Source organism: Sturnira hondurensis, unplaced genomic scaffold (genome assembly GCF_014824575.4).
Source record: "Sturnira hondurensis isolate 20B ecotype Veracruz unplaced genomic scaffold, ASM1482457v3 Scaffold0025484, whole genome shotgun sequence".
NCBI lineage: Eukaryota > Metazoa > Chordata > Mammalia > Chiroptera > Phyllostomidae > Sturnira > Sturnira hondurensis.
Genome location: NW_028098115.1, coordinates 517,558 through 639,453, shown reverse-complemented (window position 1 = coordinate 639,453; position 121,896 = coordinate 517,558). Strand labels below are relative to the sequence as shown.

Here is a 121,896-nt window from a genome sequence, read left to right as displayed (position 1 = left end):
TTATTTGAGCAAAACTAATGAAAACTGCCAGGAAGCAAAATCTCAACAGATTAAGAAAATGCCCTGGAAAATGGCAGTTCTACCAGTTAATTTATATATCAGAATCAAAGGGGAAGATGAAGGAGGTTACATGAAATTCATTGGGAAGATGGGAAAAAGAAGATTGGGGGAGGTATTTCTGGGATTGCATAAAAAATAAAACAAATAGACACATACTTCTTTTACATAGGTGGATATAGGATAGTTATTATTAACAAGTAGCCTGATAATAACAGTGAGGGAATTTATGGTCTCTGCTCTGGTACATGCAGTGGATGTGCTTTGAGGAGGGGGGACTGATATTCCAAAGGAATGTTATCAGGTATGTTGTTGTAAATGCAAACAAAACAAGACAACAACAAAAAAACCAACAACAGACAGGTTCAGGTTAGGTAAAGATTTAGCTTTTTTAGGGAAAAATACTGGCCTAGGATGTGACTACCTGCCATGAACTGCTTTTAGTTAGAAAGTTTTAATTTCAGACCACATCCTATGTGGTTACTTTAGGTCTCTGAGTTTTTAAGGCCGCCATGTAGGCCTCCCCTGAGCTTATCAAGTTTAGTAAGTGGTCCCTTTTGTCTCCGCAATTCCTACCATGTTTGTATAATGGAGAGACTATAGTTGAAGAACTATAGACTGAATTTGGTCAATTTTTAAATAATTGGTTATTAACATTTTAAAATCAGAAGATTTCACCCTGGCCGGTGTACCTCAGTTGGTTGGGCATTGTCCCACAAAGTGAAAGGTTGCCAGTTTGATCCTTGCTCAGGACACATGCCTGTGTTGTGCGTATGGCCCCTGGTTGGGGAATATAGGAGAAGGAATGATAGATGTTTCTCACATCGATGTTTCTCTCTTTCTCTCTCCCTCCCTTCCCCTCTCCATAAATAAATAAATACATTCAGAAGATTTCACATTTAAAAGTCAGAATTTCTGACTTTAACAGGACAATTGGAACTATGCCAATACCAGGCCCACCGTCCCAAACAGCACATGCCTGGATGGAGTTGAGTAGGGTAAGGTTATTAAACACAATGTGTGCTTTTCCAGTTAGTGATAGTTCCCACCACTCCCTATCTTTAATACCCTATCTGTTTCACTCATGCACACTACTCCTCATCTCTATAGGCAATTTATTTCCCACCTCTGAAGTGATTTATAGTTTCAAATTATTTTCTATATATGATTTTATTTTAGCCTTGATACTCCAGTAAGGTTGAGAAGTTAAATGCTAGGATTATCATCTCGATGCAAGCAAAGTATAGTTCAGAGAGGTTTGACTTGCCCAAATTTACACAACAAAACCAGAATCCAAATGTCCTAATCAGTTTTGTCCATTTTGGGGAGGACTCTATTGAGAACTTCACTTTTGGTTCACAGAACAAAACCAAGGAAGCAGGTATGGGCATAACTGCTAGAATAGATGAGTTCCAACTGTTATGCTGTTCAAGAATCAGTGCAAATGATTAACTCTTTCTTTTAATGAGTATTTCAGCTTCTCTTCTTGTTACACAAGTATGAAAAGACTGCCCTTCTAGATGTCTTGAGGTTGGATGTGGCTATATGACTTACTTTGGCCAATAAAGTGTGAGTGGAAGAGTTATTTGTCCCTTTGAGACAGAAGCATTTAAGAGCTCATGAACAATTCTTCATGCTTGGAGAAGGGGAAATTCTAAGCTTCATGGTGACATGGCAGGATCTCAAAATGGAGATCCATCTGCTTGGGTAACTGAGTAACTTACAATGAGCAGAAGCTCCTGCCAGACTGCTCTAAACATGTAGTGTGAGAGAGAAACCTTTGTGATTTTAAGCCGTTGCGGTTTTGGCACTATTATCCCAGCATAGCCTAGCCCAACTTGACTAATACAGCGATTTATTTGTCATTGAACTTCTCCAAGAACTAGGATGCAATTCCTACACTTCTGATCAATTCACTAAAAGCTGTAGTTCTTATCTGGAAGACAGTGAGAGTGAACTGTTGATTTTTTTACCCCCAGCTTACTCACCTACCAACACCTTCTGACTTAAGAAAAAAATTATTTTGTGAATCTTCACACATGAGCTTTCCAGTAGTCTGGCAGTTAGATTGGGAGGAGAAGAGGGAGGTCCAGATCTTGTTTTCTCCATTCCAAAGCCTAATCCCAGAACTATCCCCACCCACTAGTATTCATATAACCTTGTCATAGGGCGACTATTACCACTCCCAAGGTGTCACAATCAGAAAGGAGTTGCCGCTGGCACCACTGCAATGTTAGGGCAAGGCAGCCAGGCTGCGCTCTTTCCTCACTGGTGTCTGGGCTTGGCTAAGTCCGGAGAAGCAGCAATCTCTAAGGGAAAGAAGCCTTCTCAAGTGGAAACAAAAATGAGTGTGATGCGCACACCCATCCTGGGCACTATGTGAATTTGGGGTGAGTTCTTTTAGTACTCCAGCTCTGGTCAATTTCTAGTTTCTCTAGCGACTAATAAGCTGCTCTGCTTAGTACTATTGGGCCTCTCAGTTTTCCTGGGCTTTTCTCAAACCCACATATGCTTGTCATCTTTGCACACTTGCAAAGGTCATAAACAGTGGGGGGTTGAGCGCAACCAGAGCTTCAGCAACCGGACCACTGGCGGGATCAAAGGTCGGTTGGGCAGCCGAGAGGATGAGCCTGCGCAGTCCTGCTCCCGCCTTGGCGAGAAGGGGTGGCGGCAGCGCGGGCTCGTTACACCGCGTGCTCGCAAAGGCGGGAAAGTCGTAGGTTGGATTGCCACGTCCCTCGTTCTTTCTGCTCCGTCCACTCGTCTGCCCGGCCAGCCGGTCCTCCTCAGGCGCCCAGGCCTCAGGGGAGGAGGGCGTGAAGGGCTCGGGGTTCTGACTCATCATCTCCAACCCCTTTCTCGCGCGCGCTCCAAGTCTCAGGACTTTGGACCTGGGCACTGTGGGAGGGGGCGCGGAGACAGCATCTGGGGAACTCCCGCTTTGCCGAGGGCCATCCCCCAACCCCTACCGGTTTCCGAAGCTGCCAGAGAGAGGAACGTGGCCCCAAGAGTCAGCTCTCAGTTGCCGTGGTTGGGGTAGCGGCGCCCCCTTTCAGAATAACCCGCCCGGCTCCTCCCTGAACGCGGGGCCAGTGGTCGCGTCCGAGGAAACTGGGCTAGGCCCGGACTTTCAGCGCCTCGTGTCACTCAGCAGATGCACAGCGCCCTCACCGCAAAGAAAAGGTTCTTTATTTCCCAGCAGGCCACGGGGGTAGCGGCGCATCACGGGACTTGTAGTCTTCGATGATGTAAGAAAGGAACCGGGTCAGAGGGAGAAAGCGAAACACCCAGGGATTGATTTCAGAGAGTGGGCGTGTCCGGGAACTCCGGCTTGGAGTGGATGGGATGATAAAAAGTGGAAAGGGGAAATAGTGAGATGAGGAAGACACGAATCCGTGTGGGGAGGAGGTGGGTAAGAATGGAAGGGAGGAAGCTGAAAGTTGGCTTAGGGATGCCCCGCAGGGGGGCAGCTTTTCAGGGCGCTGAGGTGAGAGAAGAATCTGGTCTAGGTATAGCTTCCCCTAGAAGAGAAATTGTCCTAGTCTGAGTGGAAATTGAAGGTATTCCACTAGACTTCATGTAGATTTCAGGGGACTCCATCTAGCTTCTGAATTTGGTGGGGCGGGGTGCAGGAGGGTCTGGAGAACGCTCCCACGGGGTAGAAGAGCAGCACCCATCTGCTGCCCTTACCAGCTCATCCGCTCATTCAGTTGTTCGGTTTGCTGTGCTAGCCGCCGTGGAACCATTCTCCAAATCAGTAACTTCCTCCAACTCAGAGGGACCCTGAAAACCAGAGAGAGGTGTGAGGTGTGAGAAAGCAGGAGTTCCTCCTCCTCTCTGATTTTTTCTTGTGTTCTCATAGCCCTTCCATTATTGAGGCAGCTTCCTAAGGGTCTCCCACATTCTAACCCCAGCCACTTAGATAACCCAATTCCCTCTTACCCACCACTAGGAGAGGAACGTCCAAAGTCAGAAACCGATCAGCTTGAGGTTAGGACCCTTTGCTTTCCATCCTTAAGTGCCATTGGCCAGAATAGCCATTGAAAAAAATGAGCTCCATACTTTCCTCCTTGCCCTCAGTACCTCCTGCAGTTCCTGGTAGTGCAGACTCTGTCTCCTGCAGCATCCTGGCTTCCTCTGGGTCAGCAGGAATAGGGAATGTGCTGAGACCAGCACTCCTCCTAGGGTGAAGGCCTCAGCACTGAGCTCCAGCACCAGCAATCCATCCAGCTGCAGGTAGACAGGGCTGAGGATGTTACGGGGAACCCAGCACTTGTCTGCCCCTGTCCTTATTCCTCTCCATCTCCTCTTGCCTCCTCATCTGCCCACCTTCTCCTTTACTCACCTGGACCTTAGAGGAAACAGTTACAGCAGTCCCCAAGGCTGTCTTCATCACCTCAACCATCACCACAACGAGGCCAAAGATCAGATTGAAGGTGTTCAATATCATCATGGCCCGCACCTGCCAGTGAGCCAGTTCAGCCCTGCCTAGTTTAGGGGACTCACTGCAACCCTAAGCCCAGCCTGCACCTACCCCAAAACAAAACTCAACTCTTATTCTTCCACCTCCTAACAGGGCCATCAACCCTCCAAGGTTGTTTTTGCTTTCTGTCCTCAGTCTTTTAGGACAATCAGAGGTAGAGAGCTGACTGGATTAGCTTAGAGGACCACTTTGTGGGTTGAGGTATGTGTGCTTTGGGTGGGAGAATAGTACTGAATTCTCTTTCCTGCTCACCTTCCAAAGGCGAGGTGCTCTGCGCAGCTCAAGGGTAACAGTTCCAGTGACGAAACCCTGGATGTTGAGAAAGGCAAGAGTTGAGCTCTGGCTCCATTAGTGAAGGGCCGCCAAGATCTTCCTTCTGACCTCTGGTATGGTGGGTCTTACCAATGCTCCCGGTCCTAGGGGCAGTGCTGTGACCATGTGACAAGCAGAGCTCAGACAGGCAAGTGAGACAGCAACAGGCACCACAGCCACTGCCAGCCATAGTTGGCTCATCTGGAGGCCGAATGCAGGGTGGTTTAAGAGGAACTGTAAAGGATTCCCTGCCCTCCTCCCAACACCCTCCTCTTCCAGAGACAAACCATTGGCAGGAATGCCTGATGGCGTAAAGTAGTCAACCAAAGGCAGTGAAGGAGGGGATATCATTTAATTTGTTCTACCTCATGTCATAGTTTAGTTACTTACCTATGTATTTTTCTTACGTGATGGAAATTACTTGTAGATTAAGGGTTTGCCTTATTTATTCTATACCTCCTCCACCCTCCTCCCTCTCAAAGTCTAGCAGTTTCAAACACATGGTAGGTGTCCACAACACATGTATGGAATTAAATTAGGGTACAAGTGGTTATGCTGAGGTTTGGGTTGGGGCATCCTGGACTTACCGCCAGCACCAAGAGGTGCCCACTCTGCTTGTGCCTTGTCCAGTGCCGTAGCTTTTCCAGACGAGGGCTGGGTGTCTTCTGCTCTTGTTGACTGCTTCTGTCTTCCATGGCTCCCTTGATTACTGAGGCTCGGTGCTTTCCTGGGAATAGTGCATTACGGCACCTATCAGGAGACAGGTCAAGCAGGAACATCTATTTCAGCTACCCCTCTGCTTGCTTCTAATATCCAGGGAGTTGAGGCTCAGGGCTTCTCACCTACCTACTCTGAAGCAGCTACTCCAAAAGGATGGGACCTAGTTGGGCCTGGTGCCCCTGGCAGGACTGGTAGCTCAGAGCAGACAACAAACTTGTCCTGGCAGACACAGGCTACCAGGGCTGGGGTGTGGTGGGGCAAAGGTCTCTGTGAGGGCCTAAGGATCCAGGGAGTTCGCCATAGGTGGTAGATACCAGCTCCTTCTGTTCACTCCACAAGATACCCAGCTCTGCCTGGCTCTGTTCTTGTTTCCCCCATCTCTGTCCATTGTGGGTTCCTCTTCTTATCACTCACCCATGGACACATCTACCCTGGGCCCCAATCCTCCATACACCCCTGCCCCCTGCCATTTTCATCTAATCTTTTTCCTTATTTTGGCTTCCTCCTCAAGTTACTTGCTGTTCCCTAGGGAAATCCCACATTACTGTCTGGATTGTTCCCATGTCATTACCACTTGCAGCTTTGTCCCAAGACCAAGCAAGGTTTGATTCTTCTGGTTTCCTGTCTGTCACTTTCTGAATGGTTTCTTCTCTCTCCTTCCTTTCTTCAAGGAGTTACTGTGCATGGGACACTGACAAAGTGGATGGGGTACCCTGCTTATAGTGGGAATTGTCTTTGACTCAGTGATAACCTGCAGCTAGGGATGTATAGAAGATAGCCCCAAATGAGCAGTCTTGGGAAGGATGCTATTGCAACAATTAATATTTTTGAGAGATACGAGTTGCATTGAAGCCAGGCTGACCTGGACTAAAATCTCAGCTCCACCACTTTCCTAGCAGTGTGACCTTGAATACATTATTCAACCTATTTGAACCACTGTTTGTTCAAACTCAGTGATAAAACAGAGGCTAATAATATGACTGTGAATGGTTGTTGACTCATGGTGAGTGCTTAGTAACCATTAGTGGTGTTGATGAAGTCATACCGTTGTGCCTGATGTCCATATACTAAAGGGCTTATTCAGAAGCTAAGCTGGGGACATTTATTGCTACAGTAAGAAGCAGAACCAACTGGGCCCAAATATGTACTCGAGAAAACAAAAATTGGGAAGGTCCATCCTGATGCAGAGCCTGAGGTCTGGAGGCAACCAGACCTATATTTGAATCCCAGATCTACCTGGGTGACTTTGTGCAAGTTCCTTAATCTCTCTGTCTTCTTACCTGTAAAGGGAAGTCAATACCACAGGTTTGCCTTGAGTATTAAAAGAGAAAGTGCATATGAACCAGCTCAGCCCAACACCTGGCATATAAGTATTCAATAAATGTTAGTGGCTATTATCATTATTATATTGATGATGAAAGAAGACTGAGCAGAAGATCCCTGGGAGTTACTGCCAGGCCATACACTGGGAGAAAAGTGGCTTTCTTTGTCAGCCACTTCTGCCCTGCTAAGTGCTGGGACTGGCACTCATTGGAGCATTGTGTCAGTTCTCTCCTGGGGAGTGGGGATCACAAAGGGGAGAGAACTGTTGAGCGTCTTCTCCCTCCTCCACCCCCACAGCTATGAACTTTATTTGGTGGCCATGGCCTGACAGAATGTGAAATGTTGGGCTTGCACTGAGGATCCCTGAGCTGGCAGGCCAGAAGAAACTCTTGAGCCTCATGTTCCTTTCCTATAAATGCAGACTACTTGTATCTCAGAGTGTTACTGTAAGGATTACATACTATTAAATATGTGAACCGGCACTCAATAAATCTGAGTATACTACTTACACATTCGTAGCCCCTGTGTAGATTATAATTTCCTCAGAGGGTACTCCCCCCACCCCTCAATTTTCATCCCCCCTAAAGCGCTGAGCACAGTGCCTGGTACTTAGTAAGCACTCAGTAAATATTTGTTGTATTGAAGAGCCATTAAAGTGACTTAAGGAATGGAAAATAGAATTTGAGAGGAAGGCGTAGGAATTGTTTATCAAGAACAGAAAGGACCGAGGAGTAACTTTAATAATGTTTCTTATACGGCAGACATTATCTCTATAATCGCCCCTCCTCCTCCCCCAAAAGAGAGACAGAAATTGTAGGGAGAGGCTTTGAGATAAAACCCCAGGAAGAACTTCCCGAGTCTGTGCATGTTGGGGCAGAAAAAGCGGCAGAGCCAACTCCTTCCCTGGTATGTCCGGGTTTAGGGTGGGAGGGGCAGCGCTGCTCGGAGGCTGGGGGAAGGACGAGATGACCTTTCAAAATCTCTTCCAGTCTTCTGTAGGAATCGTCTGTACGCCCCATCCCCCTCCCTCCGATAGCGCCCCCCGTCTCCAAACTGCCCGCACCCCGCCCCTGGCGGCCGCCTCTCCCGGCTCCCGGGGTCCCCAGCTCCCAGTCCCCGGAGCCAGAGCCCCGCTCCCGCGCGGCTCCCAGTGCCGCCGCGCCGCCCCCCGCATGCTAATGGCCGGGCCACCTCCCGCCGCACACAATGCGGGCCAGGGCCGGGGGCGGGGGACCGGGGAGGGGGCGGGGGCCGGGCCGGGGGCGGGGGGGCCGGGGCCCGGCGCATCTCCCCCGGCCCCACGTAACGCTGACGCCCGCGCCGCCGGCCCGCCGCCCGCCGCCGCCGCCGCCGCCGCCGCCCGCTCCGCCGCCGCCCGCCCGGGGCTCGTGAGTAGCCGCTGCCCCCACTCCCGGCCCCCCCTCCGCCACCCGGCCCCCGCCCCCGGCCCCCTCCCCCCCTCCCGGAGGGGGGGCCCACTCCGCGCGCCGGGCTCGGAGCAGGTGCAGGGGGCGGGGGCGGGGGAGGGGCGCCGGCTCGGCCCCAAGCAAACTTCGCCCAGAGCTCTTGGGGGGGCGGGGTGGGGGCTGCGGCCTCAGAATCTTGGAGCGCTAGGGGGGCCTCTCGGGAGGGGGCCAGGTAGGGGAGCCGGGAAAAGGGACACCAAAGGGGAAAGGCCAGCGGCGGGGGGGCGCGGGGGACGAAGACGGGCGTCTTTGTAGGGGCCCGAAGGCAGGTCGCGAGGGCCCTGGGGGTGCAGGGTGGCGGAACCGTGAGCTAGAGTGGATGACCACCCCCCGGCCCAGGTAGGGCTGATGGAGGAGGGGGAAGGGACCCAAACTCTCTGGGAGCCCGGGTGGGGGAGGGGAGAGGATGGGGGGTGCTTCCCTCTCTGCGTCCCAAACAAAGTGTCACAAAGAGCTCGGCCGGCGGCAGCAGCAGAGGCGGCTGCAACTCAGCTTTTGTTCTCCCGGCCTGGGTAGCTGAGTCCTGGCCTTCCAATCTCCCAACCCTGTCCCCCATCATCCTTCTGGCTTATCTTCCTGGGGAGGGGTCTAGGGTGCTGCTGGAAGAACCTCTTGTGCAGGATCACAGGTCCCGCTCTGTTTGCCAGTCTACTTGTGGGAGGTGGATTTTCCCAGAGGCTCTCCTGCCCACCCTCCACCCCCTAATCCAGGCAGGACTGAGGCCCATATGGGTGCTAAGACTCTGACCTTTCTAGGGTCAGTTCCTGTTAAGGGGACTTAGGGCTGGCTATATGCCCCCTCCCCCAAATCTAGAACTTTCAGAAGAGGGGTCAAGTTGGGACATGTCTCTGGAATAAGATTAACTATGGTGGGTGGCAGTAGGTGAGCAGGTGTACCTTCCTCTTGTCTGCTGGAGTCCATGACTGAGATTCCATGCCACCAGCTCAGGGAAGTGAGGATGGAGGGACAGAGGCCTTACCAAAAACTCAATGTAAAAGGTGGGCAAGCTGTGATCAGGTCAATTGGAGGAGCTGCCTGAGCAGTTGGGTTCAGAGGACCATGGAGAGGAGACTATTAAAATGAACTACTGGCATGTCTGTGTGATAAAGGGTAGTTTTGACTGTAGACCACCTAAGAAAGCTCCTTTTCCTTTTAACCCCATCTAGTGCAGTGTTAACCATAATTGCTAGAGGATTTGTGGAGGTGTAGTATCCTCAACAGAGGGAAAAACATCAAGTATTAGAAATGATCAGTGACAGATGCCTAGTCACAGTACACCTCAGAAGTGCTGAACCCTTGCCTCTTCCAGTCTGATCCTAAAAACTATTGAACCACAAGCTTTGAGGGACAATCTTCATGGTACTCTGCTCAGCAGACATTTCTATGTACTTGTCCCTGTTGTTTCTAAGAGTCTTCTCACCAAGCCTTCCATTCTGTCCTATCTAGTATGGGTTGGTGGTCCATACCCCTTCCCCCACCAGGTCTCCTAGCACAAACAAGTACTTGGCCTATTGCTTTGGATAGACTTCTGATCCCTTTCGCTGGCCTTGCATCCCTATAGAACCCAAATAAGGGCAAGATAACCCCTGACTCCCAGTGGGTGAGGAAAGTAGGTCAGTGCTACTGTCTGGCCAACTCTCGTGGATGGCATTTAGGGCCTGACTATAGGAAACTATAGAATTATCAACTCTTGATAATTGCCCACAGGCAATACATGGATGACCTGAGTTCTAAAACAGTTCACAGAATCTCGGGCCCTGTCAGTGCTTTCTCTTTTTGAGAAAAACTCATGGGATCAGACGCCCAAGACCTGGTTTGATGTGGAGGTAATTCAGAAGATCTTGATTGCACCTAGAGGGTCTCTTGGTGGGTTTTACTGATTTGAAGACACCTTTTGGGGAAAGTTTTCCTGTTTAGGAATACAGCTTCAGTTTGGGTCTTTTTGTATATCACTGTATTTTTATCCTAGAAACTGCCATGTGCAAAGCAGATTTTGGGGTTGGTGCGGGGGGAAGATTTGCCTTATTTCTACTTTACTTGCCTTGGATATGAGATCAACTTCCCCTGAAGCATTTTGTTTACTATCCTACAGGCAGTTTCAGGGGCCCTAGAATCTTCTTAGAATCAGAGTATGTGCCTGTAGGTTAGTCAGCTATGACCATGCAGTATTCCCAGCCTCCCCCCCTCCTCCCCCACCATCTGCTTCCTCTGAATATACCAGATTGGCTGTACACCAGGATGTTCCGGGAATCCCCAGGAGAGCAACAGAATGTGATGGACCCAAATATGATGCCTCACTCACTCATTCCAGGATGTACAAACTGTAACTGTCAGGACACTCCTTATAGCTAATTAAAATTCTTCTAGTTACATCTATTTTCTGTTACATCTATCTATTTTCAGTGTCATCCAAAAGGCAAAAATAATCCCTCTGGTACCACTGTTCCACCCCCACTCCCCCTTGGCTCCCAGAAAGGAATTAAAAAAAAACCCTCTCGCTTTTCTCAGTGCCTTAACTGTGGTGCTAAAATACCAAATGCGGCCCCTCTAGCACTTAGTACCTTTATCTATGGTATTGAGGTAGCCACAGTGGCTCCTCTGGTAGCCCACTGCACTCTCCATGGTACTGAAGGGATGACCATTTGTTTTAACTTCTATCTGGGGTCCAGAAGAGTCCTGTGATTTGGAACTACAAAGCTTTTGAGCTGGAAGGGACCATCCGTATAAATTAGTCCAACCCCCTTATTTTACTGACAAGTAAGCTGGGATGTTAAGTGATTTACTGAAGGTTGTAGAGCTATTAATGGTCAGACTGGTCCCACAATAGCCTTGTACCCCTCAGTCCTATTCTACATCTTTCTTGATACCAATACTCTCCCCCTTTCTTGAGCCTGGCTAGGCTCTTGATCTCAGAAAAGGGATTTGGAGAATCCAGAAGATGAGGGTGGATGCCCTAATTTGGAGCTACAGAAATACAAATATTAAAAGTGTGGTGGAGGTTGTTTAGTGACCCTTGGACAAGGACACTTTCTTAATTAACCTCCTGTTAATAAAATTTCCATAACCCAGATTCCACACATGACAGGTACCTGCCCGTTCTTGGAGTTTCAGCACATCCACTAAATACCAAAAATTAGAGAAGCCTCGGACTTCCAGAGCCTCTTTTCCTTGCTGATAAGCAGGGCTGACTTCTGGCCCAATTCTCACCCATTAAAGATCCTTAAGCAAAGTAATGCTTGAGTCCTTTTCTTTCTCAGTATCCCACTTCGTGCCTAATGTATGGAAGTTCTTTGTATCTCAAATATTTTTTCTATGTCAGGCCAAAATATAAATATAAATAAATAAATATATATTCATTCCACATTTGTCTAGCCTTGAGCAGATAAAATTCTATATGTAAGCAGGAAGGTATACTGACCAACTTCCAGTCATCCTCCTAGGCCTATCTCCATGAATCTTAATTCTGAGATTGCTTTTAAGTCCTAATGCTAACCTCTGCAGCTTAGAATCAGGAGTGCAGCCCCCCACCCCTCCAGCCCTCTTCTTTTCAGTGCTCTTCTTCCTCAGAACTGGAGCTCTGCACATCCCAGGCCCAGGGAATTTTAGCCTGGAGAATTTTAACCCTTTTCTGCTCAGAGCATGTACTGAGCTCCTATCTGTGCAGATGGCCCAGCCCCGCCCCCCGTCCCTCACTCCAGCCTCTTGAGCTCAGAGCCAGTGTAATCCTCCTCTTGTGTGAGGGAGCCTCTCCCCTGCAGAGAGGAGGAAAGCCTGCTTCGGAACAGCTCTGGACAAAGGGGCTGAGATGCCCCATCAAACTGCAGGCTCCAAGGTTTGAAACACGGGGATGAATCCTATCCGGTATTTGGAGTTTTTAACCCCTTCCCCAGGCCAGCAGCGCCCCTTAACTTCCACTCCTCCCCCAACTCTCTCTTCATTCCCTCTCCCTGTGGCTCTCTCCCCCTTTGTGCCCCTCCCCCTCTGTCTGTCTCCAGACTGCTGCTGCTGGGAGGTGTTTCTCTCCCATGCATGAATGAGTCTCTGTAATGAATGGAAATGAATGGATCAGGAATCCAGGCGGAGGGAGGGAGAATGAGGGGGGAAGACAGAAAGACAGGGTAAGAGCAAAAGGAAGGACTGTGGAGCAAAGGAAGGATGTTTGGCTGGCTGGTCAGTGAGGTGTCTGAGAGCAACGGTCCCACCATTTGCTTATCAAGCTGCACAGCCCCAATCTAAATGAGAGAGGGCTGTACTGTGATGGTCTTCCCCCAACATCAGGGGGTGGTGATAGTGGTAGTTCTGGACCAGGCATTTAAGACGTTTTTGGAGGGAGAAATTTGTGTTCTCATGGAGTCTTGGGGGTTGGCAAATCAAGGAGTGTAAGTTTTGAAGACAGCAGCCCCCTCCTGCCTCGGGATGCAAGGAGGAAGAAGGGATAGGTTTCAGGGGTCCAGGGTGCTGAGTCTCGAATTTGGGGTGACTCTTTCCATTGCTGAACATCAGGACTTATCTTTTCTTTCAAATCTATCTCTCTTGCTTTAGCTCTTCAGCACCTGTTGCCTTCACTAGCAACTTTTCCTCCTCCTCTTCCCTGCACTCCCCAGAACCAAAGAATGTGAAGGGGGTCCATGGAGGTGAGTGAAACTTGGCCTGAACCTACAAATACCTGCAGTTATGCTCCCTCCCCTCCCTCCCTTTCTCTCCTTCTGACCTGCCATTGTGATGTTATCTCCATGACCTTGTCAGCTCAGTTCCCAGTCATCCTCCATCTTCTCCAATATGAATGGGAAGGGTATCCGGTGTACCTGGTTCAGGCCCCACCCAGCACACCCTCCCTTGTGCTCTTCCAGCTCTCCATGCCCTTCTTACCCAACCAACTCTCCTTTTTCCACCCTTTGCTCCATATACATCTTTCTCCACAGGGCTCACGTCCCCGCGCCCTGGGCGGCCATTTAACGCCTTCACCGCCGGCCTTCGAGGGCGAACTGGATCTGCAGCGCTACTCCAACGGGCCAGGCCTTAGCACAGGGTCTCCGGGAATGGGAGCGGTGGGCTGGCCCGAGAGTCGCGCTGGCGAAAGGCGCTTTCCCTGCCCTGTATGCGGGAAGCGCTTCCGCTTCAATTCCATCCTGGCTTTGCACCTGCGGGCGCACCCAGGCGCCCAGGCCTTCCAGTGCCCACACTGCGGCCACCGTGCTGCGCAGCGGGCTCTGTTGCGCTCGCACCTGCGCACGCACCAGCCCGAGCGCCCGCGCAGCCCCGCCGCACGCCTGTTGCTAGAATTGGAGGAGCGTGCGCTGCTGCGTGAGGCCCGGTTAGGGAGATCCCGAAGCTCAGGGGGCCTGCAGGCCACCCCTGCCACCGAGGGCCTGGCACCTCCCCAGGCTCCCTCGTCATCCGCCTTCCGTTGCCCCTTCTGCAAAGGCAAGTTTCGCACCGCAGCGGAGCTGGAACGCCACATGCACATCCTACACAGGCCTTGGAAATGCGGCCTATGTAGTTTCGGCTCCAGCCAGGAGGAGGAGCTGCTGCACCACAACCTGACGGCCCACGGAGCTCCTGATCGCCCTCTGGCGGCCACCTCGGCTGTCCCCCAGCCTCAGCCTCCACCCAAACCTGAACCCAGATCAGTCCCCCAACCGGAGCCAGATCCTGAGCCGGAGCCCGAACGTGAGGCAACCCCCGCCCCTGCTCCTGCCACTCCTGAGGAGCCCCCTGCGCCTCCAGAGTTCCGTTGTCAAGTGTGTGGTCAGAGCTTCACGCAGTCCTGGTTTCTCAAGGGCCACATGCGCAAGCACAAGGCCTCCTTCGATCACGCGTGTCCTGTGTGTGGCCGTTGCTTCAAGGAGCCCTGGTTCCTTAAGAACCACATGAAGGTGCATGCCAGCAAGCTGGGCCCAATGCGTGCCCCAGGGCCTGGATCTGGGTCTGCCCGGGCTCCCCAGCCTCCTGACCTGGGCCTGCTGGCCTATGAGCCACTGGGCCCCACACTCCTCTTGGCCCCAGCACCCACCCCAGCTGAGCGCCGTGAGCCTGCAAGCCTGCTGGGCTACCTGAGCTTGCGAGCTGGTGAACCCCGGCCCAATGGTGAGGGTGCTGAGCCTGGGGCTGGCCGCAGTTTCGGAGGCTTCCGCCCCTTGCCCTCTGCTCTCCCGGCACGGGCTCGCCGGCACCGTGCCGAAGAGCCCGAGGAAGAAGAGGAGGTTGTGGAGTCTGAGGAGGATACCTGGGCCCGAAACCGGGCGCTAGGCCCTCTGGCTTCACTGCACCCGCGCCCAGGGGAGGGGACGGGCCACTCTGCACCTGCTTCGGGGGCCCAGGCAAGGTCCACTGCCGCACAGGGTATGTAAGGGGTCTCCTGTTTCTGAGATTGCTCACTCTAATGCCACCACAATGCTCTTGTCCCCTCGTTTTAAAAAGGGTCACCCAGGGCACCAGTTCAACTCACATCAAAGCCAGCCCCTCATTTCTCCAAGCATGTTGTTTCCTTCGGTACCCTGAGGGGAGGTGGGGGAGGTGTGTGGATGCATGGTTCTGTAGGGTTAGGACAATGGGTCCCTCTGATTTCCCTTAATGTGTGTATTGCAGAAGAGAATGGGCTGTTAGTTGGAGGGACCCGGTCTGAAGGGAGCCGGGGGGCCACTGGCAAAGATTGTCCCTTCTGCGGAAAATCTTTCCGCTCAGCGCATCACCTCAAAGTGCACCTGCGAGTACACACAGGTGAGGGGGTAGCTTCCAGGGTAGGGAGGGTACTGGAGGGTAGAAAGCGGTGAGGGGGTTGCAGATGACTCTTGGCAGCCTTCAGACTGGCCAAGATTAGGGTGTTGGGAAACCCCCCTTTAATACATCTGAGGGGGTGGGAGAGGCAGTTTTTCTCGCAGTCTAAAGGAAGTCTGTATGTTGAGCAAAAGGCGGGTGAGGGTGGGCAGTGCCCGTGACTGACCTGATAGCACTCTTCTCTCCCCAGGCGAACGCCCCTACAAGTGTCCGCACTGTGACTACGCTGGCACCCAATCAGGCTCGCTTAAGTATCACCTGCAGCGCCACCACCGGGAGCAGAGGAGTGGGGCTGGCCCTGGGCCACCACCGGAGCCACCCCCTTCCCAGCGGTGTTTACCCCAGACATCTGGAGCCAAGGCGGCTCAGCAGCCTGCGACTTGGGTGGAGGGCACCTCGAGCCCTCGGCCTTCCAGCGGCACCGCGCCGGGATCTCGTAGGAAACCCGCCAGTCCTGGGAGGACCCTGCGCAATGGGCGAGGCGGTGAGGCCGAACCCCTGGACCTGTCCCTGCGGGCGGGGCCGGGAGGCGAGGCCGGGCCGGGGGGTGCCCTCCACCGTTGCCTCTTTTGCCCCTTTGCCACTGGAGCTCCCGAGCTCATGGCCTTGCATCTGCAAGTGCACCACAGTCGCCGGGCTCGGGGCCGCAGGCCGCCCCAGGCTGATGCGTCCCTGCCCTACCTCCGAGCATCAGCATCGACAGGAGAGACACCTCCTAGTCCTCCTCTGCAGGAAGGGGAGGAGGGCCCCAGGCTGTCGAGGTCCGGAGAGGTGGGGCTGGGAGGGCAAGAAAGGTAGGGAACCCTCTTAGGGGCCATTAGTTTAGTGAGCTTACTCCGCAGGAGCGGGGGAGCGCTAGAGGTAGTTGGGTAGAACATCCAGCAGGGGGCAGAGTGGGACCCATATCCCAGCCCCAGGTGGACCAGAGAGAAGTAAAGGGTGTTGAGGGCATAGGCAGGTGGGCCAAGTGGTACCCACTCAGCCCAGGGGAGTCACAGTGCCTTAGAAGTGGCAGGGGTGAGGATCAAAGAACGGGGTCCCAGGGTTGGCAGAGAGAGTTGTGCCCTTTGGAGGAGATGCTCTGCCAGTCCTTGCTGGTCCATAGGCATGAGAGTTTATTTTTGTACAATGGGTGGGGGTGGGGGGCACTGTACCCTTCTAAGCCCCTTCAGGGGCCCTGTAGACGTCGCTATTTTTGGTACGATTCCTGTCATCCCTGTTGCAGAGTTGTGTCCCCAATAAACAGGTGTCTTGAGGCACAGGACATTGTGTCTGCCTGTGTCCTTTCCTCCTCCTTGGGCCATTCTCTCCAGGGAAGAGGCACTTAATTATTGCCCAAAGAGTGTGATAAGAAATGCAGAATCTTGGATTTTACCTCCATGCTTTGGCTTCAGAAACTCCGGGGTGGGGTGCAGGAATTGGCATATAGCTGCTGTCTAGGGGAGTCTAACAAATTGTGGTCTGAGGACCTCTCATTCTGAAATCTGCTGGACTGTGCTGAGTCCACCTTGACTGTGTCTAGACAGTGTGAGAGGAGGAACTTCAAAGGGTACACTGAGCCCCTGGGAGCCACCATGAAGAAGACACATTCTCCCAGGCCATACCCAACTTTGGGACAGGAAGGGATACAAGGTACCTTGTACCCTCATTGTATTTTGTGTGTTCTAGTTAATGATTGAGGAGAAGTATTCAAGTTAGTAATATCACCTCAACCCAGAAGACTGCTCTAGCTCTTTTTTGGACACAAAATGCAAGTAAATACATTTAATATAGCAATAGTATTATAATAACAGTAATTACATGTATAAAGTTTGCAGGTCCCCACCCCACCCTCATATATTGGTTTGCATAGCTCTGTTTCCTATGACACCCCAGAATGGAGTCACCAGGAATTATGGTTAACCTGGCAGAGATGAGTCTTCTTAGGGAGAGTCAGGATGGGCAGAAGGGGAAAACACCGGTTATCCCGGGAGACCTGACATGGGGCCGTGCCCTGGGAGTATGCAGTGGCCCAGGGTGGGGAAGAACTAGGCCACGGATAACTCCTGCCTACAGGGTACAAAGGCAAGCAAGTATGGCTACTCTGGTTCCTGAGGAAGAAGGCACCCAGTTCAGAAAAGCTACAGAGATAGCGGTAGCAGGGAAATGCGCTGGTCCTTTGACCTCTCTTTCCAGGAAGTAGAGGGAAGGAAGTCAAAGCTCTTCCAGTCCTTCACTATGTCCCACCGCCATCCCAGCCCAAAATATGCTGAGAGGAGGGGCTGTAGCCAAGTTCTGGATTTTGTCTAGAGGCCAGGAGAGAAGAAGGAGAAGGGTTGGGAGAGGGAAGAGGTCAACTCCTAAGCAGCTGAAGGGACTAAGGGCAGTACATGCAAGAGGGAAGGGGTGTCGGGTGTGGTAGGAAGGGGGGCACCAACTCACCCAGGTCACAGAGGCGTGGTGGGGTCACTCAAGGCTCGAGCATGACTCTTAGGGGAGAGAAACTGGTGAATTAAAAGGATAAGAAATGACCTATTTCCTGTCTCCCATCTGTTTCTCACCCAAGGCTGTCAATTCACCTTTTTCCTCTCCGGAGTTTCTGAATTTGCTGATTTAATCCAAGTCCAAACCAGGCTGCTGGCATTCTCCCCTTTCCATCCACTCCTGTACTATGCTGTTTATTAAAGATTGCTTTTCACTTTTGACCCTGAATGCCTCTCAGCCAGGGATGCAGGAGAGGAGAAAGGCAGACTGGATAGTATAGCCAGCCTGTAGCTTCGCTGGCAGCACAGGCTGGCTGCCTCCCTCTGCCCCCCATAGGATGAAAGATCAGAAGAACCCACCCAGAAAGTGGCTGAAGAGGTCACCCCTTCCCAGCCCTACTGCAGGGGCTTACCTGCCGAGATAGCCCTAAGATCCCTCCAGTGGCCAAAGTGGGAGTGCTGCTCCCAGGGTTGGGGGGTTGCAGGCTGGGGCTGTTTCTTGGTCCTGGGGATGCATCTCCAGAAGAGTCAAGTGTTTCTGGGGCTGGAGGGGAAGCTAGGGTGAGAGCAGGGTATAGAACTCTTCTAAATTACCTGAAGCAACCAAGCTGCTCCATCAGGGAAGAAAAAGCTCTATAGCAACAGGAAGCTGTGAATCACCATAGCAATCCACTTGCAAGAGAACCACCCCCTACCAAGAGGCAGGAAATTGTCAGCGGCATCATTAAAGCAATGGGGGAAGAAGCGATAGGAAACTATAAGGATTGCCGCGGTGAACCAGGAGGGTACAACAGGAAGCTGAGGCAGTCTCCATAGAAACCCAAGGAGAGCTACAGAGAGGTACAGAGGAAGTGCTTCTTAGCAACAGGCGGCTGTAGCATTAACCTAGCAACCCAATGGAAGGCTCTTTTAGCAATGGGGAAGCTGTAAATAGTTGTCATGGCAACTGGGCTTCTTGGCTAGAAGACGGAATTGCTCAGCAACAAGCAGCCTGAACATCACAGTGATGACCCAGCTGTTGGGGGGAGCCACCCCTTGAGAGGTGCCTCACCCAGGGAAATTTGCTTGACGTCCAGATCCCAGGCCTCCTCCTCGACGCGGGCAGGCAGGGAGCAGGCTCCCGGTGAGAGGCCCGGAAGGGAGGGGCCGGCATGCTCAAAGGATGACACGGCCACGGAGGCCCGAGTGCGGGCGGCTGCAGAGAATCGGGGTGGGGGGTGGGTGCTGGTGTGGGAAAGCCCTCCTGGCTCCCTGAAGAGACCCTAAGCTTCCTAGAGGACTTCCCAGTCAGTCCCATAACTTCTGGGAAGACATCCACTCACTATCCTTCCTTACTTTCTACCATGCCTCCCCACTGTGCCCTCACTGTCAAGGTCTTGTCTTCTGCACCATTCCCCAGCACTGTAGCTCTCACCTCTTCCAGTGAGCAGGGCACTCAGCGTCCGCTCCCCAAGGGCCTTGATGTCCAGAAAAGGTTTATTCCCAATGCCCATGGAGACCATCTGCTGCACTCGGAGCTCTAGGGAACAGAGACCCTGTTACCAACCTCCTTTTGCCCCTTTTCTGCTCCAGCTCTAGCATCGTTTTGGTTGACTTCCTTTTGCTCCTTCCCAACACTTATTTCTCCCTCTCATGCCTCTGGTGTCTCGTTTCTCTTGCTGGTGACATGGATGGAGATAGCGGTCCTCAGCCTCCTCGAACATCTGTCTCTTTTCTCTTGCATGCTGCACCCTGCCCATCCATCCCACCATTCCAGCTGCCCAGCTTTTCTTCTTATGCTCATGTTCTTCCCTTTATCTTGGGTGTTAAAATCAAAACTCACATTTTTACATACCATTACAGTTTATCAAGTTCTTCATATATAATTTTCCCTATCACACTGAGATGTAGATAGATATTACTTTCTTTCTTTTTTTCCCAGATGAGCAGAATGAAGTTCAGAGGATTAGGAAAAACAAAAACAAAAACAAAAAACACCCAGCAAAAACCCCAAAACCAAAACAAAAAATGAGTTCGGGTCACACAGCAGTTAAGTTCTAGAACACACGACCAGTGTATACTTTCTCACTTTCTTCTCCAGCTGTTTGCTTTTTCTTTCCTGAAATTTGCTAGATTCCTCTTTCCCTTTGGTACACCTTAGACTAATTTGCCTCTCAGCAGTCTCTCTCAAATCACATCCTGAATCTTCTCGTAAGTCATTTCTTTCTCTGTCCTCCATCCTATTTTCCCACGTGTTCTTCACACTTCCCAGCTAACCTGCCACAACCTTGATCCCCCAAGCACACCCTTCCCCAGCTCCGCCTGTTACCCTTATTATGGGCTGCCTGTCTCCATAGCAGCTGGGCAATAGAACTTGTCCACTTGAGTTTGATCTCTGGTGAAGCTGCCTGCAGAGTGTATGCCTCCCGTGCCCGCCGCCGCCGAAACCACAGCTCAAAGCAGAGCCCACTGTCCCCGATGTTTTCTGTTAGCCCCATGTCAGCAGTCTGAGAAAGAGCAAAGGAGAGTGGGTAGGGATGGAGTGAGTTCTGGCTAGATGGTACCACATGGAAAAGCATTACACTTAGCCTGGCATCTGGTAGATGTTCAGTAAATGTTTGCTCAACACCTACCATTGGCCAACTGCTCTACATTTAGTTTCTATAGCAACCATAATTTATAGAAGGGGAATGCCCAGAGTCATGAAGCAACTTGCCCAAGGGTTTATCATAGCTTATTAGAGAAGGAAGGTTCAAACCACATCCATTATTCCAAACCTAGGCTTTTCGCTCTATACTGTACTCTGCCACCCCATCCTGAAGAACTGGAACTAGTATATGGGGACAAGGTCTAGAAATCCTTAGAATCATGCCACATAGCCATAGGTTGCTGTTGATGTTTATCTGGGAACTAGGGCTGTTTCCCTAAAGCAAGGCTTCCCTCCTCTTGGCTTCTTCAGTTCCGTCATGTTAAACTGTATATGCATTGTCTTGTCTCCCATCCCCCAGGGACCATGTGTGTTCTTAATGGGAAGGGTCCTCCTTCTTTCTGGCTTAGAAGGCCTCATGAGTCTTCTGAATGAAAGATAAGGAAAACCTCAAGGCGCAGACTGACGATGGCCTTCTGTCACCCTCACACCCTAACTGCGGGTTGGTAACAGGCCAAAGTCTGTTCTGGACGATGCAGATTCTGAACGTGGGTTGGGCTGAATTTACAGAACATCCTGAGTTCTCAAGAAGAACACGACTTCCTGTCTCATTCCCTACCACCCCTCCTTCCTGCAGGCGTTGTACCTTAAAGGCCTGTTTGTAAACAAAGATCTCTGACCCCCCCTCAGAGCCTTTGAGCTTGCTGAACAGGAGGAGATGCTCGAAGAGAAAGACATGGCGAAGGCACTTCTTTCGGCCACAGATGACGGTGAAGGGGTCCCGGTGCAGGAGCTGTCCTTGTTCCTTCAGATCTGTCTGTAAAAGGAAAAAGGAACATTGTTGGCCCTGGAGCCCTTTGTGTGTACTTTATGGCAAGTAAAAATGCAATTTATGGGGCAAGTACTTAATGACTCATTCTCAGACAGAGTCAGGAAGTCAAGGAAGCCCTTGGCCTAGAATCCACCTACTGGCCACTGTTTCCTGACCTAGCAGCACAGCCTGCCTCTGAAGATGGAAGGCACATTGCGTAGTAGGGTTTATAGCCTCTCATATGGAAGCCTTTGAATGTTGGGGACCAAAGCACCAATTTGCCCCAGGAAGAGAATCAGCAAAGAATGGATGGGGAAAGAAGTCTACCGGAGGAAGCAGGTTTTCAACTTGCTCTGGAACCTCACGACTGGCAAGAGATTACGTAGAGGAGAATACGGTATGTGTGAGTGCTGAGATGCAGAAAGAAGTGCAGAGTAGATAGGTAAAGATAAGAATTAGGAAAGGGATAGGTAAGCACAGGCAGATGTAGGATCTTGGGATGTTGGGCAGAAGTCCAGTGAGGTTCAGTGACTTGACTCTGGCCAATGAGCTGGTTAAAAATTAGAGCTTGGGGTCCTCTGACCTTGAGTCTAATTCTCTTTTCACCAGCCCACACTGCTTCTGGGGCCACAGGGCTAGGCAGTTTGAGCTGGAGCCCTGACCTCACCTCACAGCCACGCACCGCCTCCACTGCCAGCAGGTCTCTACCACGGGTCTCTTGTTCCCGAAGCAGCTGCACTGCGGCCCCAAGGGCCTGGCGCTCAGAACTCAGCTCAGGCCCAGCTTCCCTTAGGAGCTCTTCCAAGAGCCGTCCATACCGAGCTAGATGCTCCAGGGGCTGCTGCAGGGCCCTGGGCAGGTGAGGTCCACACTCTGTAGAGCCCTAGGTTGGGAAGGAGACAGACAGGGATTAGGGAAGGGACTGGAGCTGATGGAGACTGAGCTCTGTGGGGTGGGTGGTATTCCAGGCTTCTGGGGATAGATGAAGCTCAGATACATCCAAAGGTAAGGTGAAAACCTTTCTCCAGAAAGATAGCAGATGGGGGGCTACAGGAGATTCAGTCATCCTCTGTATTTTGATGGAGCATAGAGGAGGAATACAAATAATCAATCCCTAATGTCCTCTGGCTTTTAACTTTTGAAGTCACTTTCCCATCTTTTATTGTGAGGTCTTTTGATCCTCAAAGTACTCTGTGAGTTAGATACAGTGAACATTGCCCCCATTTATTAGTGTAGAAACAGAGGCTCAGAAGAACCAGGAGTCTTGCCCAGTAGTCCCTCAGGTGGACCAGATAAAAATCTAGGTTCTAGGAGATTATTGGTAGGTGATGTTCCTGAGCACACCCAGGAAAGCTTTTTTTCCCTGAGAGATTTTGAGCTTGGATGGATTTTAGGTCTTCGTGGCCCCACCCCTTCTTGTGAGGATTGGAGAAAAGGTTACCTTGGCGGGGGCGCCGAGTGCAGACAGAGCATTTTCCAGTTTGTGTCGATGCTTCACGTACTGAGCATAAAGGCTGAACTGGTCCCCCTGTGGCCGTAGAGAGGAAGTAAGCCATCCCTGCAGACAAGACCCTTCCTCTCCTCCTCCACATCCCCACTGTAGCCCAAAGGAGGGTCACCAGGGCACACTCTGCTAAGGGAATGACGGACTGCCATGGAGATAGTGAAGGCCAAGCAGCACTGGTGGACAGGGTCACAGAGGGACCCAGGGAATAGTACTAGGCTCCAGAGTCTTGGACCACACATTCTGGTAGGAATGAGTTTAGGGGACAGATGCTAAGGAGGTGGTTCAAGTGGGTGGGGCTGAAACAGGACCCTGAAGAAGTCTCACAGGATCACTCACATGGCGAAGGAAGCAGGCCCCGATTCGCAAGGGGTGGGTAGCGCAACCCTGAAGCTCCCGCAAAAAGTGTGTCCGATGGAAGCTGCGAAGCCTCTCCCGGACACTCAGGGCAGCGGCCCAGGTGCCCCGAAGTTCAGGGGTCAGCTCACACCCAGGAGGTGGCACTGGCTCACTCAAAGTGGCCACATACTCCTGCTCACAGGCAATCAACTCGGACACCAGACGCTGCTGGGCACTGAAGGTAAAACAGAGTGACAGAGGAGACTGAGGCATGCGAGGGAGTCACCACCCCTCAACAATGTCATGTTCTTTTCCTGCTGAGCCAGTGGGCACCAGTTGGGCTGGGCTCTCACCTGATGCTTCGCTTGCGCTCCATCCGGGGGGTGCCTACTCCCCAGGGCCCGTCTGGCCCCCCGGCCCGGCCTAGCAGCACGTGTTCCCGGGGTGAGCACGTCCTATCTACCACCTCAGTACTGGTGACCTCCAGGCCTCGGATCAGCACAGTCCTCGGTGGTCTGCCCTCTGCTTCTGGAGACAGTTCGGGGCCCTCCTCGTTGTCCTCCCCACAGGGAGCCAGAGAGCAGTGGGATGGGGCTGCCAGTGCCCCAGGGCTGCTGGGAAGCAGCAGGGAGCTGAGGCTGGGTGAGGGGCTGTGGCCCCGCTGGGCCCCTCCACTGCCAGCACTGTCTGCCCGCCTTCGCCGGGGGCCTCGTGGACTGGCCTCCTCTCCCAGCTGTTGCTGAATCCTTTTCTCCAGCTCTTGGCAGCGGGCCCGGCAGCGGCCCCATTCTCTCAAGGCTGCTGGGCTACCCAGGTCTAGAGCCAGAGCCCGCATCTCCTGGAAGGTGCCAGCACTGGGCTCCGGTGCCCGTCGCAGGGCCAGGGCTGCCAACACTGCCTCTCGACCAAGCCCCGCTCCTGCCAGCCTGGCAGAGCCTTCATCCACCCATTCATGTGCCTGCAAGACCAAAGAGGTTAGGAGTTGAGAGAGGAAGGGGTGAAGTGCTGTGCTGCTTGCTCCCCCATGCTGCCTGATGACAGCTCTTGGCTTCTTTCACGACGGCTTCCCAATGCTCACCACCCTGCCAGGCTTCTCAGTACATGGCCCCTCACTATTCCAGCATCACTGTCTGACCAGGCCACTTGAAACGGGTATGGAGACTGCAGCCCAGATGAAAGAATAGTCAATACACAGAATTTGCCACTGGCAGGCTCTGCACTAAGTGCTTTTTAATATGGCTTATAATCCTCACAGAGCCCTGCGAGGTAGGTGCCTGTGGAGGCACACTCGGTCTTGGTATCTTGTCTCAGGCCATTTAGCAAGGAGGTGGCAGAGCCAGCAGGTAAAGCCAGGGAGATGGCCACCTGAGTCCCTGCTTTGAACAACTACCCGATCAGCCTCTTCAGACAAAAGGAAGACAATGGTGGCCATGGAAGAATGAGGCTGTGCACACACCTGCTGGAAGAAGCGCTGTAGCCGCAGGGCCCGGTGGAGGCCACTCTCGACCTGTTCCAGCCGCTGCTCAAAGATATCCAGAACCTTCTGGGAGGCAGCGTCGTCCTCCAGGGCCAGGGCCTCCCGCGCTTGGGCCAGGCGCTCCTGGAGAAGGGAGGCTACGCTCAGACCTGGCCCTCATTCCCACTCAGCTGCCCCTGCCTCCCCAATGTCTCCACTCACCTGCCCCTCTCCCACTTCTCACCTGAACCTCAGCACTGAAAGCCCTGAATCGGAGCTCTGTCTCCTGCAGGGCAGACAGGCAGTCCCCAGGTGCAGCGAAGCTCGCCAGCTGCTCCTCCCCTGGACCTGCTAGCCACTGCAGCACCTGGGGCAAGTGGGGTGGAAGAGCGGGACTGTGAGGAAGAGGCTTGCAGGGGGTAGGAAAGCTGAGACCCTGTTCAACCCCATCGCCCCAATCAGCAGACCCTTGGGTAAACTGTTTCATCTCAGCTGTAAAATGGGGATGCTAACAGCGGATGGCAGTGAGAAAGTAAGAGATCTTTGTAAAGCAGCAGATGAAAGGGAAGCTGGGCATGCAGGTCAGGGTTCCAGGGCTGTGCCGTGATGAAATCAATAAACCTGATGTGAGCCTGAGACAGGATGAGGGGATGAGGACTGAAATGAGGACCAGGAGAAATTTCACATTTTCTGAGCCCAGTGATGGGTGCAGAGATGGCTCAGGAGGTGGTATTGTGTGTGCACGCACACACGTAAGCCTGCATACGCAGGCGTGTGCATGCAGCTGTAGTTGCCTATTATGGGCTCGAGGGACTCACTGGTTATAGGATGTTTGACCAAAAAGGGATGGTAAGTTTTTCCTCTGAGGAAAGGCTGGAAGCTGGGTAAGACAGCTGAGCATAAGTCAGGGTGTTCCCAGTAACCAAGGCCAACAGTAAACGCTTCCATGGTGCTTTGCTTGATTTGTTTGTTGTCCCGACACCCCTGTGCTTATAATTAGCATCCCCATTCTACAGGTGAGGACTTGGGAATTCAGAGACACTTTCAGACTTGCCCAACATTTCACTCCCAGCAGAACTGAAACTCAAGCTGGGCACTTTAGCCTTTAAATCCTGTGGGCTAACACTTTTTAAACAGTGGGAGAAAAGAACTAATAAACAAGCAGGCAAGTATACAGTAAGATATATAACCCCTTGGATACTGGGATGGAGAGAGCCAGTATGCAGAAATCCCAGAAAGCAGAGAGCCCCTCCCCCCTCCCGCCTTCTGACACTGGCCCTTGATTAACCCTCCCTGATGCCCACATGGAGGTTAGTGAGACAAACTCACTCAGCACGCTTGGCACTAGGGAGGAGCAATGAAATTTCAAAGCCCTCTCTCACCCACACAGTAGAGTGGGGAGCAAATCCCTATGGGGCTCTTAACTATAAGAGTAGCATCAAGATTCAGAGAAGCCAGACTTATCACTGAACCCTCCCCACAAAGAGGCCTTGGTTCCTGAGGCATTTAGAGCTTCCACTGCCCTCTCCTTTCAAGGGGCCTTTCCAGCCTCAGGTCTGGAGGATGACATCGTATAAAGAGTTGAGGAGCCATGGCTGTGGGCTCAGGGGGTTGAGCACTGGTCTGCAACAGGCAGCCGACTGCTCTTTCTCCCTCCTTTTTCCCTCTCTGAAGATGAACAAACAAAATCTTAAAAAAAAAAAAGAGCCGAGGGAACATGGGTGGCAGTATAGATAAAGAGCAGGTATCCATAGACATTCATTGTTTTTCAGCAAAGGAGGCAGGCACTCCAGGATCAATCAGCTCTTCCCAGAACCCCCTGGGGTCCTTGGTCAAACGTGAGCAGTGCAGAGTGGGAGAGACTGACTTCTCTCCTTTGCTGGTCTTGCGATGCTGTCTCCCTCCCGTTGACACTCACACTGACCATGACCAACCTCCAGGGGAGGTGAGGAGAGGGGGAAGGCCAGTCAACCAAGCCAGGTTAGGAGAACATCAACTCTATAGTGGAAAGGGGGTGCTGGAGGCCAGGCCCCCAGACCAAGTGAGAGAGGTCCAGGGGTGCTGGTTCACCTGCTGGAGTCGGCGCAGGCGCTGCCGCTGCTCCTGCTGTTGCACGTGCAGGTTGGAGAGGCGCACGAGCTGATGAATGGCTTCGTCCACCTCCTGATACAGTGTAGCTGGGCCAGGGCCCTCTAGCCTGGGAAAGGAGTGGGGCAGAATGAATCACTGCCCTTGTTTATCAAGCCCCCCCTACCCTATTCTATCCTTGCATCCCTACAAGAGGTGGAGAGTGTCATGGGTCATTGTATAGGCCTGGATTTTAATCCTGACTTTTTCATTTACCGACTAACCTTGGCCAAGATATTTAACACTTCTGATCCTCCAAATCCCCATTTGTAATCATAACTAACATGTAGAGACCCTATAAGGGGTTATGAGATAAGTGGAAAAGCATGATATCTTGTCCAGATACATGCTCAGTAAGAATAAACAGCCAGTGCCCTGGCTAGTGTGGCTCACTGGACTGAGCACCGGCCTGTGAGGCAAGGGGTTGCCAGTTCGATTCCCAGTCAGGGCGCATGCCTGGGTTGCAATCCAGGCCCCCCAGTAGGTGGCACGTGGGTGGCAACCACACATTGATACACATTGATGATTCCCTCCCTCTCTTTTTCTTTTCTTTACTCTCACTCTAAAAATAGATAAGTAAATCTTTTTAAAAAGAGAGAGAGAATGATCTGACAGCTCAGGTTTATTGGCAGCCCTCTGTTGTGTCTCCACCCGCCCCATCCACCTACCCCAGCACACCCGTCCCCCATACTTGCTGCTGTGGGTGGAGCGCAGCCTCATCAGGATCGCTCCCCCATCCTTCTGTAGCTCTGTCAGCCAGGGATCTGCCAGCACCTTCTGTAGGGGCTCAGGCATTCCTACCGCCTCCTGGGAGCAGGAAGCAGTTGGTGATTGAGATTCCACCACAGTTCCCACCCCAGTCCCCACCCGGGCCCTTTTGTCCCATCTCATTTCATACCTCTCCCTCTGGCTCTGCCACTGCCTCCAGTTCCGAAATGGCTTGCCGTACAGAGCCCAGCACACCTCGGCACAGACGGCACAGCCTCGCCACCTCCTGAAACACGCGCACAGGGGTGAAGTCCAGGGACAGTCTGGGATAAGGAGCCTCAGCTCCAGGGTGGATATGGGGCAGCCCCAGAGGCTTCCGAAAGGCAATGCCGACTTCAGCTCCTGACTTTGTTGCTTACTAATTGGGTGACCTTGGGAAGGTCCAGAAACCTCCCTGAACCTCAGTTTCCTCAACTCTAATGTCCAGATAAGACATAAGGGTTTCGTGAAGTTTAAAGAGGCGCTGCTACACAAGCACCCAGCGTGGGCCTGGTACACTGTGTAGCTTAGTAAACATGAGTCTTCTCTCCTCTGTCTCCCTGACCCTGTAAAACCCTCCGCTCGGCGTGGTTAGATCCAGGTCCCAGAAGCACAGCGTAGAGACCATGTTATGGGCCTCCTGTAATACTCGGCTGAGGTCATGTTTACACCGCTTTTCTTGAATACTCACAGCACTTAGGTTCAGAGAATCAGAGATTGTATCACAATGGATGTTCTTTGTGGGTGGCAATCCTGAGGCTGGGATGGTGGTGCAGGAAGCAGGTACAGAAAGGCACCAGCTCAGGAAGTGGCATGCAGTCACTTATCCAAGGTCACATGGACCCAGAACCAGACTTCCTGGCTCTCAGCTCTTTCCAGAACCCCAGTGATGCTGTTTCACACGGCTCTCTAGTAGTTTCTGGCTTAACTCCCACTGAAAATCATATGCAGCTTCATGGCATGTTAAGAATTTATTTAACATGCTCATCCCATCATATATGCACAATATTCTGCTCATGGTTTGTGAGCCATAAGTTTATTTGTTGAATTGAATGGAAGGGAAACCATGTTTCCCCAACCCCTTGGTCGATTCTCAACTCTGCCTCGTCTCCTAGAACGTTCTCAGCTCGGTCATTCCTGGCTCCCCGAGTTCCGGGGGGAGGAGGTGTAGCTCACCTGGTGTACCTCTACCCAGTGGCTTGGAGAGGGCTCCCTGTGACCTCCCAAGTCCCACTGCAGCTCCTCTGGCTTGGCCACTCTTTTCAGATCATTCTCTGACAGCAACTCAGCTCCCTGTAGACACATGAAGGCAGGGGTTTCTTGCCTGGGCATCGCCCCCTGGGGTTCCAGCCAGGCTCTTCTCTCTCTACCCACTAGGCCCACTAGGTGGGAGTAAGGGGCTCAAACCTGAAATCCATGGAGCTCAGCTGGAGAGTCATTATGATTGAGAAGGAGCAGCCGCTGAATGATGGGGGAGTCTCCTAAGTCCTGAAGGAGGGAAGAATAACCCTAAATCGTGGGTAATGGGGTAGCTTGGGATGGCCACTAGGGAAGAGTTAGGATCAGGAGAAGATCTATCTCAAGGGGTTGGTTACCTGAAGTTGACTCAGGACAGGAATGAGTGCTGGAGGCAGGGGAGGTGCCTTGCGAAGGTCCAGCAGGACAGACAGCCCCAGTATCTGTAAATCGGGCCTGTGGGAACAGGAAGAGCCAAGGATAGTGTGTTGAGGGGACAGTGGCACAGGGTCTGGTCTTAGTGTCACTGGGTCTCAGGAGTTAGTCCCTGGTATGTTTGGGAGCCAATGGACAAAGGCCCGAAGTCTGGGATGTGTGTCTGAGAAGCAGTGTGACCTAGCAATCAGTCCATATTCACGTGGCTATTGGGTCACAGGATCAGAGTATAGAAAATTAAGAGTTCTATGCTCTGGAGGCTATAAATTCAAAGTCAGCATGTAGCATGGTTCCTGGTGCTCAATAAATAGTTGTTGAATAAGTGAATCAATGTCCTGATAATCTGGGTAGTGTCTTAGGGTAGTGAAAGGCAGCAATGTTGATTTTAAGAGTCGATGTAGACATCCTGGAGATTTGGGGTGAGTAAAGTCAGAAGTCAATGATTTGAAAATCTGAGGATTGAAGAAGCAGGTGTCTTACATGTCAGGAAGTCAGTGTCCTAAGATGAGAAGAGGTCTAAGTCCTCATGACCCAGGAGGGTAGTGTCCAGGGTGCCAGCAATGGGCCTCCGTTACCTGAGCAGTGAGTGCAGGTAATGAAGAGCAGTGCTCAGCATGTCTCTGGAGGGCGGGGGATCCTCAGGAGGGCACGGTGGAGTGATGGTCAGCAGAGCTCGCCCACTCTGGTCGACCCCTCCTGAGAACACAAAATGGCCAGGCTGTCCTGGCTGGGGGCTACCTCCCATCCACTCCGCCACTCTCTGCAGCCCACTCCAACCTCTTCTCTTTCTTTGACCCCTTTCCCGTCAACCATGCTGCCCACTGACCAGTCAGCATGAGGAATCCAGATGCCATCAAGTCCCAAGCTATGTCAGGGTCATCAGAGATGGAGACTGGGGGGGCCTCTTCAGGGATCCTGTCCTCCTGCACTTCCTGCACATCTCCCAGGGTTGGGGCTGGGGGATCGGAGAGGAGCCCTTCGGGACCTGTGGGTCCTATATAGACACAGACAGAGCTATGGGCCTGAGGTTGAGACCAGGTATGGCTGTTCTGCTCCCAACCTCTCCTCTGCTCCTCCTCCAGCCCCCTTTCTGGGGCCTAACCTACACTGGTCCTCACCCCACTGACCTCAGTATCATCTCACCTGCTGTGCACACCTGGTTCAGGCCCTTCTGCTCCCTCTCTCTGGCTTTCTCTTCCACAGGTCCACAGGCTTCTGGGGGCCATGACTCTTTCTCGTCCACTGGTTTGAGCTCCTCTTTCAGCTCACACTCTGATTTCTCCAAACCTTCATGGGCTTCCTTAATCAGGCCGCCTCCTGGAAGCTCATGCTCATTTGGTGAGGGCAGACTGATGAGGGCTTCTTGTTGGCTGGTCTCTACCTTGTCCCCAGAGCTCAGTGGGACAGGAACACTGTCCCCCGCTCGGCCAAGAGCCCCTCTGCCTGCAGCTCGCTTCTTTTTCCTGTTTCCTTTGCCTTTCCGAGGGGTGCCAGGAGGTCCTTCAGCTCCCTGGCCTATTCCTCCTCCGACCTCCCCAGGCCTTAGGGGGCATGATTCAGAGGCTTTTCCCAGCCCCTCTGCTGGGGCCTCAGATACCTCCTGGGCTGCTGCCTCTGGGAGGGCCTCAGCTCCTGGGGGAGACCCCAGGGAAGCTCCGCTGCTGCTCCCCTCACCAGGCGGGCGTGCCCCATCCTGGTCTCGAGGTCCCAGACCCTTCTGGTGCATCCATGCTCGGTGTCTCCGGTGCCGGCCCTTCCCCCCAGCACCCTTTCGGGTGGGTACTGTCCGAGTCCTGGCGAGGCCTGAGGAGTCCTCAGCATCCATGGGGCTCCCCGTCATGGGAAGTGTCACCTCCAGCAGCTCCACGTACTCGCCCTCAGGTCCTTCAGCAGGGGCATTGTGCCCATCCCCAGGACTCCTGGTGCCCAGGGCCTCCTCAGGGAGTGGAGGGCTGGGGAGCCCTGGGGGTCCAGAGGGCAGTTCTGGGGGCAGTGTGCTTGGCTGATGTCCTACCATGAGACCTTCTTTGTGCACAAATCGGGGGCAGATGAGCTCAGCCCAGGGCAGCCGCTGGATTCCAGAGGGTGCGGAGAGTAGACAGGTACTGAGGCGACCTGTTGGCCGGTCCTTATTGATGCCTTGTAGCCACTCAGGTGTGAATAGGTAGGCACAGGCCTCATTGGGCACCGGCAGCTCCTGCACACGCCCACCCCCTGGGGCCAAGCACTTAAGTACCAGGCGTGGTGCTTGGGCTGCTGAGGGCACTACTTGCAAGTAGAAGTCCCCTGGGCACAGCAGCTGCCAGGGCAGGGCTGCTAGCTGTACCACCACCTGCTCATGCAAGCAGAGGGGCCAGCCCTCATGGAAGAAGAGGAAACCACTGTACTGGGCCTGGGAAGAGAGACGGGAGGCTGTGCTCAGGCCTCTGCTGATTAAGCCAACAGGAAAGGGCAGTTAGAATGGGACCATCCTAGGCAGGAGTGGCCTTATGCCTGGTGGGTATAACCCCAGAGGAGCAGGAGGGGATATCTTGGGGTGTTCACACGGCAGAGGAAGGGCTTGGAACTGGTCAGTTTGCTGATGGTAGGAAGCTTGTTCCATGTGTGGGAGTAAGAACTGAGTCATTACAAAGACATGGTCAGCAGATGCCATTGTCTTGGAGGACTCAGAGACTCTTAGGAGGTCTTCACAACCACAGAAGTGAAGGGTCTCTGCTGAGCCACTCTGGGGGAGTTAGCATCTTAAGAAATTTGTGTGAGGGAAGAAATGTCTGGAATTGGGTCTGGAGGGTTAGGGTGTTTAGGAGTTGATGTTTCTTAGGGGCCAGTTTTTTGGGAAGATGAGCGTCTGTGTGTTAATATCTGAGGGACAGTGCCTCTGGGGGGTGATCAGTGTCAGGGAGTCAGCGTCTCTGGGCTGGGGGAAGTTAGTCGGTCTGGCTAGTCTCTGGAGTTAGACAGAGGATCTTAAAGGAGCTAGAACAGGAATGCATGGCCACTCACACAGGCTTCCTGCTGGACCTTGGCAAGCAGATGCTTCGCGGGCACCAGGAAGTCCAGTGTGTACTTCAGCGCATCCTCCCGATAAGTCCTCTCCACCACCTGGAACACCTGGCCCAACAGCGTGGGAGCTGTTGCCTCGAAGGGCGGGTAAAGGGCAGCGAGCGTGCTCTGCACACAGTCTTCCACTGGCTCAGGCTCCTGGTAGAGACAAGACCAGACTGCAGACCCTTAGAAATCACCCAAGCATGGTTCCTTGGGAGCAAGGCTGGGATGCAGCTGGCTGTGTCACCCTGGGGCCCCACTGGGTGCAAAGAGAAAACAATCAGGAAATGCTGGCCCTGGATGGCGTCGGGATTGGGCCAATCAGACCGTGCAGGCCTCGAAGTGCATTCCATGAGAGAGCTCTGAAACAATGGCTTTGGAGAGCCAGGGAGAATTTGCTGTGAATGTCTCTGATCAGTGTCATCCCTGGTTTTTGGGAATCAGCGGGATTGCATAAGCCTCCCCCAGAGAGCAGAGACAGGCTCCTGGCCCCGTCAGGGGGCTGATTTATGGCTGAGAGCTCTGGAGAGTGGGGCACTCACATGGCCATCCTGTAAGCCCCTCCTCGCAGGGCACACTATCCAGAGACCTCCATTTTAGGAGGGGGTGCCACCACCCATGAGTCATGCTAGAGATGGTCACTGGATGGGAAGGAGGACTGGAGGGCTGTCTATGGTGAATCGTTTTAGCATCCTGTCTCCCATTGTGGCTATGAAGCAATTCACCCAACTGGAGCACGTGGGACTGGATTACAAACAACTGGGTGGGGACAGTTGAAAGAGGAAAAAAGTCACAAAAGTAATGAGTGGGGAAGGGAAGAGCAGGCCTTGATGGCATGAATTGGAGCTGAAATCTTTTCTGGAATGAAGTCTTTGTCAATCTCGACATAGAGCCACCGTCTCAAAAGACTCAGCTCTACTTCCTCCAAACTCACCTGCCTAAGTGAATCCATGGGTTCTTGTTCCCCACCCCACACTCTAAACAACTAGAATAGCCTGACTAGCCTTCGGGCTATTCTTCTGCAAAGTTATTTCTCCTTCAAGGTAGCTTTGAAGTTTATTTTATCAGATCTGTTTGCTGTAAATGGGCAAGGGGAAGCTCACTGCACAATTTTTCTGGTTCTTTACCTATGCGACCCCCAGCTCTGCCTTTGCCCTGAAGACAAAACTGCATACCGGAGTTGCCTGCCTGTTCTAACCACCAGAAGCCAGGACAGCCACCCCGGAGAGGGCCATTGAGTGCGTCACACAGAGACCCGACCCCAAGATGTGTGGGCGAGCAGACAGACCCCCCAGTGTTCCGGGGACCCGGCCAGCGCAGAGAGCGTGGGTGGGGGGAGGGTGGAGTCGGGCGGGGCGGCGCGGGGGGGGGGGGTGGCTAGGCAGAGTGGGCTGTCTGCTCTGAGGCCAGGAATGGGGATCTAGAGCTGGAGCAGCGAGGCAGCTGCAACCCATTAGGGGCGGTGAGCTCATGGCTGAGCGAGAGTCTCAGCCACAGGAAACGACACCGGCAGGAGGGGAGGAGGGGTCTGGGGTGGGAGGCGGCGGGCAGAAGCACGGAGACCAGGCTTCCAGATGGCCGGGACCAAAGCAGAGACCTGAGAGACTGAGTCAGCGCTCCCTGGCCCAGTTCCTCTTTCTTCTCGCTCCAGCCTCCCTGCCAGGGGGTGCCCTTCCTTTAGTAGAGAAGCAGCCCCGGGAGTGCGCCCCTCTTCTCCACTCCCGGCAGAGCCTCTCCCCCTCCTCCACCCCCGCAGGGGGCGGCCCTCGGGCCGCGTACCCCCTACCCCACTCCCGCAGTGGACGCTCCCTGGCAGTGCCACTCCTGCAGTGATTCTTCAGAGAATACTTCTGGAGTGGAAGTTCGCAGGATAGTGTCCACTGCTGTTGGTATGGGCTTTCCTTTAACCGTGCCCTCCAGCTCCCTGCGACGTAAGTGGCTGCTGCTAGGGTCCCCTACCCCCTACAGGGAGCTCCCTCCAGTGCCTCCCCGCCCCGCCCCCTCCTGCAGCGGGAATGCCCTAGGACGGTTTCTGTTCCCTGCAGCGGGAGCTCAGGGGGACTCCCACCACTCCCCGAAGTCTCTCGTCTACTCGGGCAGCGTCATGCCTCCGGGCACGGCGAGCCCCCCGCCCCATTCTGTCCACTATCCTGAGGCAACCTCTCTTCGCCGCGGGAATTTCCCTCTTTGGCTATGTCTCTGGCCCCAGCCCAGCCTCAGCTGTGGCCGGTCCCCCAGGGCCGGATGGGTGGGTCCGGCTCACCGGGCTGGGGACTGGGATGGAAAATGGTAGTTCCAGGCAGGTCAGTTCTCATGACCTGAGGCCGCTAGGGCCGCTGCAGCACCCACCCCTCAGGAGGGCCCGGGAGGGGGAGGGAAGATCCTGCAAAGGAAGGCACAGGTCAGAGCAGAGGAGGGCGAGGGGAACTGTGTAGATTAGGGGGGGGAGACCACAGAGAGAAGGGGAGAAGGGGCGGGGAAGAGGAGTGAGAAAGAAAGGGAGAGGGCAATGCCCGGTGGGGGCCGAGCCAGACACTGGGGCGGACAGACAGATCAAAGAAAAGAAGTGGGGGGATGGGGTGGAGGCGAGTCTAGGAGCGCTCAACAGTCCAAAGCAGGCGTCAGCGGCACCAAGCGGGGGACCGGCGGCCCGAAGTGGGCTGCGCGAAGGCGGAGGGGACCCCGGGGTTGCGACGCTGGACTCACCATGGCTCGGCGCGGACTCGTGTCCAAAGCTCCGGCCGCGGGCGGGGCCGGGCGCGCCGCCGCTCCCCTCCCGCCGTTCGCGTCTCGCCGGGTCTGGCTGGGGGACAGCGCTGGCCGCGGCGGCGGCTCGGCTCGCTCGGGCTCCCAGGCCGCGGGGCCCAGCCAGGGAGGGCCGAGAGGGCCGCCCCGCCCCGCCCCGCCCCGCCCCGCAGCGCCCGCCTCCGACTCCACGCCGGAGCCGGACCCCCTGCTGGGACCCCCTGCGCTGACTCCCTCTCCCGCGCGCGGCCTGTCCGCAGCTCCCCGACTCCCCCCGCTGCTCTTCCCGGCTCTCCCGCAACCTCTTCCTCCTCTGCCCCGCCCTCCACTGGGTAGCTGCTACCCAGACACTCGGGGGCCCGCCTGGCCGAAGATGCCCTTTTTTTCCCCGCCGCCGGCCTAGCTCCCTGCGGAATCTTTTTAGTCCGCGAATTCCCTGGGGTCCTTAGCCTAGGGACTGGAATCGTTTAGCGGCCGGGAGCCTCCGGTCTCTAACTCGCCGGGGAACCTCTTCTCCCTTCTGTTGCCAGACTCAGAAGAGACCCCCGCCCCCAGGCCCCTGTGCGCCTTGGGTGGAGCGAAGGGCAGGGAAACGAGAGGATTCCTCCCACCCTCCAAGGACTTGCTGGCCCTCCTCTTTACCCTCTCTTCTCCTCAGTCCTGGAACGTTCGGTCTCTGACAATGGGCTCCTCTGTGCGGTCTGGGGAGGGCGGGAACGTGGGGGGCAATTAGGGAGCTGTGCAGGCTTGGGGTGGGCATGGTGGATAAAGCGGGGAAGGTTCCTCGGACCAGGATCCTCCCGTAAGGGTGTGCACTAACGCGAGCATTTTCTGAGTTCCTCTGTCGCCATCCTATCCCCTCTGCACCCTCATCTCTCCCATTTCTGCTGGTGGAGGGAAGGCACCAGAACCTCATGATTTACTATTGGATATCAGAGCCTTCCCTTTTGTGGGGTGGCGATAGCCTCCCAGAGCCACTGGGGCTCAGGGCTGTGGGGACGGCTATCTGACACAGCAGATAAAGTGGGTGTCGGCTTATTAAGAACGTTCTAGCCTCACCCACCCGCTCGCTCTCGGATGGGTGGATGGAAAATGAAAGCCCAGCGAGGGTTCCCCAGGAGGGTTGAGGGAAGTTAGACATAGTAGGGAGATGTGTTGTCCTTCCTCTGAACGGGCACTGGAAGCCCTGCAGGGGCAGGTGAGGTGGAGGAGGGTAGGGGTGGGAGGTAGGAGCCAGTTGGAGTGGGTGGTGCTTCCAAAGGGTGGGAATTTGAAAGGAGAATACAAAGCCAAATACCCTGGCGGGGTAGCTCAGTTGGTTAGAGCTTCCTCCGTATGTGTCAAGTTGCTGGTTTGATCAAGGGTAGGGGCACATACAAAAGTTGACTAATGAATGCATGAATGAGTGGAAAAACAAATTTCTCTCTCTCTCTCTCTCATCAATCAATAAAAAATTAAAAAGCTACGTAGTTCTCAGAGAGGGGTCTGAGGCCATGCGCCACTTCAGCTGAGGGATGACACTTGGCAAGCATCCTGCCAGAGGATGCAGCTCTTATGAAGCCAGAATTTCTGGGCAGTCCTTGGAAGAGGATGCTGCTTAGATGTAATGACTCTTCTCTCACCTCCTTAGAAAGCTAAACTCCACCCTTTTTCCACTCCACTGGGTCTGTAAAAGAGGTGAGAACTTTTTTTTTTGAGGCAAGGTCTCTCTACTCCATAGCAACCAAAAATGAATCTAGAGCAGCAAACCCTAGTGACCACCTTTCCAGCAGAGTTAGAGGCAAGGAGTTTGAGCTGTTTTCCGTCAATGGGTTATGAGGCCCTGAGTCAGGAGGACGCTCCAGCTTCCTTAGGGTTAGTGCCTGGGAACCCGGAGAGTGTGATTTTGCTACCCCCTGGTGTCCACTGGGTAAATGCTGCCCAATAGCTGGTTCCAGAGGCCAACACTGAAGAAACTTTCTTAGAGGATATGGAGTTGACTCCAAACGCTGGTGCAATAAAAAATCCACATACAACTTTTGACTCCCCTAAAACTTAAGTTGTTTCTCAGTATTGGAGGGGGTTGTTTCTGGGAACCCCCATTAATACCAAAATACGTGGATGCTCAAGTCCACTATATAAAATGGTCAAACAATGCAGTTGGTCTTCTGCATCCTCAGACTCCCAATCATGGATGGAAACAGTACAGGTATTTATGGAAAAGTCTGAGTATGGGTGGACATGGACAGTTCTAACCTGTGTTGCTCAAGAGTCAACTGTATTATGAATCTTATTCCCTATTTCAAACCCAGCTCATCCATTCTTAGTGCTGAGGCAGTCTGAACCTTCCCTTACCTGGTCTTAAATTCCTTATACTGAAGCAAGTTGTTTGGGAAACAGTTGGTAGAGCCTAAGGTTCCCACAATTAGAAACTGGAGTATAAATTAAGCTGGTTGTGGAAGACTATGAACTGGAAAAAAAGAGTGGATCATTTTTCTCCCCTATGGGGGGAAAAAAGAGTCATTGAAGGTTTTTGAGCTTGTACTGCGAGGGAGTTTGGTGCAGGGTCTGAGATCCGGTGACTCCTTTCCAGGAGTTGTTTTCATCTGTGATAAATTAGAAAGGTTTATTTTATTAAGTATAGTGATTAAATACCACTTTCCTAAGAATGCAGGCTCTACCTAAGAGTGTGTAGGTGTGGTACGTGTTTGTGTGCATTATAGAGTGTGTGTTGATGTGTATGTTTTTGGGAGACGTGAAAGGGGAAGATTATGAGGAACTGGAGGTAGGGGATGAAGCAGGTTTAGGAGCCCTTTTTCCTGCATTCACAAAGAGTTCTCACCATGTTTCATCAGTTTCAGATTCTTTGGGGCTTATCAAGTCCCCATTTCGCAGATGCAGTGGTGGCTTATTGAAGTTAAATAACTTGCTGTAAACTACACAGTAGGTGGAGAAACCAGGATTTGATCCCAACCACCCAGTTACAGGGTTTCATCTTAGCTGTCCAAGTCCATAAAAGAAACACCCTGAACACTACACGACCTCTTACACCACCTAGCCACCATGTTTAAAGGTGTTAACTTTATTTTTATAGTAGCCAGTCCTGAAAAAGTTATAGAAGTGATAGATATGTTCCTATGGGTCAGAGAATAAAAGCTATTTTTTTCAGGGTGGGGCAAAAGTAGGTTTCCAGTTGTAAGTCGGTGAAGCAGTTTATGCTTGTTTATTATTTATGAATTATTGTATTATTTTCCATATGAACAACTGTAAACCTGCTTTTCCCCAGTCCTGTATTAGGAGGGTGTAGATGATGAAACCCCTAAAACATTGAAAAGGCTGAGTGTGAAGAGGAATTGGATTTGTTCTGAATGGCTCAGGTGCTAGGGTGTCATGAGTTGCTGTAGTGACAGGAATGTAGAACAGGTTCAATAAGGGGAATTTAAAATTTATTTATTTATTTATTTTTAGAGAGAGAGGGAGGGAGAAAGAGAGGGAGAGACACATCGATGTGTGGTTGCCTCTTGCACGCCCCCGACTGGGGACCCGGCCAGCAACCCAGGCACGTGTCTTGACTGGGAATTGAACTGGTGACCTTTTGGTTTGCAGGTTGGCTCTCGATTCACTGAGCCACACCAACCAGGGCAAGGGGAATTTTTAATATTTAGAGCTGCCTGAAAACGGCACAGTCTGTCTCCTGGTAGTGGATTCCCCCCTCTCTGAGGGTTTTAAAACACAATGAGAAAGTTTTAAAGAAAATTACTTTGTAAACTTTCCAGATTTGTGATATGTGTATTTTCCTAGCCCCATTCCTTTGCTCTGAAAACAAATGTTGTTAAACAAACATTTGTGAAGACGTGACATGTGCCAGGTATGTCTAGTGGCAGCCCGAGCCCTCCCTGGAAGGCTCTTAGCTGTCTCCAGCAGCCAGCAATCCGGGAATTGTGACAGCATGAAGTCAATGAAGACAGGCCCACAATCCTCAGAACTGCTGAGCAGGTGGGTGCAGATTTATCTTCATTTCTTTGACACCCCCGTTCCTGGACTATTGTCCACTTGCAGGTCTCTGCCTGCGCTCCTCCCAGCCGGGTCACAGAACTTTCAGTATGCTGTGCGCTGCCTCCAGCTGGATGCTGCCAGTTCAAACTGGGTACCTACGTGATTGAGTCCAAGTAATTATTACATTATCATGTTTTATTTTATTTCGGCCAAGACTTAATTGTACTTTAAATGAGGAGTTTTGGTCCCCAAAGAATCTGTAATTAGTGGAATATAATTCCACTAACATAACTTGACCTCCACAGCATGAACATGCATGTGTTTACACACACACACACACACACACACAAGCTGCCTGATTTTACTGAAGGAACCAGTTGCTTGACAATTTGTTGTTTTAGTTTTTGTTTTTTGAACAAACTACCTTATTGGGTGAAATGAAGTCTCAAAACTCCAAGTTTGGCCAGGGAAGAAAAGCCCCTTTTGAGGATGGAGATTCAACCATAGTCTCTGAATTTTACCTTTTTTTGGAGTATATGTTGCTGAATTCCTCTGCCACCACCACACTGGCCTCTGGGAAGTACACTTCCCTTTCTCAGTTCCTCTGGAATCCAAAGGGAGACCCCCTATAAGTTGGCAGGGTAACCCACCTGACGGCAGCACAGCGCAGAGGAAGGGGGCACTGGGGAGAGATACAGTTCCAGGTTCAATTTCGGTACCACCACTGCCGGCTGTGGGCCTTGATCTGGGCTATTGCATCATCAGTGGCCACCCTCCCTCCTAAAAGCTTAGTAAAAGCAACAAACACGAGAACACCAGGGAATAAGGTCGCCAAAGCTGACCGCATTGTGTAGATGAGAACAACACAGAAAGTGGACTGGTTTTGCAATGGCAATGTGAATTTTTCACTATGTACCTTTTGTGTCCAGAAAATAATTTCAGAGGGCTACTTTGGCTTTTTAATATTTATGTTTCCTGTCTTAAAAATGAAAATTAGAAGCCCAGTTCTTCCTTAAGCTTTTTTAAATTAAAAAAAATATTGATTTGAGAGACAGACAGAGAGAGAAAATCGGGTTGTTGTTTCACCTTTGCATGCATTCACTGATTAATTCTTGCATGTGCCCTGACTGGGGATCGAACCTGCAACCTTGGTGTGTTGGGATGATGCTCCAAGAAACTGAGCCACCCACCTAGGGGCCAAAGATTTTATATTTAACTTACAAACAAGTACATTTCAATCTGTTTAAAGGGTTGTATTTGATGACTATCTGATACCATTTATAAATGTAGTTAATAAGACTCCTTTAAACAAATTTAAAATATATTTTATAAATTCAAATTATTTCATGCCCTTAATTATAAACTAATTTGGTCGTCTGAGCTAACCAACAAAACATTCCTGAAAAATAAAAGAGCTTTTACAAATCTAACAATTTATAAACATGGTGGTTCCATTCTTTATTTCTTAATTTTTTAAAAGATTTTATTTATTTACTTTTAGAGAGTGAAGAAGAGGGAGCGAAACACCGAAGTGTGAGAGAGATACATCGAACACTTGCCTCTCACACGCCCCCAGCTCGGGACCTGGCTTGCAACCCATGCATGCAGGACCTGACTGGGAATTGAACTGGCAACTTTTCAGTTTGCAGGCTGGCACTCAATTCAATAAGCCACACCAGCCAGGGCTGATTTACTTCTTAGGTTTTCTTAAATGTTCTAAAACTGCTTTTAAAAGAAAATTCTATTTCAAATCACACGTCTAAACCAATTACACATTTTAAATTAGAATTACAAGGCCAATTTGTTACTATAACAGACTAAATTAATGCAAAAACCTAAAATACCAAATATGCACGAATTCCTTAACACAAACATACTGATGTTATGTTTGATTTTCTTAAATATTTCATCCTAACTTAAAGTTTTCTGGATATTAAAACAAACTTACCCACTAGGAAATAATTGTGTCATCCTAAATGGCTGAGGAGCCCCTTCCCAGGTGACTTTTTGGAAACAGGTCTTCAGTGGCCCAGAGAGCGTGACCAGCGGAGATGTGCCCCAAGGCTTTCGGAAAGTTCTTCTTTAGTCTCCAAGCGCTCCACTGAGCCCTGCTTTGTGGACACTGTGTCATTACTCTCTGAATGAGCCAATTTCACAGCCCAAGGCCCCCAGATTCAAATTACACTCCATCTAATTCTTCAACCTACACACGGAAGTCAGAAACTCCTACCCAAGTTGCTACACCACTTGTTTAGATATAATTAATCTATTTAAGGATTCATTCTACTCTGAATTCTTTCCACACTCTTTCCAGCCTCTGGGGCAACAACTCCTACAGATGGCTGAATTTTTCCTGGTTTGCCTAACTCTGGTTACAGACCTAACATTACACTAGAGATATGTAACAGGAAGGTTAATATGTAACAGAGAATGGGCTTTGGATTAGGATGAATGAAACTCTGGGGAAGGTGGGAGGAAAAAGTTATGGAATTCATTATACTCTTTGATATGTTTCAAATGTATTCTTTTTACCTGCCTCTGAAGATACATAGGTAATTCTTTATTTTTTTAAGATTTCATTTATTTATTTTTAGAGAGAGGAGAAGGGAAGGAGAAAGAGAGGAAGACAAGCAGCAATGTGTGGCTACCTCTCATGCACCCCCTCCTGGGGACCTGGCCTGCAACCCAGGCATGTGCCCTGACTGGGAATCGAACTGGCAACCCTTTGGTTCACAGGCTGGTGCTCGATCCACTGAGCTATACCAGCCAGGGCTAGACAGTGAATTCTTGATTGCAACAACTTAAGTGTGTTTGCCCGGCTCCAAATCAAACCTTCCTCCAAAGCCGCAACAAACACTGGGCACATATTAGGAACCTAGAGATATGTGGAAAAGGAAAACTCAAGAATTTCTGTGCTCCCTTAAGTCAGTACCTGGGATAGGTGGGGATAAGTTTGTTACTGGAGAAACAAACAAACAAGCAAAGAAACAAAATGAGCTGACACAGGTGTCTGTTAGATTTGGACCTTGAATGATGGGATATGATGTTTCCACTAACCAAGGCTGAGAGACTGCAGGAGCAGGGGCAAGTTTGGAAGCCAGGCAGATCTGAGCTCAGTTCTGAGTGTTTTTCTTAAAGGAAAACACTTAAGATGACTGCAGGACACTGAGGAGGTTAGTAACGGTAGGTAGATGGAGACCTATGCTTGGAACTTGGGGGATCAGGGCTGGATCATGGAAGCAAACCAAGTCACTCAAGGTAGGGCAGTGTGAGCTAAGAATAGGGCCCTGAGAAACACCATCATTTAAGGTGCAGACAGAGGAAGTGGAGCCTGCCCACGGCACAGCCCTGGGGTAAAGACAGAGGGGTAGAAGAATGTTGTTTGTTTCTCGCTTCCAGTCTGTCTTCCTTGGTCATAAGCACAGGGGTGGGTGAATAGAGTGACACTGGTGGGCAGAGCATGGCATGGAGAGGCCTCTTGGATGCTGTGGGGAGCTATATTTGGGGTGGCCAGTGTGGATGTGGTGGGCAGCAGGAGCTCACTCTGCCTTAGATCTCTTTTTCTAGAAAGCAGGGAAGGGGGTTGGGAGTCAGAATTTGGATTCTGTGCATTCTCTGCCACATCACATTTCACCAATCATTCTTTCCTTGTTCTGAGCCCTAGTCTGTGAAGGAGAATCTTTCTAAATATGGGAAGGGTGTGTGTGGAGAAGACAGAGTTGGCAGAGGGAAGGAGAGGGGCTGCCTTACTGTATGCATGTATGTTTGCATGGTATGCACACACACATGTGTGAGTGCATATTTCTATGTATGTATGTGTGTATGTCTTACATTGGTATTTACGTGTGCATTTTTCTCATTTTTCTATACTTGTCAAGATACGTATAGAAATTGAGAGGGAGCATTGAGAAGCTCTTATGCTAATTTTATAGAGTGATTTTATGTTAATTGAATCCAATAATATAAAATTTGACCTTGGGTTTTCTATATCTACATGTTCTATTTTACTTTATTGTACTTTATGGAATTACTTGTCTGAGGCAAATTCGCGCACAAAACCAGTCCTTCGCCACAGCTAGTTAGAGAAGCACTAGTTAGGACCAGACCATGATTTTTGGAAGGTCTTGCTTCTGAAATTCCCAAGGGAGAGAAATTCACGTAAGGAGTCTGAGGTTCCTGCTCTGGGTCCTATTGATGAGGCACGAGGTCAGGTGTTTAGGACAAACAAGGGGGTAAGGCCCCAGGTGAGAGTGACATCCCAGGGCTTAGCCTGCTCTTCTTCCTCCCCTTCATGTGAAATAGGACCACCAGGCAGTTCTCAACGGGGTGGATAGCAGAGTCCAGGCTGCTCGGGGTATTACCCTCTCTCCTGTCTGCCAGGCAAGTGAAGCTGATGCCTCACAGAGATAAGAAGGGGTTTTCCAATCCCCCCTGCTTTGCCCCAGACAGTAACACCCTCAGTCAGGAAGAGCAGTCTTTTATTGGAGCCAAAGCAGACACATAATCGTCTCGGATTCTCCTGCCCTCCTTCCTTAGATAATCTCCTCTGCCTGGGGTCCCTCTAACTGTCTAACCACAGCCCTTCTAAGGCCCTGACCTCAGTTTGTATTTGTAACTTTATATTTTTCTTTTTTAAGATAGTCTCCAAAATTACATATGCCATAGACCCCACCAAACCCGGACCCACCCTGCTGACTGGGATCCTTAGGGCTAGACGGGCCACATGGTGTCACACACTCAGAAAGCAATGCAAGCAGCAGTGAAGGGCTAACGAGAACCACCTTTCTTCCCTCATAGTTTAAGGCACCCATAAAACCCCCTTTGGAATTAAGAGTATGTGGAGTTGGGTGTGTGGGAGAGAAGTGGTATTTGCAAGGAGGCTAAAGATTAGTAAAGAACTCAAGGGAGGAAGTGCAGCAGCAGCAGCATCAGGAGTCTGCAGAGCTCGGGATGAGGGACACACCTGACTTTAGATAACGTTATCCAAGGGCACAGGAACCAGCAGGTACCTTGTGCCATCCTTCTGTGGTGGACGGTCATGGCCACGATAAAGAACACTTCTCTGTGTATCTGCAATCTCAGTACCTTCCCACAGGGAGCTCTTCCATGGTCAGGGGCACAGGCTTCTGGCTCTGGTGGCAGCTTTCTTGACTGTTCTGGCAGACTGTGATGGGGGTCTGGCAGGCTGCGGCCACACTAGAGAAGGATTCGTGCAGGAAGGTATTGAGGCTCTTGCAGTGTTTTGTGTGCTTGTAGATGTTGCCCATCACCCTTTTGTATCTCTGGGGGCTGGGCTGCATGTGCTGAGTGTCAAACCACTGAGCCGAGATCGCGTGTTTGGGTTTGGCGCTGACTGGGACCCCGGCCACTGACAGCCCCAGCAGCAGGAGCAGCAGCAGAGGGTAGAATCTCGCTCTGGCTGGTGCCTTCTCTCCTAAGAGGGACAATGGCCCAGAGGAAGAGTTACATGAGTGAGTAGGTCACCATGGGGCATGGGGGTTCTGCTAGCCCTTCTAAGAATTTCATACCCTCAGTTAACCATTGCAGGGCTCCTGAGGCCTCAAATATTTAAGAACACCATTGGCATTTTATTGTTCAATTTCAGGAGGTCATATGCCTTTTTATTCTCCCAATGAATATTTACATTTTTATCCCTCAAAATATTTTTATGATGTGAGTATGATTACTTTTTTTAACATATAAGCAAACTGAGACTCAAAAAGTTAGAGAATTTCCCCATCATTGCACAGCTAGAGTGTACCAAATACAGGATTTTAATCAAAGCCTCTTGGCTTCCAAAGCCCCTATTCTTGCTCAGAGTTTCTTCTTTGAAACTCTGAGAAGTCAGACCACAAAAGGAAACTAATTTTGGAAGAAAAATAGGCCACAGGTCCATGCTTCACTCTCCCAGCCCAGCTCAGGTTTTCCTGAAAGAGTCAATGTTAGGTTTGTGGAGCCAGGTTGATTCCTGTCTGTTCTCACTGAAGCTGGATAAACAGTCACTCCCAGCACAGGGATCACTGCTCCAGCCAGCAAAGCAGTGCGGTGAGTTGGGTTCTTTCCATGGCTGACGTTTTGCCCTGTTGGAGAACGTTGTGGGTTGATGGAGGGTCAGAGCTGGAAGAGTCCTTAGAGATCATCTCAACCAACTCTGTATTTTACAGATGAAGGAGCGGGAGGCCCTGACAGAGGAAGTGCCCTTCCCAGGGCCACCAGGTGAGTGGCAGAGTGGGGGCCAGGAGCTTCCTGACTTTCAATCCATCCCTTTGGTCTAGTGCCAGGTGAAAGGGGAAGGAGAAGGTTTTTTTCCATGGAGGCAGAGCATAGCGAGTGTGTCTCTGTTTGTGGTTTCAGTGGTGTATGAACATTGCCTTCAATAATTCTCTTTTAATCTTTCTGATAACATTTAAAAGAAAGTCTCCCCATAGAGCAAGACGGTAAATTCTTTGTTTTTCCCCACTTTCCAATAGGGACAACAGACCTCAGTCTGAGTTTTCACTTGAAAACAATTCTGGATAGAATTTTTAACATTGGATGGCACTCATTATATTTATTTTTACTTTCGTTTATTAAGTGACACTCATATTCCTTGAAATATGGTGTCACACAGTTTCATTTTCAAAGTATGATTTGAACTAAGTGAGTGAGTACTATTGAGTAAATTATATTCCTATGTTGCTGACAGTAAGTGTGTTGCAACAATTGTCAAGGGAAGGAGGAAATGACTTAAGCTGGGGGATTTGATTTGGCTACAGCCTCTCAGGTCTGTGTCAGTGTGTTAGGCCAGACCCAGCATCTCCATCTCTGGGGTTTGTGTAACTTTACCATCTTTAAGATAAAATGCTCCTCAAAGTGGCAAAAATCACGTAGGCTTCTAAGAACTGCATCGCCAGATGGGAAACTTCTGAGAAGCTTGTCCCTCTGCTTCCAAGATGGAGCCTGGGTCACCAGCAGAGCTCGCTCTTTCCAGGGTGGGTATCCCCTCATCCCCTCATCCCCTCTCCTCCCACAAAGTTAGTAGTTGATTCTTGAACCCAGGAGAACATTATCCAGCAAGCGGTTGACTTGGGCCCCAGGGGGCAATTATATTTATCCAGGAAGTCATTTCTCTTTAGCAGGCCCTCAGCAGAGCCTCTCCCATTGGGATGGGAGGATTACCAAGTGGTTGCTCATTAGCAGTGGGAGAGCCAAGCTTTGGAGCGAGGGGGTGGGGATGGCAGCAGGAGCCAAGGCTGGCAGAAGCATTGGTGCCCACCGAGGTGATTGACCACAAACTTTGCAAGCTCTGAATCCAAGTAAGTTGTCAACATGCTTTCCCTCAAGTAGGTGCTGACCCGGCAGCTGGCCAGCCCCACTCAAGGAGGCCTGGGGAAGGGGTTTCTTTGATTGTGTAGTTGATCCTCATCATTCACCACAAGTCTTCCCAACTGCTACAACCTCAGGGTTGTTTTATCCATTAAGCAGTAAAGGCTCAGTGCTTAGTGTCTGGGAAGTTTTTCACGAGTCTAGCGTATTTGAGATGGGAAAAAAAAAATCTTTGCTCCAATACTGGAAAAGTCAACTGAAAAAATCAAATTTAACGTATTTACTCCCCAGCTAGCTACCACAGTAACACAAAGTTGATTTGTTTGATTATTTATGTATCTATTTTTGTGGAAAGCTTCAGGAATTTGTGTGTTGTCCTTGTGCAGGAGCCACGCTCATCTCTGTATCATTCCAACTTTAGTACATGTGCTGCCGAAGTGAGCGTGGTTTTGTTTATTTTGAAATTTGGCACACATAAGATGTTTATTGCTTTGTAGAGCCATCTTAGGTTAGATTTTTCTTATTTTACAGGAATTCACAAGTGCCACGATGGCAGAAGGAACAGTGCTAATCATAAGTGTCTGTAGTCAAATAATTTCAGAAGTAAGGCTTATTAAAAATAATTTCAGATGCATTTTAATAAAAATGCTACTGACTGAGGAATGTATGTTTTATATATTCAGTGTGGCGTGATGAAATGTTAAAGTGCCTAGTATGGCATGGTGGTATCGAACATGGCCCTAGACATAATATGCACCATACTACTTGAGGGCCATGCCAACACAGGGCTCTGCAACAGCAACAGAAGGAAAACAATAGTACTAAGCACCATTTATGAACATATAATATGTACTTGGCACAGTGCTGGTTAATAGCTAGCCTTAAAAAAGTGCTTTATGTATGCCAAGGCATTATGCTTTATGTATAATTTTATATACAGAACAGTATTATGTGACCCATGCTATTATCCTCACTTTACAGAAAAGGAATCTGAGGCTTAGAGAGGTTAAAGTCCCAGATTTAGTAAGTGGCAGGGTCGGGACTGAAAATGGGGTAGGTCTGATTCCAAAGTTATGTTGTCTCTTTCTGCCACACTGCTTTCCCATTTACTAATGGTTACCTTATGGGCTGGCAGTCACCTTGTGACCAAATTCTATTCTTTTTTAAAAGATTTTATTTATTTTCAGAGGGAGGGGAAAGGAGGGAGAAAGAAAGGGAAAGAAACACCAATGTGCGGTTTTCTCTCACACACCCTCAATTAGGGACCTGGCCTGCAACCCAGATATGTGCCCTGACTGGGAATTGAACTAGTGACCCTTTGGTTTGCAGGCTGGCACTCAATCCACTGAGCCACACCAGCCAAAGCCAAATTCTATTCTTTTTTTAAAATTTTTATTTTAATAATTTTTTTATTTAATTCTTGTTCAAGTACAGCTTTCTGTCTTATATTCCCAACCCTCAAATTCTGAGTGCCACCCCCAGGGAGACTGTCAGACTTCATCTTGCATCTAGCCTTCTGGTGGTGAAACGGGAGTCCTGGAGGAGCCGGGCTGGTGCAGGATGGGTCAGGGCCACCACAAGGGACCAGGAGGGACTAGGGGGAAATGAGGTGCACGTTTTCTAAACCTCAGCTTGGGTTCTGCATGAGGTTGTCCACCTGGTCCCTCAGTGGAGGGCCAAGGCTGTGTAGGAGGACAGGACCAACTATGACTGATGAGCTGAAAGCTATGCTGCTCTGATAAGGTATTTATGATTGGGCATGAGAAGAACTGCTGCTGGTGCTGTTTCCTGTCGGTGCCAAGGCTGAACCAGCCTGGGATGTGGAAGCCCTGAAGTATAATTCACGAAGAGAAAAGCTGAATGATGGTGTAACATTGGCTTCAGGAGGCAGGTGGCTGCTCGTGGTATTCTGTTTCTTTGGGCACAGCACAGAAGATTGTCAGCTGTCTGCCAAACGGCTCGCACCTCCATGAGATGGACCATGTGGGGCCAGGACGGGTGACTGGAAGGAGCACCCCTAACAATGGAGTACGCCGAAATCCCCGCATTTGACCAGCTCTGGCTATGAAACATGACTGCAATGGCAATTTAGAAATGAGATCAAGTTTGTGAATATTTAGCTCCCCAGTTAATTTCTGAGTATATAGAGCCATATTCCTGGGAGAGAGAGAAGAGGGAAAAGAAGAGAATAGTGCAAATAGGATGGAAGTTTAGGAAGGTTAGAGGTAAGCTCAGGCTGGCAAAGCCCGGAGCATAAAAAGGATGAGAGGACTGCAGGGCAGTGTCCTGTTCCTGACTAACTCTGGAGAACAACCGGGCTACCTGCCTGTTTTCTTTTTTAAAGTATATTTTATTGATTGTTATTACAGTTGTCTGAAGTTTTCCCCCTTTGACCTCCTTCTGCCCTGTACCCCCCTTCCCTCCAGCAATCACCTGCCTTAGTTCATGTCCGTGGGTCATGCACAGAAGTCTTCTTGGCTCCTTAATTTCATATACTGTTCTTAACATCCCCCTGTTTTGTACCTACTGATTATGTTTTTTAATCCCTGTACTTTTCCTCCCATTCTTCCCTTTCCTTCTCCCAGCTGATAACCAAATGGTCTCCATACCTGTGATTCAGTTCCAGTTCTGGTTGTTTAGTTTTGTTTTTGGTTTTCTTTTTGATAATTGTGAATTTGTTGTCTTTTTAATGCTCATAGTTATGATCTTCTTTTTCTTAAATAAGTCTCTTTAACATTTCATATAATAAGGACTTGGTGATGATGAACTCCTTTAGTTTTACCATATCTGGGAAGAACTCTGCCCTTCCATTTAAATGACAGCTTTGCTGTTGTAGACCGCTCTGCCTGGTTTTAGGAATTGTATCCCGACCTCTTGTGGCTAACGGTGGGGGATGACCTTTGGAATGCGAGCCGCAGGAGACAAAGCTTGTCTCTGGTAGCAAACGCTGCCTCAGTTTCCTCTCCCTGCCCCCAAAGCTTGGTCGGAAGTCAATGATGGGTAAGACCCCTCACAGGGGGGGCGGGGGGGCAACCTAAGCCAGACTCAGTCACTTGGGAGGCCTTCATGGAAGGACTTGGGGGCTGCAACAAAGAGCAATGGACTCTCTCCCTGCCCCCCCCCTTTGTCAAAGCCTGAGTCCCCACATTCTCTGGGAGATGTGCTTCCTGGCTCTAATCCCCTTAAGCCTGAATACCTGTTGGGGAAAGGTGCAGCTCCTTGCCTTGCTAGAGCGTGTCCTGGGGAAGAATCTAGCATCACAAAGACTTCCTGATAAACCTGTGAAATCTGCTCTGCTAAGAGTGTTTTCATTCATATGATAAGGGTCTGAGAGGATATGAGTATGTCTCTCAAAGTTTCTGCAACTCTCTTCCTGACAGACATTGACTCAGACTAAGCCCTCAGATTTCTTTGAAATGTTATCTACTGTTTGATCCTTGCCACCCTCTATTCCTGTGTATTACAACCCAATAAAAGGCTATGGAGGAGGGCGCTCGGGGCCTTTTTCTCTTCGGAGAAACTGGCCGCTGCTGGTCTTTGTCTCCCCTGAGAAACTGGCCACTGCTCACTTCTCCCCACCAAACAGATCTCATCATGTCTCGGCTGTGTTCGTTCTCATCCGTGGCACTTGGGGGGACTTGTGAGAGAAGTCATCCCCACACTTTGCTAGATAATCTTGGTTGTAGGTCCTTGCTTTTCATCGCGTTGAATACTTCTTATCAGTCCCTTCTTGCCTGTAAAGTTTCTTTTGAAAAATTATGGGAACTCCTTTGTAGGTAACTCTCTGCTTTTTTTCTTGCTGCTTTTAAGATTCTCTCTTTAACTTTTGGCATTTGAATTATGATGTATCTTAGTGTGGTCCTTTTTGGGTCCAACTTGTTTGTAACTCTCTGTGTTCCTTGGACTTGCATGTCTATTTCCTTCACCAAATTAGGGAAGTTTTCTTTCATTATATTTTCAAGTAGGTTTTCAATTTCTTGTTCTTCCTCTTCTCCTTCTGACATCCCTATGATTTGGATGTTGGGATGTTTGGAGGTATCCCAGAGTCTTCTTATACTATCCTCGATTTTTTATTGAATTCTTGTTTCTTCTTTTTGTTCTGGTTGACTGTTTATTTCTTCCTTATGTTACAAATTATTGATTTGAGTCCTTGCTTCCTCCCTTTCCCTGTTGGTTTCCTATAAATTTTTCTTTACTTCACTCAGTGTAACCTTCATTTCTTTCTTTATGTTATTGCCATACTCAATGAATTTTTTGATTATCAGTGTTTTGAACTCTGCATTTTGTAGGTTAGCTACCTCCATTTAATTTAATTTTTTTCCAGGGTTTTGTTCTGTTCTTTCATTTGGGCCATATTTCTTTGTCTCCCTAATTTGGCAGCCTCCTTGTGTTTGTTTCTGTGTATTCAGTAGAGCTGCTTTGACTTCCATAAAAGGAACCCATCTGCATGATTGTGGCTTCTTTTAATCCTTGGTTGTTGGACTTCTACATAGTTCGATTTTCTGACAGTTTTGGTTGTTATTTGTTTTGAGATTTAGTTGTAATTCTTTTTGTGGTTGTGTGAGGAGGTGAAGTGTGTCTACCAATGCCTCCATCTTGACCAGAAGTCCAGTGTCTCTTTCCTTCCTTCCTTCCTTCCTTCCTTCCTTCCTTCCTTCCTTCCTTCCTTCTTTCCTTCTTTCCTTCTCTCTCTCTCTCTCTCTCTCTCTCTCTCTCTCTCTCTCTCATGTGAAGGAACTGCCTTGGCCTCATGATTATCTTATTTTCTTCACTTGATTCCTGAAGAGAAATACTGGTCAGAGACACACCAACGGAGAGAAAGTTAAGAAAAACCTCATCACCCTGTCCAGGTGACTCAGTTGGTTGGAGCATCATCTTGTACACCAAAAGATTGCAGATTCGATTCCCATTCAGGGCAGATACCTGGGCTGAGGGTTCGATCCCCAGTTGGGGCATATAAGGGAGGCAACTGATGGATGTTTCTCTCTCTCATTGATATTTCTTTCTCTCTCTCCCCCTTCATCTCTCTCTAAAAATCAATAAATATATTCTCAGGTGAGGATTTTTTAAAAAGTAAAATTAAAAAAGAAAAGAAAAACTTCATTAAGGCCAGTGTACTCCTGCCCTAGGCTGAATGCTGATGTGTGTCCAGAGTATACAAAGCCACAAGATAAATCTCTCTTAATTTTACTAAAAGTATTTTTTGAGGAGAGAAAGTAAAGCATTATTTTTACATAAAATAAGACTGTATGATGGAGTATTCTGAAATATTCAGCTTGTTTTTTTCCTTTACAAATTATAATTTACAACTTTTTTTGTCTGACCTTGAGCCTTACTTTATCTACTCTTGGCTAGGAATTTTTTGGCAAGGAAAGTGAGGAAGAGCTTGTCTTCTTTGTTTAAATATTTTGTTCTGTTATGTTAGTCAGTCTTGCTCCATCCATCACAGGTTCTGCCACTCAACATTTGACGCCACAGTAATAAATATAAAAGATAACACCTCTCAAACTTTTCCTACATGCTAGCCACTGTGCTAAATGCTTTATATATAGTCACATTTAATCTACAATATATTCCTATGAAGTAGGTTACCTTTATGTAGGTGAGGAAATTCCCATCTCCCTAAGTCAAGAGGACTTTTCATCATAGTGAATATCTCCATTGTGGATAGACATCTTTCCTTATCTCCCCTCTTATGAACTGTGGACCTCCTACAAAGCCTTATTAGTGATATTTTCTCATGTCCCTGTGGCTTCATGGATTCTCCCAAGCTTACTGGCTTTGGAGTCCTGCACAGGTAAACATTCTGTTAAGAGCTGTAATTGCTCTATCTACCTCTGCATGGTGAAATGAGGGTTGGAGGAGGACTTTAAAAGAGTAAGGGTTTGAACTCTTTGAAGCTCTTTTGGAGGCCCAGTTCTGTGGGGACATAGGAGAAATGTGATAAAATGGGCTAAGGCTCTCTTAAAGAGCAGGCTTCCTGGATGTTGTTGCTACTGGTATGTTTTCTGTGGCCATGGCTCTAGGGTTATCCCTTAGAGCCATGGACACCATGAAGAGGGCCATATGAATCAGCGTGAGAAGGGTCCTGATCTCAAGAAGCAGGACCCTTCTCACGCTCAAATTAAATGGAGGTAGGTTGGCTACCTCCTTAAGATCAGGACCCTTCTCACTTACATTGACTCAGTTGGCCCTCTTCATAGTGTCTATGGTTCATTTACTCCAGAGTGTGGAGACTTTGTGGGAACCAGTGTCAAGTAGAAAAGTCTCCTACCTAATCTGCCTCAGTCTCACTCCTAGGAAAGCTAACTCATTGTGTGGTAGGTAGTTAGACAGACATGAGCAGAGCAAGGAAGATGGGCCAGGTACAGAAGCCTGCCAGGGCAGAAAGCCCTAGGTGCCTAGCAATAGGGAAAACTGGAAAAACAAGGTCCTTGCCCCTGGGGTAACCTTTCCTCCCCTAGAATATCACTGATCAGGAGGTTTAGACCCCTTGACCTTTCATATCACTGGTCACGTGGTTTGGACACTCCTCTGAACTTTCCTCCACTGGCATGTTGCTAGTTATGCAGGTTAGACCCCTGTACAGGGGGAACAAACAAGTGAGCTAGAGAATAGCCCTTAAGCATTAAGCCCCCAGGACAATGAGGTTCTGACCTGCATCAAATACATTTAGACTTCAGTTGTATTTCAACTCCAGGCCCAGAAAAGCAGTAAAACCAGACAAGCAATACCACGGATGACATCAGGACCGGCTATTTTGACTAATGAACCCCTGCTCTGGCATCACCCAATCAGTAGAGACCATGATCCTGAGTGGGCACACCCGAAAAGCTGATATTCTACTGGGATCCTTCCCTGAGACCTCCAGATAAACACCCTCACACCCTAGGACCCAGTGTGGCTCTGTCTAGGGAGCAGACCACCTTTTCCCACCCCATTGCCCCCAGGCACATTTTCCTTGCCTCTCTTTCCCCTAGGTTCCAGGGGCCCTTCTTTTGCTCTGTAACTTGTTTCCTAAGCTCATTTCTTCTACCACTCGCTTCTTCTAACTCTGTGACTTTCTTTTAAAATAAATTTCCTCTTACAGTTTGAGTCTTGGCTCTGAATTCTTTCCTAGCCAGAACTGAAGTGCCGAGGTTGCTAAACCAAGGTCTGGTCTGACTCCACCAGTCTAACAACTGGTGCCATTCTTGTCTCCAACAATTCTAGCTCCAGTTCTTAGTTTTTTAAAAACAGATTTTTAAAAATTTATTTTCTAAAGAGAGAGGAAGGGAGGGAGAAAGAGAGGGAGAGGAACATCAATATGTAAGAGATGTGGATTGGTTGCTTTGCTTCTTGCTCATTCCCAGCCTGGGGACCCAGCCTGAAACTCAGGCATGCCTCCTGACCAGGAACCAGACTAGCAACCTCCCAGTTTTCAGGCCAGTGCCCAATCCACTGGGCCACACCAGCCAGGGCTAATTTTTTTTTAAACGGGACTTTATTTCTGTTCCTAAGGGCCAGGCTGAAATAATTCATTAAAGCTTGCTACACAAGGTGGGGCAATACTTCCCTAGATACCTTCTTCCCTTCTTTAAGCTTCCACCTCCAGCAACAGAAAAGTCTCACAACTGATCAGTCTGCTCTTCCTATTTTTCAGTTTACAGATAGTAATGCATCAGGTTCAGCCAGTGCTGATGTTTGGCTCAAATCTATTATTTATTTTGGACCTCAGCTTTGACCTTTGGGAGGCTGTGTAGCCAAATGCCTATTTCAACATTATTGCTGGCATTCCTAAACTTGGCTGTTTTCAAGATTATGTGAAGGAATAGGTGACTAATCAGTTAAAGCATCGGTAATGAGAAAAAGTCAAGTCATTTCAATTTATTACTAATATCTGAATAGTCACTGTCAAATAGTAGCTAGAGCATTCTAGGTGAAGCTTGGAGTGAAATTTTTCATATAAACTTTTAAAAATGTTGAAATTCTATCACTCAGTGGAAGTATAAATATGTATTATTTTAAGAAAAATGCTGTAATGAATTAATGGTTATGAAATCTTACGTTGGACACAAAACAATTACTAAGAATTTTCATTTAGTTAAAAACTAGGAAAATTAGCTCTGGCTGGTGTAGCTCAGTGGATTGAGCGCGGGCCTGCAAACCAGATGATCGCGGTTCGATTCCCAGTCAAGGCACATGCCTGGGTTGCAGGCCGGTTCCCTGCAGGCCAACTTCCAGCAGGGGACGCACGAAAAGCAACCATACATTGATGTTTCTCTCCCTCTCTCCTTCCCCTCTAAAGATAAATAAATAAATAAAATCTTAAAAAAAAACCTAGGAAAATTAGTTGACAATATAAATGATAGAAGAGAGTGTATTGGCTGGATAACTTTAGAAAGAATCTTTGTTACTTTTTGATCCAGAAGTATGTATAACAATTTAATAAATAATACAAGAACTATTTTTTAAAGATTTATTTTTTAGAGAGGTGAAGGGAGGGAGAAAGAGAGGAAGAGAAACATCAACATGTGGTTGCCTCTTGCATGCCCCCTACTGGAGCCCTGACCCACAACCCAGGCATGTGCCCTAGACAGGGAATCGAACCAGCGACCCTTTGGTTCAGAAGCCAGCACTCGTCCACACAAGTACTATTTAACAAATAGTACAAGGCAGAATAATAAAAGTTAGATCATAACATAATTCCATCTATAATTTCATCATATCATAATCTTTGTAGAATTAATTGCTATGTTAGCCCTTATCATTGTCAAATAAAATAATCCTTAAGGGCAATACTTTTTAGGAGGATTTTTTAAATCAAGATATAATTTACATAGTGAGTACACAAATCTTAAGTGTATAGCTCAATGAGTGTTCACAAAGTAAATATATCCAGACCAAGTAAGACAACGTCTAGCTTACCTTTTACCCCTTCCCAAGGTACTTTTTATCTTTGTCACCACAGATTACTTTTTAATTATGTTTAATTTTTGGTTATTTAATACTGTTTAGGTCAAGAGTCTTTCATGAAAAAGTCCCCTTCGGGCCCTGGCTGGTGTGACTCAGTGGGCTGAGTGCCAGGCCTGTGAACTGAAAGGTGGCCAGTTTGGTTCTTGGTCAAGGAACATGTCTGGGTTGTGAGCCAGGTTCCCAGTGGAGAGCATGCGAGAGGCAACCAGTTGATGTTTCTGTTCCTCTCTTCCCCATTCCCTAAGAAATAAATAGTCTTTAAAAAATTATATAAGTTATTTGGAAATTCTTCTCATTTTGAGAGGGTGCATGAAGGGCATAATCTTAACAAATTCAAAATTTTGTGAGGAGGGTGTCTTCAAAACCGTGATATCATCAATAAAGAATATACGAAAAGTTGTGAAAAAAGGAGAAAATGAAGAAAAAAAATCAGCTACTCCCAAATATCTTGTACCTTAGTTGAAAATCTATTTGGAATGTTAAATGTATAGGGTTGTAACCATAGGATACACAGATTTTATACTCAGCCACTTGGCCACAGTGTACATTTCATGTACCTCTTTTTTCAATCTTCTGATGTAGTTAGTGCATCTCTACTTTCAAGACTTACCAACTTATTGGCCCCACTCCCTGCTTGAATCATTCAATATGCTTTTCTTTCCTCCTCTTTTTTTGGATCATCCCTTCCCCACCTTCTCTCCTCATCATTTCAATCCACCCAGCCCACCTAACAGGACTTGCCTGCAGTCTTGTCCTCAAGCTGATTCACGAACATCATACCAGCAGAAGAAGCCCCCAAGGAGAACCGAGTGCAATGTTTGTCTTGGTTGGCATGTTTCCCAAAGGTGGATGTGACTGGACAAGGATATTTCTGTTACTACCACCATGACTACTACTAGCTCTTATTGTTGAATGCCTAGCAGTGCCTGAGGCTGACTAAGGCTTTGTAAATGTCTTTTCTAAGTCTCCAGGAATCCTGTTGGGTAGGTGGTATTACTCCCATTTTTCTATGCAGAAACACAGCTGCAGACAGGGTCAGTAGTTGGCTCCATGTCACATGGCCATGACTCTCTGAGCTCAAATTTACACCCAATTCTATCTGGCTCCAAAGCTTCCTCTAACTTTAGTAAGAGGCAAAGGAGCACTGAAATTGTTAGGAGACTTCCCAACTGGGTGCTGAAGGAGGGCAGATACAGGCCTGGTGCCATTTGTCTGGGATTGAGATAAAGGGCGAGAGGTGGGCTGGTAAGGGTCAGAGCTGCAGGCAATGTGGGAGAGGCTACAAGGTCCAGGCAACGCAAAGCCATAACTTCTTCATCTCTGCTCAGCAGGGAGGGAGAATTGGTATCTGCAGCCCAAGGGGACAGGGAGGTAGTGCTTCTCCATCTCAACCCCAACTGCCGGGCTGACTGCCAGAGTGGAGAGCCAGGGAAGCACCAAAGCAGGAGAGATGGTTATCAGGAGGAAGGAAGCTCTGGCAGCTCCTGTCAGCCTGTTTGTGACAAGTAGGCTCTGGGCCACGGAAGTCCCTCGAGGTCAAGGGAAATGTGACCTGAAACAGAAGGCTGAAGCCGGGATACTCCCCTTGCTGTATGCCTTCAGGCCAAGGGGATCTAGCCAGAGACAGGCCCAGGGTCCAGGTTGGAAAAGCAGTGGGCTGGAGTAGGGGGAGGACAGGTGGAGAGGCAGAGAGAGAAATATGAGGATCCCTGGAGCACCACATAAACAGTCTCTTGGCTAGAGAAGTAATGACCTTTATTGAAGTCAACCCAGAGTAACTGGCTCTTCGGAGCTCTCAGGGTACATTTCTTCATGGGTGAACTCTTCTCTAGTTCTCTTGTCCCTGAAGAGGTCTCACTCCTGTATTTTTGCCCAGTGGTGAAGTAGAAAGTGCACTGTATGCAGAGGGAGGAGCCATAGGTTCAAGTCCAGGTGCTGCTATTAACCAATTTCACAGCTCTTTGATTAATTAAAATGCCTGAAATCTCAGTTTCCTCATCCCTAAAGAAGGCAAGTCATCAAGTCTATCTCACAAAGGTCTCATGTGGCTATACCATGAAAAGCATGAAATGCTATGAAGTGGTACTTCTTTGCAGAGGCCACTTCACTGCCACATCGGAGCTAGGCAGGATTTCTAGCTCTGTCCATCAACCCCATACATCCCTCTTACATTGGTTTCCTCCTGTTGTCATGCTACCATGACAACATGGGGCAGGGGAAAGATGAACAAGGCATGGACCAGAGAACCCCCACCCCTGAGTTTGCTCAGCCCCTCTTAGGTATAAGTCCCTAGGAAAACAGCAACAAAAAGTAAAAGGCCATCTCTTCTGGAGCTTAGCCTATCAAGGCATAGACCTCAGCTGTCCCTCAACTTCTCAGAAAAGCCTGAGCTAGCCTGGCTGGTGTAGCTCAGTGGATTGAGCGCGGGCCTGTGAACCAAAGGGTTGCTGGCTTGATTCCCAGTCAGGGCACAAGCCTGGGTTGCAGGCCAGGTCCCCCAGGGGGCGTGCAAGAGGCAACCACACATTGATGTTTCTATTCCTCTCCCCTTCCCTCCCTTCCCTCTCTCTAAACATACATAAATAAAATCTTTTAAAAAGCCTGAGCTAGGAAGGGCTCCAAGAAATGAAGGGAAGAGAACCTTCTGGGCATCGGAGGAGGAGCACACAGAGGCCTGGAGAGGAAGTTAAAGCCCAGCCCAAGAGTGAAGAAGGCTGGAAACCTAAAAGACTTTGTCCAAGTGCACAGGAACCAGGTGGAATTTTCCAGAGTCCCCTTGCTGGGGAGGGTCACAGGCTATAGTGTAATGAGCATGAAGTTTCTTCTCTTTGTAACTGCAGTTTGGGTACTTCCCTGAGGTGAGCCCACATTTGGTCAAAGACACTGGCCCTTTGCTCTGGTGGCAATTTTTATGGCCATTCTTGCAGGCTACGGGAGGGGTCTGGCAGGTGGCAGCCACACTGGAGAAGGATTCATGCAGGAAGGTATTGAGGCTCTTGCAGTGTTTTGTGTACTTGTTGATGTTGCCCATCGCCCTTTTGCATCCCTGGGGGCTGGGCTGCACGTGCTGAGTGTCAAACCACTGAGCTGAGGTCATGTGTTTGGGTTTGGCGCTGACTGGGACCTCGGCCACCCACAGCTCCAGCAGCAGGAGTAGCAGTAGAGGGCAGAATCCTACTCTAGATGGTGACATCTCTCTTGGGGGAACAGTCAGAATGGAGGCCTGGGATCACTGGGAACAGAGAGCAAGTGGTGAGCCTCCCTGTCCCTGCTCTTTCTAGCTAATCAACATCTCCCTCCCCTTCCTCCCCCTGGGTCTCATCCCTCCCCTCTGTTGTGCCACACCTACTGTGACCCAGCCCCTAACCCTACACGCCCATCTCCCACCCCTCATATTCCTATCTCCCTTCTTTCTGTTCTTCTTGCCTCACACTCTTTGTTCTATTTCCTCTCTCTCAAATACCATCCTGTTTGTGTCCCTATGTCCCTATCCCTTTCTCTGTCTCATCCCCTCCACGACCCATCCCCGTCTCCTCTGTGTCCCCATTTGTGTCTCCACCCCTGCCATCACTTTTCTCTTTTCCCTGCCTGTGTCCCCATCCCCTTCACACTGAGTCCCTCCTTTGTCCATTTGACTTCTCCCCGGAGTGTACTCCAATCTTGTCAGAACCCATCCCTTCTCTGCTCAGTCTCCTCACCCGTATCCTGTTGCCGGTCTTACCTCTTCACTGGGGCTTCCTGCTGCTGCTGCTGCTGCTGCTGCTCAGTGGCCTAGGATGCAGCTCCCACCGCTGGACCTCAGCTCTCTGAGGGCTTCTTCTCTCCACCTGACTCCTTAAGAGCTGGTCTGGGCTATGGTGCTGCTGTTGGGGGACGGTCTGGGGAGCTTTCCCGGATCAGGAAATGAATCAGGTGCATGCCTCTCCACCTACATGTGCCAAATAAGTCGATACCTATGGAGCTAATGTGCCTGCCTAAACTTGTTTGGCAATGAGGAAGCTTAAATCCTCACACTCAGACTACATTTGGCCCCTGGCCACATGTTTTTAAGGAGTCTAATAAAGCACCTGATCCAGGTGTCAACCCAAAATGAATTTCAGGGAGAGTTGTCATTTAGCTCCTCCTATATACACCTCTAGTTTATAATTCTGGGAACAACCAGTCACCATGGTGATAATTGCTTTTTTTTCTGACCTGAGATACAGCTAGAATAGCCCAGAAATTAGCTTTATATGGTTTCCTGTCATCAGGATCTGCTGCCTATCTTCTTGAGGAGATGAAGATGACAGGGAAGCGGACAAATTGTCAGTCAGGATGCCCAGCACCATCCCAACTCGGCGATGCCACAATGACGTATTCCTCTGGGCCCCTCACTTCCAGGTGGTGAGCAAGGCCACCTGGCATTACCTGAAGAAGGCACCCAATGCCTCTCACCCTTCACTCTTCCTCTCCCTACTTTATTAAAATTTGTAAAACTAAAGCACTATCTAACTTAAAAATGCTGTTGGTGGTGGTGCCTTAGGTCTTCCTTTACCTTTTATGTCCTGTTCCTGGGTCGTGACATCTGTGTGGGAAACTTGGGTAACTGCTGCTCTAGGGGCTCATGGGAGCTTGGCATAAAGCACTCAGGAGAACTGGACTGTGAGGCAGAGAAGCATCACTCTGCACAGTTAGGAGGCCTGGAAAACTGAGATGAACAGTATTTGTGCTTTCAGGATTCGCTTGTAAGTAGTGGGTGATTGCAGAATACTGAGTTCAGGTTCATGCATGTGGTAAATAAAATTTCATTCAGCCCCTATTACATGCCATAGTGCTTGGAATCTATTAGTGAGCAAAAGAGACAAAAATCCCTACCTCTGTGGCGCTCGCTTACATTCCATTGAGGGAAAGACAGTAAAAATATGTATGGAACTTTGCTCAAAGTAATCATTGCTAAGAAAAGAAGTAGAACAGGATAGAAGTCGGCAGACAGTAATTTTTAAATAGGGTCGTTGAAGTAGGTGATTCTGAGACAAAGACTTGAAGGTCCCAGAGTGAACTTGGGCTCACCTGGGGAGTAATGCTTCAAGTAAGGAGAACGGCACTGCAAAGGCCCTAAAACAGATGGGTATGACTGGGGGAACAGGCAGGTCCAGTGTGGCTGGAGCAGAAGAATGGTGGCGTCAGAGAGGGACCAGAGGCCAAATCGTGGCAAGCCTTAGAGAACGTTAGGACTGAGACTTCTGCTCTGGGCACAGTGAAGAGCCCTGGGAGAGTTCTAAGCAGAGGAGTAAAAGACCTATTTGTTTAAAGATCCCCTGGCTGTTGTGTGGACTGTAACCATAGAGAGGCCATGTAAACCACCTGGAATATAAAGATTGTGTTCCAGTCCAGAAGTTAGGGTTTGGGTGTTTGTTTCGAGTCCAGGTCAGACACGGTCATAGAAGGTGGGGAGTGCAGCTGTAGGTCGAGAACGTGGTGTTAGGGATGGGGAAACACCACTAGATGGCAACAGAGAACCAGGAGCAAGTTCACACAGGCCTCTGGCCTCTCTGGTTCACCCTCCCCTGAGGCCTTGGCTGTGGGGACAGCTTTTCACTGCTTTGTTAAGGTGTCTGAATCTTTGCAGTTTGAACTTTTGGGTAGAGAATTATGCTTCTGCTGCTGTAGAAATGCAAATGTGTGGAGATAAAATCCAAGGCTTAAAGCAGACTGTGCATAGAATGCAGATCAGCACAGTGCAGCCCTGGGCTGGAGGCTGGCGTTGCAGGAGGGGGTGGGAGACCAAGTGCTCATTTGAATTCCTTGCCAAGACTCCTCACTGCTCATTATTCTAGAGTGAGATGTCCCCAGACCACGACTTGTACTGCCCTCTTCCCTTGTGTTTCCCTGTCATTATAATTAACCTAGTTTGCTCTTCGACTCCATTATGCTAGATTCTCCAGAAGGCCGTCTTAGAGCTATGTGAAAGTAAACACAGCCCTACTGTGTCAGGTCAAAGGGAAGGGAGAGTGAAGGTTTAGGTTAGTGCAAGAAATTTGAGGAGTTGAACCTACCATCTTCACAATTCAAGCCAAAACCCTTACCTTGACTCAATTATTTGTATAAGGCAGGTGATTTTATTTGCCTAAACTATCCAGCTTCCAAGATTGGCTTCACCTTGGACTTGGTAAGATAATTTTGCCATTTTTCCTTCATTTTATGTATGCGGCAAGAAGAAAAGATGGAGGGATGGGGAGACAAGGTTAGAGAGAACAAAATAAGTCAGGCATCAAGCCAAGGGCTGGTCAGCGAGTCTGGCAGGAGGAAGAGGAGAAAATTTAGAGGACAGAAGACAAAATGGTGGGAGAGAAGATGGGAGGGAAGAAAGCCACTCACACGAGCAGCCTGTGTCCAGGGACATGAGGAAGCTAGTTCCCCAGCCTCCTTCTCATTTGGTCACCACAGTCATGCTCTTGGCCCAACTTCTTCCCAGACCACTGGTGCATGTGTGCGTGTGTGTGTGCTTTAACAGTCACCGCGGCGGGTGTTGTGAAAACCCCAGCAGTGCCAGGTGGACCTCTGCCTGTCTTCCCCACAGGACAACAGCTGCTGCTTCCTCTAGCCTGTGCTGAGAGGGGGTGAGGGAGGCTGGGAGAGAGGAGAGGGCTGGGCCTGGATAGGTGCCCTCCCTTCGGAGTCCAGCCTGTCTCCCTCCAGAGTTCTACACAGCCTCAGGATACCAGTGGAAAGCCCATGAGGGCTTTCCTCCAAGCAGGAGCAGATCTGAGTTCCCTTATCCTAACTTTGTTGCTCCTAGGGTAAAATAAGAGTAATGGGCTCATTTGGGTAAACGGGTAGAGTAAAACAAACAGCAAGTTGGGGTCAGATGTGGAACTTGCTTTGGGTCTTTGAATTCTCATGACCTTTTCTGGAACAGCTGTGGGTCTGGAGGAGGCAGAACTGACAGGAGGTTGGAATCTTTGGCTTCCAGGCCAATGTGTTTGGTCAAGCCAGGATGTAAGAGAGGGGAACCTGACCTGGGCTTGAGACCTCCCTCATGAGAGGCCACTGTCAGCTCCCCATTTATCTACAGAATAAAATGTAAATTCCTTAGCCTGATTTTCAAGGTCTGCTACAATTTTGTAAACCTGTCTTTCCAACTTTATCTCTGACTTTTCTTCCACTGAGCGCCTCAACCCTAGCCAGGCTGGTTTTCTCTCTTTTTTCAAATATACCTTTCATAATTCTCTTCATCTCACTTAACTGTTCCTTCAGACCCACCCTCAAGTTTCCAGGATAACCCTTCAAAAGTTGCTCTGATTCTCCCAATTCAGAGAGATCATTCTCATTTCTAAATTCGTGCACTTACTGTCTTTAAGACATATAATTTTCTACCTTGAATTGTTGGTTATTTCTTCATAGGGAGTTTTTGCTTTCCTCCAATTTAGACTGTCAATTCCCAGAAGACAAGGACCATCTGTTACATTTCTTTTGTACCTCCCACAGGACACAGTATAATGCCTTGCAGACAAGTGACCTTAACTCATTCAGCTTCTGGGTTAGAAAGCCTTCACTCTGGTCCTGAGTGATCCCAGTACCAGATGGGATCATGACCAATCCACAGCATTGGTTAGCAGACTGAGAAACTGACAATGCAGCTCCCAGACATCAACCCTGAGGTTGACCTGTAGCTATGACAAGAATTTGAGATGACTGAAACAAGCCTTTAGGTTTGAGGACAACCCAGGAACGGTCTGTGACACAGTACACTGTTGGAGCAATTTTAGTTGGACGGGGCAAAAAGGGGTACCACTGAGACTGAGGTGAGCTCACTCTGTGAAAAGTCTTGGGGGTTCCCCTCAATCATAGACAATCGTCCCTGCACCTGCCACTCTAGCCAGCTGTTCTAGAAATGCTTACCCTTGGGGAGGTGGGGAGAGAGAGAATATGTAGTTGGGTACATGCACAGGGTCACTTTTACAAGAAAAATAACTAAAAATTATTTCAATGGTGAACTATTAAGCAGTCCTTTTGATGGCAGAAAGAGCAATGCCATTACAAGCAAAATCTAACAAATAAGTCTGCCCTTGTTGGGAAATCGGATTCTCTCATTGGGCCAGGATTCTCAATCTCAGCAGTATTTACATTTCAGTTTGGACGATTCTCTGTCGTGGGAGATGTCCTGTGCAATGTTGGGTGTTGAGCAGCATCCCTGGCCTCCACCCACTGGATGCCAATAGCAGCTCCCAGCTGTGACAACCCAAAATGTCTCTGATGTGACCAAATTGCTTCCTGTCGAGAACTACCAAACTAGACTTGTGACCTTGAGCCAGCTGCTGAACATCTCTAAAACTTAGTTTCTTCATTTCTAGGATAATTCTTGCGTAGGTAAAGTCCAGTGTAATGGGGTAACAATTCCACAAATCTCAGACTTAGGGAGCAGATGAGACCATGACAAGGGTGTCAGAATGGAAGAAGTGATCCTATGAATCAATCCTCTAGGATAGGATTTTAAAAACCAGACCACCAGGACGGCAGTTTGAAAACCAAAGGCCCATCACCCATTCACTGCTTTTCCTGGCTCTGCGGCTCATGCCTTTGTAAAGTATACTCATATGTGTGTCTTTCCTTTTGAATTGTAAACTTAATTTGGACTGGATCTGACATATTGATCTTTGTATTTCCCCCTAAATTTGTCATAGTGCATTTCATATGATATTTTACAATTATTTAAAGATATTTTGGAGTAATCAACATGGGGCAGAGCTAATAATAGAAAGCTTTGTGAAGATGAATTTTAAGTCAGGTGTTCGATGGAGCTCTAGATTGGCAGAGTAGGGAAGGAGACAGGTCACTTGGCCCATTTGGGGAATGAAAGAGGCTTGGCAAATAAATGTTCAGTGAATTGGGGAAAAATGTGAGTTGGTGTGGAACCTAGGAGACCATCCCCAGTTATCCATTTAAATATTGTTTGTTAAAAGGCACTTTCATGCAGACCATCTCATTCTATCTTATAGCCTCAAGAGGTAAGAAAGGTATTAATCCCATTTTATAGAAGAGGAAATAGAAACTCATAAGTTATCTAATATCAAGTCCTGAACTCTTGCCTCTGCAGTGTGCTGTTCTATTTCTGTAATTGTGCATGCAGAGGTGAGTGGTGGTGGGCGGGTAGTATACGAAGAAAGAGAAAGACCAAGTTACATCCTTGAGCAAAAAGGGAAGAGATGGCATGTCTTGATGTAGGGACCACACAGTATAGTAAGCTTCCTCAAACAAAGACTTGAGTCAGCCAGATGCCAGTACCTCCGTGCATGGGCTACCGATCAGTGTTGGCTTGTGCACCAGCCTGAAGGACACAGATGGGCCACTTGCCTGTGTGAGATTTTCCCTCACTTGCTTGGCTCTGCACATTTCCCTGGAGAGGTCTTCGAAGTAGAGGCTTCTTGTGCATGGGCTCTTGTGCATGGGATGAGGCAGTGTTTCATCCCATGCACATGCATACAGGGTTTCTGGGATTTGTTTTCCTATGAGCCAGCTCAGTGGAATTCATGGGGGCAAGAGCATGAGGAGGAGGTGACATGAGCAAGGACATGGAGGTGGGGTGGGGCACCCTGGGGGAAGCAGGGTGCATGGAGATGCAGTTGGAGACATGGCAAGGGCCAGATCATGGGAGGTCTTATGTCCTCTGAGGAGTAGAGCCTTACCAGAGTTGCAGGGTGTGTGGTGTTCAGGAGACACAAGAGACCCAGCAGGGGAAGAAATAGGAATGGAAGAGACGGGTTCAGGAAAAGTTTAGATAAGATTTCTAGGGCTTCATGACCAATGGACTTAGGGTCATTTTGAATTCTCAACATGTGCCAGACCCTGGGCTAAAAGCTCTCGATATACATCTTAATGAGTCCTAATATTGCCACAAGGTGTAAAATATCATCCTCATTAATAGATAAAGAAACTGAAGTTTACAGTGTTTAGTAAACTCAGATTGATGGTGCACAGCCCATACACAACAGAGCAGGATTCAGTTTCTGGTCTGCTTTACTCAAAAGCCTCCTCACAGGTGCAGTTTGGGGGAAGGGGTGTAGGACCAGTCTCACATTTCTTGTACAGGTAACTGAGGAAGCTGAAATAGATGACAAGGAGGAGAAGCAAGTTGTGGAAAGGGGTTCAGTTTTATATTCACGTTTGTGCTGTCAGAGAGACAAGTTAGGGGGGCTATGAATGAGGAACACCAGTATGCCTCTCTGTATCTGCTGCTGAACTACACATTGGCCTTGGAGCACTCAGGTTTCTGTGGTCTGACTACCTGATCTCCCGAGAGGAAGCCCAAGACCTGGCTCCTATCCTGCAGGGAGACCAGGCGGAGAGGCCTGTGGAAGTCAAGGGCTGTGGCTGGAAGGCTCTTTGCTTCTGATGAGGGGCAGGTGTTGATGAAATGCGGAGTTAGGAGCCCAGCCCTTTGCCAACATGACAAATGGCAGCAGGGATCTGACCTGCTGGGCTCACGTGGCCTACACCGCCTCAGTCCTAACTATGCTGTCTAATCCAACCTTTGGACAAGTTTGAGGCTTCAGGGTCAGCAAGCAAAAATTTCCATATGTGCCCTGACTCCAAAAGGGCCTGAGGTTATCGGGGAGGGAATGGTGTGACTGTGTCATTGCAATTGTTGTGAGATGGATGATGGGGTCCGTGGGGGGTCCACACAGATGTCCTTGATTTTCAGTGCATCATTCTGGTGGGAGGTTTTTGCATGTGCGTGGGCTCTTGTGCATGGGATGAGGCAGTGGGAGACGCTCTGTTCCCTAAGGGTAGGGCATAAGGAGCCCTTTGTTCCTCAGAAACATGAGACTACTTTCCTTCTTACCTTCTGCAGGGGCAGGGCTTATGGACATCAAAGAAAGCCCAAGAATTTAGAGACCTCTCGCAAGGAGGTTGGAACTAAGTGTCCCTATGACACCAGAAAGGAGGAAACCAGACTGTAATGTCTCTTTCCTCCCACCCATCTGACCACCTCGGCACAGGGGCTTCTCAAACTCAGGGGACATTCCATCCTCCCAGACTGGTATTTATGCAGAAACCTTCCCAGCCTCTTCTCACCTTTGGGCTGCCCTCAGCCTCAGGCGAGAAGAAACCCTGCCTGCTGCCCTGCTCATCTTCCAGCCCCGTTCCTTCCTCCAGAGCAATCGGAGAATCATAGCTCAGCCTGTTCCTTCTACTGCCACTGTATCTTTTTACCAGAAGGGTTGACTGGGCCCATGGATAATCATGAAGAGTTACTCACCCAGGGACCAGTTGGATTTCTTATTCTGTAAGTGTTATAGCTCATGAACTGGGTGAAGCTGGGACGGAGTGGACCTACGGAAGAGGGGAATGGCTGAAGGGGGCTGATCAGCTGGGAGATGGTGGTTAAGCGTCTCCCCTCTCTGGGGCATGAGGTCTACGGCTGGATGATCTCTGAGGTACAGTCTGGCTCTTCAGGTGTAAGGGAAGGCATACGGGGACGGTTGGGGGAATGCTGGAGGCTCAGGGAAGAGGCAGACAGCCACTCTAGGCCCACCTCTGCCTCTAACCACCTTAACTTTACCAGCAGGAAGAATGGCACCAGCTGTGGCCTGGCTCCTGTTCCTCCAGCTTGTTCTAGAGCCAAATTTGTTTGTGGACATCAGTCTGCAGTCTGCCATCAAGGACTTCTATGACTTACACACTGACTATCCTAGGGTTAACTACCCACCAGGTTTTCGGGGCTACTGTAATGGCCTGATGGCCTATGTACGTGGCAGAAAGGAAGGCTTGTATTGCCCAAGGAACCATTATGTGATACATGCCCCGGAGACAGAAATTCAGAAGTTCTGCAAGCACTGTGAGAACTTCTGTGAGAATTACAATGAATACTGTACACTCACCCAGGACTCCTTCCCCATCACAGTCTGCTCTTTGGTTACCATGCAGCCACCCACCGGCTGCCGCTACAATGGCACCCTGACCAACCAAAGGCTCTACCTGCTCTGTTCCAGGAAGTATGATGCTGAACCCATAGGTATCATTGGTCTCTACTAGGGAAAGGAGATTTTCATTAAGAACCACCCATTACTGCCTACCACAGAGCAGCCTGTCCTCATTTCCAAAACTCTGATCCCTGGTACAAAGTTTCCTCCCTGATTTTGGAGGTAAGCAGGGTTCCTTCCTAAGAGACCAAGGAGGTAGGAAAAAATGTCCATAGCTTTGATCACACTGCCAAGTCATAACTGTCTTCTAGGCTCTTTCTAACTTGTTTACCTTCCCCCTCCCCCACCATCTTCCCTCTCCCACAGACAGTTCTTCCCACCCAAGAAGCTGACTGTATCCAGTTGGCAGTGACTGTCCATCCACTGGGCCAGATACTGAATCCTGGATGGAGGCCCAGAGCCTCAGCTCACACCATGGCAACAGGCACCCAGTTCAATATTTCAACTCCCCATCCCCAACATCTTTCTCTTTTCAGTCTTCCTCATTTCCCTACGGTTCCCTCCACTCACTCATCCGCACTATGGGTATCTCTAGCAATAGGAACCTTCCTGAGACCTTTAGGTTCATTTTAGCCTCAGTTCCCTGTCTGTTCCTCTCTACGAAATCACGTTCTTCACATAACATGTTCTTTTCTCCCTCCTTCCATCATGGAGCCCAGTGTCTCTCCCTAACCTTTCCAGCCTCCTTTTCCACAATTCTCACCTTGGTTCACTGTTAAGTTTCACATTACTTTCCCTGATCTATCCCCCTAGACATGCCTGCATCCTGTTCCTTCCCAAAGTTCCTCCGGATGATCCCCAAACTCTGGGATCTGCTGCTGATGAGATGGGTGATGTGGGCCTGGCTGTAGGTGCACAAGGTTTCAAGGCCACATCTGAGTTGTGTAAGGTGTAACCATTGGATGAAACTGAAGAGTACATGGGACCTGTCGGTACTGTTTTTGCATCTTCCTGTAAATCTATAATCATTAAAAAATAAAACGATAAAAAAACACACGGGGCTCAGTTCTGATTTCACTCCTTCCTCCTTAGTGCACTTTAACTACTGTTAACGTCCCAGAGACCACTCACCTGGGCTACCCTTAGCTGCATAGGATCTTCTGTTCCACATGAACCATGATGGAGGTGCAGTGGGGTAAAATTCACTTCCAGCTGAGGGTTGAGAGTGGGTTCTCCCTCCCCCCAGCTCTAGAACAAACTTGTAACGAATCAGGCTAAGTAGATCCTTGGCCCACCCTAGTTGGCCTCTATTTCTCCCCACAGAAAAACCTGGATTTCAACAGATGAGGAAGGTGGAGGGACAGGGGTCTGGCTGATGGTATCTGGATCATCCTCCATCAAATCAGGAATTGCTACTCCCCTTTGGCGAGTGTGTCTACATGGGGTGAATACCAGTAGTGTGTGTGTGAATGCAAATAGCAAGTACTTTTACCTCCACATCTGGTTCATCACTTATTTCCAAATATATTCCTCAGCCCTGATCAGCTGAGGAGAGTACTAACTTCTGGCTTGGAGGCATTAGGCTAAGCAGGGCAAAAGATGGAGAGCTGGAAACCCTGACATCTTGGACTTTCTTTTCTCTCCTACACCCTCTCTCTCTACACCCATGAGCCCAACCATCCCTTACCCTGGTTGAAGACAGAGCTCCTTAGCTGCTGCACAGAAGTTTATTGCTTCCCAAGGTCCATGGGGTTAAAGATGCAGGGTTGATGGCTGGCAGGCTAAGATGAGGCTCTCCCTACTTGCTGAACTTCTTATCATAGGTGCCAGCGCCCTTGTAGCCACTCACATAGCCGGAGCTGTCGGTCATGTTTTCCCGTCCTGCGATGCCTTTGCCCTTGCCACTCTCATCAAATCGCTCCTTGTGGGTACCAGTGTACTTGCTGGTGTCTGTCAGCCGGCTCACCCCACCCACAGTTGTTGCTTTCTGCAAGGCAGAGGATGATGGGTCTGATCCCTCTCCTTCCCCCTCCAGAGTTTTACCCCTTTTCTAAAGATGGCGTTTGATTCTTGCTCTACCTGTGGCATGGTGCTGTTTTCTCTGAGCCCAGATGTGGCTGTGGGAAGTAACTGTGGCAAGAGCTGTCCACCAGTGAGGGAAGAGGAGTCTGGTGTTTGGGAGTGAGTGGGCTGTGTGTGGATTTTTCTGCTTCCAGAAGAGTTATTTTGATGAGGCTATGGCCAGGGGACTTCAATCCCAGAGTCCATATGCAAAGTTCCTCCTACTGGGTAGGTCCTATTTGAAACCTACTGTAGTAGAAAGAACTTTTAGTAGAGAGGGGAAAAATGGGGAACAGAGAGGGATGAGAGGAAGAAAGTCAGGTATCAGACCTTATACAAGAGCAGGAAGAAGACTAGGGATCACATACCAAGTTCTCTGCACTCTGTCCACCAGTCCCTAGTTGCCTGGCTCAGATACTGGACACTTGAGAATGAGTCCAGATTTTGCTGTGAAAATAGCTGTGGACCTTGAGCAAGTCACTTTCTCTCTCTGGGCATAGATTCCTTGCCTCTGAAAGGGCCAGATGGTCTCTGAAGTCTATTCCAGTACCAAGAGTGCCCCAGAGGTGTTCTGAACTATCCCTACAGTACCTGTGTTGGCAGGCATTAGGGTCAGTGGAGGGTGGAAGAGGAGAAGCAGCAGCAGAATTTAGGGAAGTAGGGTCAAGTGTTAGGGATGAAGAATATCACTCACAGTAACACCAGTGGTAGCCGGATCCTTGCCTTCTATGAGTTTATAAACATTCTCCAAGGCTTCATCTGGGTTGTTACTCTTGAACCGCTTCTGGCCCAGTTCCTTCATTGCTTCCTGGAACTGCTGAAAAGTGATAGTTCGAGCATTCTTGGCCCTGGTTAGCCAGACAGAAATTCAGGAATTCTGAAACAGGAATTCATTACCTACCAAGGGCCAACCCTCCCCTTACTCATACTTGGTCACTGAATGCCTTGAGGACAGAGAATAAATAATGCCAGGTACCCAGTAGGTACTCAGTAGACCCATTACAAGTGCTTTATCACATAAACCCTTCCACGTCTCACAATCTTGTTTGTTCTACTCACAACCCCTACTCCCATCTTTGGTTCCTTACTTGACTTTACTGAACACGATGTCCACGTCGGTGGAGGTGACTATCTTGCCGTCCATGACGCCACAGTCTTTGCACAGCTTGGAGAAATTCTTGTTGTTCATTTCAGTGCCACTGCTTGATGATTCTCCGAAGACAGCAAACCGCTGGAATGTTTTTTCTGCTTCTGATGCCATGATCAGCTGGAGGCTGGGGAGGATGGTAGAGGAGGAGACTGAGGGGTGAGGGAGGAAAGGAAGGGAGGACTGAGGAGTAAAAAGGATGGGAGTTAAGATAAAATCTGAATCAGCAACAGATTGATTTCCCCTCTCACCCTCCTCCCTATTCCTCTCTTCCCTCTTTCCACCCACTGTTCCCAGCACTAGGGAAACTAGTGTGGATCCTACACTCTGAGAAATCACCACCCCCAACCATGTCCCCACTTTTGGTACTTGAGTGGCTGGATGGTGTCTGACCCTTCCCAGGCCTTGTACGTAAGTGTGTGTATATGTGGCAGTGAGGAGACAGACAGGGGAAGAGAGGGAAGCTTTTATGACCTCAGTAGATTTTATATGATGTCACCTCCAGCCCCAGCTATAACCCTAGCCTTGGGGGAGGTGTCTTTTGGTTTCCCTACCTTGCATTTTCATTGAACAAATGGCCAATCTTCTGATCTCTCCAGGTGATCAAACTTTCCTCATCATCCCAGCCCAACTTGACCTAGTTCTCTCGGTCCTGATCAAATTACCTTATAGAAAAAAAATTGCTCTGACTCTCAACAAAGGCTGAAGGGGACCCAGCGAAGGGGTTAATACAGACAAGTTAGCATAAGTCTAACATTGCTCTTCTTTTTGGTCTCCAGGCCCAGGCCAACTTGGAAGATCTCATTCGCTTTAGCAGACCGGCCTCAATAGGTGTTGTTCTGGGGCTCAACATGGAAACGGTCTTGGAGTGTAACAGATCTTGGTAGGCCAGGGTGAAATAGGTCAGGGTGAGGGTGAATCTCAGACTCTGAAAATCTTTCAGGTAAGTTTCCCTGTGGTGAAGGATATCCTTCCAGGGTTCCTCTATGGCCTTTTCTGTAGCTAGAAACCATATAGATGGATGAACTTCAGGAATCCTAACAAGAGCAGCTAGGTTGGAGATTTCCTTCCCCTTCCTATCTGATCAGTCACCAATTCCTATAAGTGTTTTTTCCTTGTTTTACATATCTGTTCCTTTTCATTCTTGTTACTCTCATGCATTTAATTTTTAAAAAATATATTTCATTGATTGTGCTATTACAGTTGTCCCATTTCCTCCTCTTTATTCCCTTCCAGATCCCCCTCCCACCCACATCCCCCCCCCCTTTAGTTCATGTCTATGGGTCATACATATAAGTTCTTTGGCTTCTACGTTTCCTATACTGTTCTTAACCTCCCCTATTTTCCACCTACCATTTATGCTGCTTATTTTCTGTATGTTTTTCCCCTCTCTCCCCCTTCTACTCTTCTGCTGATAACCCTCCATGTGATCTCCATTTCTGTGATTTTGTCCCTGTTCTAGTTGTTTGCTCAGTTTGTTTTCATTTTTGTTTTTGTTTTAGGTGTGGTTGTTACTAACTGAGAGTTTGTTGTCATTTTACTGGTCATATTTTTATCTTCTTTTTCTTACATAAGTCCCTTTAACATTTCATATAATAAGGGCTTAGTGATGATGAACTCCTTGAACTTGACCTTATGTGGGAAGCACTTTATCTGCCCTTCCATTCTAAATGGAAGCTTTGCTGGAGAGAGTAATCTTAGATGTAGGTCCAAAACTTACATGACTTGGAATGCTTCTTTCCAGCCCCTTATTACCTGCAAGGTGTCTTTTGAGAAATCAACTGACAGTCTTATGGGAACTCCTTTGTAGATAACTCTCTCCTTTTCTCTTACTGCTTTTAAGATTCTCTCCTTATCTTTAATCTTGAGTGATGTAATTATGATGTGCCTTGGTGTGTTTCTCCTTGGGTCCAACTTCTTTGGGACTCTCTGAGCTTCCTGTACTGCCTAGAAGTCTATTTTCTTTGCCAGATTGGAGTTCTCCTTTATTATTTGTTCAAATAACTTTTCAATTTGTTGCTCTTCCTCTGCTCCTTCTGGTACCCCTATGATTCGGATGTTGGAATGTTTAAAGATGTCCTGGAGGTTCCTAAGCTTCTCCTCATTTTTTTGACATTTTTTTCCTTCATTTTATTTTTGTTGAAAGTTTCTTTTTTCCTTGTGGTCCACACCATTGATTTGAGTCCTGGTTTCATTCCCATCACTGTTGGTTCCCTGTACATTTTTCTTTATTTCACTTTTCATAGCCTTCATTTTTTCATCTAATTTGTGATCATATTCAACCAATTCTTGAGCATCCTGATTACCAGTGTTTCAAACTGTGCGTTTGATAGGTTGGCTATCTCTTCATTGTTTAGTTGTATTTTTTCTGGAGCTTTGATCTTTTCTTTCATTTGGGTCATTTTTTTTTTTGTCTTGGCGCATCTGTTATCTATAAGAGGAAGAGCTTAGTTATTCTCCAGGGTGGTGCAACCCCCTTGGCTGTGTTGTGGTGCTGTATGTGGGGGAGGGGTCGGAGAGGAAACAATGCCGCTTGCTCCACTCTCTGCCAATTTTCAGTCACTTCCCTCGCTACCCACAAGCAAATTGGGTCGTTCTGGTGCTGATTTCTGGGTGTGTGGGCCTGTGTATATTCTAAGACCCTGTGGGTCTCTCCAACGAACTCTCCTTTGCTGGGAGTTTCTCCCCCTGCAGCCTCAACCCCCAAAGGTGTTTTCAATAGAAGGTTTGAGGCTTTATTCCCTCACACTGAAACTCTGGGTTGTGTGGTCTGTCTCGCTCCCGAGTTGTTCCTCCTGGTTTATCTGCATGCAGATGTGGGACCCATCCAGTCCACAACCTGCTGCCTTGTCAGGTCTGCCAGCAGGCACCTTGCCCACCAGCTGCAGCCTTGCCCACTCCTGTCCTCCAGCCACCGCCTTGCTGTGACTCTTCTCTGCCTGGCTGACCGTCTCCACCCCTCCTACCAGTCTGGATGAATGTTTTTTCTTTAACTCCTTGGTTGTCGGGCTTTCCATATGGTTTGATTTTCTATCAGTTCTGGTTGTTTTTTGTTTTTAAATTTGTTGTTGTCCTTCTTTTGGATGTGTGAGGGGCACAGTGTGTCTACCTATGCCTCCATCTTGGACACAAGTCTACTGTCATACTTCTTGAAGTCCTTGTCATCTCATATCTAGTTGAGTACCCTGGCTTCTTTTTTATTTATTTTAAAATTGATTTTAGAGAGAGGAAGGGAGAGGGGGAGAAAGAGGGAGAAGGCGGGGGAGAGAGAGAGAAACACCAATTTGCTTTTCTACTTATTTATTTATTCATTAGTTGACTCTTGTATGTTCTCTGACCAGGGATAGAACCTGAAACATTGATGTATCAGGAGGGCACTCTCACCGACTGAGCTACACAGTCATACTTTGGCTTCTAAGTGATACCTTTCCTAGATTGAGTGCCTTCCCCCCACCTACCTCATAATCCATCACTATTATCCAACCTCCATCAGATTTTCACAGGACTATTTTTTATCCATTACTCCTGCTCAAGAACATTCTATGGAGCTTCAGTGACAAACTTTTTTGCCTGTCATTCAAGGACATTCACTCTCATCCCCAATCCACCCTTCCAAAAGTCACCCACCTCTCATCAGCATTATTCTTCATTTGGCCTGATCACTATATGCTTGAGGGGGCGCTATCTCATAGTGGAAAGAGCATATCTTTGGAGAGTGGAATGAACCTGGGTGAGGATGTAAGTCTTAGATATATCATTTACTAGCTGGTTGGCCTTAGGCAAATCACTAGACATCTCTGAGCTTCAGTTTCCTCTTCTGTACAATAAGGACAGCAATACATACCCTACGGTATAGGGGGATAATATATGGGAAGTTTCTTGCAAAAGGTAGCCATTATTCCATTCTTCAAAATAATGTGTGAATTTCTGTCCTCAAACTCTCTCCAATGCTCCCTCCTTCTCCATTGAATGCCCCTCTCTCCTACCAAATACTTTATGGTCACACTCCTCACAGGGTGCTTAACCCTAGGAACAAAACCCTTTTCCTCCTCGGTATTGTACAAAGACAGTATTTCCTAACCTGCTGACCTACAATCTCCCGGGGTGAGGATTTCTGAATTATTGCAAAGGCCCCCAGAATCTGTATGTACACAGATTTATTGTCAACTGGATAAATAATATGCTTTACACATGTAGGTATTGCTATATGCATAGATGTTGTGAGGATCAGAATACCGTACACACTTGAAAGTATTGCTGAATTCATGGTTTGCCTCCATCAGGGGATACTACACCTATCATGTGGGAATGGGAATCTCTGACCTCCCACTGGAGAAGGGTGGGAAACTACTGCCACAGGTCTTATTGTTTAAACAGTTAATCTTATATTAAAAAAAAACTTTTTCTATTTTTATACCTCCTCTTAACTATTCCATCATAGGCTTCTAGAGAGGGTATGACTAGATGTCACACTTTGAATGACATCTACACAGTGACTGCACAAAGCAGGTACTTAAAACTGTCACTTGGTTGATGTTCAGTTTGAAGCTGTTCTGGCCCAAGAGAAGGAAGTTAGGGCAGTTATCCTCTTTGGGCCACTTACACCAAGGATGGGCTGGGACCTGCCCCGACAGAGAGGAACCCAATATTAAGGCACAAGCAGAGTCATTTTTGTCTGCAGCAGGCTGAGACCCCTAGGCCTAGGAAGTAAACGGGCTCCCAGTGGAAATTTCCCACCTCCTGCCCCACCCTCTGCACCCCTGCTAGGCCCCTTATCAAGTTCCCCCTGAGTCATCCTGACCCAGAGACGAATTTAGATGCTGGAATCTCCAGGTCTTTCCCTCCCCCACTCCAAGTAAGACTACTTTAGACACATAAAAGAAGGCAGCAAGCACAAATTCTCACTCAGACTTTCTCCCCCAGCCCTAGGAGGGCTGGTGAGATCTCTGTCCTGTCCTATGCATCTTTGTGTATGATCCTAATTCCAGCAGGTTTTCCTAGTCCAGGAGAGTGTTAAGCTGGCATCCAGAGGGGACAGGGGACTAGGCGGGGAGCCAGAGTGCCCAGCTTGTGTGCCAGTTTCTGGGGACATAGTTCTGAAGTGAGTGGAGGAAGGGAATAGAGGAAAACTTGGGTGCTCCACCTAGTGAGTGTAGGGGGATCCTTTCGATTTTGAGTAGTTGAAAGCTGGGTTTTATTCTGATGAGTTCTCCTCCTCTGGGTCACCTCCGCCCTCTAGGCCCCTCTTTTTTTTCCAATAAACCCTGCCAAGTTGGGATGAAAGGGGCATTGATGGTCCTTGGGTGGGAGGGGTGTTGTGGGTGGTGAGGGGAGTTGTTGGGGGTAGTTCCCAGGCAAGAGGGGGTAGGGCAATTTGGGGGTCTTGGGGCAGCAGTCTATGCTGGTGTTGCAGTTGGCAGCTTCAGTTCCATTGGTTATTGTTCCCAACTGGCCTGATGCCCAGCCCCCGAAATGGCAACTCAGGAACCAGGCTGAAGGAAAGGATGGGGTGGGGACCCTGGGAGGAGGGGAGCTAACAGGGGAGCAGGTGGGAAGAAATTCAATCAGGTTTCCTTTTTCCTAAGACAACTATGAATTTCCTTAGCCACATAACTATTTCATGACGGGTGGCTTTCCTTGTAGGAGGCCAGGGAGGGTGTATCTAAGTGTGGGGAGGCCTGGGCGAGTGAGGAGTCTAGAACAGCAAACCCACCCAAGCGCTGAGAAAGAAGCAGCGGTCCCTTGAGAAACCGTCGCCTGGGCATTGCGATTCAGCCAGGCCAAGCTGGTCTCACCCTTCTTCTCTGCACCGGACTAGGAGGGGTTAGCACCAAAAACACAGGGTCTTTTGGGTCCCAGTCCGGAACACTGCGTCCTCCCCAAGCCCCCACTCCACCCGCGCAGAGTTAACTCCGCCTCCGTGCTTGTTTACCCAAGAGTCAGAGCCCCTGGGGGTCCCTGGCTCCTCCTCCACCCCCCCTTAGGGCCTTGACCTGGGAGTCCCCGTTGGGCCATCCTCTTCCCCCACCCTCCTGCGATCTCCCTCTATTTATAGTGGTCCCCCGCATTCCCCACCCCCCCTCCCAGTCTTGTTTTCCAACTTCTCAGGGAGCTGCCGGACAGCAGGGATCGGACGCAGCAGAGAGAGGAGGTACCAGGACCCTGGGTGCCCCAGAGCTGGAACCTCAGCGCCCTCGACGTCCCCTCCCTCAGTCGGTGCTGGCACACCTGCCCCTCCCCACGGGCGAAACCCCCTCCTCTTCAGCGGTGGTCCCGCCCACCTCCTCCTCCCTGAAGCGGGCTCTTTTTGGGGGTGGGCGGAGTCGAAATCGTGGGGTGTCAGCACCCTGGGTTCATCTCCCCTACCCGCCCCCACCACGGAGTCTAAGGGTGAAAGGCAGCCAGAGTGCGCTAGGCAAATCCAGGTCACGGGTGAGGGCGGTGTTGAAGGCGGGCGTGGGGATCCCCTGCAGGATAAGGGATCCCCGCACCCCCCCCAACCACCCTCACCCGTGGGGGGCTACTGTAGGGAGCGCGAACGGAGCACGGAAGCACCCACAGTTTGCTTTCCTTAGACTTCCCCTTTGGCCCCCTGAACTGCCTGCCCTTCCCCAGCAGCAAACAGTTTGGGGCGGGGTAAGGGGGGGCGTGTTTACTGGGGGTCTGGGGCGGATCTGCGGGGAGTTGTCCGCTGTGGGCGGGCTGGGGCGGGCCGGGGGCGGGTCTGTGGGGAGCTTGAGCCCAAGCGGGCTGCAGAGTCAAAGGCAAGTGAAGGTGGAAGCGGCTGCGGCGGCAGCAGGTAGGGGGAGGGGTAGGCGAGGGGCCGGAGGGCCAGGCTGGGGCCTGCGGGGTTGGTGGGGGGCTAGAGCTCTCCCTCGCACCAACCGATTGCATTGGGAAGGGGTCCTCAAGAGGGCGGGTGCTGGGCTGCTGTGCACAAAGGCGGAGGGCTCGGGAGCAGCAGGGCGTGTTTGGGACGTGCGCGAGGCTGTGTCCAGGATCCAGGGCGTTCTGTGCCCGCCTCGAGAGGGTATCGTTTCCCACGAGTTCGGGCAGCGTAGGGACTCGGAGGGACAGGTCCCGGGTGCTGGGCCCGGTCAGTCCCATCCTTCTTATTCATCCTTCCAGCTGGCGCTCGGCCCTTTTGGGTTGTCCGTCGGGGGAGGCTGGGAGGAAATTGTGGGACCACCCTCCTCGCCTTTTTCCACTCATGGGACCCACACCGAGGCTGGATGGAGGAGAGAAGCGAAGGCACGAGGCTTTTTAAGGTTATTTTTTTTAATGGCGGAAGGAAACAGTCACGCTCTGCTACCCTCATATCACTCGAGAGCTGTCAAAAATCTTGGGGATCCCCTAGTCCCCACTTCTAGTTTGCAAATAGGAAATTGAAGCCAGTAGTACAGATTGGGCCAAGGTCATACCAGTAGCGGCAGAGTCGGGACTAGACATCGGAGGTTCTGAGCCATGCAGCACTCTTTCCTCCACATCAGCACTTCCCTGTCTCCTCCCCCTAGCCTGGACTGATACCTGCTCTCTGTTTGCCCCGCCGGCCCATCCAGCCTGTATTGATTTAGGTTGAAAACTAGAGAAGACATGTTCACTGGACTCAGGGGTGCAAGTTGGGGAGGGTTGGTGACCCAGGTAATCTAGGTCTTGGCTGAGGTTATAGGTCCCTTAAAGACCAGGGTCTGCCTCTCTCCCATGTCATTCACCTCATTGTCTGTTTTCTCAGACCCCGGAGCCAAGAGCACTGAGAACCCTGACCCCTAACCCCACTGCATCCAGCCAATAGGAGCCCAGTAAGTGACCCCACCCCCCCAGGCTGCAGGCTCTTTACTGTGCGGGTCTGCAGGAGTGCTTTGCTCCACACTGGCCTCACTAATATTGAATGTATGCTAATTTATATACAGTAGGGAGGGAGGGAGACCCTTGGGAGCAGGGGAGACATTGGGTCAGTTGGATACAGATGTCCCTTGCCCCCCTTTTCTTGTTTCCCCCCTCCCCCTCTTGGCCATGTTACTCAGGTAATTTTTAGCCCCTTTCCTTTTTAGCTGCTGACATTGGGGCTTTAGTTGAAGGTCAGTCAGTTGTGAACTCTTTCTACCTGTCCCTTAGTGTCTTTGGAGTACCCAGTCACTAAGCCACTAGTTTTACCCACAACCTAACTGGGAGTGTGGGTGGTCCCTAAATATAGCCTGGGAAACCTGAGCTGCCCGGCTGCCTCACCCTGGTATTTCCATCCAGGAGAGGGGAGTTGGGTATGGAGGTGTGGGTGTCGAGGGGGGCAATGGGGATGGCCAGTGAAGAGAAGTGCTGTCCTGGTTCCTTTTATTCAACCTTCCCCCCACTGGCGTGGACATGGAGCTGGGGCAGGAAAGGCTGTCTGTGTCCTAGTCATCTTAAGCTCCAGGGGCGCCCTGCACCCAGCGGCCCCCTGCCCCCTGCATTACCCTGTCCTGAGAGAGGAAGAGGGTATTGGAGAAGATGTGGGGGTGTGGAGGCAACCTCCCCAGTCATGCTGTTTCCTCACCCTGCCAGGCCACCATGGCGGAGCTGCAGGAGGTGCAGATCACAGAGGAGAAGCCGCTGTTGCCAGGGCAGACACCCGAGGTGGCCAAGGTTATTAGAGACCCTCTGACTCCCGGCCCAAATTCCAGACATCCAAGCATCCCCCTTGTGTCCCGCCTTTCCAAAGTCCTAGTCTCTTTCTAATCCACACTCCTACTTCCTCTGTTTCTCCCCACATACCCCAGTTGGGAGTCCAGGCCTTTGTCATGTCACTATACTAATCTTAATCTTTTCCATGTCTCTTTTTGTCATCTCTCTCCGTCTTTCATCTCTTAAATCTACCTCTCTTTATCTGTGTCTGACTCTCCACTCTGTGTGGCTGTGTGTTTCTGTGTGGGTCTGTCTGTGTGTCTCTCTCCAGGAGGCTGAGTTAGCTGCCCGAATCCTCCTGGACCGGGGACAGGTAACAGCTTGGGGAAGCGAGGGGGTGGGAGGTGAGAAGGGGCTCTTCTCCACCCCCCCACCCCCACCCAGGGTAAGAGAGGACCTTCTGCCTGACTCTCCTCTCTGCTCCTTTTCCTTCTACTCCAGTCTTCGCCTATCCCCATCTCTGCCTTTTCCTTCCCTTCTTCTCCCTTCTCAGGTTTCCTTGGTGCTCTCCAAACTTTCATTATTCTTTTCGCCCCCCAACATCATCTCTACTATCAAATTTACCTAAATTAAATTTTTTCTGATTGTATTTGTAATACTTGTTCCCTTCTCCTCTATCGGCCCCTCCCCCGTTTAACTCCCGGCCTTTGTGGAAGTTCTTCTCCTGCCTCTTTTCCTCTCAGCCTAACTTCTACCTGATGATGACCTGTTTTCCCGCAGACTCACTCTGTGGAGACACCTTATGGCTCTGTCACTTTCACTGTCTATGGCACCCCCAAACCCAAACGCCCAGCGATACTCACCTACCATGATGTAGGACTCAACTGTAAGGACCTTCACTTCTCTTTTCACTTCTTTCTGGGAAGAGTCGGGGTGGAGGGTGGGAGTCCCTGTGGCATGTAAAACCACAGTGTAAAGGGGAAGGGTCCTCATGGGCAGGAAGGGAGTCATGTAGTATGTCAAGAAGTTCTCTCCTGTTCTGACTCTGGTATGAAAGGGGGTGGGTTTTCCTTTGGGGGACACTCTTCTCTGTCTGATTTTATTGTTTGGGTAATGGGAATTCTCTTTAGATAAATCTTGCTTCCAGCCGCTGTTTCGATTCGGGGATATGCAGGAAATCATTCAGAACTTCGTGCGAGTTCATGTGGATGCCCCTGGGATGGAAGAGGGGGCTCCTGTGTTCCCTCTGGGGTGAGAATTAGCTCCCTCCCTCATCATCAGATTGTGAGGCATACAGCAAGTGTCGGGGAGATTGGACCAGCGGAGGAGGAAAGGGAGGACAGTGGTGATTCTAGGAAAGGAAGAGTGGGACACCCTGAGGTGGGGGCTGTGGGGGCCATTGGGGTGGGCAGGTCGGTGTTTTCCTTAACATTCCTCTCTTCCCCAGATATCAGTACCCGTCTCTGGACCAGCTTGCGGACATGATCCCTTGCATCCTGCAGTACTTAAAGTGAGAAGCCTGGGGATCCCTCTAAACCAGACGTCTCTTTTGAGTACAAGGGCCATGAGAACTCCTATGTCCACATGGTTCCTGGATCAGTTTCAGTTTGTGGTCTAGATACACCCTTTCTTCTTCCTGTTTCCAACCTGATTATTGAGGGGAAGGGGTGAGTTTGGAAAACTGACTTGAGTCAGTTGAGTAGCCCTAATGGATGGAGGAAAGAAAAAGGAAGGGGCTGTGTGAGGCCCTGCCTCAGGCTGAGGAGGGATCAGAAAGCTAGATAGGAAGAGGAGGGGGTGACATAACCCCTGTGGAACCAGATAGACCTGTCTCTGTTGCTCCTACTCCCCCTCCTCTGTATACACACCTGGGAACTGGGAGCTCTGTGTATAAGGAAGAGTTGGAGGAGGAAGAAGCCAGGCAAGGCCTCCTTGGTATGTACTCCTGGGCTATGTCCTTGGCTTGGCTCTTCATGGACACCAAGGCCCCCAACAGCTCTGGTCCACATCTTTGTCTCTCTTTAACCCCACTCTTACTGTTGTTCAGTGGAGACGTTTTTTTCTTTTTTTAACATCTTGCTTCAAATTTCCTTTTCCTCAGTTCCTGTAGAGGAAGTAGGAATTAAAAGAGAACAAGTTGAACGAGCTTCTGAAAGTTGAGAATGGAGAAAGAGCTGCCTAAGAAAATAGTGTCTGGCTGGTTGGTGGATGGGTATTTCTTTTCAAGATACTAGCTCTTCAAGAGGTTGCTGGGGAAAGACTTCAGGGACCTGCACTGACTACCAGTGTCAGTTTTTAGCTCCTTGGCAGGTCCCTTCTGTCTTTTGTGTCCATGGCCTTAGGAAGGAGGGTAAGGAGTTTGGCGAAGCGAAGTTTTGGACACCAAGTAGACATACATCTTCTTTTCCCAGTTTCTCCACAATAATTGGAATTGGTGTTGGAGCTGGAGCCTACATCTTGTCGCGATATGCTGTAAGAATTAAACTGCCCCCACCAGTGAGGGAAAGGCAGGTCCAAGGCCCATAGCAGGCTGATTAAGAGGGTATTGTTGGCTAGTGTGTATTTGGCAGGAGGACAGGGGTCTGAGGGTGGGGGAGGGAGGTCCCATTGGAGCCTAAGAGTGACTAGAACTTAGTGGGGAAAAGATAAGGCCATGCGCTGCCTCTGATTTCCCTTCTTTCTGCTGCCCTTCAGCTTAACCACCAGGACACAGTTGAGGGTCTTGTCCTCATCAACATTGATCCCAATGCCAAGGGTTGGATGGACTGGGCAGCGCACAAGGTTTGAAGGGGTCTGTGAACTGAGATCTAGGGTGGGCACGCCACCCTAGCATGGGTCCAATGAGGCTCTACCAGTATAACTGGTTGGCTTGCGACCTTCAAGGAGGGGGACATAGAACAGGAAAGAAGCTGTGTCACTTTGCCTAGGTCTCTTCATCCCACAATGTTCTGAGCTTTCTCACCTGCTCTTTCCTCATAGCTAACAGGCCTCACCTCTTCCATTTCGGAGATGATACTTGGACATCTCTTCAGCCAGGTAAGTGGTGGTGGAAGATGGAGGAGAAAGAGAGGACCAGCAGGGACTTGAGTGCTTGGGGTAACTTCCTTAGCTGAAGCAGGATCTGGAGAGGGAAGAAAGCTTGCCATTCTGCATCTAGTAACTGTTGGCCTCTCTTCTTACCCCTAACCTTTCTCCCTTTTTTTTCCTTCAGGAAGAGCTGTCTGGAAATTCTGAATTGATACAAAAGTATAGAAATATCATTACACATGCACCCAACCTGGACAACATTGAACTGTACTGGAACAGCTACAACAAGTGAGTGGCAGTGTGTGTGTGTGTGTCCCTGCATGCATATGAAAGTAATTTAGAAGCAGTGATTGGGGATGGGGGAAGCAGCGAGGAGAGGGAAGTCCAGAGAGTACACCATGTACAAGGAGGGCGGGACTTGGTGTGCCACTGGGACAGTGCACCGTGGACCCAGTGGGCAGAACTGTCGGAGCTGTCTGTCCCCCTTTCTCCTGTTGACTTCTCTTGAAATGCTGGATTCCCGGAAGTAAGATGATGCTCTGTCCTTGTGCCTTTCCTCCTCATTTACTGGGGCACAGTAGATGTATAGATTGTGCTTGAGGTCTGTCTACCACCTTCTCCTTTGGTTCCCACTTTTAATTACCAATATTTGACTATAGTTTTGGGGAGAGACAGCTTCCTTATAAGAGAGATACCTTATATTTGGATGGATGGTGTTCCTGTCTAAAATTCCTTCTCCTTTTTTAACCCCTCTCTAGCCGCCGAGACCTGAACTTTGAGCGTGGAGGTGATATCACCCTCAAGTAAGACTCTAAGAGATATAGCTTTGTTTCTTTCCCTGGGTCTTCCCTAGGTGCTTTTATCCTTTAGGAGGAGAGTCTTTTGCCAGGGGATTTTCTCGTTACCTTCCATCCCATCCCATTTAGCAAATTACTGCCCTCTAGGTCTTCCACATTTAAATCCCTTGGTGGGGTTGGTGGGGTTCAGAGTCCAACATTTTCCAGCTGCTTTCTGGGAAGAGGTGGGTGAAGGAGTGCCAGGGGCTTACCACCTCCTTCCTGACACTGCCTCTAGGTGCCCTGTGATGCTGGTGGTAGGAGACCAAGCACCTCATGAAGATGCAGTGGTCAGTAGGGAATTGGGGGCTGGTTGAGAAAGGGTTGGAGTCCTAGGGTGTTGGTTAGAGGGTTCTCTTGCCAGGAGGCAAGCTCTGTTTGGGACATACAGAGCAAGTATGGTACAGATTCCTTCTAAAAAAGAAATGGGTAGGGGTTGATAAGAAAGAAACTGGGGACTGGTTCCTTGGATCCCTTGGGTAAGAGGGGCTACAGGGTGTGTGATGTCACTCATTCAGCCTTCTATTTGCTCCAGGTGGAATGTAATTCAAAACTGGACCCCACCCAGACATCTTTCCTCAAGGTCAGTAACCCTGCTCTATGCCATGCCTGATTCCTGGCCCCCTATCCAGAGCCATAGATCCTGAATCCTAGATTCAGCTTCTAGGCCTCCAGGGTTCTGCGTGGGAGCAAGTGGGTTAGATGAAATAAAACAAACAAACAAATAATTAAAAACCCTAAGGGCCTGGGTGGGGAAGCAGAGGGGAATTACCCTTTTCTACCTCCTGGTGGGCTCACTTTACTCATGTGTGTATCCTTTTTCTGGGGGGCTCTCTTTTGAATAGATGGCCGACTCTGGAGGTCAGCCCCAGCTGACTCAGGTGAGTCCCCCCTGCCATCTGGGGATGGGATATTAATGTCACTGAACTATATACCTTTTGCCATACATTCCATCCCCATCCTGCCACAGGATTGGGCTCCTCGTAACCTCACCTCATTGTCTCCCTCTCATCTTACTTCCCCAGCCAGGCAAGCTGACAGAGGCCTTCAAGTACTTCCTGCAGGGCATGGGCTACAGTGAGTATGGGGGTCAGAGGCAGGGCAGAAAACGAGGGATTGCTTCAAGGATGAGGGATGGCCAGTAAGGGGAGGAACAATTTTAGACTAATTCCTGGACTTACCACCATCTGCCAAATAGAGCTCATGGACCACCCCCCAGCCCCATTTGTAACTCTTGCATCCCACTCAAATTGCCAGCCTCTTTCCCCCACCTCCTCTCTGACTGCCTGCTTATCCTTCTGTCTCCACAGTGGCGTCATCCTGCATGACTCGCCTGTCTCGGTCTCGCACAGCCTCCCTGACCAGTGCAGCATCTATTGATGGCAGCCGGTCCCGCTCTCGAACCCTATCCCAGAGCAGCGAGTCTGGGACTCTCCCTTCGGGGCCCCCGGGGCACACCATGGAGGTCTCCTGTTGAATGGCCCATGTTGCCCTGGTGTGGGACCCAGCCCTCACCTCCCCCAGCACTAACCTGGGAGGTGGATAGGGCATTGGGCCAGAGTGAGCAAGGGAAGATGGGCAGATCATGTGGAAAGATGACCTTGATCTTTGATTGCTACCCTAACCTTGACCTCTTAACTTGTGATTCCCCTCAGCTCCTGGGAGAGCTGTCCTAATATCTCTTAGGGACCCAGAGCCCTAAATGATCCCCTCCCTCATTCTGGTGTTAAGGTAGAAAGGGCATGAATCCCCTCTCCCTAATCTAGGTGTCCATAGATGAGGGATGAGGGTCGTTGTAGTTGTCCATGGGGCCTACCCCAGATTCTCTCTACTTATCCCGTTGCAAGGGTAAGGGACTTGGTGCTGGGTCTCCATTCACCAAAGTGGATATGGCTTCTCATTAACCCTTCAAATTTCTGAAGGATATGGGCCTAAATGAATGTGTCAGGGAGGCTTGCTGGTGGGTTACTAGTCCTCAGGATGTGATAGAAATATCCAGTGTGAATGGAAGTTGGACTGGGAAGTGGTAGGCAGTGAACACATTTGAGGGAAGGTTGGAGCTGGGGCAATAGGAAGGGGCCTGGGGCCATTGGCTGCACTAACTTTGGTAGCTGTCTAGACAGTGTGTGTCTAGAGTGGGAGGGGGAGGGGGCCAAGCTGGGGCAGGGCTGCTTGGGGCTTGGCATGGGGTAGGGAGGGCTACTTGGGGCTCTGACCAAGTGTGTTATGGGTGTGTTATGGGTGGAGGGTGCTCTCTTGTCTCCCACAGCTGCTGCTGTAACAATAAACTAGAGGAATCTGAGCACTGTTCTTATTCTTTGTCTCAGTACGCCTGCATCCTGCCCCTTTCCTACCTTCTCCAGGCCCCGCTCTCAGGCTCTTCTCCAAGTGACATGAACCACGGGAGGGGCTTGTATAGCACAGACATTTCATAAAATGTGACTTCGTAGTCATCGGCCCCTATTCAGTAGAATGGTATTGTCCTTGATATTGATAGTATCTTCGTGTCTTGGGAAAGGCGCTACTTAGAAGACTTCAGTATCAGTTACTGAGAAACACCATAGGGCTTCAGAGATGTCACCAGCATGATCTTAAAGAAGGAAGGACAGAAAGCTGAAGTGTCCAAGGACATCCTGTGACAACCTTTCTGCAGGATCCTCTCAGAGGTCACCTAGATTCCATTTTAGGTTCAATAAATCAGCAGGCCATGCCTCACGGTTTCTAGGGGGCTTGTTGGGTCACCCAGGGGATCCCAGTCTGAAGGCTCCTTCAGGTGAGCCACAGCAACCAGGACCTCCCCTCAGGATTCCTCCTCCCATACCAATCCAAGAACTTGGGAGTTAATTAGACTGTGTTGGGTTCTCTGAGAAGGTTCTCAACAAGTGTCAACAATAATCACGAAGAGAACTTCAGATTTTGTGGCCGTTGCAGGCTGATTCTTGGGATCTTGAGGCATGAGAAGTAAAAAGGAGAAGGCAGTTTGTAGTACTATTGGCCAGAGTACTGTGCTGGAATGTTACACGGTTATTTGCCAGATTATAGAAGCCCACAGGCAGTTATACAGTCTCCGCAGTGAACCTGAGCTGACGACTAATGCAGTCTGATGTCTAGTGCTGATGTCCGGGGGGGGGCACAGAACATACTCTTGGGTCTTGAGCATTTCATCACTCCCGTAGGATCAAGTCTATTTTGAATCCAGCAGGCCAGGTTCAGAAGGGGTGAGGGCTTTGGGTGACCACACACAGGGCAGGTAGCAGGTGCTTAATGTGGCATAATTGGAATCATTGGCCAAGCTTGATTCTAGGTAAAACGGGAAGAAAAGGCAGAGAATCCCAAACAGCATCAGCCTTGACTGCCAGTAGCTGCTGCTGGGCATTATGGAAGAAGGGAAGAAGGGTCTTCTCAGCACATTAAACTGCACAGATAACACTGCTGTGTTAGCAGAATAATCTTGGGAAGAAGGAGCAAAGCTCATCCCTGTGTACCCATGTGGGTGGGTGTGTATGTAGCTGCCATGGGGATGGTGTGAACTGGGTGGTGACCGTGTGTCTGTCCTGTAGGTGTCTCTGTACACAAAGCCCAAGAGTTAGAAAGAGGGAGAGACGCTCTCTGCCGGAGCAAAGGAGAGGGGTGTGCTGTCCTTGACTGACCTCTCTACTTCTTGGTCCCAGACATTCCAGGCGAGTCCATGGGGACGCAGTGCCCCCCTGTGGTTGGCATGGTTCTTCCTAACTTTCCCAGGTTCCCAGTTTCCTTCCTCAGTCTCCCGTGGTTCTTGGTGATTCTACTTCAGGGAGGTAGGGAGGGCCTGACAACCACCACTGTAGGTCCTGTCCATTCTCAAGATCAGAGCTCAGAGGCTCAGAGAAGAGGCGGGGTGACGTCACAGGAGCTGAACCCCAAACTCTTTACTTTTTGTCTCTGCCTCAGCCTTAGGACTCCTGTTTCTCCCTTCCTCTCATTCTCAAGGAATGTGTTTCCCTGACTCCTGGGAGATCAGTGCAAGATGGCTAAGAGAGGGTCGATGGGAAGGAGAATAAAACGGAAGAACACAGTGATGAGAGCCTTGAGGTGTCAGCACGAAAACTGTGGAACTCGTGTCAAAGCGCAGTTCTCTGAAGGCGCCCAAACACTGAGCTGCGGCGGCGGGAGGGACAGACATTAGCCGTCAGAGCACTCGGTGCAGAGCCCCTGCAGGCTGGCGGTGCTCCTCTCCCAGAGGCCACAGCTCTCAGTGGACGGCTCCCTGGGGTTTCTGTAACCAGCCAGCTCCCAGGCCCCTTCTCCCCAGCCCGCTGCCACCGCCACTGTTACTCAGCCCCAGGGTGTTGCACCAGCGTTTGTTGCTCTGCCCCAGCCCTGCCCACATCTGCTATGCACGCCTTGTGCTAAACTTGCCTCAATTATCCAACGTGCATTCTGCTTTCTCCAGAGACTCCAATATACAAGACAGGAGGTACCAGTGAAGCAAAGGTGGGGAAGGTAAAGACAGGAAGGAGAAGAGAATCTATACATCGAGCTTTTCTTAGCATCACAGAAACATGGGTTTGAAGCTCAGTTAGTTATGTGATTAAGTTACTTAACTTTGGAGTGCGTTTCCCTGGACTCACAATGGGCATAACATTTACCTGGCAGGGTTGGGAAGGGGGGACAATGCACGTGGAAATAACAGCAGAGGGCCGGGCACATGGCGGGCGCTCAGTGTGGAAACTCTACTATTATGACAACATCCTAGGCCCTGTTCTGAGTGTGTTACGTGTGAATACACTTAACAGGGAAGGGAAGCAGAACAGGATGGCGCCTCAGGGAAATTATTTCCTGTGTCAGACGTTTTAGTTTAGTTTTGCCTTTAGCTTGGCTTTTCACTGACCCCCAGCTGTGTGAGCTGGGCTGGTGAAGAGGTTAACACATCTTAATTTGTGGGGAGGAGAATGGGATGGACAGAAGACAGAAACAAAATGAGACGAGAGTGAAACTCAGGAGACCTTGCCCATGTTGAGGCCACCTGGGTCGCTACCCTGAGTGAACGCGAAGGGGCCCATGGGTGAGTGGGCCTGGGCTCCCAGGACACACCTTCCCTGTCCGTGTCTCCTCCCAGTCTGAAATGTTCCTCCACCCCACGGTTGGGGGCTGGGCAGCACTCATCCCACTCCTCCTCAATTCCAGATACCGGTTTTTGTGTTTGTGCAGTTTTTAGGAGAAGCAACGCATTGTAGGTTTACTCACCTGAAAGACAAATGGTCCAGGGGGAGGGGCCAGCAGCAGGAAGGGCAGGCCCAAGGAAAGCCACCGCGCGTGGCAGAGCCAGGTAATCGCCCTTGGAATCTCTCTGGCGCCTTTCTGCCTTTCCAAACTCACTGCTTCTTAATCCCGCGACACAAGGCAGATGGAGGGAGACAGAGGCTGTAAGAACAATCATGCACCCAAGGCCACATAGGGCTCAGCATGAAAAACAGAAACCAGATGGAAGGAGGCTCCTTGGAGCAGATCTCAAGAGTTTACTGGACACGTGGGTGGTTGATAATAGGTACTGGGAGCGGAATGGGTGAGGTTAGTGTAGGACAAAAAAATCTAGATAATTTATTTTTACACCTCTTCATCTCTAAATGCCGGGAACTCTGGCTCAGAACCTCAACACCTGTAGGCAAGGTGAGAGCAGGTGGTTGGAATTTCAGCAATGCTGCCGTGTCTGGGGGGCATGGCTGCAAATGACAAAGTGACTGGGGGCCCTGATTCCAGAGGAGGAGACTGCATCCAACCCTCACCCTTCCTACTACACAGGGCAGCTCTTAGGTAACCTGGAGGAATGAAGTATAGCATGGTTGACGGGGGAGGGGAAAGTGGACATTTTATTACACATAGCAGCAAAAATGGAACAAGAGTCAAATTTGGAGCAGTGGTCTTTGTACCAATTCTCCAGAGTATAAACACTCAACCAAAACAAATGTACACATCTTGTTCCGAGTCCTGGATGAGCAGAGGAATCTCATGAAGAAAATTTGGGACCCAGTTCACGGGGATGATGCCTAGTGAACTCTGCTTAGTCTCAGCAACGAAATGTCTGAGGGCCAAAGCCATCTGGGCGGTGTCTGCTGGTGGTAGGGACACCCTTCTAGATGGGTCCGCAGGAAAGTCAGGAACCTCTCAGGCCCACAAAGCAATTAGGGCCATGAAGGCAAAACCAGCAGCTACACAGCCCCACTTGAGCAGAGGGCCCTCAGGACCAGCTAGCTCCCGGGGCAGAATTTCTAGGAAGGTGACATATAAGAAGGTGCCGGCTGCCACACCCTCTAACACAGCCTGGGCTAAGCCTCGGCCCCTGTCAGCATCTCCTCCAGCCACAGCCAGCCCCAGGGCTAGGCCCAAGGGTGACATGAGAGCAAAGGACAGTATGGAGAGCACGGCCCAGCGTGGTCCAGTGCCCCTCTGCACCAGCCGCAGTCCCACCCCAAACACTACGAGCCCCTTGTGAGCCAGGACAGCAAGACAGAGCTCCACGGTGGCTGCTACTGTTGTCTGCAGCCCCACGGCCAGGCCCTCAAACACTGAGTGGAAGGAGAGTGAGAGCAAGAGGACGAGGGCTCGAAAGGGGCCCCGAGAGGGCGAGGGTGCAGGTCCGTGACTGTGGAGTCCGAGGACACGAGCCCCGCCCATCTCCTCCTCCTGCACTTTGGATCCTCCATCGGCTCCAGGACAGCCCTGCAATGCCAGCGACTCCAAAAGAAAGATGAGGAAGAAACCCAGGGAGATGATGAGCTCTCCGTAGGGATAGTCTGTCTGGGAACAGAGAGAGGGGCTGTGGGTCGGGGGAAGGGAGTGCAGGAGGTGGGTGGAGGTGGGATGGGAGACTGGAGAGAATGGAAATGTGGGACTAGAACACTGAAAAGTGGGAGGGGGATGAAGTCCCGAGGAGATATGGCCATGCAATAAGAATACCAGAGGGACCAAGGGACACAGTGTCAGCAGGGCTGAAATACGGGAATGCGATGGGGAACATGTCTAAGGGTCCAGGGAAAGAGGGAGAGAGTGAAGCAAGAGGTTTGTCTGGGGTTCCATAAACCCAAAATGATTGGATTGGCTCCTCCCTTCCCTAGCGTCTGAGGTGAGGAGCAGAGGGATTCCCGGTATTCCTCCCATCCTCACCTCAAAAGGGCCTGGGTATGAGGGGTCTCTGGTTCTCCTCACCCTGCAGGCTGGGGGTGGAAAATACTTACATAAGATGAATTAGCATCAGAGGAATAACCCTCACTCTCTGTCCTGTTCTAGGGAGAGAAAAGCAGAAATTAGATGGAGGACTGAGTGGCCCAGCTTCCTGTCCTTCAGCTCCACTGCTTTCCGTAAAGCTCAGTCTGACCTGGCGTCGTCATTCCACAGAACACAAGAGCTGTCATCTCCCCTACTGGGCCACCTGTGTCCTTGGCTCCATCACTTTCCCCTTTGCCCCTTGGTTCTGCTCGTCATTCTGGCCTCTCAGCCCTGCTACTCAGCTGCTCACCTGCGTCACGAACTTCTGGATCTCCAATTCAATTCCCTCCAGGGCCTCAGCAGTCATGTGCATGAGCCCCGCGCCCAGGAAAACACCTGCGGAAATGCAGCCCAGGAGGCTGAGGACCCGGCGGCGATGACCTAATGAAAAGCAAGAGTGACAATGCAGTTGGCAATGAGTGACTAAATGAGATGGACAAAGGTGACTACAGAGCAACAGGCAGCACCCAACATCCAAGCTTGGGGTGGCAAGAGAATCAGAGCAAGGTGTCAGGATAGGGTGCCAGGGTTGAAGTCAGACTCAGGTTATGGGGCCAAAGACACAGAAGGGCTGTACCTGTGGCTGCCTCAATCTGGAACCATTTGAAGCAGATGGGAATAAGGCCACAGATGAGGGTGAGAGCCAGCAGGGCAAATAGGCAGCCAATTTTTACTCCTATTAGCAGTTCCATCCTTGGGGTACAGGCTACGCAGGGGTCTCAGATGACAAATGGAGTTACAAGCTTTGGAGCAGGAGTGGTGCCTTGGGTGGTCAAAGCCGCGGTGTCCACTCGCCAGGTTTCAGGAAGCTGTTGGGTCCTGTTTGGTATTGCCTCTGCTTGCGTAGCCTTGCATAGCTGACTGGGGCCCTGCCCCGGCTTCCTGCCCGCCCCCTACGTGGAGGCCCCTCCCCTGGCTCACACCAAACTGGAAACTCCAGACTCCCAGCCAGGCACAGCCCTGTGCTGTCTTCTTTTCAGTTCCATGACTAATTCAAGGGTTGTGGACTGTCTTTGTTCATGTCTGAGGCTGGCCTAATTCGAAATGGGACCGACTATGGTAGTTACTTCCCAGCTATTTTGTGTTGGGGATAATCTGGTCCTGCTTCACTCAGCACATGTGATCTAAACCTTCCATACCCTTTCTACCTCACCTGTAGGTCACTATGCTGACACCTGAACCATACTCTTTCAGAGGGGATTTGGGGCCTCCAGCAGTGGGGGGTGGGGTGGGGGGTGGGGTAGGAAGCAGATGGAGCTGAGGAGCGTGCTGCCGCCACTCTGGGAACTAGTTCACGTGGGGCTCCCCTTTCCTGTAACCCCAGAAAAAATAGTTCCAGACATGGATATGTCTAGTGGGGCATTGAGATTTCTAGTTTGACAACAGATTCTGTTACCACTTCTGATTGTGCCTATTTCCTGATGTGTGTTGTGGGAGAGAGACGGAGTTTTAATACAATGGAAGCTGCTCTAGTTCTGAAACAGCAAGACCTAGGGGAAACCAGAAATGAACCAAGCAAACTGAAGGATGCTGCCTGGCCATACAGGGGTGGAGATGGAAGATTCAGCCCTGAAGGGATCAACTCTTGAGGAAAACTCATGAAGTAAACTATGGGGGAGCTGTTGAACCCCAAGAGAGATGAAAGGACAGAGGGAGAAAAACCAGAGGCTAAGCAGCTGCTGGACCCCTATGCAGGTGGCCTGTCTAACAACCTTGAGACCCACTGAGCCAGTTCTCAGAGTGCTGGGGGCATTTTCCACCGTACCCCAGATTACTTCCCCAGGAAGTCCGGGTCTCTGGTAGAAGGAGCAGTGTTCTCACAGGAGAGGGTGAGCTTGAGATTTGTGTGGGAAGGCATTGCAACTCTGAGGACTTGCTTCATTACAGCTATGACGGCTGACCTGTATAAGAATCACAAGATCCATTTCCATTCTTTGAAAACTTTTAATTATTATTAAAACCTCAAACAAATGCAGACATATAGGAGTACCAGCACTTCCATCCTGGATACCAGGTAGCTTTAGCCTTGGCAGGCAGGCATGATACCAGAAAACTCATGGTACAGGTCCTTGTCAACTCTCAGGGGGATCTTTAGCAGCGGACGGAGGAAGCTCAGACGGTGTGGTCACAGGTAAAAGATCGCCCCAGGAGCTGACACGGGCACAGCGATACAAATCCCTGTGAAATAGAGAGGTCAAGGTGGGCTGGAGGTTTCTGCCACCTCCCCCTAATTTTGTTCATAGCCTCTATACCTGCCGTGCCGGCGAGCTGTGATCACAGCATGCTGCATGTGCCCATCTGGGCAGCACAGGTGACAATGCACATGGCGTGGCCGTTTAAGAACAGGCTGAGTGATCCGGGGCCATCGAGTAGCCTCCCTTGGAGACCCCCGGGCAAGGATTACCATTGAGAACTTCTCCTCCTTTGGCTTCTTGTTCTAAGGTAAGAGCAGAGAGACTGTTTGGGGGAGAAAGATATGGGAAAAAAATTTGACCCCATTCCTGCAGCCCTTTTCATATTTTGTGTCATGTGCATTCAGGCCCTATAATCTCTAGGCTATTCAGTGAATTTTCCAACTCTTCCCACTGCTGATTCATTTTTATCCTGCTTTCCCAATTTCCTCCCTGCTGTAATATTCCCAGAATACATACCCAGCTGAAGGAGATGGGATGGTAAGCCTGGGAAAAGCTACAGGCCAGGGGCTTAGAAGCTGTCAGCTGGGGGCAAGCAAGCTCATGGGGACACTGTAAACACACATTTAAAAACATGAGGTAAGACAAAGAACCACAGATGATAAAACTGAAAAACTAAGAATGACAGACAGAGTCAGGAAGGGTTAAGGATAAGGGAGCAAAGGAACAGGGGGCAGAGAGAGTAGGGAATCCTCGAAGAACTCGGATAGGGACACAAAGCAGTGGAGGGTGGCTTGACTCTGCCCTCTCACTTGTCCTGGACACAGCTGAGCTCAAACCTTTGCATGCTGGGAAAGGTAGAAGTAATACTCACTGGGGCAAAGACAAAACCAGGTCGAGGGTCCAGAGGTGACTTCTCCTTTCCCTGAAACCAAAGGAAATAAAAAAAATTTAGTTGGGCCCGAGGGGTTGCTTCTTATAAATTAATCTCTGCACTCAGTCAACATGAGGGTTCCTTTAACATTCAATCCTGGTAATTTTTAACTCTGTTCTTTGAGTTGGGCTGGCTGCTTCTGTGATACCCAAGACAAAGAACTCTTTGCAGCAGAAGGGCAGGAACTTGGCACATAGGATGGCGCTGTCCTTGTCAGCAACTCCACTCTCAAAAAACCCTCTCTAGGACAATTAAATTCAGGATTACACACTGGTTCATACACTCCCAGAGATAAAGTTTTGGGCTCACCCATGTCCTAGGTCAGGGGTCAGCAAACTATTTTTTTTAAGGTCCAGAGAGTAGCCAAAATGTTTTTCTGTCCCAACTACGCAACTCTGTCATTTGTAGTGTGAAAGCAGCCGCACACAACACACCCAAATAAGCCTGGCTCACACTCACACAGGTGGCAGGCCAGTTTGATCCACAGGCCCTAGTCTGCCAACCACCACCCTACATCATAAGGACTTTACATGCCTACTTTCCTGAGAGTCGCCCTTACCTTTGTATGACAGTCTTTTCAGTTTTTAAGGGAGTACCAGTAACTGGTGACAGAGAGGTGGGGGGCGGGAGGGCGAGAAGGAGAAAGAACCTTACGTTAAGGACCAGGTCCCTGGCTTCCATGAGAAGGCAGTGCCCTGCTTGTGTTCCATTCTCCACCAGGACCTGTTCACGAAGGGACAGTGAGCGGAAGCCCCGAATTACATGACAACACAAAGGTCAGTAGCTCTGTACGAGCGCTCACAGATGGAACAGCAGTCCTAGAGGGAAAAGCATCATATATACAATGGGGATGGTGACCCTAAAAGAGGGTGAAGGACTCTATGCAGGAGAAAAAAATGGTAAAAAACGAAGACAAGCTCCCACGTAGAGAAGGAAAAGCATAAACACTGTGAAGCTGCTCTAAAACTTGAAGGGCAAAGGGATTTCCACTTACCAGAAAATCACTTGTCTTGCGCCACAAGGTTTGGACCACCTCAGCGCGGTCAGCCTTGCTGGGCAGTTCACTTAGGGAGAAGGCGGATACCACCACACTGAACTGAACCTGAGGACCAAGACAAGGAACGTGATGGACCTGTCATCACCTGCTTCCAAGAGCACAGTGAAGTTCTAGCTCCCTAAATTTTTTTCTGCTGTCTTTTGTCTTCTAACATTCAATGCTGGGTTGCAAAGCTGAGGCCAGTTTTCCATCTACCTAATTCCGAATTTAGTATACTCTACACATTGCCACTTGCCTTGGGTGATACCGGTAGAAACTGTCTGAAAAAGACACCTGGAATATATGGCTCCCCATATTCTGAACCACCTGTAAAGGAAAGCAGAGGTGTGCCAACTACAAGTGTACAGCAATGATTTTCAACTGGTGTGTCTCCAAAATTGTTAAAACATGCAATACCTAACTCTTTAGTCAGGGGCACTGCCCTCTTTTCCCTTAGAATGTCAAGTAAAAAATGGCAACAGTGAAATAAATAACAGCCATCCAGGGTGAATGAATCAAAATTATATCTATTTTTTGACAGATCGGCAAAATATGTAACATTTTTTTGGTGTGCCGAAGAATTTTAGTAATTATATGTGCCATGGGATGAAAAAGGTCGAAAAAGGTTGAAAATGGCTGGTGTATAGGTATAAACTGAAGTGACATTCTGATAGGAAACATGGCCCTGAGAATAAAGAAAAATGCTAGATGAGAGTGAGATGCCTAGACTAAGAAAATATTAAAGAGGACAGGAAGAATATTGGGTAACCTGTCCTGTTAATCTTACCCAACCCACCCACAGTCCAGCAAGACCTCCATCACCCTCTGCTTGACCATAATAGCGAAGAAACCAGATTCATCTTCAACTTTTAGCTCTCTCCTTTACTCCCGAATAAAACAGACTTTTTAGTATTCCTTTGCTTTCTTAATTCCTTCAATTTTGGAAAAGCCCTTCCTTATACCTTGTCCTCACCTTTCAGTAGTTTCCCTGCCAAATCCAACATGGCAGCTGAACTGTCCACACACATGTATTCACGTAGGCTCTGGCCCCAAATACTATGAGCAGCCCTAAGATAACAAAATAAAACCACCAGTTCTCATGACAAAGAATCATTACTACAAGAGACTCCTCTATCACGAAGCCTACATCTGGGGAAATAGAAATGTTGAAAAACTAACAATACTATTTTCTTATTTAATTTATAACTCCTTAAAAAAAAAGGCAGACTCAAAAAAAACTACTTGTAGGCAAAAAAATTTTTGATGATACATAAAACATGGGTCTCTTTTCACTTGACATTTAAGTTCTGGCCCTAATCCATACAACTTCTTATGTCTTGACTATTCTGAGGGAAGGAACTTTCCTATTCTCCCTCTGGTTCCGATCTCTTGATATTGGAGCAGTGTAAGCATGGTTCTCTAGAGCTACAATGGATGGAGAGAGAGAAAGACACTCACCAGGTGACAGAACCAGTACCTGATCCAAAGTCCATCAAGGTTTGTGGCTGAAACTCTGGAATTTGAGCGTGAATCTGAAGAAATATGTAACACCACACTGTAGGGTAAGTCGACATTTATTTAGGGCTTTGCTAAATATGAATTAGGAGAACAAGATACAGGGAATGAAATGTGACTGCATTTTGAGATGCAATACAAATACTTTAGTAAAAAGAAGCTCCTAAACAGTGATTCTAATCCTTTCCTGGGTCACAATATCTCTACGGAGGATAGAGAAAGCCTTTTAAAGAAATGCACATGAAAATGTCCCAAGACCCCTACCCCAGAAGACTACTCTCTGAATAAGGGAATTGATGGTAAAAAAGGTCAGGTTGGAAGTTGTGGGATTTTCACCTCATGGAATGCCCTGGAGACTGCTGCAAAGCCACCATCCAGTCTTGCTGCCATATATACCAGGCTCAGTCCCTCAGTGTAGCTGCCAGAAAAATCAGAGTCATTTCCACTGGGAAATAACCTCTATCCCATAGCTACCTCTAGATTTTTAGGATGTGAAATCTTTGGAAAGGGCTCTTCCTGGTCAGTACTTTCCCTTCACAACACAGAAGAGTCCTGGGGAGCTTTGCAAACCAGGTTGCTTTTTGAAATATAAAATTGTGCAGTTGTACTTGTTCACCTCCTCTTCAAAAGACAAACTTTTTTCTTCTGCAATTCCTCTAACTTCCCTTACCTCAGTTCTTGCCAATGATAAGTAGTTTTGCGAAGGGCACGCAGCACTGATCCACGAAGCTTCTCCTCTGTCTGAGGTGGGTCTGGGATGAGAACAAGGACTGGAAGTGAGGACCTAGGAAGAACAGGGCTCAAATCCAATATTTGAATACATTGCCTGCCCATTCCTCCCCAATTCTCACTTGGGAAAAGCCTCAAAGCTTAAGAAAGAAGTCAATTCCAGAGAAAAATTTCAGATAAGAGTAACAACAATCATCACTACTACCATCGGAGCATATCAAATAGTATTTTGTCTCTAACAGCAGTTTATTTACTCCATCCATCACATCCCAGGGAATGTAGTAAAGATTTAAAGGATAGGAAAAGGACAATATTTTGTGGATTTCCTCACTTCCTCCAAACTTAATATTGTAACAGTGTCCCTACAGGGAGGAATGGGACTTGTAAATCTTATGACTCGTGATTATGTTCAGTTCAGTACTATTTTATAGGCTAAGCACCTATTATGAGCCAAGTACTGTGGGAAGTACAGGGCATATACTGAGTAAAAGGCAGGTCTGTAAGATGAAGGAGCTTGCAATCATGAAACTAACTTGATGAATTATACTTATTCTTTTATCCCTGTAGGTTTCAGCACTGGACAGGGAGCCATACAGGGACTTTATTTCACTTGAATAAAACCTCGGTCTAAGCCAGTAGAATTGGAGGAAAACAACAAAGATCTAGATTTTGACAAGATACTAAAGCACTCATTTACCTTCACCAAAGACCCAAGAGTAATCTCTGAAATTATCTATCTTCTCTTAGTGGGTCATCATTATGGTCACTCTCCGTGCAGAATATCAAATAAGAAACGGCAGTATCTATTTGAGAGACTAAAATTACTTCTTGCTCTTCATTCCTCACTGACATTCCCATTTGACCTACTCTTTTTTTCAAAAAAGATTTTAGTTATTTGTTTTTAAAGGGGCAGGGAAGGGAAGGAGAGAGGGGAGGGGAAGGGAAGAGAGAGGGAGAGAAACATCAATGTGTGGTTGCCTCTTGCGGACCCCCTGCTGGGAACTGGCCTGCAACCCAGGCTTGTGCCCTGACTGGGAATCTGACCGAGACCCCTTTGTTCGCAGGCCCGTGTTCAATCTACTGGGCTACACCAGTAAGGGCTGACCTACTCTTTAATTATTCTTAAACCCTACCTGGGTTTTCCAGGAATTTTTTCTCCAGATGTGCAGCCCGTCTTTGCAATTCCTCTGGCTCCACGGGTAAGTGCCGGCTCCAGAGATAATTGATCAATGCTTGCACTTGCTTCTCCACATTGGGCATTGAACTCTCTAGGGACCAAAGATGAAAAGCAGCATCAGTTTTATGCACGCACTGTCTCCGCTTCTTCTCGAGCTTCCCTTTCCCATCATTACTCACCGAGCAGCAGTAATTGCGCGGTGTCAGCTAGTGCCTGAGGCAGGCGCACACGCGGTAGCTGCAGGATGCCGGGGTGCTTGCGATGGGGCCTCTTTCCCAGAAAATCGGACTTGTTATCCACCTGAGATACGCCAGGCACAAGGGCGGCACGAGCCTGCAGACCCGGGGAAAAAACGCTGCATGCGGAGCAGAAAAGGCGGCTGCCCGAGCTCGCTCGGCGAGGAGCTGCCTAGAGCGCTCCTGCTCGCGCGGAGCTGTTCCGGAGACCCCGAGTCTCTCCGAGGGCAGGGATAGTAGGCACTCACCCGGGACTGGGGTGCAACTCCAACGCCCCGGCGCCATCTGCCTAATGTCAAAAGATACCCCCGACCTCCCACAGTCGCCATGGCTCCGGAGGCGAACCGGAAACGGAAAGGTAGCATCTGTGACCTTCAGTCTCACGCGCAGCGGAAAACGCCCATTACACAACTTTGACAGGGGAAGGATCAGCCAATGAGGAGAGCGGGTACTTGCTAGTAGCCAATAGACCAGTCTATATGTAAATAACCTTGGAGGATCAGCGTAGGTGGGTGGGACTAGAACGTCAGTTTCAACTTAACCTGGAGGAAGCGGGGTGATCTACTTTGGTACTAGTTTCTGTGTTCGGAAAGCCAGGAGTGAGGGGCCCTTTTCTAGGGTGTCTAGGAACGCAAGGTAGACTGGAAGTATATTTTCTGCATACGTTAACTGCCTGCGTTCCCTTGATTATTTCTCTGGAGAACTCTGAAGTCTTGGTCCTCCCCCATCGCCCCATGCCATCACAGGGAGAAATGTAGTAAAGAGATAGAAGCAAGGTTTAGGCGACCAAAGAGAGCAAAAATGAATAGCTAATAAATGTAATGCTTTTTACATTCTAGTTTCTCTTCATATTAAACCAACCCCCTTAGATAAGTAGCTAACACACTGATCATTACCAGATACTTGGCAAACACTTTTACGTAATGTTACCTCATTTAGTCCCCACAATCCTATGACTAGGTTCTGCTTTTAACCTGTTTTGCAGCTGAGAAAAGTTGAGTCTTCAGGTGGATAAATACCACACCCGAGATCACTTAGTTTGTTAGGTGACAACTACCTTTAAACCTACGCAGTCTAAGTCTGAGCTTCACCTTTAAACATATGCCCTACCACATTGTTGGTATTTGGAATGCAATTAGCAAATTAAGAACAATATGCTAAATGTCCTGAAGTGTTACATTAACATGTAGCATTAAAATGCATTCACCGTGCTGTAACCTCTTGATTCTTATAGCAAACACAGCCAACTGTGGTATATCTTAATCTGGTGACTGGTAGGTAAAAAGTATTGCCTTTGCTGTGTGGACCCTGAGAAAGAAAAGACACACTAAGAAGGGCTCCCAGCGGCTAAACATAGGTTGTTCTTGGCTGGAGGCAGCCAGCCTGAGAGTTTGGCAACCTTGGGCCCTGACCATCGTTAGAGGGCAGAGGGCATCAGAAACAATAAAGAATTGTGATGAGAACAAGTCCCCATAATGGTAATCATATGCACTTGAAATAACTCATCAGAAAAGGCCACCACTGCTGAGAATAAAATGTCAAACACAGCTGTCAGCTCTCAGTGTGTTGTAGGGCCTGAAATATTCAGCAATAAGAGAAAGGTTAAGCAGGAGATAGCTCATCTCTAGGATGGAAAACTATGCTGCCACTCAGTTACATTCTGTGAGAAGGGGTGTCCGAACTTTTATCATCTCTGGGCCACACTGGGAGAAGAAGAGTTGTTTTGGGCCACACAGTAAATTCACAAACACTAAAGAAAACTGATGAGCAAAAAAAAAAAGAGGTTTTAAATAAATTTACATTCATTTGCTATCCACATCCATAGCCTTCCTGGGCTGTATGCAGCTCACAGGCTGTGGGTTGGACACCCCTGGAATATTCCCTTTCTATTGTCAAGCAATATAACCAGGAAAATGATTGGTAGAAACTTTGTAAATATCAACAGGCTTTATCTTTGGTTGCTGAGGTTACAACATTTTTTTAGTGAGATTTGTGGGTTTCCAGTACTTTCATATTGAATGCATGTGACTTCTCTAATAAGAAAGAGTGAAAAAGTTAAAAAAATACTGAAATACTGACTCTTTAAATTGGACCTTCTGAGTTATTTTCCAGACCCACAGGACCCCTCTCCTTGGTCCAGTGGGGACCACTGGAGTTTGGATTCTTCCTCTAGGTAGGTGATACCAACAGAACAATGTTTGGAGCACTAGGGTTTGCTCAGAGAATTCTTGAATGATTTATGTGGGATCAATCTACTTTTTCCCAAGAACCCATTAAGAAAAGTGCTTCACTCTCTGTATAACTAAAATTTACTTTGTCTTTCAGAAAGCTGATTGGTAATGCATACCATCCCATGAACTTCTACTTTTGCTACAAGAGTATTTTCCTCCAAGATGAATCATCATTGATTTCTCTCATGTCTCCTGCTATTCTTTCTCATGAAGGCAAAGCTTGGTGTCAACAAGAACGTATGAACTTTGTATGAGGACAGGTAGAGTATCAGTAAAAGCCCTGATTTTTAAGCTGTGGAAAAACATGAGGAAAAGGCAAATAACTCCAACTGGCATTAGCCTTGACTGGCAGTAGCTGCTGCTGTGAATATGGAATAGTAGGCTGGTCTTCTCAGCACATTCATCTGTATAGATAACACTTGTGTTAGCAGGGTAATCTTCAGAAGAGGGAGCAAAGCTCATCCCTGTGTACCTATGTGGGTGGGTGTGTATGTAGCTGCCATGGGGATGGTGTGAAATGGGTGGTGACCGTGTGTCTGTCCTGTAGGTGTCTCTGTACACAAAACCCACGAGTTAGGAAGACGGAGAGATGCTCTCTGTTGGAGCAAGGGAGAGGGGTTTGCTATCCTTGACTGACCTCTCTACTTCTTGGTCCCAGACATTCCAGGCGAGTCTGTGGGGATGCAGTGCCCCCCCGTGGTTGGCATGGTTCTTTCTAGCTTTCCCCAGTTCTCAGTTCTGTTCCTAATTCACTCCTGGCTTTTCTAGTCACCATGCCCGGAGCTAACTCAGCTGTCTCCTGTGGTGTGGTTCTCACGCCTGTTCTTAGTCCACCCTTTCTTGTTTCAATCTCACTTAAAAATCACATTCATATTGTTTTAACCCTCTCTCTCTCCTTGCTGGAGATTGATATCTTTTGAAAATAATCAAGATATTTCCTCTTCCTGATCTCAGTGTTCTCTTTATGGGGTCATTCTCTACCCTTATTCCAGCTCTTGATGCAGTATTGTTGGACTAAAGATAGTTCCTGTTCTGGCTGGTAAGGATCTTGGGAAAGGGAAAGGCAATGGTCATGGGAAGGAAGCACTGACGGTTGAAATTACAGGTGGCCAAAAGGGATCAAGGGCTCCTGTGTTGGGAGGAGGCAAAAACCATGACTCACTCTGCTTGAAATCTCCTGACCTCTTCTCATTTACCTCAAATGGTGATTGCATCAATGATCTAGAAATGCATAAAGAGCCCTGGAGTCTAATGTGGTTCTCCTCAAGTCTCCTTTGTATGGTCATACAAATCCTCTGTACCAGAAATAGCTCTGTAATGTCCATATAATCATGTTCCTTTCAATTCATCTTTCCAAGTCCTGGCAAGTTGAAAGTACCAGAGAACTGATGGTATGCTGGACATTATCTGTTTGATGGAAGGAAGGCAGACAGATTGCCCTTCTTAAAGGCATAGCTGAATTTTTATTTTTTTGCACTCATTTCGGCAAAACCACTGTGTCATTACAGTCTGTATTTTCACACAGTTTTTGTCCTTCTGATAGCAATGAATGTCAAATTAGTCAATCTTCCTTGAAATGTTGTAGTTATTAGGTAGTTCTTTTTAAAGTTAATTTTTATTTGTAGATATATTGCTATTAAGGCTGTAGCAACTAGTATTGTCAATACAATTCTTAAAGTAATACTTAGATTTGGAAAGTGATTGTTTTACATATCATGTTCTAACATTGTAAATGGGTTGCATATGATAAAATGATCACAGTAAATACTACATATCATTTTAATTTTATCATATAAAGTGCTATAATTTATGTTGCAATTTTACCACTTCTTAAAGCACTATCTAGATACATAGAGTGTTATAAAGAATTAGTATCAAGTTCCACACATGTTGTCCAAGCTGTATGTGTGTGTGTATGTGTATACATACACACACATAATATACAAATTATACAAAGTTAAGAGTAAAGAAATAATTGCAAAATGTGTTTCAGGTGCCATGGACAACTTTGGGAATACTGGGCTAATTTGTGAGTACCTTCTGAATGGTGCATTGGAATCCAAAGGGAGAGTAAAATGGATGCTTGGCACCATGATACATCATGATATGAAAATGCATTGTAGTCATGCTGAGAAAGAATTTGATAAGTTAGCTTCTTCTTTTATCTGTATGCTTCTGTTGCCCAGATGCTTCTAGTACTTGAAAGCAATGTCTTTCTGTTATCCTGGCCAAGGCACCATTTGCAAACAGTCTTGTCACTTAAATGTAGTCACCTTTTAAGACTCTGGACAAGAGATGTGGGGACATGTTTCCCTTGAATGAGCCATGTCAATCACCAAAGCTGAAGTGAGGGTTATGGGTTGTACTGGATCCCAAGTGACAGAGGAACCGCTGTATTCTTTAATAAATTCATTATTTTATGCTTGTATTAGTTAACAGGTGGGGCTTTCCTAAATGTGAGGAAAACACATTTCCTATACTCTGGTTATATCTTCAGCACTTAGATAGGCAGGTAGTCATAGTAGGTTCCTGGAAAGAAACTGATCAAATATATTTTGTGCGAATGTGATGAGTGCCTGAAAGAGACATGGCTCTCTGGATGCCATGTAGTTGGTGAATTTGAAGAGGATCTTTAGAGTACAGATAGGGGGGAAAAGCTTTCAGGGCAGAAGTTTAGACTTATTGACCTGAAGAGATCAACATTTAGAAATTTTCTCCAAATGAAACAGAGATAAAATCATAAGTTGCTTTTGTATGGACATAAGGTGGGTAGTTTCTACTTCAGCCATGAAGGCTGGGCTCAGAGTTCAGATTCTAAGAATGCTGTTTCTTCTGAGATCAAGGGACAAATAGCTTTGGCCTAAATTGATGGTACATGTGAACTTGGAAATGAACTGTAGGAGGCTTCAAAGCCTGAACGGTGGGTGAAATTGTGCCAGGGCAAATTGTGTGGCATGAGGTAGTATCTATAATTTTCCCCACGTATTATGTAGTACACGCTGTAAAACATTATCACTGTGGTAAAATAATATGCATTAAAAAAGATTTTATTTATTTATTTTTAGAGAGAAGGGAAGTGGGGAGAAAGAGAGGGAGAGAAAGATGGATTTGAACCTGTAACCCAGGCACATGCCCTGAACCAGTGACCTCTCACTCTGCAGGACAGTGCCCAATTAACTGAGCCACACCCATCAGGGCAAATGATACACTTTCTTTACATTACCATCCATCAGAGGAAATGGGGAGGCCCGCAGCAGGGAGGTATATGGATAAAGGATCTCAGCTCACCCTTCCATAGAGAAAAAGACTTTGTTCTTCAAAGTTACATCACAGCAACTTAACAAACTGACCACAAAGCTGGCTAAGAAGTTCTCGGTGGGAGTGTGTCCTTGAGCCATGCTTTGTCAATACCACTTGACTTCTTCTAGTCCTGCTTTTCCTCTCATTCTAGAGGCTTAAGGGGAGAAGTTCTAGACAATAGATGAGGCAACTTTCAAGAGATAAGAGAGAAGAGAGAGAATTTTTTTTACAGACTTGCACTTTTCCAGAAATTTTAGGTATCTGCTGAAAAAGATATAGTATTTCTTATCTGTAGCTCCTACCAAAGAAAATAGCATCTGCAATGTGGAGAATCTTAACGGCCTTAGGACTTGTAGCAAACTTAGGTTGTAAACTACCTTCTGGGCTACTTCGGTATGGATCTACAGAATTTAGGGAAAAAGGCCCTCCATTTAACTACTTGCTTAAACGGAGAAAGCAATTTGTGGCTCCTTGCTTAGGGGGGCGGGCAGTGGAGAAAGAAATTTGGCTGTAGCGTTGGCAAGCTGTCAGAAAATAATTGCTGGAATATAAAGAGCCAATTCATGATAGAAGATTATAATTAGTGAAATGAACTGTGGGAAAATTATTTAACTTCATTAGTAAAGAAATACATGTTAAAATATTAGGACACAGTTTCTCCTAATAAAATAGCCACGAGACCTATACTCTTTGTGTAATTGAACAGGGGGCCTGGCCCTGAGCAGGTCTGCCTAGGGCCAGCGGGTAGTGAGTGGGTTCTTGATTTTGTATAGGAAAAATCTCACAACCCAAATCCAGATGCCTACGAGGGCACATTTATTAAAGCTGGGGACAATGGAACAGCATGGAGGAAGCAACAGGACAGTCCAGGCTGGGCTGCCTTAACTCACTGGGAAAAGAGGGCCTTGGGGACAGGTCAATTAGGGGATTAGCCCTGGAAGAGCTGCCTCTGCCCGTTTCTCTCCTGGTTGGAAGTCTTGTGGGGACCTTTAGAGTTTAAGAGATGTGTGCCTAGGGTGAAGAAGGTCGGGGTAGGGCAGAGAACAGCTCAGGCTGCTCACCAGAAGGAAAGCACTCCGGCTGGGTGCTTTGTCTTGAGGCATTTATCTCACACCAGCAGGAATCTCAGGGAGGTCTCAGGGGAGGGTTTCAGCAGACTATTCATCAGTTCTCCAGCTGTGCTGTTTCAGGGTCCTGGTCTCAGTGCCAGGGCAGGGGGTCCTTTGTCATTGCAGCAGGTCCTGGCTTCACTCACTCGGTTTTGCTGCTTTTCTGGGCCTGGAGCTGAAATACAACTGAGCCTAGATGTCATCTCCAGGGAGGTGACCTGTACCTGGCTGTGTATCGTTCAGCTGTCTGTCTCAGTGTCCCTATTCTACTTGCCAAAGAATTTTCTAGCTTTTTACTATCCTGCCTCATATGCATAGCACATGGCATTGTAAATAGATGCAAACTTTTTGGAGGACAGTTTGCAATATGTCCTTTGATCAATGATTTCATTTTTGTTATTCTATGAACACTTACAGAGTTCCTTCCATAGGATAGCATTCTAGGTGGAGACATCAGTGACTGATATTATAGATTGTGCCCTTTAGGAACTGACAGTCAGCTGGGGGAAAACACACCTATAATTAGATAATAATAATACAGAAGTGAGAAAAGAAGGAAAGATTGGGGGGCAACTAACTGCAGGTCTAGGGAGTGCATGGCAGGGGACAATGAAGGTTTCCTCCAAGAGATGACACTGAATTGAATCTGGAAGGATAGATAATAAATTCCCTAGAAGACTAAGTGGGGGTGAATGTTTTGGGCAGGGCCAGAGCAAGGCCTGGAGGTGACTGTCCCTGGTTCACCGTGGCTACATAACAGGCCTGGAAGGGGTTTCTGGAACTCATTCAGCCATTCCCCAGGATGACTCTAGAAAAAGATTTCACACATTTGGTTTCTTTCCCTCAACCCTGGTTTTTATTTTCTGTTCAGAGGTACAAAGTCGTCTCTTCCCTTCCTCAGGATAACACATTGGTGAATCATGCCACCTTTGTCACAAACCCGATCCCTGTGGTAGCAACTGGCAAGCAGGGGCTGTGCTCCCTGGGTCCCTTTACCACCATGCAGGGATTCAGGATCCCGAGCCCCTAAGAAGAAGCAGAAATGACTTCTTGGGTGGAAGAGACTGGCAGCTGGCGTCATAAGCAGAGGACAGGCAGTATCTGCATGATCCCTTCTCTTCTCCATGGCCTCTTCATCTGCCAAGGGGCCCCCCAGGTACCTTGGCAGAGGAGACTGGTAGGCCACAGCACAGGAGGAAGTAATGGGGACATATTATAATGTCTCCAGAGAGGAATGGACTTATTCCTGCTCACCAGCATTGCCAAGAATGAGGTGGGAGGATCTTTTAGAAGAACCATAGGAGGTCAGCAGACATGACTGATAGCTTAGGAAGTATAACCTACAGGAAAAGCTCAAAGAAGGGTCTTGGAAAAGGGAAAGTTTTGCAACACTAAGAAGACTCAACGTATAGTTAGTTTTCACATTCCATCTCATTTAAAAACAGAACAAGCTGAATGGGTTAGAATTGCATTGACCCCATTAGTCCCAAAGGCATTCAGGTAAGCAGCGCACCTGAGAAAGCCCTCTCTCGTGTTCAGCCATGCTGACACTAGAGCAGGAACCCAGGAGACTCGGGAGAGCTCTACAAATAGGAGAAGCCTGTTCATCACCCTGCCGTGTTGTAAAGGGCCAGATGGATGATAAATCTAGTTTTGGAACCTTCCTTTTACCAAGGCAGTCCCATTTCATCCTGTGAAAATTTAGTTAGCATTTGCTATGGACATTGCATCATAATATGTATCTTTTTATTAATACTTCAATTTTGCAGATGAGGAACAATGATTCCTGTTTGTGGGTTTGTGGCAGATCAGAATGAGGTCAGAATCACAGGGGAAGCCATGAATCCGGGAGGAAGGGGACTAGGCAGTGTTGAGAGGTTGGGCTAGGCAGGGCTAAGGGGTCAAGCTAAAATAAATAAATAAAATGAAGACTGTGGTGAGCCCCAGGGATGATTCAGGCTGCAGTGCATAAGGCTAGGGAAGCATTTGGAGAGCTTTTCCAGAGTGTGGACTGTGGCAAAAAATCTTGAGTCCAAAAGTCGAGCTCTGGTGCTGGAAAGGAAAGTGCTTGGGGTCAGGGTTTTTCTTCATGGAAGCTGGGAGTGCCTGAGAGAGGCAGTTTCAGCAGAACCCGTTCAACCCCGTTCTTTTCCTCAGATCTCAGCTCCTGCTTCCCCCACCCCCCAAGGGCTCCTCAGGCCCTCTGCCCTCACCTCTTCCTTCCAGTCAACTTTCAGGGACCTCTTTCTTACTGGAAAACTATGAATACTATTTCCCCCAGGCCCTTTAAAATACTGGCTTCAAGTTAGAGAATGGCAGGGCTATTTAGAGGGAGTAGAGCTTGGGGAGAGCAGTCAGGGTGGAGGCTGGTGTAGGATTTTTTTTTTTAAAAAGATCTTTAGAGGGTAAGGAGAGAGGGAGAGAAATATCAATGTATGGCTGCCTCTCATACATCCCCTGCTGGGAACTGGCCTGCAACCCAGGCACGTGCCCTGACTGGGAATTGAACCAGAATCCTCTGGTTCGGAAGCCTGCACTCAATCCACTGAGCTACACCAGCCAGGACCTTGGTGTAGGATTTATACTTTCTACTTAAACTCTGTTCCTCCTCAGCCACTGCTCTTCTGGATGGGCACAGGACCCCTTCCCCATATGACCTGTGGCAAGAAAGAGGCTCAGGGAGTGGAGACACTTACTCAGGGAGCCCAGGAGTAGGGACTTCCTTCCATTTGCTTCTCTTCATTCTCCAGGCCATGCGTGGGTCTGATTTCCCCAAGGACCACTGGGCTCCTGCCGTGCTGTCTCCCCACCCATTGCTTGAGGTCCTATTTGAGTGTTAGGACTAAAAGTCTCAAACTTCATCCCTGAAAGATAATGGGGTAGGACCCTACTCAGCCTCACCACATCCAGTTCCTCCCTACATCTGGGCATGGAATAATAGTGCCTTAGGAGGAGGGGCACAACCCCTCCCCAGTGGCAGAATCTCCAACTCTAACTCTGTGGGGTCCTCAGCCCAGGGCCTAGTAAACTAGGCCCTCATGGCTGAAGCCAAGACTATGAATGTGAGGACTTGAACTGGGGGAGTGGAGACTCTTTGGTGGTACTGGGGAGAAGAGTGGGAAGGCAGGAGTGGGTAAGGGCCCAGGTGAGGTAGTTATACATTAGGTAAAGTTCAAGGCGGAGAGGAGGCTGTTGATGCTTTCTTAGTTTGTAGCCTGAATCAGGTTTCTAATCTTGGGAGACTTTATTTTTATGGATGATTTGAAGGGCTTGCCATTATTCAAGGCTGTTTCTTCCTCTTTTAGCTGTCTGACTTTGGGCAGGTCATGGACACTTTCTGAGTGTTATCTCTTTATAAAATGAGTTCGTAAAAATACTTGTCTTAACTTATAAGTCTGTGGTAGAATCAGATGAAAAAAATATTGTAATCCCCAAACCACTTTACAAGTGTAAGTATGGCAATTACCGAGAATCGATTAGGTGGGGATCAAAGATCCTTTGGGACAAGACGAGGTCACCGTAGCAGGTCTTGGAGGAGGTGGACCGAGGGAGAAGAGCCTCTGTCTCCTCCGGGTATAGCGGCCCCTGCTGCCAGATGAGTGCTGGGCCCCTGCCACATGCTGAACTGACTTGCTTATTTTCCAGCTTTTCCTTATTTCCCCTTTCACCTGGGGAATCGCTATTAGGTGCGCAATGTGGGATGGTAGCATGTACTTCGTGTGGCCCTGACGCACTCTGAGTTGTGGAGCCAATTTGTTCAGGAGCTGCTCTAATAAAACTCCTGAAGACCTTGATCTGGACTCCGGCTGGTAGCGACTTAGGGGTTCCCCTCTCTTCTCCCGCAGAGGTGCCGCTGCTGCACTGGACGGCAGAGGGCGCTGTGGGGCTAGCTCCCCTGAACCGATGGGTCCCCAGAATTTTCCCTCATGGTTCTGCTTAGCAAGGCTGAAACCTGCTTAATCTTTTAAAAGTCTTTTCAAGTCTCTAAGAGAACAATCGAGAAATAGACACATAAGATTTAAATATCACGTAACAGATCGTCTCCCAAAGCGCAAGGTTTTTACCCTTCTGCAGCGAACTGGTCTCCCAAGCTCTCTCAATCTCCCTGTTGCCCTGTAGATAGTCACTCTCTTTTACAGTTTGTTCCAATCTTTTATTACTATAAACAAGCTGGAATGTGTACCCTGGACCTAAATAGCAACATTATACTCTGTGTTTTAGGTGGTAACAGGCTCACTCGCAGGCACTACCAGTGTTCCTAGAACCCCGCATACTGAAGCTCCTGCATATGTGGGGTGGGGGAAGCTGTAGGAAGGCAACACCGAATCTTCCAGATCACATGTGTATCACTGGCTCCTAGGAAGCCTGAGAGAGTATTATTTTTCAGCGTATAACATGACCAGTAGAATCTTTTCCTTATAACATTTCCAGTACCATCTGTGTACATAGAATTCAGTGTTACTGTTTCAAAGTTCTGATCTTTTACTACTGAGAGAATGAAAGTAATAACCTGTGTGTGCGTGTGTGTGTGTTTAAAATCCTCACCTTAGGATATGTTTTGAGAGGAAGGGAGGGAGAGAGAGAGAGAGAGAGAGAGAGGGAGGGAGAGAGGTGGGGGGCAGGTTGAGAGAGACAGAGACAAAGAGAGAGACAGAGTGAAAGAGAAACATCTATTGGTTGCCTCCCATCTGCTCCCTGAGTGGGAGTAGAACCTGCAACCTGTGTATGTACCCTGACCGGGGATGGAACCTGTAACCTCTGGTGTACCAGAGGATTCTCCAACCAACTGAGCCATCTGGCCAGGGTGATACCTGTTTATTTGTGTTAGATAAACTTAGGTACAAGTGATGGGGGAACTCAAGAGTGGAAACTTAGTTTTAAGTCATAGTAATAAGCTTAGTAATTAATGCACATAAAAGCTATTGTCGCAGGAACTGAAGGTATGACCCACCCTGGCTCCAGGAGACTACAAGCAATTTGACCTTTGTGCCCCAGGAGGACTGCAAGCAATCAGGATGGTGTCTGAGCGAGCCCTTGTGCTCCAGGCAGAGCCACCCCTCTGCCCCGGACACAGATGAAGAATCACTGGTCAGCAGATGAAATTATGCAGGGGAAATTGTTGGACTGCAGTTTTTACCTGATTAACCTTTTTCCTGAATTCCAAACCCCTTACTTAAACTTTGTTTCTCCTAAAAAAAAAAAAAAAAAGACTGGCTTGGAATGAAATGTAAGACAGGCCTTTAGGGCAGTGGTCTCCAACCTGTTTGGCACCAGGGACTGGTTTTGTGGAGGACAGTTTTTTCTACCGATGGGGATGATGGGGTGGTGGGATGATTTTGGGATGATTCAAGCACATTACATTCAAGCTCACCTCCTGCTGTGTGGCCTGGTACTGGGGGTTGAGGACCCGTTTCAGGGTACAGAACTTGCTGTCTTCTCAGATCACTGGCCATCTGAATTAAGTGCCCATAAAGATTCAATCCCTGTCTCTGCTTATTGGTTCTGGTGGGGACAGGCAGCACGAACTTTTCCAGTTTCACAAGTAAGGATAACTAATTCATTTTAGAAAATATAGAACATTTTAGAACAAATTTCAAGCTCTCATTTTTAAGCAACTGCTATGGGGTAAGCATTTTAGTTGAATTAACTTATTTAACTCTCACAACAACCCACAAGGTAGATAAGCAAACAGAGGCCCACAAAGTTAACAAATAGCAGTGGCAGAACCAGGGGTGTCTCCCTTAAAAGCTGGAGTGTTCCCATTTATTCCTGGCTGCCTCTTAGAGGGAACTGGGCTACACAGTATGTTTATAGTAAATCTCTTTCTTCTTGCCCCTGTTTCTTCACCTCTAAAATAGGAACAATCCCCTGGCTGGTGTGGCTCAGTGGATTGAGCATTGGCCTGTGAACCAAAAGGTCGTTGGTTCAATTCCCAGTTAGGGCACATGCCTGGGTTGCAGTCCAGGTCCCCAGTTTAGGGACTGTGAGAGGCAACCAATCAATATTTCACCCTCTCTAAAAAAATTTAAAAAGGAACAATCATCCAGGATAATGTTTCTGTATTATCCAGTTTATTTTTGAGGAATTATGTTATTTCCATAAAAAATGTGCATTCTGGAAGGTGAGAGATGGAAGGGGGTCTTCGTTTGTTACATCTCTGGGGACCCCTGTTGTGATGATTGAGTGTGAAACACATGTTTTTAGAACATGCTGAGTAAACTAGCAATGTTTACTTTTAGCCATTTTAATTGATCACTTTGCTTTGTCATCTTGTTTTGTGGAATTCCTTTTGTTATTAAGCAAGTTTTTTCATAGATACCATATTGAAGCACTTCTATAGGTGATGAAAATGTAAAAATGAATTAAGTATATTGTAGCTCCTCTGTGGTGCTTCTCATCTCAACAGGTGGAGACAGCTGCTCTCCAATGTTCATACTATGAGGCGAAGCCCACATATTGCTGTCATAGGGGTACATCTGGCCCCAGACCTGCTCGGATTGGCTTATTCAGTGGGTTTTTTAACTTGTTTGTTTCTAAAATAAATTTTGGAGTTGGTGATATCCTTTCCTAACAGGGATTTTCACATAGAAAATTTGGATTCCTGGCTTAACTTAAAATAGCCCAAAAAGTAGCCACCTTACGCAGTGTAACTGTAGGCTAGAGCTGAGCAGCAGCTGCCTCTTCTTAAGGGGGCAACAGCCCAGGAGGTTTTTACTGACTCCACTCCTCCTGACTCCCAGCCTGTTTACCCGGTGATGATATCCACCCGAGTCCTGTAGACATTTGTGTTGTGATACATCAGGCTTCTTAAGTGTCCAGAGAGAGGTCTAGCCAACACTCTGCCTAATCCTTGACCATTCTCCTTCTCTAAATTGTGTTCAGAGCACATCCCCAAACACATTTTTTGTAGTTTATACTATAGATTACATCTTTGAATTTTAAACTGCCCCCCAAATTTAATCCAAGTAAATAGATTCTAATGGATAGGAAAGATTGAGCTGACAACCTGTTTATTTGGAACAAGAACCCATACAAACCCATCCTAATGAAATCACACTGAATTGTCAGTATGATTCTGTCTTTATTATCAAAAAAGCCTGCCAAATATGAACTCTGTACTTTCACCAATTCAATTACCACATCAGTGTCACAGATACCACCAAATTATCAGCTAACTTCTTTATGCCATTATTTGTAATCAAGGGACATTGTAAGATATAGTCCCAAGAAAATGTCTTCTGCGTTGTGGCAAGAACAACTGTTGAGAACATTGGTCACAGGGTTGCTCAAAGTTATCTTAATGTCCAGTATTTGCAATTTGTTCAGCCCCAGGGCACCCTCGCAATATCTGCCCTTAACCTGCTAATAAGATTTGTCAACTGCCAATACCTTCCTTCACATGGATTTCACAACGCAGTAGCTATCTACGGGAGTGACAACACACATTGCTTGTTGGTATCACTTAAAGGACTGTTGTAATAACATGGTGCAGGTTAATTTACTTGATGAATGGAGGGAGGTAAGTAACCTGAGCTCAAATGACAGCTGGTGTATTGGTCCCTCCCTGGTCTCTTAGGTCTGCCTTATTCTTTCTGGGGCCTCCTATGTATCTCCTCTGAAGGCCATCAAAGAAAGGCAGATCTTGATCCCTTTGGTTAAGTTTCTGGAATGAAATAGGAAAGTAGAGGAAAGGCTGCAGTGATGCATTTGAGGTAGTCACCCTGCCACTGGCACAGACATGGAAGGCCGAGCGGGCCAGTGGTTGGGCCTCACCAAGGAGGGCTGTGTGGGGAGGCCTTGCAGAGACTTCCTAGGGGTCCAGTTTTTCATCATTTAAGAATAAATAGAAAGGAACTAACTTCAGTGTGTTACAGGCTCTTTTTATTTGTTAGTCATTTTTAAATTTTATTTTTTTCTGTTTTTGAATTTATTAGGATGACAGTGGTTAACAAGATTACACAGGTTTCAGGTACACAATTCCACAACACATCATCTGTACACTGTATCGTGTGTTCATCTCCCCAAGTCAAGTCTACATCCATCATCTCTTATAGCCCACGCCGCAGCCTCCAACCTCCAGAATGTGTTATTTTGGTTTCAGAAATGATCCTGATGTATTGTTGTGTATCATAATTGCCTGTGAGCCTCCAGTCTTATGAGTGGAGTTCTGGAGGACACAAATTGTCTTTACACATACTTTGCATTTCCAGTGCTGAGAGAAAGGCCAGGCGTATCATAAAAGTTGGAATGTGGATCCTGAATGAGTGAATACCTGAGCATTGTTAGAGTCCCTTAAGAGTTAACAAAGACTTATGAAATCAAGTATATACAACTAGGATGTGAGGATGTGAGTAAAAGGCATTCTGAGCTATTTTTACTTAATCACATAAAGGCACAAAAAAAGTAATTTTATATAAACTTTTATCATACTTATAAGCCAATTATTTTCAGTGACTTTGTGGCTTTGAAATTTCTAGAGGTATATTTGGTAACTGTAATGGTTGGGGTGGGGCCAGCACTGGCATTTATCGGGCAGTGGCCAGTTGTGTTGAGTGTGCAGCAACATTGTGTAGAAAGGTCCTGAAAGATGAAGAATTAGTGCATGTCCTGCAACTTGTAACTCTCTTCTTGGATGTGAATGATAAAGTAGCTTATAATGATCCTAGCCTCTAACCAATTCCTTTATATTTTTCATAATTTTAAAACAAAAACTTTGCAGGGAATGTAACTACCATGTATACTGAAGACAATTTTACTTCTTTCTAGCTCTTTGATAGACACCCAGTGAGCTAAAGGTGGACAGTGAGCTAAAGGTGCCAAACAAGTTTTTACCTTTTTTTTTTTTCACTGAGTCCCACTAAGGCGGACTTGAAATGGGTCATTCACTGGTCTCCACTTCTAGGGACCCTCACTAAAACTGACACAGAGGAATGAACATTTGAAAAGTAAAAAAAAAATCAATTACAGTTGACATACAGTACAACATAGTAAAATCAGCTTTTTAATGTACTGCTCTACTCATGGACTCAGGTCACAGAATTCTTTTATTAACTATAAAAAATACGAGAAACTGTCCTATCAAGCAATTAGAAACACTTACACAATGATGAGAATATAGAGCCTGCTTGGTTTAGCCTCTCTTTTGAACAGAATTGGATATTTGTTACCCAACATTTGGCCTTGGACTTCATTTTTTTCTTCTGTTCTTGGGTCTTTCATTCTTCTCTGAAAGCATTTATTTGGGTAAGATTTTTCAAGTTAAAGCTCAGGATAAAGCTGTTTGTAAGGATATGAAATGTGGACAACTGGTGTTCTGAGATGAATGACGTCAGGGAGTATATGGAAAAGTATTAAAAGTGTTCACTGTTCTGTTTGTTTTGATGTTAATGAAGGATCAATGGAACAAATCTGTGGTTTCGTGTGCATTATTGCATAGAACAGAACAGTGTGAACAAGTGAGTTGATGAAAGTGTATGTTAACATGCAGATAGAAGGGAGCTATGGTACAGGATGCCTGATATCTGAGAGGCCCCAGAGAAACAGCCAGGCATACCTGGGTCTCTGGCCTCAGTGTCCCGTGTCTTAGTCTGAGCCATTCCTCTTGTTTCCCAATGACAGTCATCACTGCTGCTATTTGTAGTAGGTGTATGTTTTTCCAAGGAAACATTGGCTTCTTAGCTATTAGGGTACATTCTCCTTCCAAAGCCAGAATGTCTTCCTGCACAGGGCATCATCCCTTACTCCATCTCAGTCTCCTACTTGCCTCACATCCTGCCCGTAAGAGGGACGAGCCAGAGTGTCTGTTATAGATCATGGACTTTAAAAAAAGACAGATCAGGTTTTGCCTCACAGTTCTGCCATTCAGCAATCAAGAAAAGACAAGCTTGTCTTTTCTTTTCTACCAGAAAAACAGTAAAATTTTTTGCATTTCTCAGACAAGAAGTCTGAGGGTGGGTGACCCTGAGTCCTGAGCACAGGGAAAGACTGGAGAGTGTAAGAGAGTGTTACCATCTGGGCAGCATTTTTGTGAGGCTCGGCCCAAAATGCCTTGTTTGAAATAGGTGCACCAAAGGAGTGGTAGCTTCCTTGTTCATTCGCAACACTCCTTGCATTTATTTTCAGTACTTCATAGATATAAAAATTGTTAATTATGCTGAGATATTTTAGGCTGTATAAGCACCCATCAAAACTTTCTCTGAGGTTTAATTAGTTTTAGGCCTCTTGTATTTTTTTTATTAGACCAGGGGTTGGTAAACCTTATTAGAGATAGCTAAGGATGGGAACTACTTCATTAATATTTACAGACTAATTGATGTTCCCCAGTTTATTAGTCAGTGTTCCTACCTAGAAAGTCTCAGAGGCATAAGAGCATCCAAAATCTTCTATGCTGACCTTTTCTCTCCCTCAGTTGGAAAACAGCTCTGAGGAATAGGGATTTGCCTCTTGCCTGCAATATACTAGTTAAATGTTTTTCTTGATAGTCTTAAAGTAACAAGAGCAGCAAGTATACACACTATATTTACATTTCACCAGAGACTATACATGTGTGTATATAAATAAATTTATTATAAGGAATTGGTTCATGCAATTATGGAGGCTGTCAGGTCCCGAGATTTCTATGTAAGCTGGAGACTAATGGTTTAGTGCCGGCCTGAAGGCCAGCAGTCTTGAGACCCATGAAGAGATCATGTTTGAGTCAGAGAGCAGGGAAAAGCCAATACCCCAGTTTCAAGGCCATTAAACAGGAGACCTCTCACTTATTTGGGGGAAGGCTCAGCATTTTTCTTCTAGTCAGGCAGGCCTTCAGCTGATTGGAGGAGGCCAACCCACATTAGGGAGAACAATTTGCTTTACTTAGTCTACTGATTTAAATATTAATGTTATCCCGAAATACCTTCACAGAAACATCCAGAACAATGTTTGCCCAATATCTGGGCAGCTCATGGTCCAATCATGTTGACACATTAAAATTAACCTACATGGGGTGTAGGGCAGAGGGGAATGAAGGGGGAGTGGAAATGGGACAACTGTAATAGCATAAACAATAAAATATTTTGTAAAAAATTAAAAAAAATAATCATCACAGATAAACACATACATATATGAATATAAACACAATAATTTTATTTCAGATAATCAGGATTTAGGCATAATTGTTTTAAAATATATTTTTATTTATTTATTTTTAGTGAGAGAGGAAGGAAGGGAGAAAGAGAGGGAGAGACACATCGATGTGTAAGAGAAACATCAATCAGCTGCCTCTCACATGCACCCCAGCCAGGGCCCTGACCTTCAGTGCAGTCTTGTGCCCTGATTAGGAGTCAACCAGTGACCTTTCACTTTGCAGGACGACGCTCAACCTCCTGAGCCACACCAGTTAGGGTTAGGCATACTCTTTTAAGAAAATTAGATTTACAAAATAGAAAAATGAAAAACTGTGGATTGCATTTTCTGTAGACATTCCTCTCCACATTCATCACACACACATACTCCTTAATCAGGGATTCAGAGAACTACAGAGAGCCTAAGCTGAAAGAATTTGTGAAGTGCTAAAATTGAATGTGCAACAGAAAAGTGAGTTTCTCAGGTGTGCACTATGAGGAGTGAGGAGAGATGGAGAAAGGGAGAGAATGTGACGTACTGAGAGTCTGGGGTCTGGGGCAATGAGACACAGATGCCTTACTTTGTCTCTTCATTTTCATTTCCTCCTCCAGGAAAGAAAACATGACTCAGACGTGGACCCTCTTCTTTCTCACTTCTCGCAGACAAAACTATCTTCTTCTAGACCAAGTGCTTTCCAAATCTCCCCAGTCAACTCCTCAGACTCCTCAGCTCCATCAGTAGGGATTATGGGCGCTCCTTGCACATGAAGTTAGACTGTCCCACCCTAACAGGGTTGATGGTCCATGCTCAGCAGCATTAGGCCCAGTTGATCACCCTCTCCTCCTTGATCATGCATATCTGGGAATGATGCTTCTTGTGGCAGAACAAGAATGAAAGGCATCCTGAGATCAGTGCTGATGCCCTAAAGGCAGGTAGTCACTATGAAGCTGCATGTTGGTCTCCTGCCTCTTGCGTGAACTCACAGGGCTTTTGTTCTCAACCTCTACTAGTTCCTCCACTTCTTCTGGTATCTGAATTTTGGGGAGCCCCATGTGTCAGTAATTTGTCTGCTTCAAAGTGATATTACACATTTGCAAGGCTCTAAATGCCATTGATTTTCCAGTTCCTATCTTTGCATCTTTGGCTCGGCTCTCTACTAAACTTGATACTTGTACAGCCAACTGTCCACTTGACATTTTCACTAGATGTCAGTAGACACCTCAAACTTAATGTGTCCCAAATAGAAATAATTATGTTCTCCTGTACTGATCCCCTAAAACTGCTCCTCCATTAAAATTCCCCACCTCAGTTGGAGGTAACATCATCCTTTTTGTTCTGAAGTTAATAACATTGGTCCCACTTTGGTCCCACTTTCAACCTGTCAGTAAAGTCAACTGTTTTTACCTTCAAAACACATCCAGCATCCACGTGTGTCTCACTGCCCTCACTGCTGACATCTAGTTTGAGAGGGCATTCCCACCCACCAGGATTACTGTACAAGTCTTTGACCTGGAGTCCCTACTTCTGCCCTTGACCTCACACACAGCAACCCCAGAAATCCTTTCAAAATATATCTCAGGTCATGTGACTCTGCTTGGAACCCTCTAGTGCCTCATTTCACTCTGAGTAAAGCTAAAATCCTTACAAAACTCTTTAGACATTTAAGTGATCTGTCCTCCCATGCTCTTACCTTTTGGAACAAATCTGCCATTTATTCTGCCTCCCGCACAGGCTCCTCTAACGTCTGCCTCTGCTGTTCCTGGGAGACACTGATGAATTCTTGCTTTCAGACATTTCCTCCTAGACCCTGAACATGGAGTACCCAGGCCCAGAGGGGTATTCTTCAGTTCCGTGGGGGCAGGTGATGGGCTCCTGGAGAGGTCGGGAGGGCCTCCCACTTCTTTCTGAGAGGCTCACTACCACACCACTTTTAAGTCTTTGCTTAAACACCACCTTACCAAGGAGGCTTACTTTAACTATCCTATTAGAAAATGCTGCCCATAGCTCCACCTCACCCCCCTTTTCTGTTATATATTTCCATAGAGCTCATCACCTAGTGATCTATATAATTTGTGTATTTTTATGCCTTTCCTCACTCCCCTCCCCGGTTTGTTTTATTCTCTGATGACTCCCACATACCTCTGACAGTACCTGACACGCAGATACTCAAAAAATATTTGTTGAAAAAGTGTCTGCAAATGAAGGGCCCAATTGCCATTACTCAAGATCCTGATATGTCAAGGTCACTAACTGATTTGGGCTCCAGGACAGCCCTTAGCGGCTGCCTGTGCCACTGATGTCTCCACCGCCCCCCCGCCCGCCGTTTCCAGGAGGGGGAGGGGGCGCTAGTATAGACATCCCCTTCCCCTGTATGGCAAGTGCCCATGATCTAACGCCTTTTTATCTGTGAGGAATTTCAGTTCATTCTTCCCTTGCTACTTCTCCAGAATCTGCACCCCTCGCTGACCTCAGCTAGTCCCTCTCTCTACTTCGGCCCTCGGTGACAAAGCACAGCGGGAGTTGGCCCCCTAGGCAACCCTCAATGACCGCTTTGTGTAAGAGCTCCCTCCCCCCAGACGAGAGCACGAGCTGCCGCGAAATCCTGTGCTGGGCTCAAGCCCGGGCAGTGTTCTCGACTGGTGTCCCTGCACTCCCCCAAACTCCCGCCTTCTTTCTGGGTAGGAATGAGTGAGGAGGAAGGCCCAGAGAGGGGGTGTGTGCGCGGCCCCGATGGCCTGGCGGGCATCTGTGAGGGAAAGCTGTGCTCTCTCCTTGGAATGTTACTCCCCAGGCTCATGGTCCCAGGTGCTCACGAGCCGCTGTAAAAAAAAACTCTGGGGACGCAGACCCTGAGTACCGAGTGACAGAGTCCACAGGGGTATTCTTCAGTTCTGCGGAGGCGGGTCACAGGCTCCTGGAGAGGGTTCTGGAGGGCCTCCCACTTCCTTCATAGCCACAGCACCCAGACGGGAGCACAGCCTAGAAGGAGGCGAAGCGAGAAGAGGGCGGGTGGATCCCCGGGGACCCTCCTCCGGTTTTCTGCCTCTTCTCTGGCTTAGGCCGGTTCTGCAGCCGCCATCCTGGCCCGTAGGGGGCGCTGCACGGGCCAGCTAGAACCAGAACGTTCCCTTCTGGTTCTTGGAGATGGCCTCGGACTTGCAAAAGCCTGACTTAATTACTGAGGAAAATAAACAAAGGTTTTAAATAACGGGCGCTTACAGGGGACCGTGAACTCTCCTGACGAAGGAGGAAGGAGGGCAGAGCCAGGAAGAAGGCGCTATCTGAGGCACTGCTTGTTTGCTGTGTAGTGAGGAGTGGGGGTTTCGAGATCAAGTCTATGCTGCATCTCCATGGTAGTTTTACTTCATAACTTCATTGTTTGACCTTTCTTTAATCAGGGACCTTTCCTTACTCAACTGAGGAAGGGGTACCTACAATGAGGTAGTCTTTTTCTTTTCTATGTGTATACAGATGCATTGTACATGCAGGTAGCAGGCATAAATTCAAACACTAAGAGCAAGTTGAGTAAAAAGGATGTCTTCCTCTGGTGCTTGTCTTTTAGGTCCTGACTTTCTTTTCCAAATGCAATCATTATTCAGTTTTTTCCCTACCCTTTCATAGTCTTTTTTTCATAGTATGTATGTGTGTGTATGTATGTATGTATGTATGTATATATATATATATGCCACACACACAGGTTATTGATATGTTTGTGTGTTTATCTCCTCTTCTGCCCTCACAAATAGTAGCATTTTATACACAGTGGTCTACACGGCCAAGGATCGGACCGGCCTGTTAGGAACTAGCCTGAGCTCCACCTCCTGTCTGCCTCACCAACTCCACCCCCACCTCAAAAAACCGATCTCTGGTGCCAAAAAGGATGGGGATCACTGCTCTACGCCATTATCTCTTTCCTGCTAACAATATATTTGGACATATTCCACGCCAGTAGCAAGAATACCTCACTCTATCAAATGACTTCATAATATTCTGTTGGGAGGACACTTTAATCAGTCTCATACTCAGGAAGCTCTGTTTCCGAACTTTTACTAGTATAAACAAGCTGACATTAATATAATGGAACAAAGCAGTGACATCAAGCCCCGTGAATTTATCTATAGTGTATGTACCTCTGATAAGTCACTCCATGTACTCTCAGGACCAGATGTTTTAAAGCTCTTGCATGAGTGTAGGGTTGGGGGAGCTGTGAGCAAACAACAGAAAACTCTTCCAGATGCACCTGGTATGACTGTACCAGCCTGAAGAAAGTGAACATTTTTCGCACTATTCAGTTATTTTTTTCTTGCAGAGAGTACCCAGAAAGTCAGTATCAGTTGGATCAAGCTTTGGTCTTTTAATACTGGAGAGGGTTAAAATAATAACTATTTTTATATATGGGGAACAAGCTAAGATGCCAGGGTGGACAACTAATTTTTGCATTCACATTGAGCTTATTCTAGAGCAAATTGAAAGTTTGTAAAATAATTTCTTTATTTAAATGGACTCATTTGACTCTCACAGTAGTCTATCAGGCTGGTATGATTATCTGCAGTTTACTGAGGCCCAGATAGCGAAACAATGGCAGGCAGTCGCAGAACTTTCAGCATTCCCCTCAAAGCTTGTGAGTTCTCCTTCACGGTGGGCTGCTTCTCAGAGGGAGGCTGGATGCACAGTGGATTTAGGGAAATTCTGTCCATCCAGGTTGCCTTTGATTCTCATCTCTAAGACAGGCATATCATCCAAGCTGAAATACCTGCTTTATCAGGGTTCCCTCCACCGCCAGGTAATAATGTTGTTTCCTTAATAAAATGTATTTTCAGAATGTGAGAGATGAATTAACCCCATTCTAATGGCTTTCTACTGTTTACATCCACAAAAATCCTTGTCATTCTCCCTTAATGTGGAGGCTGTTTATAAACACAAGGAATGAAATTATTATTTTGCCATTTTAATCAATCATACACACAAGTATGTATATAATGGTTACACGATACTTCTGAGTACCTGAGTCAAGTGGTTTTACCACAGCACAGACACTTGAGATTTGTTTGCTTCCCTTATTTATCCTTAATATGTGTGTTCCTTTTGGGGTGGTTGCAATATTATGGAGTATACTGCTTGTTCTCTGGTAAAGCAGTTGTCAAAGTGTGGTCCAAGGACCCTGATGGTCCCCCAAACCCTTTTGGTATGTCTCTGAGGTCCTAATCTATACAACTATATATCTGTGAGAGTCTGGGTTTTCTTTATGCAATTCAACAAAATAACATTATACAATAGATTGACTGGAAAACAAATATGACAATCCAGCTATCTATTTTAAGGCAAGCTTTAAGAAATTTTCAAGAATGTAAAACAATGCCATTCTTCATATTAACTTTTGTTTTGAAAAACTGGATTATTTTACATAAAACATGATTTCGATGTCTGCAGACAGTGGGCCCACTATTGTTATTTTGAAATGAATCAATGAGCAAGTATAAAAAGCTTTCTCAGTGTTCAATTTTTATAATATGGTAAATATAAATAGATATAATTCCACAAAGCTCTTTGGAATCATTACTAGTTTTTAGTAAAGGAGAGACAAGAGCAGAGAAGTTTGAATCCTGCTGCTTTAGAATATTGGGCAGAAGCTTGGGGTGTGTGGAGGAGGTGAGGTAGTCTCACCCTCAAAGCTGCCCAGTTGTGAGAGGGATTATGGATGGGACATTGTTGACAGCCTCTAGTAGCTGAGTGTGGCTTCTTCCTGACAACCAGCCAGGAGAATGGGCCCTCAGTCTTACAGCTGCAAGGAAATGAATTCTGCCAACAATGTAAATCAACTTGGGAACACCTTCTCCATTAACTGAGCCTCTAGATGAGAATATAGCCAGGCCAACATCTTGACTGCAGCCTTGTGAGACCCTGAGCAAAGGACCCAGATAAGCTCAGCTTGGACTCCTGGCCCACAAAAACTGTGAGACCATAACTGTATATTGTTTTTAAGTTGATAAGTTTGTGGTAACATGATGCAAAAACAAAAAAATGATACAATTTATTTCTCTTCATTCATTCAAAAAATTATTGCACATCTTCTCAGCACTAGGTGAGTTCTAGGCACAGGTGACATAGCAGTGAGACTGAGGCATTTCACTGACTTAGGGGGTCTTGGTCAAAACCCTCAACCACTGTTTCTTTTATTTAATGGAAAATGTCTTAATGACAGGTAGGTCAGTTGTGTGCACTGGGGTGCTGATTAAGTCAAGTTAACATTGGCCTATGGTAGGATATAGGGGTTTGATTAGAAGTCTTTGTAGCTGGAATTATCTTGGGCCCCAAGGCAAATGGCACTTCTACTTCCTCTCACCTTGAAATGGCCTCAATACCAAGAAATTACCAATTTCTATCACAGGCTTCTGAAGTCATGGTCAGATAAAAGTAGGCCCCAAAAGCCAGGCTGGGGACAGGTTATGTCAGAATCACCTGAAGAAAGATTTGAAAGTGCTGAATCCTAAGCTCTACACCTGGATATTCTGTGTCAATGTACCTGGAGTGGAGCTCAAGAATTCCCAGTATGAAAAGCTCCCCAGGTGACTATGATAGAAACTGTTGTGTCATAGAAGGATTTTCATATGTGGCATCTCATAAGCATGTTGGCAGAAAGGGTTACTCATGGGTTTGTTTATAATGTTTGG

At 48.3% G+C, this 121,896-nt stretch overlaps 10 protein-coding genes and 1 non-coding gene across 31 annotated transcripts; 3 read left to right on the top strand and 8 right to left on the bottom strand.

The window, feature by feature from the left end:
• Positions 1 to 2,277: 2,277 nt before the first annotated feature.
• ZNF219 (zinc finger protein 219) lies at positions 2,278 to 16,402 on the top strand. 7 transcript variants are annotated; one of them, XM_037039830.1, is made up of 5 exons: positions 2,278 to 2,447; positions 12,904 to 12,995; positions 13,284 to 14,703; positions 14,950 to 15,081; positions 15,329 to 16,402. In XM_037039830.1, exons 2-5 carry the CDS (start codon positions 12,990 to 12,992, stop codon positions 15,934 to 15,936), a joined length of 2,166 nt encoding a protein of 721 aa, XP_036895725.1. In that variant the 5' UTR covers positions 2,278 to 2,447; positions 12,904 to 12,989; the 3' UTR covers positions 15,937 to 16,402. The 7 variants fall into 7 exon arrangements, with proteins under 7 accessions (XP_036895725.1, XP_036895728.1, XP_036895726.1 ...); XM_037039831.1 differs by lacking the exon at positions 2,278 to 2,447 and adding an exon at positions 7,725 to 7,801; XM_037039827.1 differs by lacking the exon at positions 2,278 to 2,447 and adding an exon at positions 7,859 to 8,283.
• On the bottom strand, positions 3,234 to 5,848 carry TMEM253 (transmembrane protein 253). The gene is made up of 7 exons (XM_037039834.1): positions 5,699 to 5,848; positions 5,440 to 5,602; positions 4,943 to 5,053; positions 4,793 to 4,849; positions 4,403 to 4,519; positions 4,141 to 4,287; positions 3,234 to 3,840 (listed from the first exon to the last, which is right to left on the bottom strand). Exons 2-7 carry the CDS (start codon positions 5,545 to 5,547, stop codon positions 3,760 to 3,762), a joined length of 621 nt encoding a protein of 206 aa, XP_036895729.1. The 5' UTR covers positions 5,548 to 5,602; positions 5,699 to 5,848; the 3' UTR covers positions 3,234 to 3,759.
• A 359-nt stretch (positions 16,403 to 16,761) lies between the features above and the next one.
• On the bottom strand, positions 16,762 to 34,788 carry ARHGEF40 (Rho guanine nucleotide exchange factor 40). 8 transcript variants are annotated; one of them, XM_037039819.1, is made up of 24 exons: positions 34,633 to 34,788; positions 31,885 to 32,082; positions 30,025 to 31,273; positions 29,708 to 29,875; positions 29,457 to 29,577; positions 28,806 to 28,902; positions 28,618 to 28,698; positions 28,387 to 28,503; positions 27,362 to 27,457; positions 27,155 to 27,270; positions 26,407 to 26,533; positions 24,581 to 24,703; positions 24,337 to 24,480; positions 23,234 to 23,838; positions 22,881 to 23,115; positions 22,479 to 22,565; positions 21,705 to 21,920; positions 20,873 to 21,043; positions 19,909 to 20,086; positions 19,015 to 19,119; positions 18,652 to 18,795; positions 18,014 to 18,156; positions 17,560 to 17,621; positions 16,762 to 17,423 (listed from the first exon to the last, which is right to left on the bottom strand). In XM_037039819.1, the coding sequence occupies exons 1-23, from the start codon at positions 34,633 to 34,635 to the stop codon at positions 17,565 to 17,567; spliced, it is 4,581 nt and encodes a 1,526-aa protein (XP_036895714.1). In that variant the 5' UTR covers positions 34,636 to 34,788; the 3' UTR covers positions 16,762 to 17,423; positions 17,560 to 17,564. The 8 variants fall into 8 exon arrangements, with proteins under 8 accessions (XP_036895714.1, XP_036895716.1, XP_036895715.1 ...); XM_037039821.1 differs by having other exon boundaries at positions 17,560 to 17,606; XM_037039820.1 differs by having other exon boundaries at positions 18,014 to 18,144.
• Positions 34,789 to 43,615: 8,827 nt separating this feature from the next.
• LOC118982669 (ribonuclease 7-like) lies at positions 43,616 to 44,140 on the bottom strand. Its single transcript, XM_037039817.1, is given in 3 exon segments — positions 43,616 to 43,697; positions 43,699 to 44,080; positions 44,131 to 44,140. Coding segments are annotated over 3 exon segments (474 nt in total).
• Positions 44,141 to 46,292: 2,152 nt separating this feature from the next.
• Positions 46,293 to 46,396, bottom strand: LOC118982697 (U6 spliceosomal RNA). Its single transcript, XR_005065585.1, has one exon. It is a non-coding gene; the product is annotated as a U6 spliceosomal RNA (small nuclear RNA).
• An 11,218-nt stretch (positions 46,397 to 57,614) lies between these two features.
• Positions 57,615 to 58,152, bottom strand: LOC118982637 (ribonuclease 7-like). The gene has a single exon (XM_037039786.1). The coding sequence runs from the start codon at positions 58,097 to 58,099 to the stop codon at positions 57,629 to 57,631; it is 471 nt and encodes a 156-aa protein (XP_036895681.1). The 5' UTR covers positions 58,100 to 58,152; the 3' UTR covers positions 57,615 to 57,628.
• A 7,363-nt stretch (positions 58,153 to 65,515) lies between these two features.
• Positions 65,516 to 67,861, top strand: RNASE13 (ribonuclease A family member 13 (inactive)). Its single transcript, XM_037039807.1, has 2 exons — positions 65,516 to 66,087; positions 66,452 to 67,861. The coding sequence occupies exon 2, from the start codon at positions 66,460 to 66,462 to the stop codon at positions 66,919 to 66,921; it is 462 nt and encodes a 153-aa protein (XP_036895702.1). The 5' UTR covers positions 65,516 to 66,087; positions 66,452 to 66,459; the 3' UTR covers positions 66,922 to 67,861.
• A 746-nt stretch (positions 67,862 to 68,607) lies between these two features.
• Positions 68,608 to 70,131, bottom strand: TPPP2 (tubulin polymerization promoting protein family member 2). Its single transcript, XM_037039808.1, has 3 exons — positions 69,959 to 70,131; positions 69,565 to 69,718; positions 68,608 to 68,796 (listed from the first exon to the last, which is right to left on the bottom strand). The coding sequence occupies exons 1-3, from the start codon at positions 70,129 to 70,131 to the stop codon at positions 68,608 to 68,610; spliced, it is 516 nt and encodes a 171-aa protein (XP_036895703.1).
• Positions 70,132 to 76,085: 5,954 nt separating this feature from the next.
• NDRG2 (NDRG family member 2) lies at positions 76,086 to 84,376 on the top strand. 6 transcript variants are annotated; one of them, XM_037039862.1, is made up of 17 exons: positions 76,150 to 76,168; positions 77,750 to 77,816; positions 78,556 to 78,636; positions 78,947 to 78,988; positions 79,396 to 79,501; positions 79,746 to 79,866; positions 80,063 to 80,125; positions 81,027 to 81,087; positions 81,310 to 81,396; positions 81,595 to 81,651; positions 81,827 to 81,930; positions 82,401 to 82,445; positions 82,717 to 82,768; positions 83,014 to 83,061; positions 83,324 to 83,359; positions 83,504 to 83,555; positions 83,789 to 84,376. In XM_037039862.1, the coding sequence occupies exons 3-17, from the start codon at positions 78,562 to 78,564 to the stop codon at positions 83,953 to 83,955; spliced, it is 1,116 nt and encodes a 371-aa protein (XP_036895757.1). In that variant the 5' UTR covers positions 76,150 to 76,168; positions 77,750 to 77,816; positions 78,556 to 78,561; the 3' UTR covers positions 83,956 to 84,376. The 6 variants fall into 6 exon arrangements, with proteins under 6 accessions (XP_036895758.1, XP_036895757.1, XP_036895756.1 ...); XM_037039860.1 differs by lacking the exon at positions 76,150 to 76,168 and adding an exon at positions 76,743 to 76,816; XM_037039859.1 differs by lacking the exons at positions 76,150 to 76,168; positions 77,750 to 77,816 and adding exons at positions 76,750 to 76,816; positions 77,146 to 77,285.
• Positions 84,377 to 88,300: 3,924 nt separating this feature from the next.
• SLC39A2 (solute carrier family 39 member 2) lies at positions 88,301 to 90,602 on the bottom strand. 3 transcript variants are annotated; one of them, XM_037039866.1, is made up of 4 exons: positions 90,301 to 90,602; positions 89,974 to 90,104; positions 89,693 to 89,740; positions 88,301 to 89,255 (listed from the first exon to the last, which is right to left on the bottom strand). In XM_037039866.1, the coding sequence occupies exons 1-4, from the start codon at positions 90,413 to 90,415 to the stop codon at positions 88,623 to 88,625; spliced, it is 927 nt and encodes a 308-aa protein (XP_036895761.1). In that variant the 5' UTR covers positions 90,416 to 90,602; the 3' UTR covers positions 88,301 to 88,622. The 3 variants fall into 3 exon arrangements, with proteins under 3 accessions (XP_036895761.1, XP_036895762.1, XP_036895763.1); XM_037039867.1 differs by having other exon boundaries at positions 89,165 to 89,255; positions 89,622 to 89,740; positions 90,301 to 90,600; XM_037039868.1 differs by having other exon boundaries at positions 89,166 to 89,255; positions 89,693 to 89,735; positions 90,301 to 90,598.
• Positions 90,603 to 91,647: 1,045 nt separating this feature from the next.
• Positions 91,648 to 97,841, bottom strand: METTL17 (methyltransferase like 17). The gene is made up of 14 exons (XM_037039857.1): positions 97,731 to 97,841; positions 97,426 to 97,579; positions 97,203 to 97,337; positions 96,011 to 96,092; positions 95,677 to 95,758; positions 95,284 to 95,357; positions 94,799 to 94,893; positions 94,082 to 94,152; positions 93,784 to 93,891; positions 93,444 to 93,512; positions 92,730 to 92,780; positions 92,375 to 92,467; positions 91,976 to 92,160; positions 91,648 to 91,901 (listed from the first exon to the last, which is right to left on the bottom strand). Exons 1-14 carry the CDS (start codon positions 97,809 to 97,811, stop codon positions 91,796 to 91,798), a joined length of 1,386 nt encoding a protein of 461 aa, XP_036895752.1. The 5' UTR covers positions 97,812 to 97,841; the 3' UTR covers positions 91,648 to 91,795.
• Positions 97,842 to 121,896: the final 24,055 nt, after the last annotated feature.

Bases quoted from the DNA above. Each gene is read 5' to 3' on its own strand.
- ZNF219 (XM_037039830.1), top strand. The intron at 14,704-14,949 runs GTATGTAAGGGG...TGTGTATTGCAG, and splicing joins AAGGTCCACTGCCGCACAGG to AAGAGAATGGGCTGTTAGTT. The intron at 15,082-15,328 runs GTGAGGGGGTAG...TTCTCTCCCCAG, and splicing joins GCACCTGCGAGTACACACAG to GCGAACGCCCCTACAAGTGT.
- TPPP2 (XM_037039808.1), bottom strand. From the start codon at position 70,131: ATGGCATCAGAAGCAGAAAAAACATTCCAGCGGTTTGCTGTCTTCGGA. The intron at 69,719-69,958 runs GTAAGGAACCAA...CTGGCTAACCAG, and splicing joins ATCGTGTTCAGTAAAGTCAA to GGCCAAGAATGCTCGAACTA. The intron at 68,797-69,564 runs GTGAGTGATATT...TCTGCCTTGCAG, and splicing joins CGGCTACCACTGGTGTTACT to AAAGCAACAACTGTGGGTGG.
- TMEM253 (XM_037039834.1), bottom strand. From the start codon at position 5,547: ATGGAAGACAGAAGCAGTCAACAAGAGCAGAAGACACCCAGCCCTCGT. The intron at 5,054-5,439 runs GTAAGTCCAGGA...TTCGGCCTCCAG, and splicing joins GGCACCTCTTGGTGCTGGCG to ATGAGCCAACTATGGCTGGC. The intron at 4,288-4,402 runs GTGAGTAAAGGA...GTCTACCTGCAG, and splicing joins CTGTTTCCTCTAAGGTCCAG to CTGGATGGATTGCTGGTGCT.
- ARHGEF40 (XM_037039819.1), bottom strand. The intron at 27,458-28,386 runs GTGAGCTACACC...CGCGTGTTTCAG, and splicing joins ACTGGGTAGAGGTACACCAG to GAGGTGGCGAGGCTGTGCCG. The intron at 26,534-27,154 runs GTATGGGGGACG...CTCCTTTCCCAG, and splicing joins CGCTCCACCCACAGCAGCAA to GCTAGAGGGCCCTGGCCCAG.
- METTL17 (XM_037039857.1), bottom strand. From the start codon at position 97,811: ATGGCGACTGTGGGAGGTCGGGGGTATCTTTTGACATTAGGCAGATGG. The intron at 96,093-97,202 runs GTAGGGTTTAAG...TTCTCATCCCAG, and splicing joins AAAATTCCTGGAAAACCCAG to ACCCACCTCAGACAGAGGAG. The intron at 92,781-93,443 runs GTAAGGTTCTTT...CTTTGGTTTCAG, and splicing joins CCAGGGACCTGGTCCTTAAC to GGAAAGGAGAAGTCACCTCT.
- SLC39A2 (XM_037039866.1), bottom strand. From the start codon at position 90,415: ATGGAACTGCTAATAGGAGTAAAAATTGGCTGCCTATTTGCCCTGCTG. The intron at 89,741-89,973 runs GTGAGCAGCTGA...TTCTCTCCCTAG, and splicing joins TCCAGAAGTTCGTGACGCAG to AACAGGACAGAGAGTGAGGG. The intron at 89,256-89,692 runs GTAAGTATTTTC...CTCTGTTCCCAG, and splicing joins CTGATGCTAATTCATCTTAT to ACAGACTATCCCTACGGAGA.
- RNASE13 (XM_037039807.1), top strand. From the start codon at position 66,460: ATGGCACCAGCTGTGGCCTGGCTCCTGTTCCTCCAGCTTGTTCTAGAG.
- LOC118982637 (XM_037039786.1), bottom strand. From the start codon at position 58,099: ATGTCACCATCTAGAGTAGGATTCTGCCCTCTACTGCTACTCCTGCTG.
- NDRG2 (XM_037039859.1), top strand. From the start codon at position 77,250: ATGGAGGAGAGAAGCGAAGGCACGAGGCTTTTTAAG. The intron at 82,769-83,013 runs GTCAGTAGGGAA...TATTTGCTCCAG, and splicing joins CACCTCATGAAGATGCAGTG to GTGGAATGTAATTCAAAACT. The intron at 83,360-83,503 runs GTGAGTCCCCCC...TTACTTCCCCAG, and splicing joins GTCAGCCCCAGCTGACTCAG to CCAGGCAAGCTGACAGAGGC.